The 108,851-nt window shown below is 41.5% G+C and overlaps 9 protein-coding genes across 9 annotated transcripts; 4 read left to right on the top strand and 5 right to left on the bottom strand.

Annotated features, from left to right (window-relative positions):
- Positions 1-12,833: 12,833 nt before the first annotated feature.
- LOC306980504 (zinc finger protein RFP) lies at positions 12,834-22,764 on the top strand (the record flags this gene model as incomplete). The annotated part of the gene is made up of 14 exons (XM_079579928.1): positions 12,834-12,974; positions 14,090-14,324; positions 14,434-14,708; positions 17,871-17,975; positions 18,101-18,196; positions 18,892-19,125; positions 19,560-19,707; positions 19,787-19,834; positions 19,924-19,950; positions 20,023-20,087; positions 20,502-20,612; positions 21,202-21,320; positions 21,407-21,503; positions 22,598-22,764. The coding sequence occupies 14 exons, from the start codon at positions 12,834-12,836 to the stop codon at positions 22,760-22,762; spliced, it is 1,866 nt and encodes a 621-aa protein (XP_079436054.1). The 3' UTR covers positions 22,763-22,764.
- A 2,063-nt stretch (positions 22,765-24,827) lies between these two features.
- LOC306980564 (N-acylneuraminate cytidylyltransferase-like) lies at positions 24,828-36,860 on the bottom strand (the record flags this gene model as incomplete). Its single annotated transcript, XM_079579998.1, has 8 exons — positions 36,695-36,860; positions 35,745-35,887; positions 35,123-35,278; positions 33,982-34,118; positions 32,973-33,067; positions 32,690-32,861; positions 32,443-32,608; positions 24,828-25,042 (listed from the first exon to the last, which is right to left on the bottom strand). Exons 1-8 carry the CDS (start codon positions 36,820-36,822, stop codon positions 24,828-24,830), a joined length of 1,212 nt encoding a protein of 403 aa, XP_079436124.1. The 5' UTR covers positions 36,823-36,860.
- Positions 36,861-41,422: 4,562 nt separating this feature from the next.
- Positions 41,423-47,606, bottom strand: LOC306980648 (N-acylneuraminate cytidylyltransferase-like; the record flags this gene model as incomplete). The annotated part of the gene is made up of 8 exons (XM_079580076.1): positions 41,423-41,637; positions 42,273-42,438; positions 42,520-42,691; positions 44,095-44,189; positions 44,258-44,394; positions 45,584-45,739; positions 46,659-46,801; positions 47,362-47,606. The coding sequence occupies 8 exons, from the start codon at positions 47,604-47,606 to the stop codon at positions 41,423-41,425; spliced, it is 1,329 nt and encodes a 442-aa protein (XP_079436202.1).
- Positions 47,607-54,493: 6,887 nt separating this feature from the next.
- Positions 54,494-65,596, top strand: ovol1a (ovo-like zinc finger 1a; the record flags this gene model as incomplete). Its single annotated transcript, XM_079579966.1, has 5 exons — positions 54,494-54,593; positions 62,348-62,574; positions 63,461-63,616; positions 63,695-63,839; positions 65,165-65,596. 5 exons carry the CDS (start codon positions 54,494-54,496, stop codon positions 65,467-65,469), a joined length of 933 nt encoding a protein of 310 aa, XP_079436092.1. The 3' UTR covers positions 65,470-65,596.
- Positions 65,597-71,862: 6,266 nt separating this feature from the next.
- mus81 (MUS81 structure-specific endonuclease subunit) lies at positions 71,863-78,368 on the top strand. The gene is made up of 17 exons (XM_079580584.1): positions 71,863-72,009; positions 73,190-73,319; positions 73,410-73,495; positions 73,819-73,944; positions 74,019-74,099; positions 74,332-74,420; positions 74,771-74,867; positions 74,940-75,004; positions 75,102-75,248; positions 75,369-75,499; positions 75,703-75,815; positions 76,515-76,634; positions 77,493-77,588; positions 77,670-77,798; positions 77,922-78,025; positions 78,101-78,184; positions 78,262-78,368. The coding sequence occupies exons 1-17, from the start codon at positions 71,869-71,871 to the stop codon at positions 78,326-78,328; spliced, it is 1,806 nt and encodes a 601-aa protein (XP_079436710.1). The 5' UTR covers positions 71,863-71,868; the 3' UTR covers positions 78,329-78,368.
- A 2,714-nt stretch (positions 78,369-81,082) lies between these two features.
- Positions 81,083-86,333, bottom strand: tmem185 (transmembrane protein 185). Its single transcript, XM_079579714.1, has 7 exons — positions 86,137-86,333; positions 85,295-85,471; positions 84,603-84,810; positions 84,444-84,527; positions 83,197-83,373; positions 82,692-82,815; positions 81,083-81,355 (listed from the first exon to the last, which is right to left on the bottom strand). The coding sequence occupies exons 1-7, from the start codon at positions 86,172-86,174 to the stop codon at positions 81,099-81,101; spliced, it is 1,065 nt and encodes a 354-aa protein (XP_079435840.1). The 5' UTR covers positions 86,175-86,333; the 3' UTR covers positions 81,083-81,098.
- Positions 86,334-88,694: 2,361 nt separating this feature from the next.
- Positions 88,695-91,290, bottom strand: LOC306981037 (uncharacterized protein; the record flags this gene model as incomplete). Its single annotated transcript, XM_079580583.1, has 5 exons — positions 91,205-91,290; positions 89,637-90,023; positions 89,306-89,413; positions 88,980-89,074; positions 88,695-88,802 (listed from the first exon to the last, which is right to left on the bottom strand). The coding sequence occupies exons 1-5, from the start codon at positions 91,275-91,277 to the stop codon at positions 88,695-88,697; spliced, it is 771 nt and encodes a 256-aa protein (XP_079436709.1). The 5' UTR covers positions 91,278-91,290.
- A 3,829-nt stretch (positions 91,291-95,119) lies between these two features.
- On the top strand, positions 95,120-99,449 carry LOC306981036 (low affinity immunoglobulin gamma Fc region receptor II-b-like; the record flags this gene model as incomplete). Its single annotated transcript, XM_079580582.1, has 6 exons — positions 95,120-95,195; positions 95,300-95,551; positions 96,793-97,044; positions 97,239-97,376; positions 99,224-99,295; positions 99,388-99,449. The coding sequence occupies exons 1-6, from the start codon at positions 95,165-95,167 to the stop codon at positions 99,447-99,449; spliced, it is 807 nt and encodes a 268-aa protein (XP_079436708.1). The 5' UTR covers positions 95,120-95,164.
- A 5,503-nt stretch (positions 99,450-104,952) lies between these two features.
- Positions 104,953-106,861, bottom strand: LOC306980647 (low affinity immunoglobulin gamma Fc region receptor II-b-like; the record flags this gene model as incomplete). The annotated part of the gene is made up of 3 exons (XM_079580075.1): positions 106,814-106,861; positions 105,297-105,548; positions 104,953-105,236 (listed from the first exon to the last, which is right to left on the bottom strand). Exons 1-3 carry the CDS (start codon positions 106,842-106,844, stop codon positions 104,953-104,955), a joined length of 567 nt encoding a protein of 188 aa, XP_079436201.1. The 5' UTR covers positions 106,845-106,861.
- Positions 106,862-108,851: the final 1,990 nt, after the last annotated feature.

Here is a 108,851-nt window from a genome sequence, read left to right as displayed (position 1 = left end):
AATAAAGGCTCCAAAGTCAATTAGTCCATGTGTTTGGTCCATTTTAACCCCTTAACTCCCACCTGAACCGAGCACGTTTTCTCCAGTTTGGCTTTACCCCAGTCCAAAAGCTTCTGGAAAAAAGCTGTGAAAATAGCAACAAAACTGAGACGAAAACAATGATGGAAATGTGACAAAGGAGTGAGAAAACGTTGGCAAAAAAGTGACAAAAAAGTGACAAAAAATTGACGAAAAATGACAAAAATGTGACAAAATGTTATTTAAAAAAAATACAAAAATGTGATAAAAATTTGACCAAAAAAATTACAAAAAATTGTCCAAAAAATGACGAAAATATGACAAAAATTGACAGAAAAGTTACAAAAATGAGTTGAATGCCCAACAAAAAAATGATGGAAAAAAAATCTGATGACGTGAGGAAAAAGATCCTCTCGGTTCAGGCGGGAGTTTAGAGGTTAAAGAGGGGGTATTATGCTATATTCAATCACATAGCACCAGTCTATATCACACTACAATGATGACCAAACCTTCTGTTGGTCTGTAAATGCAGTAAATTAGAATAACTGCCTTGTATAAAATGTCTCTCTCAAAATGGCTGTAGTGAATGCCTTGAAATAGGCCTCTGTCTCTTTAAGAACCTCTGAGCCTTTCCGACACGCCCCCTCCACACGCTGTCTGTGGCATCAGTGGGGAGGGGGTTCTGCTGAGGAGCAGTGATTGGTTACTCGGCTGGTGACGAAAGCTCGGAGGCGTCTCCAGGAGGTGGGGGTGTTCCTAGGAGGACTCAGGCAAACCTGTCCCTAAAATGGCCGCCATCAGAGTTTTTACAGATTACTCAGAAATACGTGAATGTGCCAAGGCAACACTTCAGGCATGTTTTTAATGAGGGAATGACAGAATAACATGATGTAAAGCTTGAAAAAGTCGATTTTGCATAATACCCCCCCTTTAATGGAACAGACCACTGTTTTTCCAAACTGAGATATGTTCTTACCTGAGCTTAGACGAGTTGATGTGTACCTGTCTGGTCTTTGTGCGTGCCCAGAGATGTCGTTAGCATTTGGCCTCTCCCAATGTGTTCCTATGGCTCCAAACGACCGAGCTCTTCCACGGGCACAAAGACGAGACAGGTACACATCAACTCATCTAAACTCAGGCAATATCTCAGCATGGAAAAACGGTGGCTTGTTCCTTTAAAGCTCCTCTCAGCGACGCCATTTTGCTGGACTGACATGGTTGCATTCCCACACCAACAGCTGCCTGACGACCGGAAATACACAGGAGAGCGCGATGTCAGCGGCCGGAGCGGCAACAGCATTTGGAAAAGTGTTGAAATCAATCCAACTCTTTGCAGATACAGAGCCATTCACAGCGGAAAACACCAACCACAGAACAAGCTCTGACAGACACCTGCGCAAAACTTCAGCTGCGTCTCAAACCCTGAGCCACGGGAAGACGAGGTTTTTCTTTCCGCTCAAGGTGAATCAGCCTTGTCTGCCCCTCACCATGTCAAAACAAACACGTGCAGGGGTCGCACATGTATGAAGCAGCTGAAGCAGCAGATTCTGACTCAGTTTGTTACAGAAGTTCACAAAAGAAACATGTGACCGACCTGAAATCCTTTTGAAATGTTTAATGATCTAATATCTACAGGGAGACAGCAGCTGTTTTTCATCCTGATGATCTCTAAGCACCAGGAGGCTGTGAGGCGTTCAAGGGTTGTGGGGAAAAAAGTTCTTCACTGTAAACCTAGTTCTACAGGTGAAAATGACTGACTATCATTCAAAAGTTTATTTCTGTAATTCAACTTAAACTGTGAAACTTATATATGATATAGACTCATTCATGCAGAGTGACATATGTATAGCCTGTGTGGTAAATTTGTGGTCATTTTGATGATTATGGCTTACAGTCCATTTTCAAAATAAAAAAAATGTATATGTAGAGAAATCAAAGGGAAACACTGATATTAATATAAGACAAACACATGTAAAGTGTTCTGTTATTTGGTTTTGTAAAATATCGCAGTATTCAAGACAATAATCGAATATTGTATTTTTCCTAATATTTAATAATATTACACAGTTTATACATAAAGACTTGTGCAGTTGACCCAGTGTTTAAAGGAGGATAAATAAATAGGATTTTCCCGGTTATTTTTAGCCGTGGCGCGGTGTCGTTTATAGAGCGTGAGCGCGGTTACGGTAAGAATGTAAACCACACCAGACCGACTGAAATAGACCTCAGTGAAGTGGGTCAGGGGCCACGGGGCCACAACACAGGACCCTGCTGAGCGGGGCGAGGCGCTGCAGGTGAAAACAGACATTTGTCACACAGTTCATTTTCTCTTTAACATCTTTACAGCAGAGAAAAAAGACCAAAATGAACTCACCCTAAAGTGTCTCCAAAATAAACAAGCATACGTCTGCTTTAAGGTAAGACTAGGGCCTAGCCGCTAGGCTAACACCTTAGCATGCTAACACCTTAGCATGCTAACACCTAGCTACTGACAGTCACATAGCGTTACACAAACTGGAGCTGTAACTTTAACTACGGCGGTGACTTTTACAAGCCTACAGTCCCACATGTTTTTGTCTCCCTTTATGATAAAAGTACTGTGTATTTTGTCTCCCTTTATGATAAAAGTACTGTGTATTTTGTCTCCCTTTATGATAAAAGTACTGTGTATTTTGTCTCGGTCCTGATAACTGGCTGTATAGCCAAGTGTCATTGTGGCACCTGTACGTTTAGCTAGCGTTAGCTGATTTTAGCGCATCGGAGAAGTGTTCCTATTTTTAGAAATACTAAAAACAATAAGAGATCATCAGGTTTCCTTGATTTTGCTGCAGACCTGTCTGTTTGCTGTAGTGTCAACAGTCCTTTAGCCTTTCGTGGGATAGTTTAATATCTTGAATATCTCCACCACTGCAGATTGTAACAACCTTTGGGCTCGATCTGGAGGAAATCGCGGTGGTATAGAGCTCCACAGTCCCGCCCCTTGCAGTCTTGTTGCTCCGGTCCGGAAGCAAAAAATCCCTGTCTCCACGACCGTCGATTTTCCAAAAATTCAAATATTAAGAGTTTAACGTCACCGCAAAAGCTAATCAGTTATGTAGCAATTCATGACCATAAAATGTTTGATTTCAATCCAAAAAGAAAACGACATGTTGAAGAAAAGTCAAAGGTACAAGGCTGTGACATCATTCACTTCCTGACTATAGAAACTCCGTATCCCAAGAACCATTGCCACATCGCGCCCTCTGGTCAAGGCAACCAGGTTTTCGGCCAGTTTCTTTTACTTTGCAGACAAAAGTTCTATATTATTTCACTATTAAACAATCTGAATCCTGCTCATTGGAATAAAAATGATGGTGGTTCGTTTAATTGGATCGTTGGGAACATTTTTTTGACGTTTTTCTTACTCTCAGTGTTAGATCTGGATAAAACGTCCACTATCTTGCCTGCATTATGTTTGAATACATTGTTTATAATATGTTTTCTACATTACAATAAATAAACACGTGTGGGAACGTGAAGCTCCACCAATCAAAAGCCTCGTAGTAGATCATGGGACTCCCGAGCATCCTGGGTAATGTAGTCCTAGGACGAAGGCTCGCAGTTAAACTAGATGGATCTCATACGTGCTTTTTTCACCTGCATCTGACTTTGCGGTCGCTTTATAACCACAGAGCTGGATTCAGCCCAAGCTCACGCAGTTACGGAGTTAAAGACTTTATTCCAAATCAATACGGTCTCAAAGCGAGGGGGATTTTACTTCCGGACCGGAGAGGAGGCGGGACTGTATAAAAGGTAGAAACAGTTATTAAGGGGGGCGGGGCTCGGCGAAAGTTCAGTTTTGGCCATTCTTATGCATAAAACGTCTTATTTTTATATGAAACTATAAAATGACAGAAAACTTGTACTACGTTTTTTCCACATGTTTATATCATTAATCTACAACAGAGGTTTCAAATGATTATCTCTACATTTATTTATTTTCCCTATGTTCCCCTGCAGCGCCTTAAGTTCATGTATCTGACACTTCCTGGTTTAAATGACTTCATTGTTGTCATTTTTGGATCGATTAAAGCCGCGCCTTGTTCAGGTACAGTGCGTCTTTGGCGGCGCATCACCGGGTCGGAGGAATGACCTGGAACGGTTCCCATTCCAACCACAAACACAGCACGGGCAGGAAGAAGGAGTTTGTCAAGGAACTGAAACCAGCAGGTGGAAACTTTTATACTGTGAGATTTTCAATGTCGACAAATACTGATACAGACACTGAGCTGGACCTCGGGCTCACGCTGGATTCAAAAACTCTCCTTTAAAAAAACACATGAACCTCTTACCCCCCGCCTTAACTGAGCACATTTTCTCCAGTTCGGCTTTACCCAAATCTAAAAAACAGTTTTTGCTGCTCTTTTGAGGCTGTTGCTTTTTCATCACACCACTTGTATTTTTTGTCGCTTTTCCTTTGTGTTATTGTTGCTTTTCTGGCCTGTTTCTTTTTTCTCCTTTGTTGCACTCTCATCCTCGTTGCTTCTGTTTTGACACTTTTAGATTTGGGTAAAGCCATTGGTCCAGGCGGGGGTTAAGAGGCTATACTCAGTGCTTATACCAGGGGTAGGCAAGTTTTCTTGGCGGAGGACCGATTTTCATTATTGTAAATAGACCGAGGGCCGAAGCCACTGATTATTAGCCCAAAGTAAAGCACAACACTGGAAAAAACACCATCATGAGATAAATGCTTGAATTAAAGTTCTTCTGTGTTGAATTTGAGTCGGTTTGAACTAATCCAAGATACAAATGCTGTAGCGCCAATGGAACAAGAATAAAACCCACTTGAAATAATTGTTTTTCCCTTGAAATGACACACAATTACCTGAATTAAGAGAATAACTACTACTAGAGGTTTTATCTCATCTAAGACCAGAGCAAATCTACTCCAGCCTTAAATTTAATCTGTTCATTCAAGTAGATGTATGTCATTTCTTCCTTAAAACAATTATTCTTTCAAATGCCAGTGTTATGACCTAATTGGGTGTCTTGACAGTATTTCTACCTATGTTTCTCCCATTTAACCCCACTAATGTTAAAAGTACTCTGTGATTTGTGTAATAGTGTTTCTCAAAATCATCTTAAGGGCCAGAGGTTTTCATGTTTTTAACTTTAGGCCTTGTTTCACTACACTCTTTAAGAACATCTCCACTTCAGTCGCTCTTACAGAGTCAGAACTTTACAGGCTTGGACAAGATATTGAACTTTTTAGGGTTTTTTCAATATCTAATTGATACAATACATGTTTTCCTCATATTTATGTCAGTGAATGGTTTCTGGCTCTGGCTGGTCCTGTCTCTCGCTGCTACGTGACAGAGATGATCGACCTGATAAACCGGGAATGTTTTTGGTCAGTGACAATGAAAGAACGGATTAAAAAGTCCGAGGAGCTGATCTCTGAAACAATTCGGTCACAGGTTTCTACTGTTAAAGCACCCTCACCTCACGGCAGAAAGGTCACGGGTTCGAATCCCAGACGTTTCTAGGTTCCGGTGGAATTCCTTTGGAGGCTCGTCACAAACAGGAGATTCTGACTTTGAGAAATGATATAATACACGACCGTTCCAAAGTCTGGGGTCACCGAGGACAGTTCTGTAGCTTCTCTAATCTGCACAACAGTTTTCAGCAGTGCCTCCAGTTAGAGCCTCTAACACGATTAGCAACACAATGTAGAAACTCTGCACCTATATATGGGTATTCCATTAAAGGGACTATACAGAGTTTAAAAATGTTGAAGTATTTTCCTCCCCCTACATGTTCCAGCCATGTCCTAATGTGTGTAGAATGAGCCCAGACCTGTTCACCACAACTGCCTCTAAAATCCTGCACTGTCACTGTGTTAATTCGGGTCATGCATGAGCTTAATATAGAAGCTGCAGTTACACGTATGACCTGAGGTGGCAGTAGTAAGTATAAAATGGCTAACTTGCGTCTAGTCCAGGGGTGCCCAAAGTGGCCACGGGCCTGCCGAAGCAATTCTGTTGGCCCGCCACAGAGTGTCCTACTTTTGCGCTGCGTGTGGTTAAAACTAACTCTCTTCCATTTATTAACTCTGAGTGATCTTCTTGAAAGCCGACTGTACAAGTGAATTTCTCCTTTGTGAGATCAATAAAGGTTTATCTTATCTTATCTTATTCACTCTCCATGGTAAATATGGATGCAGTACACTTGTTGACCACCAGCGTCAAATTGGGGGCGCTGTTTCACTCCTTTCGCAAAGTTAAGGAAACACTGTTGTGGTGTCTTGGTATTTATCAATTACAGAGCGTTATAGCATCAACTTTCACAGTTTTCCAACTTTTATTGCAAAGGTTGTTAATCTAATAATGTGGCATTTTCTTTGAGTTAACGAATGAGGTAAAGTTCCTTACTGAGGTGCTGTAGATACAGGTGTTTTGGTTTTTTTGCACTAAATTGCTACAATAGGTAGCGTTCACGTGACATCACAACATTCTAAAGAGCCAATAGTTTAACATTGAGGTGGAGGTCAACTGATGGTAACTATGGTAACGGTGGTAACTGACAAAATGCATATTTTTATGTCTTTGTTTTTTGGCTCATATCTCAGTCATTACTGGAGGAATCCACATGAAACAAAAACTGTCACAAAGCTCATTGTCTCCTCTGTCAGCACATATGAACTAATGTCCAATTATTATCTCTGAAAAATGTCAATAAGTGGTGACAATATGCGAAAACATGACCATGATGTTGTCCAATAGAAAGGACTTTCAAACATAAAAATAATATCACAGGTTTGTGAATCCAATCACGATCAAACACTGAAGAGGAAAAACATTTGTCAATTTTCGTTTTGGAGATTTCTTACAAAAACTGCATTTCTCCCATAGAGTTGTATTGGCCCCGCCCTCCATCTGACATTATGACATCATCACATTCTAAATCGTGAACGCCGCCTATTGTTGATTTTGTTTTACTAAAACTAGGCTTTTGCCAGAGTTTTTACCATTTGTTTTAACCCCTTAACTCCCACCTGAACCGAGCACATTTTCTCCAGTTTGGCTTTACCCCAGTCCAAAAGCTTCTGGAAAAATGCTGTGAAAATAGCAACAAAACTGAGACGAAAACAATGATGGAAATGTGACAAGAAATTGACAACAATGTGACGAAAAAAATGACAAAAAAGTGACAAAATGTGATAAAAAATTGACAAAAAATTGACAAAAAAATGACAAAAAAGTTGAGAAAATGAGACCCAACAAAAAAATGATGGAAAAAAAATCTGATGACGTGAGGAAAAAGATCTCTTGGTTCAGGTGGGAGTTAAGAGGTTAATGTCGCATGTTATTTGCAAAGGTAGAATCAAATGCAAATGTACGCTATAGAAAAATAAATAAATAAATAAAATAAAGTAACTTATAATTTGCAGTTATATGTGTTTTTCGTGCGATGTCTTTCTTTGAAGGGATGAACTTACACCAGTTCAACTGAAATGGATATTTGACCTTAAAGCAGCTTTACATGATTTTACTTTTAGAACTGGAATGTGTTCTGTCCTTCTTCAGTTTATTGTAAACCCAAACATTTATGGGGAAACACGTGCAGCAAATTATAAAACATGTGCATCAATTACAAACTTTCAGGCTATTTTTCTTTTGTGAAAGTGACCCTGCAGGTTAACAGACACAAGTTTTGAAACGTGTCTTTAAACCTGTCAATGTAAAGAATACAAATATGTTAGAAAGTTACAAATGAGGATCACAACTAACATTTGAATTGAGTGATTTCCACTTTCATTGTTTGCAATTAAAAAAAATCAGGTATAAGGCCTTTAAGCCGAGTCATTTTTATGATGGCAGGTCAAGGGTCACCGCTAGATCTATTTAGAAAACTAGTTGTGTTACGTCATTATTTTCTGAGGAATGTAAATCCACTTATATCCTGTTTAATGCTTGATGTGAGAGAGTCTGGGTTAAAAGTCGTCTTTGATTCTAAAGGTAACTGGGGCACGAGCTGCTCAGAAACTGGGCCACGATGAGTGACCTCGCCGACCGCAAACACCCGCGGACACGTGACACGTGTTTTTGCCTGAACTCCTCGTCAACTTTAAATCCGCCTGAAGCTCGACATAAATGTGCGGAAAGGCTGAAAAACGGCTCTCGGGGACGGTGGGGCAAACCTGTCGGGCGGCATTCAGGCGGGCGGGGCCGGTATGCGCTGCAGGTGAGGGGGCGGGGCTTAGGGTGAAGGTAAGAAAAACACAAACGTTTCCGTCAACACTCGAATAAGAACCGAGAGAACGGAGACGATTCACAGACTGACAGATCGAGCTCAGAGGAACAGGTAAGACACGAACACTTTTAAGACTTTATTTCAGCTCAGACTTTTGTGATTTGTAAGAAATAGGTCATCAAATGTATAAAAATGACATATTTTCCTACACAAATATCTTTAAAAGTGCTTGAATTAAGACAATTTATGTTTATTTTGAGCAAGTTTAGGCTGTTAGAAAGTTGGAAAGAAGAAAAAGCGTTTCTGTTCCATCTGCAGTAAGATCAATCTAAACTTAAACTCACCTTCTGCCATGTGCACACTGCAAAAAGTCATCTTGAAATAAGTAAAATTTTCTTAAAATAAGTTATTTTAAGAATTGTGTTCATGGGGAAAGATATTAACACTTGAATTAAGCTCAAATAAATCACCGCAGGCAAAACTAGATGAAAAATCTTCATTTACTTGAAATACAACTTTTGTGTCTTTTATCTTAGGACAATCTATCTATCTATCTATCTATCTATCTATCTATCTATCTATCTATCTATCTATCTATCTATCTATCTATCTATCTATCTATCTATCTATCTATCTATCTATCTATCTATCTATCTATTACTTTTTGCAGTGTAAATACACTGTAAAAACTAATAACTGGATTACTTAAATGTGTCATTTTGTGCATAATATAACATAGAGTTGTTTGGACGAGTTCAGCTGTAGTGGCATTTGACCTAGATTAGCCCTGTCTTCATTTGAGCTTCATTTATTTGCTAATGTAATGTTTGACTTTCTTATTTAAAGCAAGATTTACCTCAGAAACATCTGAAATGTCCTCAAACGAGCAAAGTAATGTTGGTCAGATCAGGAAACACCTGTCAATCACTCAAAGCTGTAAGTAGTCTGTGTAGTTTGTGTAGTTTGTGTAGTTTGTGTAGTTCGCTTGTCTTTAGCATTTTTTTATCTGGTCTTAGATTCAAACTTAAACCAATTCAACATAAAGTAGCAGAACTCAAGCAGTTTTAAGTCGTTTATCTCATTTAAGTCGGTCATTTTTCCAGTGAAAAGATTAAAAACGTGTGAATTTGTTTGAAAGAGCTTCATATTGATTAGATTCTGAGCCTCCAGGTCTGTAAACATGAAGCGGAGATCATTATTAAATACAGTATGTTTAACTGTAAGATCATGAATATTCAGTGACCTCGTTTGCGTACAGTTTCAGCCAGTAGAGCCAGTCCTGTTTGTCTTCTGTAACTTTCCCACGTTATATAAACTGTTGTCAGTGCGTCGCCGCTCGAGTAAACACTCTGCTCTTCCTTATCTGGTGTCGGTAAAAGAGCAACCGGTCTGTCCTCACCCCGTCCTCGGTCTGAGATAAAACCCGTGGAAGGAACATTTGACCTGAAAGGCTGACGCGCCAAATGAAACCATCTGAACCGGCTGCATTCGTTCGACTGCTCTTTTACGGGAAAGTCACACCAGGGAGAATGTGATGTTATTGTGAGGGTGAAATGTACTGTAAAACATAACAGTGTACTCATTGTTATGAGTACTACTCATTGTTTTGAGTACAGAGCCTCATCATTTCAAAATGTCCTTGTTTTTATCAATGAGGATAAAGATCAAGGTTTATTTTTAGCACATTTAATACATAAGGTCATTCAAAGCGCTTCGCAGTCACATAAAATCACAAGAACTGAGACAGAATCAGAAAAATGAATCAGAAAAACAGTGCTTTGTTAAATGACTTTAGTCTGGAACAAAGACACACGACCGTTCGAGAGTTTGAGGTCACCCAGATCATTTTAAGTTTTCCATGAAATCCGGTTTAGAGCAGCCCACATTTCTCTGAACAAGAGCAGAGTTTTTTTCTAGGGTGACCAGATTATCCAACTTAAAAACTTAGACACAATTTGGTATTTTTCCGTAGGGATTTCAAATCTTGAATGTCTTTTCCATCTTATGGTAATGATTTGCACCAAGAAGCTTTGGAGATGCTGGAGGCGACATTTTTATTGGTTTGTACCAATTACTTTGTACCCGATATTCACATGGCCCCAAAACATACTTTTTTATGTGAAGTGCGTTATTTTGGGACTATTTTGGTTAAAAACATGGCGGACAAACACCAGGAGCTGGTGAAGAAGGATCAACAGAGGCTCTTCTTCCTGCGGTCCCTCAGAAATCTTCTTCACCAACTTCTACTGAAGCTCTGGAGATGTTCTCACATACCTGCACAGTGTGGTTCTCTAGTAGGTCTTTTTTGTCATTGCAAAATGAATCACAACAACTAAATTCTCTTTGAGCACCAGCAGCATGTTCGCCGGTGACCTGGCCTCAGGTCAGGCTCCTTCTCAGTCTGTCCTTCCGGGCCCTGAGGTGAACCCGTCATGAGGCCTGTGCGTAAATCAGTGGTGAGAACTTGAAATGACTTTTGATACTTATACTGATATGGATGTTTTATGATCTTCATGCTGCTATGCAAGGGAGTGCTGAGAGAATTTAGTTGTGATTAATTTTGCAATGACAATAAAGACCTATCCTGAAAACAGGACAACGAGGACAGCTCCTGTGTAAAACTGGGACATATTAATGGTTTTGGAGAAATCTATTGGGACAAAGGACTAAATCTGAGATGGGACATCTGGTCACCCTATACTTTTGGCCATGTTGAGAGCTCAATGTAACAGATGCTACTGATCCTTCATCGCTTAAAGGAAGGACAGTTCTATAGCTTCTCTGATCCATTTTCAGCTGTTCACAAAACTGCACGAGGGTTTTCTAATCATCACCAACACAGTGTAGAACAATGGAGTGATGCTCCTCTCATGCTCCAGTATAAAGCGTCACGTGAACCCAACATGCTAACACTGACTGCTTCTCGTTTGTAAAGAACACGCATCATCCGTGTGATCGTCTCTTCTCTTTAACACGTAGTTTTTCCGAGAGTAGATTTCAACACAGTGAAGTTGCGCGGCTTCATTCCTGATGCTCGTCCGTGATGTGATTTCAGCACGATAACATCATCAGTTTTGTGGCTACGTGAGAAAAGACGTTCTTTTATCAGCGCGGAGTAGTTTTCCGACCGTGGGAAAGAAAGAGGCTGTTGCTGATAAATGGAGTGGTGGAAAAGGCCAGAAAACTATGGTAGAATTGAGCCTTTTATTGGTTAACAACAGATACAGAGACATGAAGAGGAGCAAAGTGGTTCAACAGCCCATGAATACTTAAAAAACTGACAATGCCAACCAGGAACCTCGGCTATAGGTTCGATGTCGTTAAAGGGGCGATATACAAGTTAGTCATTTTATACTCACTACTGCCACCTCAGGTCATACGTGTAACTGCAGCTTCTATATTAAGCTCATGCATGACACCTTTCTGAGTGACAGTGCAGGATTTTAGAGGCAGTACACATGAGGACATGGCTGGAACAAATCCAGCCCTCCAGCACAGAACCTCTGGCCCTCAAGGTGATTTTGAGAAAAATAATGACACAATTCAGAAAGTACTTTAACATTTTTAAGGTTAAATGGGAGAAATAATGTCAATACACCCCATTAGGTCATGTCATGTACATCTCTGGCAGAGAGAGATTCAATCTAAAGTCTTTTTGGTCTTAGATCAGATAAAACATTTTATCGCCAGTGGAACAAGTCATCATTCTCTTAAGTCAGATTATATTGTGTAATTGAAGTGAAAAATGTAAAACAAATCTTTTTTATAGTTAAAGTTCATTTGTCTGATTTCAAAGTGGGTTTTATGCTTGTTCCATTCGTATCTTAGATTAGTCCAAACAGACTCAAATTCGACATAAAGAACCTGTATTCAAGCAATTTTAAGTCATTTAAGATGGTCATTTTTCCAGTGTAGTGCTTTACTTTGACCTAAAACTGGCGGCTTCGGCCCTCGGGCTTTTTACAATGAAAAAATTGGCCCTCCGTTAAGAAAACTTGCCTATACCTTTTAATGACTCTGTGGTGGCCTCTGCTCTCCACTACGCTGCCGTGTGCTGGGCCCCGGGCAGCACAGAGCGGGACAAGAACAGACTGAACAAGCTGGTCAGGAGGGCCAGCTCCGTCCTGGGCTGCCCCCTGGACTCTGTGGAGGAGGTGAGGGACGGGAGGGTGTTAGCCAACCTCACCTCCATCATGGACAACACCTCCCACCCACTGCACGGGACTGTAGAAGAGCTGTGCAGCTCTCTCAGTGGCAGACTGAGACACCCTCAGTGCAGGACGGAGCGCTACCGCAAAGCCTTCATCCCCACTGCTGTCAGACTGTACAATAAGACTGTGAAGTAACATGGGCAATAATCTGTGTATCAGCTGCACTTTATTATCTCTTCTTCTTGAACGCCGACTGTAACAAGTGAATTTCTCCTTTGTGAGATCAATAAAGGTTTCTCTTGTCTTATCTTACCTGATGTAGGGGGAGGATACTTAGTTTTAACATTTTTAAACTCCGTATAGTCCCTTTAAGGTTGAACATTGCATAGGAGGGTGGAAGGGCACCTGACACACTCTGCCCTCTGTTGCAGTATGTCTCTGGACGGCGGTTTCCTCTCGGACGATGAGTTCCTCTGCTCCATCTGCCTGGACTTGTTCACAAACCCGGCCTGCACCCCGTGTGGCCACACCTTCTGCCTGTGCTGCATCAGCAAGTACTGGGACGGCACCGCGGTGAGGCTCTCCTTACAACGCTCTGGACACTAGAAACATCAAACTTTAAAACAGAAAGGCTGTTGGACTGAACTGTCCCAAGTTCTCGCTCAGAATCAGCTGCAGAATTATTACGGCGTTTCCTTCTCGCTTAAAAAGTGGTACGAAAAACGAATCTGTGGGACAAGTCAAAACTGTTCACGGCTTGTCAGGAGGATGCAGTCCAGAACCATCACACGTTTGCACGTTGCCAATAGCAGAAAGAAGGCAGTGTAAGGGAAAAAACACAAAGCTACTGTTTTAAGACTGAAAAAAAATCAAGCCACCGGGAATCGATTATCTCTGACTGAAGTGTCCAGAAGTACAAGGTGTTCAGCGCTGAAAGACCCGGGCTGGGCGGAGTTACATTTATTGATACTGGTTTATGAAGAATCTTTCTTTGATACCTATACTAAACTATTGTTGTCTAGAATCATGAAACAGAACAATAATGTTAATTTATTTGAGCAGAAATGACCAAGTCACTTACTTTAATGCTGTGCCCGGATCAACAGCATCAAAAGATACGATTTTTGATGCTTTTGTTTTTTCGATTCCATTTGCACGTAAACCTTTCTTTCGATGCCACACTGGTATTGTTTAACGGTTCTCAGCCGTAGACTTCGCCAATGTGAGAAAAATGGAAACCTGACCATTATTAAACAAGACACAGAAGCTACAATGCTTAGCCTGGGCCTGGAATGACCTAAAGATGGACTTTTTAACGGCTTAATGGACTGATGACCGAAAAAAAGTTAGTTACTTAGCTGATTACTGGATTTTAAAAGTAGCTAAATTAGATTACAAGTTACTTTATTAGTTATAACAACAACATCAACAAAGCTGCCACAGATTCTTAAATCTGATTACTGGTCTGGATAAAGTAATGTATTAGATTACTCTTTAATGACAAAGTAGTCAGATTAGAGTAATGCGTTAGTGGCCTCACTGAGCGACTGATCAGAGGAACTGATGGATGGATCTGACCTGGGACTCTTCAATCCAACAGCCTTTCAGATTTACACAGTCTGGAGTTTGAAAGTGTAGTATTTCTTCTTAGTTTGATCATAGGTCTGTGGTCCTCTGGTTATGTTCAGGTGTACCAGTGCCCTCTGTGTAAGAAGACTTTTGCGAAGCGTCCCGAGCTGCAGATCAACCGCACGCTGAGGGAGATCACGGAGCACTTCAAATCCATGAGGGCGGAGCACATCGGCGGCAGGACCAAGGGGGCGCCGCACAAGCGAGGGAAGTCCCACCACCAGAACAACCTGCTGAACGAGCTGCAGCGCAAACTGTCCAAGCCCCATCACAGGCACCGCGGGAAGAGCCAAGGTGAGGAACCACTGGGGCTTTATGGAAGGTCTGAGCACGAGGATGAAAGGTCCAGGTGCTTCAGCAGGCTTCACACTTTACAACATCTCTTACTGATGTTCCCCCTCAGAGCGCGTGAAGCTGGCCTCGTCTGTCCCCGAGTCCCAGGGTCTGCGCCTCCACTCTGCGCCTCAGTCCAAAGGCTCCTCTCCCCCAGATGGGTCCCCTCCGGGCAGCTCCCCCTGCTCCTGGTCCCCCCTGAGCAGCTCGCCCCTGGACGACTCCCCCCCTCACACTCACAGATGCACCCACAGGTCCGCACTGAGATCAAGGCGCTTCACCGTGAGCGGAGCCGCCGACATCAAGAATGTGCCCCGCTGCCCCTCGCACGGCCGGGCCATCGTGGTGAGTGTGGGGTAAACAGGGCCATCGTGGTGAGTGTGGGGTAAACAGGGCCATCGTGGTGAGTGTGGGGTAAACGGGGACGTCTAGTGAGTGTGGGGTAGACAGGGACGTCGTAGTGAGTGTGGGGTAAATGGGGACGACTTGGTGAGTGTGGGGTAAACAGGGACGTCGTAGTGAGTGTGGGGTAAACGGGGACGTCTTAGTGAGTGTGGGGTGAACAGGGACATCGTGATAAGTGTGGGGTAAACAGGGACCTCGTGGTGAGTGTGGGGTAAACGGGGACGTCTTAGTGAGTGTGGGGTAAACAGGGACGTCTTAGTGAGTGTGGGGTAAACAGGGACGTCTTAGTGAGTGTGGGGTAAACGGGGACGTCTTAGTGAGTGTGGGGTAAACAGGGACGTCTTAGTGATTGTGGGGTAAACAGGGACGTCTTTGTGAGTGTGGGGTAAACGGGGACGTCTTAGTGAGTGTGGGGTAAACAGGGACGTCTTTGTGAGTGTGGGGTAAACGGGGACGACTTGGTGAGTGTGGGGTAAACAGGGACGTCTTAGTGAGTGTGGGGTAAACAGGGACGTCTAGTGAGTGTGGGGTAAACAGGGACGTCTTAGTGAGTGTGGGGTAAACAGGGACGTCTTAGTGAGTGTGGGGTAAACAGGGACGTCTTAGTGAGTGTGGGGTAAACAGGGACGTCTTAGTGAGTGTGGGGTAAACAGGGACGTCTAGTGAGTGTGGGGTAAACAGGGACGTCTTAGTGAGTGTGGGGTAAACAGGGACGTCTTAGTGAGTGTGGGGTAAACAGGGACGTCTAGTGAGTGTGGGGTAAACAGGGACGTCTTAGTGGGTGTGGGGTAAACAGGGACGTCGTAGTGAGTGTGGGGTAAACGGGGACGTCTTAGTGAGTGTGGGGTAAACGGGGACGTCTTAGTGAGTGTGGGGTAAACGGGGACGTCGTAGTGAGTGTGGGGTAGACAGGGACGTCTTAGTGAGCGTGGGGTAAACAGGGACGTCTTAGTGAGCGTGGGGTAAACGGGGACGTCGTAGTGAGTGTGTGGTAAACAGGGACGTCTTAGTGAGTGTGGGGTAAACAGGGACGTCTTAGTGAGCGTGGGGTAAACGGGGACGTCGTAGTGAGTGTGGGGTAAACGGGGACGTCGTAGTGAGTGTGTGGTAAACGGGGACGTCTTAGTGGGTGTGGGGTAAACAGGGACGTCTTAGTGAGTGTGGGGTAAACAGGGACGTCTTAGTGAGTGTGGGGTAAACGGGGACGTCTTAGTGAGTGTGGGGTAAACAGGGACGTCGTAGTGAGTGTGGGGTAAACGGGGACGTCGTAGTGAGTGTGGGGTAAACAGGGACGTCTTAGTGAGTGTGGGGTAAACGGGGACGTCGTAGTGAGTGTGGGGTAAACGGGGACGTCGTAGTGAGTGTGTGGTAAACGGGGACGTCTTAGTGGGTGTGGGGTAAACAGGGACGTCTTAGTGAGTGTGGGGTAAACAGGGACGTCTTAGTGAGTGTGGGGTAAACGGGGACGTCTTAGTGAGTGTGGGGTAAACAGGGACGTCGTAGTGAGTGTGGGGTAAACGGGGACGTCTTAGTGAGCGTGGGGTAAACGGGGACGTCTTAGTGAGTGTGTGGTAAACAGGGACGTCTTAGTGAGTGTGGGGTAAACGGGGACGTCTTAGTGAGTGTGGGGTAAACGGGGACGTCTTAGTGAGCGTGGGGTAAACGGGGACGTCGTAGTGAGTGTGGGGTAAACGGGGACGTCGTAGTGAGTGTGTGGTAAACAGGGACGTCTTAGTGAGTGTGGGGTAAACAGGGACGTCTTACTGAGTGTGGGGTAAACGGGGACGTCTTAGTGAGTGTGGGGTAAACGGGGACGTCTTAGTGAGTGTGGGGTAAACGGGGACGTCTTAGTGAGTGTGGGGTAAACGGGGACGTCTTAGTGAGTGTGGGGTAAACGGGGACGTCTTAGTGAGCGTGGGGTAAACGGGGACGTCGTAGTGAGTGTGGGGTAAACGGGGACGTCGTAGTGAGTGTGTGGTAAACAGGGACGTCTTAGTGAGTGTGGGGTAAACAGGGACGTCTTACTGAGTGTGGGGTAAACGGGGACGTCTTAGTGAGTGTGGGGTAAACGGGGACGTCTTAGTGAGTGTGGGGTAAACAGGGACGTCGTAGTGAGTGTGGGGTAGACAGGGACGTCGTAGTGAGTGTGGGGTAAACGGGGACGTCGTAGTGAGTGTGGGGTAAACGGGGACGTCGTAGTGAGTGTGTGGTAAACAGGGACGTCTTAGTGAGTGTGGGGTAAACAGGGACGTCTTACTGAGTGTGGGGTAAACGGGGACGTCTTAGTGAGTGTGGGGTAAACGGGGACGTCTTAGTGAGTGTGGGGTAAACGGGGACGTCTTAGTGAGTGTGGGGTAAACAGGGACGTCTTAGTGAGTGTGGGGTAAACAGGGACGTCTTAGTGAGTGTGGGGTAAACAGGGACGTCTTAGTGAGTGTGGGGTAAACAGGGACGTCTTAGTGAGTGTGGGGTGAACGGGGACATCGTGGTGAGTGTAGAGGTGGGCAATATACAGTATCATCTACAAGATAATATTGAAATTGCAGTTTAGAAGATATGCTAATTTACAATGTGGAGGGGGGGGGGGGGGGGGGGGGAGTGGGGAACAGGTTTTTTAGAAATGGGAAAAATGGGGGGGGGGGGGGTTGAGAAAAAAAGTGGGTGAAATGGGGAAAAAAGTGGGGGGGAAATTGTAAAAAATTAAATTAAATTAAATAGAATTATTATTTTTTTGAAAAAACTGCTTTGCCTCTTGTAGTCTGTTCAGGGCAACTATCTTTCGAGTAACAAAGCAATGTGCATTTTTTAAAGTAAAGTAAAAGGTCCTTAAAGGGCCGCACACGTGTCGACAGGAGCCCCGTGACGTCTACAGTAAAGACGGAGGAGAAAAGCCCGAGGCCCGGCATTCCAACCTTTTTCAAACAACATGACAGAGCTTTGATAAATGACCACTTACAACAGGGCTTGTGTATCCAGGAGTTCTTTGTTGTCGTTTTTCCAACTTGGCTTTTGTCCTTTTGTCCTTCCGTTTTTTCCCACTTCAGTTCACTTTCAGTCCCTGTCATTATTTGGTAGATTTACAGGAAACCCTTTTGCCCACAGCTGTACTGTCAGACGGACCAGATGTGCATTTGTTCAGAGTGTGAGGAGCAGGAGCATCCAGACCACGACGTCACCGGCATCGAGGCCCAGTGGAAGGAGACTAAGGTACTTCTACACAACTCACGTTCACATTCACACATTAGCCTATTGTACATGTTTTTCGTGGTAGGGGAAACCTGCGCTGGGAGGACCAGGACTTGAGTTTTGCTGAAACTGATCTTTTTCACCAGGTGCAGCTGATTTCTCTGGAGCAGGAGGTCGAGGAGATTATCAAAGAGCGCGTCGCGAAACTGGCCGAGATCCGCGAGTCCAGGTCCAAACTAGAGGTAAGGTTTAGTTCTAGTTTTCGCAGGGTTCACACTGACATGGGAGTGAACTGGAAATGTTGATTTTTTTAGGCAGCGCTGAGATAACGAGACAGTTTATTGCCTCAAAAAGAATTACATGTGAGCCTGCATCAGATAAATCTGCAGAATTTGAGGTTAGCGCCTGAGGGTTAGCGCCTGAGGGTTAGCACCTGAAGGTTAGCGCCTGAGGGTTAGCACGTGAGGGTTAGCGCCTGAGGGTTAGCACGTGTGAACTGTCACTGAGCCTCGGAACTGGTTCTTTGGATTCATTTCTTAAGCTCCTTTTTGAGAAATGAACCACATGTAGAAATTCCAACTCTTTGCGCTGACATGGAATAGAAACCTGATGCGCTGTTGTTAAGTCCAATGCACTAGTTACTAGTCAGGATGACAATGATTGAGAAAGCTTTCACAGTGTTCATAACAAGTTCTGATTTCTAGACGTGCACTGACTACACATTTAGTGATGTTTCAACTTAATACAAAGGCAAAATAAAATATAAGGACAGAGCACAGAAGATAACGAACCTGCTCTGAAGATGTACGACTGAGAGCCTACACAGACAAAACACAATATAGTTATTAAGTCAATTTAACAAAAATTGAACAGTGTCTACATTTAAATGTTTTCTCTATTCACCTCTGGCGAGTCTGATCCAGTTTTTGTCTCTCAGCTGTCGGTGCAGAGGCAGACGGCCGGCAGCCTGTCCTTGTTCTCCGCTCTGGTCTCCGCTGTGGAGCGCGCTCAGTCCGACCTCTTGGAGGCTCTGGAGATGAAGCACCGGGCGGTGGAGCTCCAGGCCGAGACCTCCTCCCGACAAATACAACTTGAGCTGGACCAGCTGCGGACCAGGAAGAGCCAAATCCAGGAGCTGAGCCGGAGCGACGACCACGTCCAAGCGCTCAAGGTACGACAGTGGCAGAGAAGTGAACCTGCCTCAGCGTGGAGATCAATATAAACCCACAGCATATCTAAACTCACTGAGCTTCTGTCTAACATTTATACATTTACACATACGCATTTATACATTTATACATTTATACGCAGCCTAAAGCAAAACACATGGAAACATAGAAACATACAGTTTTGGAGTCCAGTTTTGATTTTCCTGATTCACTTCCACATCAGACACCTTTTGATCAATAGTTTGTCGAAAGTCAGGATTTAAGAATAATTGACATGAACTTCAATAAATCTAACTCATTTTTGGATTGATCAAATTCAGTAAATTTTGATTTATGATCAAAATTTAAGAGTAATAGGCATGCAATATCCGCCCCTCCCTATTGTGCTGCTTTAATATTGTGAGTGTCTATGTTCTCTTTCCTCCCCTCTCCCCAGACGTTTCCCTTGCTGTCGACTCCGCCCCCGGCCTCAGATTGGACCCGCCCCTGTGTGACCCTTGACCTCGGGGTGGACCCGGTTTACAGGTCGCTGTCTCTTCAGCTGCAGAAGTTTCAGGACGAGCTCAAAGCCGCCGCCGAGCGAGGTGAGCAGAGTTTACACTAAATGTGAAGTCCCTTTATTCTCATGAAATAATTCACAGCATTTTTGCTCCGTCCTCGTAGGTTTCCCCGATTCCTTCCTGGACTCCAGTCCCACTCAGATGCAGCCACGTGAGTCCACCTTAAAAACAATTCCACCTTAAAACAACACAACAATTCCACTCCTAATGTTTTGAATCCGTTTTGTCGTCAATCTCTAGGGGAGAAAGGTGTGCAGGAGTACGCAGGTAAAGCTCTGAATAGAACATATACAGTTTAAAGGATTGTATTGAAATGATAAAAATGTGTTTTTCCAACAGTGGACATCACTCTGGACGCAAACACGGCTCACCCCCGACTCATTCTGTCTGAGGATCTGAAGAGTGTGAGTAAAATTGCTACGAATAAGAAATATTTTATAGAATTCTGAATGTATCTGCCACATTTATTCTCAAAAAATAGATTTCTTTGTAACATTGGTAAATGTAATTCATTGTTGAGTTCATGGCTGCACAATTGCCAAATATCACAAAACAATATAATTTTTTTTCAAAGCAATGTGTGATGTTTTTTTCCCTATTTTCGCCATAGTTTTGTCTTTATTTATTGAAGCACCAGGTAAAAGGGCCCCAAATTGGCTCAGGCCAGTCCTGCCTCTAATGCTTTTTAATGCCCCAGAAACCCTGATTTAATGTAACATAATGTGATGAAACGATTGAGTAAAATATCCCAATCATTTTGTTTCAAGACAATTCTCAAATATTGCAATCCTAAAGTGAAACCCTATATCTTTGTAAAGGTGTGGTACAGCGAGCGCATGCAGCTGCTGCCCGATAACCCCGAGCGCTTCGATCGAGTCGTGTGTGTCCTGGGACAGCAGGAGATCTGCTCCGGGCGACACTACTGGGAGGTAACGCTTCTTCATTCACAATTTGAGCTGTTACTACACGGTCTACTCTACACACATATTTATCAAAGGCAAAATCAGGTCCATACGGATGTTTTTTCACTGCAAATTGTCCAGTTGATTCCTTGAACCTTTCTTCCTTACACTTAGCCGTTAGCATGTAGCATGAAGCATGAAACGTTAGCTTCATGGCTAGCATTGTCTGTTATCGTCAATGAAGGTTCTTGAGTCGTCTTCTGTACTCTGTAGTTGAAGTGTTGAACGTTTTGCCTCTCATCTAAAAGGCTTTTTCAGCAACACTAAACTTTAAGCTCAGCCCGCAGACTAGATTTAGACCACAGGGAGGAGTTAGCTTGGCTCATTCCCTCTATTAACAGCTACTCTCACCTGTCTTTGTAGTTATGAGTCTGTAGTTCTAAGTCCTAATGACCTCACACTTGAGCTTCATTCTGATTGGTCCTAATCTCAGCTGGTCACTGCTAATTACCTGCCTATTGATCTGTCCTGGGCTGAGCTTCATTAGCATTAGCATTAGCATTAGCATTAGCATGACAGGTGAACAGGAACTCAAATTTCACTGCTGTTGTGTCAGGTGGAGGTGGGAGGAAAAACGGACTGGGATCTGGGCGTGGCCAAAGCCTCCATAAACAGAAAGGGCAAACTGGAAGTGACTCCCGCGAATGGATACTGGTTCCTCAGCCACAGAGACAAGTACTACAACTACTACTACTACAAAACACTACTACGAGAATACACGCATGCTCGCGAAGGGCTTTTCTAACCGTGGTCTTTCGCAGGAAGAACTACGCCTTCAGAACGCTGCCCTCCACTCACGTCGACCTGACACTGCACCCGCACAAGATCGGCATCTTTGTGGACTACGACAACGGACAGGTGCATTGTGGGGGATGTAGTTTCAGGGTGAAATTTAACCTCTCAACCTGCATTTTCTCCAGTTCTGCTTTACCCAAATCTAAAATCTTCTCGTATGGAACCTGTAGGCCAGTGCAACACTTCATTTGAAAGCTAGGACCTACAAAACAGATCTAAAGGGATCTTTTTCCTCGTCGTTGCCATCACTTTTTAAAGGACATTTATTTCACCTTTTTGTCGCACTTTTGTCAGTTTTTGTCACAGTTTTTGTCACAGTTTTTGTCACTTTTTCATCGCAATTTTGTTTGATTTTCATCATTTAAGTCTCATTTTTGTTGCTATTTAGATGCTTGTTTTTTAAGAACTTTTAAATGTAACAGTTGATACCAAGTTAAAGGAATATTTCAGAATTTTTGACATAGGACCTCATTTATCCAGAGTGTTGCCGATTTCTGGAGATATTTTTTTTGTATTTCAAGCAGTTCTTATATTTGAAGAGTTTCGTGGCGCTAGGCTAGTGCAAGGCTAGTGCATTTCTATGGTATCAGCTAGCCTGCATTAAAAACAGTGTGACCCGCTCCACAGAGCACCTGAGGCAAATCACTTATAACACCAGACTAACCATATAAATGTCTGTGTCCATAGAATCATGTTTGGAATATAACTGACCTTGACATGAATGATCGCATTTTGAGGGAGTATTTTCTAGCAGATCACTCCGCCGCTGTGTAGCTTATACAACCACGAAGCTGATGCTGCTCAAATCTTCTTTTAAATGCAAAGTGGTTAAAATTATTCTATGGACACAGACATTTATATGGTTAGTCTGGTGTTATAAGTGATTTGCCTCGGGTGCTCTGTGGAGCGGGTCACACTGTTTTTAATGCAGGCTAGCTGATACCATAGAAATGCACTAGCCTTGCACTAGCCTAGCGCCACGAAACTCTTCAAATATAAGAACTGCTTGAATGACAAAAAAAAAAAATATCTCCCGAAATCAGCAACACTCTGGATAACTAGGAAATGAGACCCTATGTCAAAAATCCTGAAACATCCCTTTAAGTTGTCCACTTTCCCATCTAAAATCATCCTAAACTTTATCTTTCCTTCCACAGGTTTCCTTCTACAACGTCGACGCCAAACTCCACATCTACACCTTCAACGACTGGTTTCACGACAGCGTCTTCCCATTTTTCAGCCCCTGCGTCAGCAAGAACGGCAAAAACGAGGCGCCGCTGATCATCACTCCCGTGTGTGTGGACGACTACGGAGATATCTAAGGATGGAGAGCAACCCCTGAGGTTCACTGGGACTTTAAATAAAGGTCAAAACAAAGATTCCTTCACCTGGATGAACCTAACTGTCCTGATCTGGGGCTGCAGCTGTCGCTCAGGTCTAGGTTCAGAATGAGATCAGCTGAGAACCTGAACATCCTGAAGGTCCAAGTCAGGATTCATGGGGCTCACGTGAGGAAAAAGTGACACAAAAGCCACAAAAGAGCAACAAAAAAGTGTCAAAAATGCAACAAAAAATGCATCAAAAAGATGATAACCCAACAAAAAAAAGCGATTGGGGAAAAAAGGTCAAAAACGTCAAAACAAAGATCTACACTGGATCCTTTTTTACTTTTTCGAAGCGGATTGAACCAATGCCACAATGACCAAAGACGCCACAACCAAATATTAGAGCGGGGGAACGACGGTGTAAATAAAAATCACACTTTTGTGGTTCTGAAGTAAAATACTAAATACTTGCTTGAGTGATTTTTGTAATGGCTTCACATGGGATTTGTGCAGTGATGGAAAAGTCAAATTTAAAGCTGTACTAAGTAACTCATGCCCCTAGAGGCCATAAGCACAACTGCAGGTGTCGTAGAAAGATGAGTTTTTTTTATACTTATAAACTGTCCGTGAGAGTAAATACCACACTGTCAGAAAAGGCGAAGGGAGAGAGGGATATTGTTCATCCAATTACACAATGGAGATATTTCAAACTTGGCTGTAAATACTGTTTAAAGTGGCGCTAACCCGCAGGTAGCTTTGCCTGTTAGCCTGTTAGCTTCTTCTTCGTGATTCCATTAGTGTGTATTGGTGACTCCGGTCCGGTGGCAGTCAAGTTGCAATTGTGGTTTTCTGGCCAGAGACACCAGGGGGAGATGAATCATCCCATTAACACTTGCATTACCCCCACAGGGACAACGGGAAGGATTTATTAAGGTAAACAAGTTACTTAGTGCTGCTTTAAGACTTGTGAGAATTCTTGCCGTCTTCATTTTTCCTCCACAAACTCCCAAACTAGACGCCAGTTACTTCTAATTTACTTTTTAGTGGTGTCTTGTTTTCAAAATAAAAGTAAGATACTCTCAAATCCAAACATTTTACTGTATATTTTACTGTATATGCTATGTACTGTAACTGTGACTTGGCTTTTCTACCTGCACATTCTCCTGTAACATGTGAATTGTATGATTTATTTCTGATGCTAAATATTATATTCATTTTGAAGCTTTGTGTATTGACTGATTAATGGAATAAACTTGTACCAAAACAAAGCAGTGGACACAGTTTAATGGGTTTTTCATGTCCATTTTATTACATTTCTTAATAACTTAGTACGTGGATGCTTCATTAAACCTTATGATTATTGCTTCACAGTTGTACGTTAGATTCTCGCAGAATAAAAACATTTTAATATGTCACGAAATTTGACATTTCAAGTAAGAAAATGTGCCTCTGACTACGGAATATGATTATGTACATACTCAGTCATTACAAGTATTTTCCTTCTAAATCTATTTTTTTTTACTCAGTATGGACGATGGAAAATAAACTTCAGAGTCCAGATCATAACATACAATTATTTTAAATGGTCCTTTCTGTTTTAAATATGCTGTCTGCTCTCAAAAGGAAAACTAAGCCATGGAGTTTGTCCAAAGCGTTTTAGTTTTATCGTCCTCATGCCCCGAGCTTTGCCGTCTCTATGGAGACTCAAGGGGAAAGGGGGCGGAGTTAAATGGAGCACTATTTCACGCTTGTACATTAAAGGCCCTATACTTGATTTTTTGATTGCACACAATGAAATGAAAAGGGAAGCCACTAAGTGAAAATATTAGTCCAGACTCAATAATAACTTTCCTAACATCTTTGTAGCATCAAAATTCTTTACAGGGACAAGTTTAGGCAGTCTATTTTCCCACCAGCAGATGGCGCCCTCAGTCTATACCCAGGACTCTTTGATTAAAACGTTGACTATGATATAAATAAGATATTAAAGTGTTTTAAAGGGGAAGTTTAGGGCGAGGAATGTGATCTTTGGGGTTTTCTCTCTGCAGTCGTGGTCTGGCTCTCAGGAGCTGGTGAGGTCGATCCGGTCCTGCTCCAGTTGAGACTTGGCCTTGCGTTTCTGCAGCAGGATGTGCTCCGCGAACTCCCTCATGGCGCCTTTGCCCCCGAGCGCGGTGCAGATGTACTTGGTGGCGTTTTTGGCCACCACGGGCGCGTCGGACGGCACTGCGCTCAGGCCTGCCATGTTCAGGCACAGCACGTCGATCTCGTCGTTTCCTGAAGAGAGGCGGTTATTTTGACCATTAAGGACAAAAGCTTATGTTTACAGTAAGTCCAGTATAGACGAGACCAACTGTGCTTTCGTCCACTGACATGAAATGGGTGTTGAATTTCTAATTAGTGTACAAAAAATATATTTTTATTTGTTTTATTGATTTAACCAATATGAAAATAAATATATATGAAGATATTTGCTTCAGATATTTCAGAATCAAGGCTTTTAAACTGGGTTTCAGGTGACATGACAGTGTTCTAAAAGCCCATAATATTATATAGAGTGTTTTTAGGACTTTTTGGTCTTGTACAGGGAGATCATGGACCCAGTGACTGATATTAATGATCATTTTTGTAATTCATACATTTAGATACGACTTGTGAAAGTGTAATGCAGTAAATAGGGAAAACTGGCTCCTCCCCCACTGGGTCCTGTGACATCATTACATTCTGGAGCCTGAAAACAAACAATAAAGGGACGGATACTATACTTATATATTATATTCTAAATTATGCATATCAATGAGGAAGTCGTGCTCTGCTGCTTTCGGTCCATGGAGGTCAGTAACAGCCAAGAATTCAGTCTTAAGTTTAACTCATAGGTTTTTCAGTGGGGACGGGTGCAGTAAAGCCTAATCCTCATTTCATGTAAATATCTTAGGTTGTAGACATTATTTTATTGAGTCAGCAGGTTGGAGCAGTGCTCGAGGGAAGGACTATGGCAACGACAGTGGGAGAAGATCCACAGAAAATAGGAAACGTAAGGAAACACTTCACTTCACTTCAGAAGCCCCTTTTGAGAGACCAACAGGCCCATTTAATCGTGAGGCCGTCCTTCTGTGGACCCACCACCTGCAGGAGGAGCCATAGGGGGCTGGTGCAATGTGATTTGGGCAGCTCCAACATCTGCCCCCACGACCCGGAAACGGAAAAGTGGAAGAAAATGGATGGATGGATGGAGGAAACACTTGAACAGATGCTGATCAAAGCCCTTACAAACGTGGGAGATATTTTTGCCCATCTCACACGTTGTAAGAGCTTTTATCAGCATTTTATCCTTGCCCTTGAAGAGCACCCGTCGCCTCTTTTTTTTTTTTTTTTTTTTTTTTTTTTTTTCAATTATGTTTTTATTGAGAGATATGAGACGGTACATTGCAAGTTTGCCAAGTAATGTATCTACATTCATATTTGTTTAGACATAATGGCGAATATGTTCATATAAACACATATATACATATACACATATACCTACACATACATACATATTGTTTCGTCTCCATCCCCTTTTTTTTTAAATAATAAAATAAAATAAAGTGAAAAAAATAAAAAAACAAAATTTAACCATTGAACACCCAGAGAGTAAACAGAAGCAGTAAATCATTATCCGGATTAGGATTAATTCAAGTAGTTATATATTATAAATGATGATCAGCACTCCTATCAACTAAAGGCAGACAGTAGTTTATATCATTTCAGGCATATATTGTTTAGCATATCTTTCCCACTTTTCCCAGTGTTTTACAAATAAATCCATCTTTAGGTTCACAATGAAAGTGATCTTTTCCATTTTGTAAATGCCCATAATTATATGAGCCCAGTCTTGGACATTTGGTTCTCTCTGTACTCTCCATTTTTTTGTAATAGCTTTTTTAGCTGCAGCCAAGAGAATATTCCAAAGATACCCATCTAGTGTTTGCATTTCTTCGGTCTTATAACCCAAAAACATTGTTTTGAAGTCAAGGGGAATGTGAGTGTGAAAAATATGCTTTATGGCATTATTAACATCAAACCAATATTTTTGTAGATTATGACAATCCCAGAATACATGGTAATGATGCGCTATCTGGCAACCACAGTTTCTCCAGCAGCCACTGCTTCCTTGAGAAAAGTGTGCACTTTGATGAGGTGTTATAAAGAAACGTGTTACACTTTTCCAACAGAATTCTTTCCAAATATGAGATTTTGTACTTCTCCACTGAGATGTGCATATGTATTCCCACTCCTCTCCTGTTATAATAATTCCTGCTTCCTTTTCCCATTTATCTGTTATATATCTTGTTGAGTGACTATTTAAGTTAGTAATACTCTTATATAGTTTTGATATTATTCCTCTTGTAAGTTGTGATTTGTATGCTTTGGTAAAAAGTTCAACTAGTGAGTTATAATGAGAAATATTTTGTTTAATATCTTGATTATAATAATTCCGTATTTGTAAATAGCGGTAAAAATCTTCTTTCTCCAGGTTAAATTTGTGTTGCAATGTGTCAAAGCTTTCTAACTGATTCTCTTTTACAATTTGGAAAAATACTTTTATACCCTTATTTACCCAAGTCTTAAATCTGGAGTCAGTGCTGTTGGGTATGAAGTTTTGATCATATGCCGGCCAACTCAGCATTTTAATATCCGTTTGCAAATGGTATGTTTTCAATAGCTCTTTCCAAACTGTAAATATCGAATCTAGCCATATATTCCCAAAGTTGTCAGTTGATTCAAGTTGTTTCGTATCTGCTAGTATGGCCTGTAAAGGGACATCCGAAACCATATTGCATTCTATATCCTTCCATTTAGAAGCGTATTCTGGATCACACCAATAAAGTAGTGTACGAACTTGGGCAGAAATGAAGTAATTTTTAAGACAAGGAAGTCCCCAGCCCCCTCTCTCTTTTGACAACTGCATTGTTTTATAACGGATACGAGGTTTCTGTCCTTGCCATATAAATCTGGAAATTGCTTTGTCCCATTCAGCAAACATGTGATTTGGGATGTAAACTGGAAGAGTTTGGAATAAGTAAAGAAATCTGGGTAACACGTTCATCTTTATGGTTTCAATCCTCGACGTTAAACTAAGATATGGGGTGAGATTCCACTTTTCAAGATCCTTTTTTACATTTGAATAAAGGTGGGTATAATTTTTTTCCAAAATTTTCGATAAGTCTTTATGGAGTGTTACGCCTAAATATTTCAGAGAGTCTGTATGCCATTTAAATGGATATTTCTTCTTAAAATGATTAGGGGGTTGCCAGTAAGACAGGGTTTCCGTTTTTCCAATGTTTAATTTGTAACCAGACATTGGGCCCATATTATCAAGGAACTGCATCAGTTCCGGTACTGATATTTCAGGTTTGGTCAAAAATAGAATTATATCATCTGCGTAACACGCAATTTTATGTTCCATTTTGTTGATCGTGATGCCACTGATCATTTTCGATTGTCTAATATATTGAGCCAACGGCTCCAAATACAGAGCAAAGAGCAGAGGGGACCAGGCACAGCCCTGCCTTACTCCTCTTTCCAGTGTCAGTGGGTCTGTTAGATATCCATTTATCCTTATTCTCGACGTTGGGTTGTCATAAAGAGCCTTGATGTTATTTATTACCAAATCGCTTATTTGAAATTTTTTCAACACCTTGAATAAATAAAACCAACTAACTGAATCGAATGCCTTTTCTGCATCTAAACTAATAATCATTGCTTTCTCATTGCATTTTTGTATATGATTCATTATATGTAGGGTTCGTCTGATGTTGTCCTGAGTTTGTCGTTTGTTTATAAATCCTGTTTGGTCATTATTTATGAGGTTTGGTAGGATATTTTCCATTCTTTTAGACATTATTGAGGTGTAAATGCGATAATCAACATTGAGGATTGAGATAGGCCTATATGACCCGCATTCAAGTCTATCCTTTCCTTCTTTAGGTATTAGTGATATGATAGCTTCTTTCCAGCTTGGAGGAATCTGGGTATTTTTTAGTGCCCAATTAAAAGTGGTTAAAAGTAGGGGGGTAAGCTCCTCTCTAAAAGCTTTATACCATTCTGAGTTGAAGCCATCACTTCCTGGTGACTTATTATTTTTTAGCCTCTTAATTGCGTTTTGTATTTCTATTATGGTTATTTCAGCACCTAGTTTGTTATTTTGCTCTTCAGTCATAACAGGAAGATTCAGTGTGTCAAGGAAAGAATTGATTTCACACTCTCGATCTCCAGCCATCCTAGAAAACATTTTTTTATAAAAAGATTCAAAGGTCGATTGTATTTTATCTTGTTTAATTTGGATTGTATTTGTTTGATTGTCTCGAATTTTGAAGACTGCTCTCTCCGCTTGTTGCTTTCTAAGTTTCCAGGCTAGTAATTTAGAAAATTTAGAGCCACTTTCATAATATCTTTGTTTAGTAAAGAGCATTCTCTTCGTTATATCTTGTGTAGTCAGATCATTGATTTCGTTTCTAATTCTTTTAATTTCTTGTAAAATTTGCATATCATTACTTCTTGAATGTCTATCTTCTAGCAATTTTAGATTGTCTTGCAACTCCTGTAGTTTTCTTTGCTTTTGCCTCTTCTTTGCAGAGGCTACTGCAATTATTCTACCCCGCAGGACCGCTTTGGCGGCATCCCAGAGGATAGGCGGGGAAGTTTCTCCATTATCATTTTCTTTGATATATCTCAAAATATCTTCTGACATTTTCTTTTTAAATTGAGTATCATTAAGAAGGCTAGCATTGAATTTCCATAGTGTATTTCTTTGTTTATTACCTAGATCTATTGTCATGTATACTGGTGCGTGGTCACTTAAATCTATTGTACTGATATCTACTTCAACAACTTTTGATCGATCTTTATTGAAGATGAAAAAATAATCTATCCTTGTGTATATTGAGTGAGGATTAGAGAAATGGGTGTACTGCCTAGCATTTGGATACATTTCCCTCCAGATATCTATTAGCCCTATATTCTTTATTTGTTTGCGGAATTTTATAGTTATTGCCTTATTATTATTACTTTTCTGATTTGAAACATCCAAGTTAGGCTGGAGATGGAGATTGAAATCTCCTCCACAGACGAGGGTTCCCTCAGAGTGGTTTACAATCAAGTCCACAATACTGGTATAAAACAAACCATCGCTTCTTGGTGGAGCGTAAACATTGAGTAACGTATACACATTTCCATTGATAGTGCCTTTGATCAGAATAAAACGTCCCTCTTTATCTTTGTGTTCATAACTTTGTTCAAAGATCACTTTGCTTGATATTAATATGGCCACGCCTCTTTTATGCTTACCTTTGTACGATGAATAATATACTTTAGTATAACCATATTTAGACAGCTTCTGGCTTTCTGAATCGTTTAAGTGTGTTTCTTGTAAGTAAACAAGGTCTACTTTTTCCCTCCTCATTTTTGTCAGTATCTTTGTACGTTTAATTGGGTTTAATATGCCATTAACGTTGAAGGATGCTATTTTTAACTTTTCAGAAGCCATTTACTTGTAACTGATGCAATAAAAAACATTATCTATGCTATAGTACTCTCTGGTCAAACATAACACATTAGAACAATAACAGTATAAGGTGAAAAACTGGTTACATTCCAACATTTTGGGTTCCATTGCAAAGGAATGTGAATAATCCTTTACCTGACCAATGTTTTGGCCAAAGTTTGGAGGGAAGTCCTTTTCAGATGGTAGTAAGAGTAGGGCCCTCCGTGACAACCTAGAGTAAATGTCCATATAGTCATTGTCCTTACCTTCCAGATTATTACTTAGGGTAAGGAAAACACGAAGAGTGAAACAGAACAAAAACAGGAAAAATGCTTTCACCGTTTATCTTCAATGTGGAAGTTCTCTTCTAAAAGCCTGGAGCTTGGAAATGACCGCAGCTTGTCTGCCCGACGATCCAGGGTGGTCGCTCTCTCTCCTCCCCGCAACATGCCAGGGCTCCGCGTCCAACAACTCCATCGGATCCCTTTGGGGAGGCACCATGCGCACCGCGAAGCCTCTGTCACGCATATCTTTCGTTGCATCGTGTGCCGTCTGGTAGATACGAGTCTCGTCCTCGTAGAAGACCCGGAGCTTGAATGGGTACGGGGTCTGAAACCGGATTTTCTTCTCCCTCAGAATCCGTTTCGCTTCGTTGTATTCCTTGCGACGGTTGAGAATGGCAGTCGGGTAATCGTGGTCAAAGTAGATCCTCTGAGTGTTCACGTAGATTTCCTTCTTTTCCCAGGCCTTTCTCAATATTTCTTCCTTTGTTCGGTATTGCAGGAACTGTGCCACAATTGACCTGGGTTTTTCGCCATTTGCTGGTTTCGGGGCTAGAGCTCGATGCGCCCTCTCAATGTGGAGTTCAAGGGACTCGGGGAGGTTTAACTTCTCTCTGAGAAACTTTTCCAGATAAACACTCACCGAACTGCCTTGCTCTTCGTTTTCCGGTACATTGAATATCCTTAGATTTCTCCTCCGCGCCCTGGCTTCCTGGTCAATAAGCTTTTGTTCATTTTGGGACTGCGTTTTTAGCATGCTTCTCATGATTAGCTCCATCCTCTCGAGCTTCGTTTCAGTCGCTCCAATACGGTCTTCGGCTTCTCCAATTCTTTGATTTGCATTGTTAATATCCTCTCTGATTACGTCCAGGTGTTGCTTGTTCTCGTGCCTGAAAGCTTGTATTTCTTGCAGAATCATTTCCAAATTGACTTTGGATTTGTCATTAGCTTTCGGTCTCCCGGCGCCATCTTTAGCATTAGCATAGCTGTCGTGGCTTTGTGTGTCGTCTTCGGTGTCCAACATTTCTGAAACATTTTTTCTGCTTTTCTCTCGTGTTTCCATCTTGTCCTGCCCTTTCAATCAGTACCAATTATTCGTAGATGGTTTAAATACCCGGCAGGTAATGTTTTTTAAATCTTTTCGGAGGAGCGCGTGTCCTAAGCTGCCATCAAGGTCGAGACCGGAACCGGAACCGTCGCCTCTTTTTTCTACGCATCTGACCCAGTGCAGCGCTCTTTTTTGCTACCCTTACACTTGAACAGGTTTGGGTTGGCGGTGGTAAGAGTGTTGGATCATGGTAGAGGATCAAGGAAGCAGACAGGTATTAGACCTAAAAAAGCCGCTGACAAGCATGCTAAAAATGCTAACCCCTCACCACAGCGCACACGACAGAGTTTTATAGAAGGAAACCACTGTTCAGATGTTTGAGGCGTCACTAAAGCAAATAATATTAGCATCAAAGTAACTGTTCTGCTTGATTACAAAAAGTTTGTTTTCTCAGATTTTTGGTCAGAAACTAGCATTTTCTACAGGCGATTATTAAAAACAAACATTTTTTTTTATGAAAGAAGAGAGTCTAATCTTTCTTTTGGAGTTGACATAGACCTAGAACTCAACTTTCTCTGACTGGAAAATGGCTGGCAGTCAATGAGTTCTGCACTTGGGCCAAACACTGTCACACAGATATATGACAGACTTTTAATAATAGTTTTTCCTCCGAGCGAGTTTCATCCAATCAGAAATCATTAAGCTCCACAAAACATTACCCGGATATGAAGTTTGAATGTAGGAATGTATTGTATAGAACAGAGTCTATTGTAATGAAAATAGATGAGTCCTGTTGGTTGATGCGTGGGTGTTCAGTACTAACCCATGAAGGCCACGTCCTTCCAGCTGAGCTTCCTTTCCTTCACCAGCGTCTCCAGTTCGTCCAGCGGCTGCTCCCCGACGCACAGCACCTCGCAGCCCAGACGCGCAGACACCTTCTGGGACAGAGCCTCCTCGAAGGGGTCCAGGCTGGAGGTCAGCAACATCACCTGGAGACAGGAGAGAGCGACGGGTCAGAGGGAGGACACAGGCTGAATACGACCCAGAGGCTGGTCCTGCCTTAGACCCACCTCGACCCCTTCCTTCTGCAGCTTCCGGATCGCGGCCGTGTCCCTGATGTTTATGGAGACCATCTCTTCACCGGAAGCGTTTAGGAAGATCCTGCCCTCGGTCAGACAGCCGGAGATGTTACAGAACATGAGCTTCACCACCTCCGGAGTGTCGCGCCCAAAGTAACCGTACCTAAAATAACCACCAAAGGTCTAGATGAGATCAGTTACAAGACATAAGGTAAAGGTTCATGTTTTTATCTTTGCACTTTCGTGACTTGGGGAAACAGATTTGGAAACAGACCTGAGAACCCTCTGCTCCGCCACAGGCCAGTCGATGTCCACGTCGATGTCCACGCTGTACTCCGGACGCATCTCGTAGTACGTCACTTTCCCGCCCTGAGCACATCCAGCTTTTTAGCTTTCGATACCGATATGGGGGTTTGAGTATCTGCCAATAGCCGATATTAACCAAAACCAAGAGACTTTCTTAAAAGTGTCTTTCTCAGAGTGAAAAAGTGAATGTTCCTCTTCTCTCCATTTTTAAGATCAATAAAGCTCTTTTCTGATTTTACAGATCAAACATCCAAAAGATTTGCGCAGTTGACTAAAAAATGTCTTCTAGAAAAACAAACTTGCACTCATGACCTGTAACGAACTTGTTTAAATTAAATGTATGTTTTTAATGATGTCAAAACGTATAAATCCATGGTCAAGTATTCATCTACATTTAAAATCAGTTTTTGTAACATCAACCTGCCCAGGGACGACAGGTGGAAATTAGCACTTTTGCTATAACCTGGTACAATGCATCTTTCCTTTTGGTCAATGTTAAATTGTGCACTGTCCCTGTCTAAATAAAAAAAACACACCATACCATTATATGAATAAACTAATAGAAAAACATTTAACAACGATCACTGGATCACTATTACGCTAAATATCCTTGGATTTGTTAACGTTAGCATGCTCCTGCTAGCTTTCACAGCATTTTGTGCAGCGATCAAAAATACATTTGCAGAACTTAAAACTAACTCAACGATTGAATTCTCCAGGTTCTGCCCTTTAAAATGAGATACAGCACGTCCATATTCACTTAGATTTAGTTAGTGAAAGTTATGTTTTTAAAGCAAAGAGCCAAAACTGGTATCGGTTCAGGATCGGATATTTGTAGCCGATAACCGCAGTGTTGGCCGTTACGTGCGTTCCACCCAATGTTTTCGTATTTTTCCAGTATCTGCTCCGATGTCCGATACCAGTATTGGATCGGTGCATCGTGAGCTCTGAGGAGGAACCTGAGCGAGCGGCGGTACCTGGATCAGCCCCTGCTCCTCGATGAGCTTTCGGTGAGAGATGTAGAAGGATCCGTTTTCGCACAGCTCTCCGTCCCAGTCCTGACGCCGCGGTCGGTGATACGGGTCCAAGTTCAAAGGGCGGGTCAACTCCCCCACTGCAGAGGAGGACACAGGAGGACACAGGAGGACACGGGAGGACACAGGAGGACAGAGGAGGACACAGGTGGAAACAGGAGGACACAGGAGGACAGAGGACGCAGGAGGACAGAGGAGGACAGAGGAGGACAGAGGACGCAGGAGGACACAGGAGGACACAGGAGGACAGAGGAGGACACGGGAGGACAGAGGAGGACAGAGGAGGACAGAGGAGGACACGGGAGGACAGAGGACGCAGGAGGACACAGGAGGACACAGGAGGACGGAGGAGGACACGGGAGGACAGAGGACGCAGGAGGACAGAGGAGGACAGAGGATGCAGGAGGACAGAGGAGGACAGAGGAGGACACGGGAGGACAGAGGACGCAGGAGGACAGAGGAGGACAGAGGAGGACAGAGGACGCAGGAGGACACAGGAGGACACAGGAGGACAGAGGACACAGGAGGACAGAGGAGGACAGAGGATGCAGGAGGACAGAGGAGGACAGAGGAGGACACGGGAGGACAGAGGACGCAGGAGGACACAGGAGGACACAGGAGGACAGAGGACACAGGAGGACACAGGAGGGATTAGGTCTAAATTAATGCCTTTAAATACTGTATCTTTAAGGTGAAACGCTGCAGGTGAATGAGGTGAAACTTTCCCTGTAGATTTTCGAGGAAAAGCCGGGGGTTTCTTACAAACGTATTCAAAATAGGTAAATTAAAAGCGAAGTCTGCAGGGGCGGTAATGTGGGCTGAACTGAGGAAGAGAACATGGGAGGGGCCTCGTCCCCTCCAGCAGAACAGCAGGAAAATGGCTGATGATAAGGGATTCAAATTACGCAAAACAACATGAATCAATCTGAGCAACACAGGAGGTAAGTTTTTCAGGTGGGAATCACACACTAGCTTGATACAAAAGCGCTCTATAAATAAAGTTTGATTTGATTTGAAAGCTCATAAAAAGTGATTTTTACATAACACCCCCGACATGAAAAGAGCCTCCAGAGTGAATACGTACATTCCTTCTTCACCTCCTGCCAGCGGAAGTGATGCTGCCGCACCACGGCGAACACAGAGTCGTAGCCCTGCTCTGTCATCAACTGCAGCGCCTCCTTCAGGTGGAACGGGTGCAGGCAGGGGGAGGTGGCCTGGATGTGGCAGACGATGTCCACCTCTGGGAAAAAGACAACCATTACAAAGGCTTCGTAAACGTTGTGACTGGAGGTCGAGAAACATTGCAATGAAAACTGGTTGGCTGGTTTGACTTCAGTTACATAGTTTTACTGAACCTAAGTGAATATGGACATGCTGCATGTCACTTTAAAGCAGTATGCTAATGAAAGCTAAACTAAATAAAAAATAAAAAAATGGGCCTTGCCCGCTCCACTTGGATTCTTTGTAGATAAAGATTTCAGCCTGAGCCTGGGTTGGACATGTGCAGAAGCAGGACAGAGAATATCTAGCTGTAGGTTTACACAGATTTGCATGTTTTGGGGGTCATTTACTGAGCCAGGGCCTTTGCCGTTTTTTTAGAAAACAAAATATCAACTGCACTTGCTTTTTGCTCCACTTAAGCCCACACTACCGTGTTTGTATGTGTTAAAATACTTAGTAAATGACTCCCTTAGACGTTTTCACACCTGGGTTGAAGCGGACGAACTCCTGAATGGTGTCCAGGGACGTGGAGGAGTCTTTGGACACTTCCGCAGACCGACGGTGGACCTGAACGCCCCACGAGAGAGCCACTTTTTCGATGTCGTCGTGGTCCGTCGACACCCACACACTGGGAAGAAACACAACTCTTGTTTGACGTTGGTCTAAGGTGGTTCAGGTCTTTGACTTGACATCCAACTAAAAGCAGAAATATGTCTGGTGTCATTTTATTGTCACAGGCCCCATCCTTTATTGGTCAGGGACTTCATTTTTAGAAGGTTCAATGATACGTCTCATTCATTTGTTTCTATTCTCCTCATCCGGAGCAGTTTTCCTCTTTCTAAATGATCTCAGCTGTTAAACAGCTCAATCCTGATGATTTGGTTCATATTTGTGAATGAGAATGAATGAGCTCAGTCAGTGTGTTGAGCTTTTTTCAGGCTAACACTGCGTGATACAGTGTGACACAATTTGTAAAAGTGTGTGATACACACTGGGGTATCATCTACCCATCACTAGCTGCATTGCTGTGTGGTGTCGAGTTACGCGACGTCACTTCACAACAGACTATTACTTAACGACGACGCAGATACAGCTGAGACCCGGGGCCGACGGGAGGCCCTGAGAACACGGCCAAGATCTCAGAACGTCCAGTCCTTAAAAGAACAAACTTAGGAATGTTTCATGTCGCTTTTTAGTTTCAATTCCCTGCCCATCGCCAACACAAAAAGATAGAATATTATTAACTTAAGACTGAGCCAAGTCAACAATCTCAGAGATTTAACCGGTTTTGGCAAAACAATCCTGCAAGCAATGAGCCAATGCATTCACTAATATTAAAAGGAGAAGCTTCACTCATTCCTACTGAAAGTAGGCACTTTCACATTGTCAGCAGCATGATTCAGTTTTAGTTATTTTTGTAATGTGCATGACATACCTGTCAAAGAGCTCTGAGTCGATGGCAGCCCGCAGCACCCAGCCGATCAGGGGGATCCCGGCCAGGGTCTTGATGTTCTTCAGCGGGATGCCCTTACTGCCGCCCCGGGCTAGAATCAGGGCCGTCATGTTCCGCTTGTTGCCGGTCTGGGGAGTCTTGTTCTCGGCCACAGCTGAACTCTCCTCCCCGTTGCTCTGGTGCTCCTCCGCGGCTTGCTTTCTGGACGACATGGCTCTTAGTTCTGCGACTGAACCTGCAGAGACGGTTAATTTCATCCCCTCTGATTCTCCAGAGGCGGAGCGTTTTTTTTTTTTAAATAACCGGTTTAGTTGAGCTTTAGGGTATCTTTGAGAGGACACGCCTCACCGTAACAACAGAACAAGCAAAAACATATCTTTGACTGAAATAGGTGAGTGACGTCATGCCCAGATGCATTTCAAAGTTTGTTTCTTGCAACATTACCAGAAGAAACATTATCTTTAACTCACTTGAAAAACATGTTCTTATGTAATAATGCTTTGTGTCAGATGCACTCAGCCTTTCACTCCGAGCAAACCTTTCTAAGTTGATTTCCAATCAAATCGATTAAAATCGTAATCGTAACTGAGCTCTTCTTTAATGTCCCAGTGTAAAGGAGGCCATGGGGGTGTTGTAAATGAACGGTATGTGGCCGAGACAGAGGAGTTAGAATCAGTTACTGTCTTATTGCACTGTTAAAGTAATGACAGGTTTGTGCCATTGTAAAGATCAAAACTCGTTACAGCCAATTCTGAAAATGTGAACAAAATATTCAGAATCTCTAATTGCAGCACTTGAGATTTGCAAATTGTATGCAATTGTATTCCAATTAATAATTATTTACAAAAAAAAAAAAAAAAGAAAGAATATAGCATAAGTAACGTCAGGTATCAAGGGAACATGTAAGGATGTTTATGTTTATTTATTCGGATCCCCATTAGCCACAGCAGAAGCTACTATCCTTCTTGGGGAATAAAACCTGTGACTCACAAGATTCATTTGACCCCATGTTATCTTTTAGTTTTGCAGGGTAAAGGACCCATGAACTAGTTTGGAGGAGAAAAGATTTAAATGGTGTTTAAAGCCTTAAAATCAGACTGAAATGGAAGAATTCTTGAGGTTTTCATTTTTCCCACTCAAACCAGCGCTTCATTTGATCCCCCGTTTGGGGGAACGCATTCCCCCAATTAAATTTTTTTCAGGGTAAAGGATCCGGGAAATATTTAGGAGGATCTGGCAAAATATTTATCTGATATAATGGTGTCTAATGAGTGTGTGTTTTGGCACACACTCATTAGACACCAATCCATCACATCAGACCAAAAGTGTTCCTGAAAATACTAATTTACAAGTTAAGCACTGTGTAACAAAAATAACCAAACAAAGGTTATTTACAATATGTACAAAGGTTAACCAAAACAAAGTTACTGAAACTAAGTAAACAAAAGTAAACGAGACGAAGAAACTTAGGTCTAATAAATACAAAACAAAGTCTTAAACGGTGCGAAGGAACAAATACACAAAATGAAATACTGGCCTCAAACACCAGCAACTCCAAATAATTAAAGTGTGGTGGTTTTATAGGCGTGGCGGCACAGGTTCCCCAGGTGTAGAGCTGCTCCACCAATCAGCAGCCAGGACTCCGTACACAATCCACCAACCACAGCCGAGGACCACAGCAGCTGATCTACATAATGGGAAAAACACAAGTTTAAGCCACACAGTGAAACTGGGGAGCCTGGAGGCCTGGGGGGTTATTTACAAATCACTTTTTAGTCCGGTGTTTATTCTTCTTTTACGCATAAAGTATATTCAAAAACCATGCAGTACAGTTATATACTTACTTGGCTTTTCTACCCGCGGATTTTCCTATAACATGTGAATGGTGTTTATGATTTCTGATGCTAAATATCATGTTCATCTTTATGTTTTGTGTGTTCACCGATAAATGAAATAAAAACAGTAGACAGAGTTTAACGGGTTGTTCATGTCCATTTTATTACATTTTCCTTCATAAAATTACACACAATTCTGAAAAGTAAAGGCATAAATTAAGAGGTACAATAATTTTAAAGTAAGTGGATGCTTCATTAAACCTTAAGATTATCGTTTCACAGCTGTACATTTAAATATGTCACGTCGTCAGTCGTTGCAGAAAATGTGCCTCAAACTACAGTTATGATCATGTCCATACTCGTTCATTTAAAGTATTTTCCTTCTTCCTGTTGTGGTGCAGGTAAAGGAAGTCGTTGCACAAAAGCATCAGGAAGCTAGTGTTTTCACCAGGCCCGTGCAGAGGGGGGGCGGAGGGGGCCTCTCCTGCACAGAACAACGATCTCCACACCTTGTGCTTCAGATCGCTCTTTATTTTATCAGTCGGCCTCATAATCCTAAAAAAATAAACCTTGTGTGAGACTCGAGCGCCGCATTCTCGCTATTTTTGTCAAAATAGTTCAGCTCTATGTTCTCTTAAAACAACATGAAACTCACACCCAGACATTCTCAATAGCTAATGTTCTTTTCTTAAGCCTCTGTTTTCAGTCACAGCTCAGAGAAGAGAGAGACATGAGGGAGACGGGTGTGAAAGTGTGTTTCTGCAGGGGCGCTGCTAAGACACCTGTGGCCTCAGGCAGAGGCCCCTGAAAAGTACTAACAAAAGATACAGGCAAAAAAACAGTAGTAATAAACTGAAATAATAATAGCGGTTGGCTTTCCCCAAATTTATATTTTTTAGCTCCTATACAGCTCCTTTTACTTTTGTATTAAATAAAAAACACAGTCAACATGTCAATTCCTCAAGCAAGACACTTTAAGGTGGTGCAAATATGGTGACTGATGATTAATTTGTTGGACACTAATCCTATGAGATGAGATTTTGTGACAATTTGTTATTATAAATAGAGATGAAATAGTTCCTTTCACTGAACAGTTTAACAAAATATGTACTTTGTGCAGCGCAGCTCCTTTGATCTTTTTCTTTTGCTACTTTCAGTACTTGTTTGGAGGCATTTTTATCCTGCACTCCTTTATCTTTCAGTAACAGTTACACAGCACTTTGTTACATGTTGTTCTACTGCACTTTTCAATCGAAAAACCTCAGTAAATGTCAAATGGCCTTTGGTTTATAAACTTCTTTTTACACATTTTAAAGGGTAACATGTTACTCATCATATTAACTCATATTACGTACGGGATCGGTCCCAGAGTATCGTGATATGCATCGGATCGTCCCAGCCCGAGTAATGAGTAACTAAATATTCCGTATTCCTGTTCATTGATACAGGGTTTCTCTCATCACTAGACTTGTGTTGTGAATCTGGTTCTGACCAACACACAACTAAAGATATAATGTCCTCTATTTAAATCAAAATGTTGAAAACAATAATAATAATAATAATAATAATTAAGAGCACTTTTTAAATATAGATTATAAACTTATATTGACTACAGGAATATCAATATTTCAAAATTCACCACAGCAAAAATAGGCAACATCTCTGATCAGCAGATCCCCATTAGAAGTGTGTGTGTGTATATATATATATACATATATATACACACACACACAGACACCTTTCATTTCAGTCTCCGTCACACAGTTAATTATCGGTAAGATAAGCCTTTACTGATCTCACAAAGGATGAAACAATGTAGTTTCTCAGTCATCCAGGGAGTTAATCAACTCAAAAAAAAGGGCTGAAGCAACACTGCTGGACTTACTTTTTAAAAAGAGCTGACCGTCTCACTGTCCATCCCGTCAGCTTCCTCAGAGCGGTTGTCCGTGGTGACCACACCCACCAGATATAGACGCGGTGGGCGTGGATGGTGAATACCCAGTGACGGCAGATGACGTCACTGGCGGAGGCCCCAGACATGGCCTGGGTCCAGGCCGTGTCTGGGGCCTCCCCCGGATGGCTCTGTCCCAGGTGTTGGACAGCTGGAACCTAAGTTCTCTCATATATGGCTTCCTTGCCCCCTCTCTCAAACCACCGCAGTGGTGGTCACTGGGTATTCACCATCCACGGCCAGCGCGTCTATAGGTGTGGTCACCACGGCTCGAGCTGTCAGCTCTTATTAAAAAGCAAGTCCAGCTGTGTTGATTCACCCCTTTTGTTTGAGTTGGTCTCACAATGGATAAATTCACTTATCCGTTTGCTCCCTGGTTTATAGTTTAGCTTGTGGATGTTCTCACTTGATTCACGCAGCTATTGCAGATTATGAAAGCTTCAGTCAATATACTCGGCAATGTTGTAGATCAGGTTTCCAGCCTTTTGTCTCGTGTAATCCTGGGCCTTTTATTTACTCTCCGAGCAGCACCTGCCCTGAGGGTATTGCTTATTAGTTAGAAAGTGAATGACTCGTACTTATTACCTGATTATTTATCAGTAAAAGGGCAGCTAAGGGCTCTCAAACTCATTGGAGAATGTTTTTAAATAGTTTTACTTTGACCATAATGTTCCAATATGCCCCTGGTTAGGAACAGTGTTGTAGATGGAGACACGGACCTAATGAGGTTAATAAATTAAAGCACAAACCTGTTCCCTCCAGCAGATGGCGCCCTCGGCCTATGCCCAGGGCTCTTTGATTATCATTGTTTTTGTCATATTCAAATGTGAAAAGAGATTCAATTGTCAAAAGTGTTTGAAAGGGGAAGTTTAGGGCGAGGAATGTGATCTTTGTGGTTTTCTCTCTGCAGTCGTGGTCTGGCTCTCAGGAGCTGGTGAGGTCGATCCGGTCCTGCTCCAGCTGAGACTTGGCCTTGCGTTTCTGCAGCAGGATGTGCTCCGCAAACTCCCTCATGGCGCCTTTGCCCCCGAGCGCGGTGCAGATGTACTTGGCGGCGTTTTTGGCCACCACGGGCGCGTCGGACGGCACCGCGCTCAGGCCCGCCACGTTCAGGCACTGCACGTCGATCTCGTCGTTTCCTGAAGAGAGACGGTTATTTTTTAAGAGTCAGTCCAGTCGTTTGTTGAACTGTTACACAGAACAAATGGAAGCAACATGTGCTTTCGAGGTCGGCTGTGAATTTCTAATTTATTTACTAAAATATATTTTATTTGTTTTATTTATTTAACAAATATGACAAGAAATATGTATGAAGTGAATTACTTAGATTATTCAGAGTCGAGGCTTTTAAACTGAGCTGAACTCGCTGTAATCATTACATCAGTCACATTATTATTGGTTATTATTGGAGTTTACAGCCGATAGGCCAGTGTAAGGTCTCATTTGAAAGCTAAGACCTACAAAACTGATGTAAGATTTTTCCTTGCATTGTTGTCACTCTTTAATAATTTTTTTAAATGCTTTTTTTGCACATATTATTGTGTTTTTGCAACTTGTTACATTTTCATCCTCATTTACATCTTGTTTTTGTTGCTATTGTGATAGCTTTTTTCAAGAAGCTTTTAGATTTGGGTAAAGCCAAACTGGAGACAATGTGTTCGGTTCAGGTGGGGGTTAAGAGGCTAAATGTAGCTTCCACATTGTATAGAACAGAGTCTATTGTAATGAAAATAGATGAGTCCTGTTGGTTGATGCGTGGGTGTTCAGTACTAACCCATGAAGGCCACGTCCTTCCAGCTGAGCTTCCTTTCCTTCACCAGCGTCTCCAGTTCGTCCAGCGGCTGCTCCCCGACACGCAGCACCTCGCAGCCCAGACGCTCAGACACCTTCTGGCACAGAGCCTCCTCGAAGGGGTCCAGGCTGGAGGTCAGCAACATCACCTGGAGACAGGAGAGAGCGACGGGTCAGTGGGAGGACACAGGCTGAATACGACCCAGAGGCTGGTCCTGCCCTAGACCCACCTCGACCCCTTCCTTCTGCAGCTTCCGGATCGCGGCCGTGTCCCTGGTGTTTATGGAGACCATCTCTTCACCGGAAACGCTCAGGAAGATCCTGCCCTCGGTCAGACAGCCGGAGACGTTACAGAACATGAGCTTCACCACCTCCGGAGTGTCGCGCCCAAAGTAACCGTACCTAAAACAACCAAACACCAAAGAAATGGATAAGGATGAGATGAAGGGAGAGGCGGCAATACAGTGTCTACAACAGTGGTTCTCATCCTTTTGGAGCTGCGACCCCCATTATAACAGGTAAAGGGGTTCGTGACCCCTCGCCAGGGTCACACCGTGTTAAATAGGAACATTAGCTGACATAATTCTTAAAACCAAAGAAAAAAAACAAATGGCTGAAATAAAATTCATCAACTACGAACAAATAATGGCACTGGTAAAATAGCAAACACATACTACAATAAAACATTAGATTATATGCTAGTTAAAATATGTATAATTTATCTAAACAATCCAGCGACACCCCAAATTTGTCTCACGAACCCCAGGTTGAGAACCACTGCTCTACAAGATCATATCGAAATTGCGGTTTGGAAGACATGCAAATTAACAACAATGAGTTTATCTTAAAAGTCAAGAAACGTAGAAAGACTGGGGAAAATATTGGAAAAAAATAGGGGGGAAATGGGAAGAAAAAAATGAAAGCAGGTAAAATATGGGGGAAAATAGGGACAAACATCGGGAAAAAATAGGGAAAAGGTTGGGAAGAAATAGGGGGGAAAAAAAGAAAATAACGGAGGGCCCTTTTTCCTTAAACATATTAATTAATATATTGATATTCATTTTTATCAATATCACCGAGCCCTAGATAAAGGATTACACTTCACTTCACCAAAGGACATTTCAACAAATTACTACTCCATTAAATATGAACTGAACTTTTGCACATTTTTAAGTCCCCACACGTTTTTGTTTAAAGGAATAGGCCACCGTTTTTACATACTGAGATATGTTCTTACCTTAGCTTTGACGAGTTCTTTAGGACCTGTTTGGCATCCGCACAGTAAAGTGAAGATTACTGCGCGGATTTCGAACTACTCCTGGTATTATTACGCCTTACAATATAGTTCCCCCTTTTATCCGCTTAGAAAATCCACATTGTTTAATTTGGTGTAATTATACTTTGTAGTGCAACACTTCACGTAACCATATTTAAATAGGGAAAACGTGGAAGAGCTTGGTAGCTTCTATCTTGACCTGTTTTGGAGCTATAGAGGAGAGAGGGAGAGGCTAAATGCTAACGCCGTCTGCGCTGTGTTTACGTGACTGAAGGCACGGGTGAAGATCAGACAGGTCCTAAAGAACTCGTCAAAGCTAAGGTAAGAACATATCTCAGTATGTAAAAACGGTGCCCTAATCCTTTAAGGCTGTGTTTGTTAAAATTGCGTAAATCTTAGCAAGATGGAACTAATTCGAGATATATTTTGCAGGTGTGGATGAGAATTAACAATGATCAGACAGCAAAGGTTTACGTTATTATCTATGCATTTCCGTGACTTGGGGAAGCAGATTCTGAACGGCTCCGACCTGAGAACCCTCTGCTCCGCCACAGGCCAGTCGATGTCCACGTCGATGTCCACGCTGTACTCCGGCCGCACCTCGTAGTACGCCACCTTCCCGCCCTGAGCAGGTGCACAGGCAGAACCGTAAAGACGCTGCTCTGAGGACGAACCTGAGCGAGAGGCGGTACCTGCAGGAGCCCCTGGTCCTCGATGAGCTCTCGCCGAGTGAAGTAGAAGGATCCGCTCTCGCACAGCTCGCCGTCCCAGTCCTGGCGCCGCGGCCGGTTACACGGGTCCAAGTTCAGAGGGCGGGTCAACTCCCCCGCTGCAGAGGAGGACAGAGGAGGAGACAGGAGGACAGAGGAGGACAGAGGAGGACACAGGAGGACACAGGAGGACAGAGGAGGGCACAGGAGGACACAGGAGGACAGAGGAGGACACAGGAGGACAGAGGAGGCCACAGGAGGACAGAGGAGGACACAGGAGGACACAGGAGGACACAGGAGGACACAGGAGGACAGAGGAGGACACAGGAGGGCAGAGGAGGACACAGGAGGACACAGGAGGACAGAGGAGGACACGAGAGGACACGGGAGGACACAGGAGGGATGAAATCTAAATTAATGCTTGTTAATGTCTAAATACTGTATCTTAAAGGTGAGATCCTACAGGTAAATGGGATGAAACTTTCACTGTAAATTTTCGAGGAAAAATGCATTGCAAGTTCTGTCATTTTATGTTTTCATAATAAAAATAAAGCACTTTACATATAACACGAAAACTGTCTATTTTCAGGGACGAAATCCGCGCAGTAATCTTCACTTTACTGTGCGGATGCCAAATTACTGCCGGTATTATTACGCCTTACAATATAGTTCCCCCTTTTATCCGCTTAGAAAATCCACATTGTTTAATTTTGTGTAATTATACTTTGTAGTGGAACACTTCACGTAACCATATTTAAATAGGGAAAACGTGGAAGAGCTTGGTAGCTTCTATCTTGACCCATTTTGGAGCTATAGAAGAGAGGGGGAGAGGCTAAATGCTAACGCCGTCTGCGCTGTGTTTACGTGAAGATCAGACAGGTCCTAAAGAACTCGTCAAAGCTAAGGTAAGAACATATCTCAGTATGTAAAAACGGTGGCCTATTCCTTTAAGGTTAGCAAACACCCATTCAAACATCAGAATGAGCGGAAATGTCGATGTTCAAAAGAAAGCCGGGAAACCTTTGTTCGATTTCAGCCATAACTGGAGTTGAATGCGTTTTAGACAAATCATTTTTGCATTTTCTGTGAACATATGCAGTAAAAGTAGTCAAGTAGTCAAGAAATGTAGATTTAAGCCAGTTTGAGTCCAGTTTAATAGCATAGGGGTAATGTTGGGGGGGGGGATCCGGTGCAGGCAGGAAACTAATAGCAGGTTTTATAGAAATGCAGTGGAGTAAAAGTAATAAGTTCTATAATAAGTGTTAAATTTCCGTCGACATGAAAAGAGCCTCCAGAATGAATACGTACAGTCCTTCTTCACCTCCTGCCAGCGGAAGTGATGCCGCCGCACCACCGCGAACACGGAGTCATATCCCTGCTCCGTGATCAACTGCAGCGCCCCCTTCAGGTGGAACGGGTGCAGGCAGGGGGAGGTGGCCTGGATGTTGCAGACGATGTCCACCTCTGGGAAAACAACGACCACAAAGGCTCCGTAAACATTGTGACGGAACATCGCAGGATTAACCTCTCAACCCCCGCTTCAACCAAGTGTATTTTCACGTTTTCTATGATGCTGTCAGACTCAAACCCTCTTTGTAGTGCAGCCGTAACCTTGGCTCTCGGGCACCATATGTCTTTGCTTTCTTATCAGTGTGGCGCAGAGCAGAGCTTATTTACCCTCCTCATGTGGAACGAGGAGACTAGAATGACTGGTAATAAACTTTTACAGCATAAGCCACCTAGACTAGGGCTGCACGATAATGAAGAAATTTAATATATGCGATGAGGGACTGTTATTTGTGTTAATTATGGCCTTCGTAATCAATTAATCGCAATCAAACATTTATATAGGGGTTGTATTTCTGTCTTAGAGGCATGTGTCCAATGCTTCTTTGTATTTTCCTACATTTTAACCGATCTTGGTGGAGATGTAAGGCCTGTGTGGTCATTTCAAACACTTCAAAGACAGTGGAGTTTATTTTAACTTCTTAATCTTATCTGAACTGAGCACATTTTCTCCCAAGCTTCTTGAAAAAAGTATCAACATAGCGATGAAAATGAGGATGAAAACACAAAAAAGTGACAAAAGCAGGAGTAAAGAGTGATGAAAACTAACAGAAAATTAACCAAAAAAATGATTCAATAACAACAAACGGATGACAAAAAAAAAACAATAATAAAGAGACGCTGGCCAAGAAGCTTTTAGATTTGGGTGAAGCAGAACTGGAGAAAATGCGCTCGGTTAAAGTGGGGGGTAAGAGGTTAAACCAGTTTGTGCGGCTTAACTGTGTGAATAAACTGCACTACTGGGTGTTTTGTAGATAGACAGAGAATATCCAGCTGGAGGTTTTCCCTAATGTGCATGTTTTAGACGTTTTCAGACCTGGGTTGAGGCGGACGAACTCCTGAATGGTGTCCAGGGACGTGGAGGAGTCTTTGGACACCTCCGCAGACCGGCGGTGGACCCGAGCGCCACAGGAGAGGGCAATCTTCTCAATGTTGTCGTGGTCCGTCGACACCCACACGCTGGGGAGAAACACAACCATTACTGCGGCTGAGGGGAAGATCACTGGAAACATATCTGTTGAATGACTGCAGGGATTTGACATGTTTGGTTTGCAGTGAAGGTTTTTAAGGTGTGGATTGGTATTGACTTTTACTTTACAGGAGAGTCACAAAACTAACTACGCTTTAGAGCAGGTATCGGTCTTTTCTACACCCCTACGTTTATTACCTGGATTGAGTAAAAGTGTGGAAAAGTCTCATATGTTTGATCTTGATAAAATAGAAAAAACATTTAAATCGATATTTTATTTGTTGGTTTCTTGACATGTTTTTCTTGAGCTGTTTCCTCTTAAATCTTAACTCTTCCAAACAACACTTTCCATATGTAATAAAAGATACAATTTACTACTGAGCCAACAATTCCAGATATTACAGCGGGTTTGACAGCACAGTCCTGCAGGCTATGAGCAGTTAATGCTTTGCTCGTATTAAAAGCTTCATTCATTTTTTATAGCTCCCTGAAGCCAACCTTTGCCCTTTCACATTGTTTGCAGCTTAATCCAGTTTCATACATGACATACCTGTCGAAGAGCTCCGAGTCCACGGCTGCCCGCAGCACCCAGCCGATGAGGGGGGTCCCGGCCAGGGTCTTGACGTTCTTCAGCGGGATGCCCTTACTGCCGCCCCGGGCGAGAATCAGCGCCGCCTTGTGCCGCTTGTCGGCGGCCTTGATGCGCTTGTTCTCGGCCGCAGCAGCTGAGCTCTTCGCCCCGTTACTCTGGTGCTGCTCCCCCGCGGCGGCGGCGACTCGCTTTCTGGACGACATGGCTTCTTATTCTGGGACTGAACCTGCAGAGACGGGGGACCTGGAGGGGCTGCAGGGGCGGAATCAGATCCGCTTCCGTGTACGTTGGTATGTTCATTGTTTCGACGGTTTCTGGAGGATCTGCACAGAAGCGCCGGTGTCGCCACCTAGTGGTGCGGGAAAAAAACGTTAGAAACAATATAACGTTTTTCACACAAGTAGTAACACTTTCTGCTTCCAAGTACCAACAAGTCATGATCAAAATGAAATCTGGGCAAAATGATACTATTTATTTTATTTTACTTTATTCATTATTGTAAACTGCAACCAGAGGAAGGTAGTACTCAAGTACACGAGTAAGCAACATTTTCTCATGTACTTGAGACACTTTTTGAAGTATTAGTACTTTAAGTAGTTTTGAAAAAAAAAAAAAAAACATTCATTTAGTACTATTTACTTCTCCCCACCTGGAACCGCCACCTTAAGGTGTTGGAGGGGTTTGAGCACCTAAATGATCCTGGGAGCTCTGTTGTCGGGGCCCTGGAAAAGTGGAAGACATGATATGAGATATTAGGCTATATATGCCCGTATTGTCCATGTGCAGGTATATATAATTATAGCAATGATGGTTCTATATGGGGCAGTATCAGCCATATTACATATTTAAGAATGTACTGTAAGACAGTATTCTAAACCTGATTCTATACATCAGAAGACTATGTAAACTTATTTCCTATGTTTGATTAAGGTTTTGTATCTCTATCCTAAACCACCAAACAAACATTGTTCGCTTCAGCCTACTCCCTTTTGGACATTATTGTGTTTCTTTTCTTTTCCTTCTAACAACTTGGAACTTGGAATTGCTCAACTAAACTAAACTAAACTAAACTAAACTAAACTAAACTAAACTAAACTAAACTAAACTAAACTAAACTAAACTAAACTAAACTAAACTAAACTAAACTAAACTAAACTAAACTAGGATGGATGGATTTTTTACATCTACTTCAGTAATATCAAAATGAAGTAGGGGAGACCGGGTATGGTTGTAACACCACCAATTCCACCACTCAGGGATAAGACAGGAGTCACATGATCATATCAGTGTTTCCCCACTTCCTCCCTGATCCCACATGGTGATTGTCAAGGCAATAAACAGGTTCATGCAGATTCTATAGAGACTATAATGATTTTGAGGTAAGAGAGTAAAGTTTTTTTTACCAAGACTATAATGATACAAAAACAGTTTCACTTTACCTTTTATGTCTTCTTGGGGCCCCTGCCGAGGGCATCTGAACCCCCGCACCTGTATATACCATAACAAACATCAGCTGTGCAGCCAGACTGGTTTACATTAATAATGTCATTCTCACTCAGCCGCCGAAGTCAATGTGATCGTGCTCAGACTTTCCACTTCACGTCTGTAAAAGAAGAAAACAGAGAGTACGTTGCCTTAATGTCATTATTCTAAATATAGACTCCAGACATCATCATCAAAAGTATGAGCCCGGACCAGATTTAGGCGATTCCTAAAGGAGGACGCACCTAACAATAATAATAGAACAAACAAAAAGTATCTGTGGCTGAAATGACTGACATCGTGGCCCAGATACACATTTCACACATACAAACATTACTTCAGCTAATTTAAAATATTTTCTTCTACATTTATGAGGTATTTTACAATGAGGAGAATCTCTAAAATAAATGCTCATCTCAAATCTATGCCCGATCCTCCAAAAGTACTTTCACTGACATAATAATTTCACTGAGACACAAGTACACAAGTAATGAAATACTGATCTGTAAACTTTAAAGGCGTTAGATGCAAGTTTGCCATTTTATACTCACTACTGCCACCTCAGGGCATACGTGTAACCGCAGGTTCTACAATTTGGACCCGAAGTAACACCTTTCTGAGTGACAGTGCAGGATTTTAGAGGCAGTTGTGGTGAACAGGTCTGAGCTCATTCTAAAAACAAAGGGACGTGGCTGGAACATGTAGGAAAATGCTTAATTTAAACATTACTAAACTCTGTATAGTCCCTTTAAGAACGGCAACTGATCAAACAAAGGAGAGTTAAAACATCCTGGTGTTTTAATTATCTCAGTCCAATAAATCTTGACTTTCTTGACTTAAGGTGGCAGATGCACAAGCTCCACACAAAGGCCGCTCTCTCCCTCTGTTTATGTTTTCCTCAATCATCATTGGCTCGGCTTCTACTTGTTGTACTTGATGCAAATGACTCAACTCAACCAACCAAACCGCCCCAGCCCATTTCCAAAAGCAGAAATAGAAAAGCGCTTTGAGAGAATATGGTGGAGCAGCAGCCTTTCACCAAAAGCCACAGCTCACCTACGCATCTCTGGCATTGCTCCTCCACCTGTTGTTGTTTTTTTTCTTTCTTTGCATACTACCTTCCTGCCCTGAGCTCTTCTTCATTATTCCAGTGTAAAGGAGTGGCCCTGGAGGTGTTTGAGAGTCAATGAGCGGTATGTGGCCGAGGCGGTCAGAGGAGTTTGACAGGAATCCTCTCCTCCTCCGCGTTAACGGACACTTTTTTACATCGCAGTAGTCGCAGTTATTATCTTATTGCTCTGGTACTGACTGTTACATGGTTTGTGCCATTGTAAAGATTTAAAGAAATTCAGTTCAGCTAATTCTGAAAATGTGAACAGAATATTCAGGATCTCAAATGAATTGCAGCCTTTGAGATTTGCAAATTGTGACACTTGATACCAATAAATAAATTCATTCATTTTCAAAAAAGTGTGAGGATAATGTTATTAATGTTACATGTTTCAAGGGAACATGCAATAAAAACACTTTGATGTTTATGTTTATTTATCAGGATCCCCATGCAGAGACTGTTGTTATTCCTTCTGGGGAATAAAACCTGTGACTCACAATGAGAAATAAGGTTTGCAGAGCTTGGTTTGATCCCATGTTTTCTTCTAGTTTTGCCGGTTAAGCTTCTACTATGAAACTATGACAAAGCAACAAAAACACAACAAAAACAACCATGAAACCATGACAAAAAAATGAAGCATCAATAAAGTGACAAAAAAAGCAACTAAAACGTGCCAGAAAAGCAACAGTACTACCACATAAAAGTGACTAAAGAGCGACAAAAACGAGAATGAAAACGCAACAACAGGACAAAAATAACTATGAAAAAAATACAATGAAAAAGAGAGATGAAGACATGACAAAAACGCTTCAAAAATATGACAAGTATGTGTCGACAAAAAAGTTATGATCAGCTTTTTAGGCCTTAGCTGATCTGATAATAATCTGATAAGGATCTGAGAACTAATGGTGTTTAATGAGAGTCTTCCTGTAACTGTTTTCCGAATTCATCACATCAATCCAAAAGTGTTCTTGAAACGACTAATTCACAAATCAAGCACTGAAGGAATGTAAGTACTTTCACTTACAGGGACTACACATGTAAGTGGAACAAACATTTTATTATTTGTCCTCCTTTACTGGGAAAAACACTGTGCATCTAATTCTAAACACTTTCATGGACTTGCAGGCGAGTTTTCTTGCATTTCTGCGAAAGTGACCCCGAAAAGTGACCCCGGCAGCTGAAACGTGCCGATGAACTCGTCCCTGTGAAGTATTCGGATGCTACAAACATGTTAGGAAAGTCAGGAATGAGTTTAAACTAAAGTAATGAAACCAAATACTTTGTCTAACTCTACATTTGTACTAATGATAGGGATGTTCAGGAGTAGCAGTAGCTGCAGGCAACACAGTGGCAGAGTCTGCAGCACTCCCGTCCCACAGCAGGAGGGTCTGCAGCACTCCTGTCCCACAGCAGGAGGGTCTGCAGCACCCTCCCCACAGCAGGAGGGTCTGCAGCACTCCCGTCCCACAGCAGGAGGGTCTGCAGCACTCCTGTCCCACAGCAGGAGGGTCTGCAGCACTCCCGTCCCACAGCAGGAGGGTCTGCAGCACTCCCTCCCCACAGCAGGAGGGTCTGCAGCACTCCCGTCCCACAGCAGGAGGGTCTGCAGCACTCCTGTCCCACAGCAGGAGGGTCTGCAGCACTCACGCCCCACAGCAGGAGGGTCTGCAGCACTCCTGTCCCACAGCAGGAGGGTCTGCAGCACCCCCGCCCCACAGCAGGAGGGTCTGCAGCACTCCCTCCCCACAGCAGGAGGGTCTGCAGCACTCCTGTCCCACAGCAGGAGGGTCTGCAGCACCCCCGCCCCACAGCAGGAGGGTCTGCAGCACTCCCTCCCCACAGCAGGAGGGTCTGCAGCACTCCTGTCCCACAGCAGGAGGGTCTGCAGCACTCCCGCCCCACAGCAGGACGGTCCCCGGTTCCACCTTGTCTGCTGTTTCTCTCACTGACCTAAAAACCCACAGTCACACCCGGTGCATGGGCGATACCCGCTAATTGACGGTAATGGGATTATTGGGAGTCAATGGGGCCGTGTTGAAGCAGCGGGAGGTCGTAAACTCACTCCGCGGGGGACAAAGTGGACATTTGCATACTGCAGCCAGTAGAGCTCTGTGATGAAGAAACAGAAATATCAGGCATAAAAATGTGATTTTTTGTTGTTGACAAAGCTATGTTTGAAAGTCCTAGGAAATTAAGAGAGACATTGCTCAAAACCTGATAATGGGGGGAAAAAAAGGTTTTGCCTGTAATGAAGAAAAAAAGAAAGCTACTGGACCTTTCACATCTGCTTTAAGTGCTTTATCTTACCCTCTTCAAGGCAAAATGAAACAATATTAAAAGTAGCATGATGATTGAAAAAGCAACATTTTTCTTTACCTTCATTACATTTCCGCTGATGGAGCCGCTGCATCAGAGCATCAGGCCGTCAAACACGTCTGCAGTGAAACTCCCACCGCCTGAATATTCCGCCTCATCAGAATCACAATCGGGAGAAAGCATATGAAAAAGAGGGAACAACAGAAACGGGTTTTTACACTGGAATAAAGCCCTGCAACGTGAAAATCAACTCATTAACAGTGAGTGTCAAAGAAATAAGCTAGGTATAGTCCATTTTAGATGTAATATACACTTGCAGGGTCATTTATCAAGACAAGAGCTAAAAAACAAGTTCAAGCTAGAAAATTGCACACAGCTCTTTGTATAAGTTACATCGAATTTACCATTTGAAATTGCATGTACGACAGTATTAGGACCAAATGTGGCAAAACCATGATCTTTGACAGAAAAGTGTTTTTCTTTATTTAACCTGGTAAAACTCATTGACATTTACGACCTGGTCAAGGAAAGTCCCTCATGTTTAATTCTAATGGGCACTAATCATAGTTTTGAATTGATAATTCTTTTGATTTTAAGCTGATAAAACGTATTAGGTATTAAGCCTGTGATCCATTATGGCCCAGGGTCAGGGATCAGGATCTCAAGCCACTGGTGCGGCTCTTTTCATCTTTGAATCAAACACATAAAATGTATATGTAATAAGATGCTATGGGCCAGAATCAAAGTGGTTGATGATTTTTTATTAAGGCTGCAAAGGCCAATAATACAAGGCTATTCCACTTAAAGGCACTATACCTGCTTTGTTTCATTTTTTTTTTTTTTTTTTTTAAACACAGTGCATCTAATTATGACGCATTTGGAATGAGTCTTATTAACCCGCTGGATAGTTTTCCAGCATTTCTGTGAAAGTAAAATGTGACCCTGCGAGTTATGAAATGTGCCTAAACTCGTCCCTGTGAACAATTGGGATGCAACAGAAAAGTGGTGAATGAGTTGGATCACAACAGCATTGTCATTCTGTGGCTTCCTCTTTCATTGTTTGCTATAAAAAAAAAAAAAAAAAATCAGGTATATGGCCTTTAACCTCTTATCCACAACTGAACCGAGGGAATTTTCCCCAAATACAGCCTATAGGCCAGTGTAACGACTCATTTGAAAGCTAAGACCTTCAAAACTGATATAAGATTATTCATTGCGTTGTCGTCATGTTGTGGAGTTTTTGTTGCTTCTTTTGACGCCTTTTTTTTTTTTTTTTACTGCGGTTTCCTCACTTTTTGTTGCTTTTTCATGGCTTTTTTTTTTTACACTTTATTTGTTGCCGGTTTTAATGCTTTTTCCATCACTTTTTGTCGCTTTGATACATTTTTGTTGCTCTTTTGATTTTCTTTTTTTTTTTTTTTTTTTCAAGATTTGGATAAAGCCAAACTGGAGAAAGGGTGCTCGGAGGTGGGGGTTAAGAGGTTAAAACACGTCAGGTATAGGGCCTTGAATATCGGGGCAGATAGGCTTATTCAATATCAAACACATGGCCCATAACTTTCCTCCATCTTTCAAAACTATAGTTACTTCAGCCGAAACATTACCGATCACAAATGGCCATGTTTGCAAATGACTTTCCAGCCTCCACGCCTCGCCGCGGAATTGAGTTGACGCGGGGAGAGACCGAGAGCGGCGGAGGGGTCAGACCGGTCGGACAGGTCCCGCACTGGCTGGGGCCTCCCTCCCTCCCTTCCTCCCTCCTCGATGCCTCCTTGACTATTGCTCCGGGGCTTCTGCAGCAGCCGCCTCTCCGTTATTTCTCCCGCGCATGCGCACCCTGCCCCGCTTCCTGCTCGCCTCCTTTATACCTGCGAACTGTCTCGACCCACCTACGGCCGTACCTCTCGTCGAGACCGATCCACGGCGCCTCATAAATACGACGCTTCCCCCCGCCTGCACTCTCCCGTTATTCGCCATTACGCGTGGACTTCTTCCCTCCGTGCTACCTGTGATCGCCCGCGCTCACCTGGGCACGGATACAGGCGACGTTTGGTTAGAAGACGGCGGCGAACGCATAGGACCAAATTGACACAACCTTTTTTTTTTTTGGTGACGATCGCGAATTGTTTTCCCCTCTCGATCGCTCCGTTTGTAACCGTATTGGAGTTGCCTGTAACGATGCCGAGGGCGTTTTTAGTGAAAAAGAACAATGTTTCGCCTGGAAAGCGGAACTGGAGCGAAGTGCCTGACCACGAAAGAGGAGACGTTTACATCCCAGGTGAGTTTGTGCACGGGTCTTACCTAATTCCAAGAGTTTTGACACGACTTTTACGCATTTTACGCACACCGGTACCGCTTTTCGCATTGGATGAGTGCCTTGAAAGATACGCGAGGGGTTGATTTCGCGTGAAAACGTCGTGGTTGGTGCGGGAGAGTAGCGGGGCATATCATGGGAATAACGGGAATCACCCAGAGCTGCTGCTGCTGCTGCTGCTGCTGCTTCCCCATACTTTGCAATGGGTGCGCCATAACTTTAGGCAAACGAACCCAGGCCCAATTCCAACCATAAAAAACAGTATCTCATATTGTCCTCTGCGCAAAAGTGTGGTTTAAGTTTAAGTCCGGAGAGAGAAAGAGGTTTTAAAAGGCAACTTCTTCTTATATCGACCTTCAACCCCAGGGCTTTCTTCCTCGTTCATGTCATTCCCATGCACAACGAGACTGTTATGAAGCAAATTTATGACAAGGACTGGATTTGAGTTTGACCAATTCCTAGATTAGATATAAAAATAAAACAAACAGCCTTCAGGCCCATAAATGTCACGTTGAAATGCCCTAGTGTCGATTTGATAAGTCTTTGTTGAAGTGTTTAATGAAAGCTACTAATTGATAAAGTCAATGTTGCTAAAAAATATAAATATAACTTTTTTTATTTTTATGTTTGGCAATGTAGCCTAGTTTTATAAGCTATTTGCATGTTTCAACTGGAAGCCACAGTCAATACCACCTGTTGCCTTCAAATTATGATCCAATAAAAGTCCTTCCTCAAAACAACATAATGTAAAATTATTAACATATCACCAAATGCATGTTTAAAATATATTTTTAGTCCTACATGGGGCGAAAAAGTCATTAAGCGTTTACAAGGTCGACCAAAACAATAATAACTTCAGAGGTTCGTTATTTTTTAGGGGGGCAGATTCCGTTAGAACAGTGTCATGTTTCACACGAGACATATAAAAGTTGTCCAAACTTCATATTTTTGGTAAATATTGACCCTGAATCACCTACAAATCGCCTATAGCTGTTGAAGAAATATTAATACGTAACATTTAATCGAAATGTAAACATTAAAGTGTCGTTTGGACCGTTTGGACGTGTTACTACAGGGTTAGCCGCTCCCCGTTTGGAATGCTAGCTAGCTGTCATGTCTTTTTTGATTACAGACATTAGCTTCGAAGTGTTTGACCAAGTTTTGCATCTGAATAGCGGAAATGTTTGGGGGCAACACCATCCTTCCCCAAACAGTGCCCTCAGTTTGGTAGTTTTCTCTTTCACCTGGAAAACAATCGCCTTTGTTTGGCCGCGGTGGAGGTTTTATTGTAGAGGCTCGGTCGGTATCAGATAACAAACTAACGGACTACACCCAGAGCAGGTAGCGACCGCTCTCAGCCCCTCCCCCCGGCCTCCGAGGCTCTGACTGCGGCCTGAGAGCAATCACTGCACCGTTACATCCACTCCAGCAACAACCGCGGATTTCTACAAGATATCCACGTATAACTGTTCCGTAAATCACCTGACCTTTGATTAATCACTTAACCTCTTAACCCCCACCTGAAGCGAGCACATTTTCTCCAGTTCGGCTTTACCCAAATCTAAAAGCGTCTTGAAAGGAGCCTCAAAGTAGAGTCAAAAAATGAGATGTAACTGAGGATTAAAAACGCAGCAATAAAAGCATCACAAGGGCGACAAAAGGTGATGATAAAGCAACAAAATTGTTACACAAAAGTGACAAAACACAGCCAAACAGGTGACAAGAAAGGGATGAAAAAGCAACAAAAATGCAAGAAAAACGTGACAAAAAAGCACAAAAATGAAAGCACAAAAGCATTGTCATTATAAGTGGAAAAAAAATTGTAAAATCCATATTTTACCTTGTTTTTATTGGAGTTCAAAGCTCAATAAATAAGGCAGGAGTCATGTAATGTTTTAATGTAACTTAAAAGTAAGACCTTTTAATGCATAAAAATTATGGCTGAACAATATTGCGATAACGATATTATGACAATAAGTCAATACAATGAACCATTCTAATTAAACACAAATCATAAGTAACTCGTTTTTCGGCAAATTGTGTCAAAACAAGACTAGAACTGAACTAAGTTAGTAACTGTTTAACTAAAACTGAACTTACACATTTATAAGTTCAATTCCTTGTTTGTTTTTGGATCCAAATGAAAGTGTCGATTTCAGTCAGGAGATCAAGACTTTAGTGACGTTCCGATATATTGTGGCTTTTTGCAATATTGCATCACCTAATATCACAATATGATCCTGTGCAGCCCTAATTAACATGACCAAAGTTGTCTATACTTGATAGGACCGGGTTAAAATGTGTGGGTCTCTTTTGTTGGTTGGATCTGTTTTTAATATCATCAAAGCACAATAAATCAAGCCAGGAATTGGACATTTACGGAGAAAAACAACAACAACAACCTTTAGGCCTGAAAATGTGAAAAATCATCCTGACTTATCCTCGGATCTAAAGAAGAGAGCTCGGTCTATTTGCCTGTTGTTACATTTGTGCCAAACATCCTTGTGTGACGTGCACACACTGTTTTAATAGTTCACCATATTTTTGTTCCACACCCTGTTGTTGGAATTGTTTAGTCGGTAAGTTGTCACAATCCCTGAGCTTTGCATTTTCTGCTTTAGACCTGGTTTACGCCCTGTTTAGACTTAATATAATCCAATCTTAGTCTAGTCTAATCCTAATTTGATTTTGATTTAGGCTTGATGCTGCTTGGAAGGTCAAGTGGGCCATTTATGAGGTGTGAAAAGCTTCAGGACCAGCTATGACAACAGGCTGTTCTTTGGAAATAGCTTCTTTGCGAGTTACTATAGTCTGTTACATGAGTAAAGTAAAGTCTTTTAAATGCAGTCGGGCCATAATTGTGTGCACTGGTGTTTAGCAGGAAGCGGTGCTGTGTTGTATGCGGTATGCGCCGTTACCCGCCGTACCTGTCTGACTGTTTAAGATGGTATGTAAATTACTGACACCAAACACGGGAGGCTGCCCATAAAAACGAAGCGCAGGATGTCACTTAGGTTTGAAGGGTAACATTTGTGTGTTATTTCACAATGTGCGACCAGAAGATGCACTCAAATCGAAACAGTCGCCTCTAATGTCGTCTGCAGAAAATATGTTTCTATGTCTCCATCTGACTTTAAAACATGAATCACAAATCTGAACTCATGAGGAAAAAGAGACATTCGACAACTGTTTCGACCCTTTCCCTCTGTGGCTTAATCTGGAGGCGGTTTTCTGAATCTTAGTCAGATGAAATGAAAGACCTCTCTGATTTTGAAATATATTATGACTCCAGGTATTGCGATAACAACAGTTTGGCGAGACATTGACATTTTCCCCAGAGTATTCAGCTCTCAGTTTTTGAACTTGAAAAGCAAGTATTTCATTTGTTGTAAGTCCCTTAAACCTGCAGTTGGAGGTGAGGTAACAGATCGTGTGTCTCCAAGTGTTTTAAGAGAGAGGGAGGTGGTAAGAGGATTGAAGAGAGAGCAGAATGAGGAAGAAAGAGGAAATCTAATCGATGACTAAACTGGGGCTAAACCTCCACTGTCCATGGGTCACTTTGCCTTTTCTTTTCTTTTCTTGGTCCAGATTGCAGAAACATGACCTGAGAATCAAATCAGTCGTGGCCGTGTTGCTAAAGACCAATAGAGAAGAAGAATGGATAGCGCACTGTACACACACACACACACACACACTAACATACACACACATATATACGCACGCACACACACACACAGTTATCTTTATCAAACAGAGGACACAGGGCAGTGTTTGACAAAGGCGTGTTCAGGCTGGGGCCCGTTACTTTCAAAGAGCTCAGATCACCGGACTGTGACAGAACAGACGCTTTTACCCAAGTACAAAAATACTTACTTACATACTTTACATTTGAAAATAACACAAGGCAAAATGTCCCTATTTTGAGGCCTTTTATCCTCTCAAGGGATCTTTTTTTTTTATAGTTTGCTCCCAAAAATGCTTTTTCTGTGCTCTTAACCCCTTAACTCCCACCTGAACCGAGCACATTTTCTCCAGCTTGGCTTTACCCCAATCCAAAAGCTTCTGGAAAAAAGGTGTGAAAATAGCAACTAAACTGAGACAAAAACAATGAAGATGTGACAAAAAAGTGAGAAAACTTTGACGAAAAAGTGACGAAAAAATGACAAAAAAATGACAAAAAAATGACAAAAAAAGACAAAAAGAATGACAAAAAATGTTACAAATATGACAAAAAAATGATTTAAAAAAAGGACAAAAAAGTTCCAAAATGACCCCCCCAAAAAAAGATGGAAAAAAATCTGATGACGTGAGGAAAAAGATCCATTTAGATGAGTTTTGTAGATCTTAGCTTTCAAATGAGGCGTTACACTGGCCTACAGGATTTGGGTAAAGCTGAACTGGAGAAAATGCTCTTGGTTCAGGGGGGAGGTAAGAGGTTAATTATTGACTCCAATGTGAAAACTCTCCACCAGGGGGTGCTGCAGCATCCACAGCACCCTGGGTTCCCATGGTCTTGCGATAGGCTGTTGAAAACATAGATTTTTTTCGCAGTGGTCAATGTGGAGATGTTTTTCCACACTGAGATATGTTCTTACCTGAGCTTAGATGAGTTCATGTGTACCTGTCTGGTCTTCACACGTGTCCTCAGTCACGTAAACACAGCACAGACGGTGTTAGCATTTAGCCTCTCCTCCTCTATAGCTCCAAATCAGGTGAAGATGGAAGCTCTTCCACGTTTTCCTTATTTAAATATGATTACGTGAAGTGTTACATGATAAAGCATAATTACACAACAATGTGGATTTTCTAAGCGGATAAAATGGGAACTATATTGTAAGGCGTAATAATACCAGGAGTAGTTTGACATCTGCAGAGTAAAGTGAAGATATTTGAATGTTTGAATGCTTTTGAAAATATGGAAAATATGACTTATTTAAATGGATGACATCTGTTGTACGTAAGCATAATTTAATTTCAGTGAAGCAGCAATTTAATGAGGAAGGATGAGGAAGTGACATAGATAGAGGTAAAGTTCCTATTAACACATTAACATGGTTGGCACGGCAACAGTTTAAAATAGTTTGCCTCTATCTATGTCACTTCCTGTCAGTGTCCAATAAGGAAGTGAAACTATAAACGTCACAAAAATAATCAAACTTAAATATATTTGTGTTTACTGTGTTTTAGCAATAATGTGTCGGATTTTAAAGTACTTTAAAGGAACAGGCCACGTGTTTTACAAACTGAGACATGTTCTTACCTCAGCTTAGACGAGTTGATGCGTACCCATCTGTTTTTTGTGTGTGCGCTCAGTCACGCAAAAGATGTTGTTGCATTTAGCCTCTCCTCCTTACACCAAAACTTACCGCATATGTTTATTTTATGATGTTTTGTCTCGAGATATCTGCAAATGCCGGGTTCCCGCGAGTATTCTTTCACAAATAATGACATGTTTTATATCCATGTGTACTGTGAAGGATCCCCGAGATGATGCCATAATCCAAATATGGTCATTTCCTTTCTGGGAGACACCCACGTTAGTCACTCCAAAATATTGCTGAGTCCAAGTTTTTTTCAGGGGGATTTTATGCTTTTCTTCCCAGCCTGATCTATTGAGCTTTTTTACAGAGTTTTTCACTTCTGATTAGCTTATTAAAAACTAAACAAGATCCTAAACCCCCTCTGAAAAACATCTTTGTTACTAATATGTCACAAAATAAAACCATCAGTTTTAATCTGGCTCCATTATTCAGCTTTTGCCGCTGAAAATATACACAATTTTGGTTATTTTTCCGCATAAAACATATGAAAACATAAAATGGCAGAAAACTTGCAATAGATTTTTTATCCGTTATGTTCAGCAAAAGTTTCACATTGATGGTTCTACAGTGATTTTTTTCCCCCTATTCCCCTGCAGCGTCTCATCTTAATCGATCAAAGAAATGCAACAAATCGTGCATCCGTTGTTTGGAAACTTGATTCGTCCATGTTGTGGTGAAAGGCCAGGATGTCGCTCAGCTGCCATTTACACAGGACGGCGTTTGTTTAAATTACGCCTCGACGGTCGAGACGATCCGGTAAAACGAGTCCAACTGAAGCTCGGCATCGAGAGAAACAAAGGAGCAAAACAAGCGCACACCCAGCGCACACAGACAGGCACACACACACACACACACACACACACACACACACACACACACACACACACACACACACACACACACACACACATGGAGGTGTTGTGAAAACGCGGGGCTGAGGAGGAGATCAGCGGCTGATGGGGAAACGTCTGGATGTCACATGTGCAGGTCTGGAGAGTAACGGGCCGGCGTGATCACGGCTCAGGGGGTTTAGTGACTCTGGGAGCGGCAAAGACAACGACATGAGGCGGGTTGTTCCGGATAATTACAGGGAAACACTTAAACAATGACACAACATCACGTTATGGGTGAAGGTCATTAAATCTGTCAAAACTTCACTGGATTCATCACTTGTGCTTCGGTAAAGCATTGGTGCAAAAGTGTGAAAAATTCCTGATTAACTTCAAAAATGTTTCTGATAAGTTTCCAGAATCCAAATTGGGAACTTAAAGGGACTATATGGAGTTTATTTTCCTCCCCTACATGTTCCAGCCATGTCCTAATGTGGATGAGCTCAGACCTGTTCACCACAACTGCCTCTGAAATCCTGCACTGTCAGAAAGATGTTACTTCAGGTCAGAAGTGCCGTCATGCACGAGCTTAATATAGAAGCTGCAGTTACACGTGTGACCTGAGGTGGCAGTAGTGAGTATAAAATGGCCAACTTGCATCGAACCCCTTTAAGAAGGGGTCAAAAAGCTTAAATAAACATATTTTTGCGTTAGTGAAATATTACCCTATTACACTTTCTCCTGTTCAGCTCAGACTGGAGCCTCTAGGCCAGAGCAATGCCGCATTTGAAAGCTAAGACCTACAAAACTGATGGAGACTTTTTGGTTGCCTTGTTGATGCGTTTTTGTCTGGTTTTCAAACTTTTTTTTTCATTGCTTTTTTCCCTTGCTTTTTGGCTGGATTTTTTTTGTATTTCCCCCGTGTTTTTGTCACTTTCTAGTTGTGTTTTTGTAGCTCTATCGAGGCTTTTTTGTTGTATTTTCATCCTCGTTTTTGTGGCTTTTTTGTCATGTTTTCGTCAAGTTTCTGTCACTTTTTTGTTGCTTCTTTGTTTTGCTTTTCATCCTCGTTTATAACCGATCATCAAAGATTTTACTGAGAAACATTCACACGTAACTTCCTCCTGGTTGGGAAACACTTTGTCTCGTCCAAACTCCAAAACTACAGGAGCTGCTTCTGTGAACTAAGTCCCACGACAATTATTGAGATTAATATTTTGATTAAATTTGGAGTAATTTCCCAGCCTCACCTAAACATGTAATTAGAGTCATAATGGCACACCCACTCAGACCCAAACAAGAAAAACACAGATCTGTCAGTCAACACTAAACAAACGAGTTCCTGCAGTGAAGGCGGGTCATGTCAGGTCTTCAGCTCAGGAGAATCACACGTCGCTGTGATTGGTTAAACCCACCTGTCACTCACTCAGACCCTGACAGACGCCGACCAATGGGAGGAGAGGGTGATGACCCACACAGGGCCCGCCTCTGAGCCTTGACCTTTAGGCTGAGGGACACTGTGGAGCCTTGAACCCTCTAACGTCTCCTCATCCCTCTGCTCCTCCAGTGTCCATCTTCCCGTCGTCCGCTCTGCTCATGATGGAGGCGGAGGCGGCGGAGAGCGCCCCCTTGTGCCTGACCAAGCCCTCGGTGTCGGACTCCTCCGCGACCACGGCCGAGCTGCCCTCCAGCACCGTGCTGGGGCGACCGCGGGACCAGCCCACGCCGGAGCGGGCGGAGAGCCGGCGGAGGGCGCAGCACAGCGGCTCCACCTACGTGCGCTCCAAGATCAAGGTCAGTCTCGGGGTCTCAGGGGTCAAGCTCAGGCCAGAGCAGTGTTTTATAATTCAAGTGTCCAATATGTCCAGGGAGCTGCTGGTTATTTAGATCAACAAGAACTTTTTTTAATAAGGCAAAAATACAGACTTTTTCTGCATAACATCCCATAAATATCTTTCATTTCAAAGTAATATCTAACTAGTATTAGATCTAACTACCCTTACCTCTGGTTGGGGAACACGGGTCTGGAGGACAGGAAACCTCAAGGCGTGATCTTTAAAGAGGGGTATTAAGCTTTTTTCAGTCACATAGCACCAGTCTATATCACACTACAATGATGACCAAACCTTCTGTTGGCAATGGAAGTTTATTTGTACAGCTCTTCTCACATGACTCGAGTCACACAAGTGTTGGAGATTTGTTCTTCATTCACTCCACACACGGTGGTGGTAAGCCAAGACCACCACCATTCATTCAAACACATCATTCATCCCTATTGTACATGTTTTTAGTGGTAGGGGAAACCCGGAGGAAACAAACTCCACACAGGAAGGCCCAGCACCCTCTCAGTGAGGCACGAGCGCTGCCTTGTGTTTTTAGGGTTCATAGCTCAATAAATCAGACAGGAAGTAGTTACAGGGGTTATTCATGTGACGTCAGCAGCAACTACAGCAAAATGAGTCCTTTAGAAGGTTCTGTTTAGATTCAGATTTATAATGTGCATAATTAAAGATCCCTCTGAATAAAGCAACACTGTAAAGTAGGAGCGACTGAAACGACTCGTAGCGTCTGCCCCGTGTTCGTCCTCAAAGGAAACGACCATATTTGGATGACCGAGTGTTGTCGGGGGGATTACGCACTACACGCCTTTTTATCGTCTAATCCGTTATTTGTTTTCCAGGTGACGACGGGCGAGCTGCCCGGCTCTGACCTATCGCCGCCGCCGCCTCGGACTGTGCCGTCGCCGGTCGCCATGGAAACGGAGACCTCGCCGCCAGCGCCGACCAATCGCGTTCAGTCTACGGGCAAAAGGACGACGCCCACTTTCATCTGCCAGGTAAGCGTTTAAAAGACCTGCAAAGGAAAAGCTTGATGGTAAATGTGATAATAACGTTTGTAAATCTGTCGTGTTTAGATTTGTCAGAAAACGTTCCAGTTCCAGCGCATGTTGAACCGTCACATCAAGTGTCACAATGAAACCAAGAGGCACCTGTGCACCTTCTGCGGGAAAGGCTTCAACGACACCTTCGACCTGAAGAGACACGTGCGCACTCACACAGGTACAAACATGTACAATAGGGGACGATTCTCACTGTTTCAATCCACAGAGAGTAGAAACAGAGCTCTTTCAATGCTACAAAAACAGTCAATGACTCCAAACAGGTCACATTTACAAGATGTTCCAGACTTTACTGTCACATTTTATGCTTTTTAATTTAACCTTTTTTAATGCATAATTAATTTTTGGAGGAATGGAGAGAAAATGCACAGTATGGGGCAACTGTCTAGCCACATTTTAGCCAATACTGTGCCTTCATTCAAAATCTTAGTATTTTTGATTAATTGCTTCTATAAAAGTTATAAAAATAGTTGAGCAATGTCATTATTTTCTAAGGAATGTTGCTTTAAAGGGATATTTCAGGATTTTTGACATAGGGCCTCATTTCCTAGTTATTTCATTTATTATTGTTGTTGTTGTTTGTAATTCATGCAGTTCTTATACTAGAAGAGTTTCGTGGCGCTAGGCTAGTGCATTTCTATGGTATCAGCTAGCCTGCATTAAAAACAGTGTGACCCGCTCCACAGAGCACCTGAGGCAAATCACTTATAACACCAGACTAACCATATAAATGTCTGTGTCCATAGAATCATTTTAACCATTCTGCATTTAAAATAAGATTTGAGCAGCATCAGCTTCGTGGTTGTATAAGCTACACAGCGGCGGAGTGATCTGCTACAAAATAGTCCCTCAAAATGTGATCATTCATGTGATGCAGGTCAGTTATATTCCAAACATGATTCTCTGGACACAGACATTTATATGGTTAATCTGGTGTTAGAAGTGATTTGCCTCAGGTGCTCACACTGTTTTTACTGCAGGCTAGCTGATACCATAGAAATGCACTAGCCTAGCATTAGCCTAGCGCCACGAAACTCTTCAAACATAAGAACTGCATGAATTACAAAAAATAAAATCTCCTTAAATCAGCAACACTCTGGATAACTAGGAAATGACGCCCTATGTCAAAAATCCTGAAATATCCCTTTAATGCCAGTCAGTTCTTATGTCTGATCAGCACCTGGCACGTCGTTTTAAATGTTCTCTCCACTTTTGGAAACTTTTACGAGACAGTCATGTGACCTTAGTTCATTTGTGCTGAGGGAGAAGACGCTAGACTTTGGGATTGTTATTGTTTCATGTGGAAAGGTCCAGCCGTTACAGAACCATAAACTGTGTTACCATCACAGCTCTCACGATTCTCTGTTGCTCCATAATTGGTTAGATCCAGTCGAGCCGTGTGGAAAATCTAAATCTTTAAGACGTGTCGTGTGGTTTGTCGTCCATTTTGAATCGTATGTTTACGTTGTGTTTCCCCCCCCTCAGGCGTGCGTCCGTACAAGTGCACGCTCTGCGACAAGGCGTTCACGCAGCGCTGCTCGCTGGAGTCGCACATGAAGAAGATCCACGGCGTCACGCTCAAGTACGCCTACAAGGAGCGGCGCAACAAGCTGTACGTGTGCGAGGAGTGCGGGCTCACGGCGGCGGCGCAGGACGAGCTGCTGCTGCACCTGCACCGCGCCCACCCCCACAGCGCCTTGCTCAAGGGCAAAGCGGCGGCGGCGACGAGGAGGCAGCACGGGGAGCAGGAGGGGGAGAGCGACGACACCAGCGGCTCCAACGAACAGTGAGGCCGGCGGGAGAGGGATGTAAATACAACGAAGTGAGAAAAAAAACTTTCTGCTTGTGCCAGTGTCATAAAAGAAGAAGATTTAAAGACTTTTGTACAAACTTTTATCAATAATTTAACTTAAGTTCTGAATCGTCCTGTCTTTCCATGTGTTTTTGTACAGAGCTGCATACACGGGCTGTATGTAGCACCAGCACACTGTAAATACGGGAGCAGGGACTTGTTACTCCAGGATGAATTATGTGTAACATTACGGTGCCTTTGGGGAAGTGTCTTTGTGATCATGTGGGACTTTTGTACAGACTTTTCTATCGATTATTAAAGGGAGTAATATATTACGCTGAAGCTGATTCAAGACGTCGTTATTCAACAAGGAGGAGAAATGATTCATCCTTCCCGTGACATTTTGGCCCAGTTAATTTTATTTATTTATATATAATCTACACATGGATCCCTGTTTATTTTAGTGAACAGTGATCCAAATCCAACCTGACAATGCGACTGTGTTTTAACCTCTTACCACCCGCCTAAACCAAATGCATTCTGTCCTCTTTGGCTGTTATATAGGCCTGTGAAATAGGCCTCATTTGAAAGTTAAGACCCACAAAACTGATCTTTTTCCTCACGTTGTTGCTGTGTTGAGTCACCTTTTGTATGTTTTTTTTTTCTTTTTTCCCATTTTTGTTGAGTTTTTGTCACATTTTTGTTGAATTTTTGTCACGTTTTTGTTGAATTTTTGTCATTTTTTTGTTGAATTTTTGTTGAATTTTTGTCTCATTTTTGTTGAATTTTTGTCATTTTTTTGTTGAATTTTTGTCATTTTTTTGTTGAATTTTTGTTGAATTTTTGTCATTTTTTTGTTGAATTTTTGTCATTTTTTTGTTGAATTTTTGTCACATTTTTGTCTCATTTTTGTTGAATTTTTGTCATTTTTTTGTTGAATTTTTGTCATTTTTTTGTTGAATTTTTGTCATTTTTTTGTTGAATTTTTGTTGAATTTTTGTCATTTTTTTGTTGAATTTTTGTCACATTTTTGTCTCATGTTTGTTGAATGTTTGTCATTTTTTTGTTGAATTTTTCTCATTTTTTTTGTCTCATTTTTGTCATTTTTTTGTTGAATTTTTGTCACATTTTTGTTGAATTTTTGTCACATTTTTGTAGAATTTTTGTCACATTTTTGTTGAATTTTTGTCACATCCTTTTTTTCTTCTCACTTTTTGTGGCTGTTTTGGTGCTTTTTTCTCCCAAGAAGCTTTTTGATTAGGGTAAAGCCAAACTGGAGAAAATGGGATCCGTTCAGGTGGGAGTTAAGAGGTTAAGGATAAAGTCAACAAATATCAATATAAAGTTCCTTCAGGGGAGTCACTGCAGACAAAGTAAAACTGAGCCTGTGTTTAAAGCTAGACAGACTTTGAGCGTCTTGTTGCTCCTTGTTTTGAAGTGAAACACACACCGAAAAGAGAAGTATCAAGTTTCTTTACACCCAAACATAGCGGATCCACCCCCCCCCGGCCTCCGCCCTCTAATCCCGGCTGTCAGTGCGGGGTGAAGACCGTTATTCCAGGGCAGTCTGCGGGTGTCACGCCTCTGAGCTCCCTGTCCCGAGGCTGAAACCAGGAATCCTCCAACAAGACCCGACAAAGACCGAGGAATCCTGCCTCCTCCTCATCCCGCCACAACCATCCCGTCTGCAGGAAAACACAAGGGCTGATGTAACAGGGAAATACTGGGTCAAAAGCAACACACACTCTACCTCACTCTCAAAACTAAATAGACTAAGATGGGTCTATTGTTTGGAGCCCTCGTGCCTGCTTTGCCTACAGAGGGATTATTTGTTTAACGTTAGTCATTAAGGGTAATTACTGCTAGACAAGCCGGTTGCAGGGCCGCTCCACACAAAGGAAACACTTCAGTGACTTTTGGCTGTTGTTTGGAACTCAGAGTCTTGAAATGAGCTATTTTTGCCTTTAAAAAGTAAATAATTTAATATGTATTAATATTAATGATTAGGTGAATATGTTTGGTGAAATGTGTAAATAACAATGATTATTAAAAAAAATTAACACAATAAAATATAATAAATAACTTGGTTCCAGCAACTATGGCGACCCGGTTTGTTGCGACCAAATTTGCATCATTTACCGGATTTGGATAAATGATGCTAATCCGTTAGCCTGACTATATTTTTATTATTTCACTCTGTAGAAAGGGTTAAACACATTCTCTGTCGGTCGTAGACTTAGTACGTTATATATTTAAGGTTATTAAATAAAATAAAAACATCCTCAAAACGAGTTTGAACTAATTGAAAAAGGAAAAAGTCTCCGTTTAAAATACAGCCACTTCACCTGCAGTTCTGCGATGTGTCCGCCAGAGGGAGCGCCAGACTGCATCTCATTTTCAGAGTCCTGAAATGAGATGCACTTTTTACCTTTAAAAAGCAAATAATTGAATATGTATTAATGATTAGGTGAATATGTTTGGTGAAATATGTAAATAACAATGATAATTAAAAATAATTAACACAATAAAATATAAAATAACTTGGTTCCTGCAACTATGGCGACGCAGTTTGTTGCGACCAAATTTGCATCATTTACCGGATTTGGATACATGATGCTAATCCGTTAGCCTGACTATATTTTTTATTATTTCACTCAGTAGAAAGGGTTAAAGACGTTCTCTTTCGGTTGTAGACTTGGTACGTAATATATTTAAGGTTGTTGAATAAAATAAAAACATCCTCAAAACGAGTTTGAACTAATAAAAAACGAAAAAGTCTCCGTTTAAAATCCAGCCACTTCACCTGCAGTTCTGCGATGTGTCCGCCAGAGGGAGCGCCAGGGCCAATGTAGTGATTTACTAAAGTTTTTTTTTTTTTTTTTTGAAAATTAGTCTTTATTTTTTACAGTCTATGCTTTTATCTTTGTTTTCCCTCAGAAATTATATGGTGAATGTCTTTATGAAATACAATAATATTAATGTATTTTAAAGACACGAAGTCAACAGAAAACAAAAACAAAAAACTCAACAAATGACACAAAGCTAACAGTTTTTGTCACTCAGTTACAATATCTAATTAGAAAACAGATTAAAAATAACACAGGGATTTCAAATGTAAGTGATGAGTGTCTCCATGTACACACTACCGTATAATGTATAAAGGAAACTACTTGAAATTATTATTATTTTACATGAACTACTGAAGAAATTGCAGTTCCACTATGTGTCCACAGGAGGGAGCGCCACAGCTCTGCACTGAAGGGACTGTCACGACCAGATTTGCATCATTTAACTGATTTGGATAAATGATGCTAATCCGTTAGCCTGACTATATTTTTATTATTTCACTCAGTAGAAAGGGTTAAATACATTCTGTATAGGTTGTAGACTTAGTGCGTTATATATTTAAGGTTATTAAGTAAAATAAAAACCTCCTCAAAACGAGTTTGAACTAATATAAAACGAAAAAGTCTCCGTTGAAAACACAGCCTGTAGTTCCACCTGTGTCCGCTAGACGGAGCTCTCCGTGTTGTACAAGAAAAGTTAGTATTTTTTCTGCCAAATAAATCAAATGAAGCGAATCTTAAATCACTTTAAGGTGTCATATTTATATGTGCTTAATTGATATTAGAAATAAGATGTATTTGTTGTAAAAAAAAAAATGATGCACTTTATAAAATATTTGAAGAACTCTGAGCATCAGCAGGTACAAAGTTATTTTTAATCCAGTTTGGAGTTTCCTGAGGAGAGTCGGAATGTTTTAAACATGGTCTTTACATATTTTTTGACCCACAGTAAAAGTATAATTAACTATTAACTTATTTCTAAAACTTTTCTCAGTTTAACTCTTCACCTGCAGTTCTGCGATGTGTCCGCCAGAGGGAGCGCCAGACTTTTGTCTTTTGTTGCTGTTTTATTTCTTCAGAAATTATATAGTGAATATCTTTATGAAATACAATAATATTATTGTATTTTAAATGCAAAAAGTCTATAGAAAACAAAAGCAGAACAAACAAACAAACAAACAAACAAACAAACAAACAAACAAACAAACAAACAAACAAACAAACAAACAAACAAAAAAGAACCCCCAGTGACACAAAGCTGTCAGTTTTTGTTACAGTTTACTTTACTAGTTTACAATATCTATTTAGAAAACAAAGATGAAAATAGCACAGGGTTTTCAAATGTAAATGATTAATGTTCCCAGATACACACTGTGTTATAATTTATGAAGGAAAGTACTTTTACAAATATTTTAAATAAGCAAACAATAAACTGCTGAAGAAATTGCAGTTCCACTATGTGTCCACAGGAGGGAGCGCCAGAGCTCTGCACTGAAGGGACTGTCACGACCAAATTTGCATCATTTAACTGATTTGGATAAATGATGCTAATCCGTTAGCCTGACTATATTTTTTTATTATTTCACTCAGTAGAAAGGGTTAAAGACATTCTCTATGGGTTGTAGACTTAGTACGTTATATATTTAAGGTTCTTAAATAAAATAAAAACTGTCCAAAACGAGTTTGAACTAATAAAAAACGAAAAAGTCTCCGTTTAAAATACAGCCACTTCACTTGCAGTTCTGCGATGTGTCCGCCAGAGGGAGCGCCATGGCCAATGTAGTGATTTACTAAAGTTTTTTGAGAAAATTAGTCTTTTATCGTTGATGCTGTTTTTCCTCAGAAATTATATGGTGAATGTCTTTATGAAATACAATAATATTAATGTATTTTAAAGACACAAAGTCTACAGAAAACGAAAACAGAACCAAAAACAAAAAACCCAACAAATGACACAAAGCTAACAGTTTTTGTCACACATTATCTAATTAGAAAACAGATTAAAAATAACACAGGGATTTCAAATGTAAATGATGAGTGTCTCCATGTACACACTACCGTATAATGTATAAAGGAAACTACTTGAAATTATTATTATTTTACATGAACTACTGAAGAAATTGCAGTTCCACTATGTGTCCACAGGAGGGAGCGCCAGAGTTCTGCACTGAAGGGACTGTCACGACCAGATTTGCATCATTTAACTGATTTGGATAAATGATGCTAATCCGTTAGCCTGACTATATTTTTATTATTTCACTCAGTAGAAAGGGTTGAATACATTCTGTATAGGTTGTAGACTTAGTACGATATATATTTAAGGTTATTAAGGAAAATTAAAAAGTGTCCAAAACGAGTTTGAATTAATATAAACGAAAAAGTCTCCGTTGAAAACACAGCCTGTAGTTAACCCCGTGTCCGCTAGAGGGAGCGCTCCGTGTTGTACAAGAAAAGTTAGTGTTTTTTATGCCAAATAATTGTTAATCAAATGTATCTTAAATCACTTTAAAGTGTCATATTTATATTTGCTTAAGTCATATGGGAAACAAAATGTATGTAATGTATGTAATAAAAATGATACACTTTATAAAATATTTGAAAAGCTCTGAGCATCAGCAGGTACAAAGATATTTTTAATCCAGTTTGCAGTTTACTGAAGAGTCTGAATGTTGGTCTCTATTTTTGACCCACAGTAAAAGTGCATTTAACTATTAACTTATTTCTAAAACTTTCCTCAGTTTAACACTTCACTTGCAGTTCTGCGATGTGTCCGCCAGAGGGAGCGCCAGGGCCCTATTTTTTATTTTATTGATTGATTGATTTGAGCAGAAAAGGATTTTAAAAATGTTTACAGAAGAAAGAAAACAAAACAAGACTATTTTTCTCAAAACTATGAATTATTTTGTTGCATAAACTGTAAAAAAAATAAAAATAAAAAAAAATAAAAAAAAAGGAAATTGCTCTTTTCTCTGCATCAACTCTTTACAAGGATTCCGCAGTCAATCCATATTATTATTAATAATAATAATGCTAATAATAAATGATGAAATCGACTGCACCGTTGCTAGGTAACAGCTAACACAGATTACCTTCCGGGTTACAGCTTTTTCCGGTCACGTGTCACATGTCAACACAAGCCTTGAAAACGTCGCGCCACAACTTTCTGGCAGAAAGTTTCTGCAGCCGGTTTAAAGGTGAGCTCTTTTGGCGCTTTTAGCACCAGAACACGCCGCTACCGACTGGGTATTTGCGTAATCCAGCCGTATTTGCTTGTGTTTGTATTCATAGTCATATCGGAGTCATTATATTTCCAAACAAACTGCTAACGAGAGGCTAAATGCTAACCACAAGACAAGAACGGTCCCGTTTGTTTGCACTTTCTTAGGGCGGTTTTAGCCGTAACGCTGTTTTTTATGAAGGAACAGCATCTTGAACGTGGTCAAATAAGTCACTTTGAAGCGTCGTCTTCTTCCAATCAAACCTTTTTTAGTTGTTTTTGCTGTTTACTGTTTGCTGTTTACTTTAAACTGTGTCCCCGCAGAGGCAGAGTGATGCCCGCCTCGGAGCCGGTGCGTTTGGGGCGAAAGAGACCGGTGCCGTCCTGCCCAAACCCGCTGTTCCTGAAGTGGCTCACGGAGCTTCGGGACGAGGCAAAAGAGAAGGGCCTCAAGATCCACTACACCTACCAGAAGGTACGATGAGCAGGGGCTAAACACTCACTGATAGACTCAAGTTTTCAGGACGAATAGTGAATTTAATAATATTATATAGTAGTTAGTTTAGTTTCCAAAATAAGAGGTTAGAGACATTAATCGCTGCATGTTTAATTGTAATTCAGCGGACAATTGCAAGTAGCAGGGCTGTGATTATTCAGATCATGTAATGTTTTGTGCAAGATATGAATTATTCTGAATATAAAACATAAAGATAAAGACGGTGTCAGTGTGCGAGTGTGTCTGTGGGTCAATCACTTTTATCTCTTCAAGGATCCAGGTACAACATTTTAAGCGTTACAATGTAAGCAACATAAAAGCCACAAAAGAGCGACAAAAAAAGTGACAGAAACGCAACATAAAAGCCACAAAAATGCGATCAACAACTGATCAAAACGAGACAAAAAAGGAATGGCCAACAGCTCTGAAAAAACTGTCCTGTTTCTGTCCTCTTTACATTGACTACCAGTTCCCTTTCGAATCAAGTTTAAAATTCTGCTGATTGTTTGCCTAAATTCACTGGCACCTAAGTATTTGTCAGAACTGCTGCAGCTCTACTGTCCTTCCAGAGCTCTGAGGTCTGCTGACCAGCTCTTTTTGTCTGTGTGTCCAGAGGTGACCGAGCCTTCTCAGTGGCGCCCCCTAAACTTTGGAACAGCCTCCTCTACATGTGCGCTCGGCTCAGTCTGTAGAGGAGTTTCAAACCAAATTAAAAACTCATCTTTTTGCTTTGGCCTTCGGTTCCATGTAGACCAGACACAGTGTGTGCCTTTATATATGACATGTGTTCAACTTTTATTGTGTTTATTGTACATATTGTTACTGTTCTTGTACAGCACTTTGGTCGACTATGGTTGTTTTTAAATGTGCTTTATAAATAAAATTGACATTGACATTGACAAAAAACAACAAAAACACGACAACAATGGGATAAAAATGCGGCTACAACGTAACAAAAAAAGTGACATCAGTTTTGCAGGTCTTAGCTTTCAAATGAGCCGTTACACTGACCAAGAAGCTTTTTGATTTGGGTAAAGCCAAACTGGAAAAAATGCACTTGGTTTAAGTGGGGGGTTTAACCCAAAAATATATCTCAAGTTGAAGTTCTGTAAAAGTATTTGATTATGTGTAAATGTTATAGACTGTGTTTGTGCTTCAGGCCATCAACTCTCTGAACAAATACCCGCTGCCGCTGAAAAACGCCAAAGAAGCAAAAATCCTGCAGAACTTTGGCGACGGCATCTGCAAACTCCTGGACGACCGGCTGCAGAAGCACTACAGGCAGAACGGTGAGGCTCAAAACAAAACTGACAATGAGATGAGATGTGTTATTATAATACTGTAGTGAATTCATCTCTAAACTTAACTTTTGTCTCCAGGTCCAAACGCCTCCATTCACGCTCCTCTAGAAACGGCGCCGCCTGCTGTTCGACTCGACAACAACAACCTGGCTCCATCCAAGAAGGTAACGTCTCTGTAATCCCATTGTTCAGGGGGAAAGATGTTTCTTTTCGGAATCTTTGCCAAACAAGACGACAACAATTCATATTTAATCATTGCTTACACTTGTGATAGAATGTGAAGAAATGTAGAAATCTACCAGGAAAGAGTTGGAGATAGTTTTGAAAGATTGTGTTGCTCTAGTTCTTGCTCTAGTTCCTGCATTCCTGCTAACTGATGATAAATTCTACAACGCAGAGGAGCCATCAGGGTCTGGACTGAATCACCTGGAGGTTTTGTAGTTTGAGAAGGTTGATCTAGCTGTTGAATCATTGTTGTCCTTCACAGAAAAGCGCTCCCTCTAGTGGTGACCCGGAGCGAGGAGGAGGCGGCGGGAGGAGGAAGAGGGAGTATGTCCCGCAGAGACGCTCAGGGGGATACGCCGTCCTGCTGGTGCTCTACAGGCACTGCCAGGTCAGAGCCGGACACGAGCATATATTCACTCATAACTGTTGACATTTGTCTTCATGCAGTTGTCTCTCTTGCAGATAGAGGGCAGTAAAGGATTCATGTTCAAAGTGGAGCTGCAGACAGAAGCGCAGCCGCTGTGTGACAAGTCTTTCACTGCGGTACGAATCATTCATGCACTAAATCTGCTTCAGTTTGAGGTGAGACGCTGCAGGTGAAAACATGGACTTTTTTATTTTTTTCATATAGTCGTCCATGTTGACATTTTTAGCAGGTTTAAACAAAATCGCCTCTGAACAAATCTTTGTGACTAATCTTCACCTGCAGCGCCTTAAACCTTGTTCTTTCTCCTCGTACCTCTGACGTGACTCTAACTCTCTGTCGTTTGTAAAGCCTGATCTGGGCAGTAAATACACGGCCTGGTCGTCCGTCAGCACTTTGATCCAGAAGAACCTCCTCATCAAGACGCACAACCCGGCCAGGTACAACACTTTGTCACGCAAAAAGATAATTGTGCTGAACAGAATAAAAAAAGGCAGGAATAACACCACATTTTCCCTTTTTTTTTCCAAATGAAAAGATCTGATAGGGGAATAATTTGCCCAGCTTTTTCCTCCATATTTTTTCCTCCAAATGTTCTTTCAATTTTACCCCTATTTTCCCCCCATTTTTTAATTTATTTTCACTGTTCTCTCACCATTTTTCTCAGGTTACCCCCTATTTTTTCCCAATTCTCCCCACATCTTTCCACAATTTCTAGACATTGGAGATAAACTCGATATTGTAAATGACGATGTATATTGCCCACCTCTTAATCCTCTGGTTTCTGCAGATATTCTCTGACGGAGGAGGGGTCGGCCCTGGCTGAACGTCTGGACTCGGCAGAGAGAGGAGGGGAGAGAGGAGGGGAGAGAGGAGGGGAGAGAGGAGGGGAGAGAGGGGAGAGAGGGGAGGACGACGACAGAGGAGACGCAGAGAGACAAGGAGACGGAGCGGAGGAGGGAGGGGACGATGTGGTGGATCTGACCGAGAGCGATGAAGAGGCGGGAGACGGAGCAGAGTTAAAGTAGGAACATCCTGATACGATGCTTTAAAACTCTAAACATCCATGTGGCTGATTCATGAACTTAAACCGACCCTCAAGGTTTTTCTCTGTGTGTCAGTCTGTCAGAGAAACCCGTCCCGGTCCCGGAGCCGAGCACAGACCTCAGCCTCAGACCCAGAGAGCCTCAAACCAAAGCCTCGTCTCAGTGTCTTCTGCCCGGAACCTTCCAGATCCTGCTGTGCGTCGACTTCATCGAGACCACCGGGTAAGAGTCAAAGACACGCGGTAACATGGGATAAAGCTCGAGGGCCTCTGGTGTTGCTTGGAAAGGCAGATGTTTTCTGTAATTGTATGTTCTGACGAGTTCTCTTGTGTTTTGTGGCAGCGGAGGCAACACTCACTGCAAACAGGAGCTGGTGAAGGAGCTGCAGAGAAACGGCGTGAACTTCGACGTCCGGAAACTCAACGTGGGAGACTTTCTGTGGGTCGCACGAGAGAAGATGGAGCCAGTGCCAGGTCCAAACACGTCCATTATCTACTCGATTTATGAGTTAAGGCTAGTTTTCTCCCTTAACATCTAAGTTTGTTCAGGAACTCAAACAACATTAGGAAACAGAAAACTGGCAACACATTTTCTTCTCATATTTATGTCAGTAAATCTAAAAGTTTCAAATAGATTTCTCTCCGTTTATTCACTTGCAGCGTCTCTGTCTGTGCAGGGCAGCTGAGGGCCCCTAGTGGCCGCGAGCTGGTACTGGATTACATCGTGGAGCGGAAGAGGATCGACGATCTGTGCGGCAGCATCATCGACGGGCGCTTCAGGGAACAGAAGGTAAAGCTCTGAACACAGGCTTCCACTGTGTCCTTTGGCAAGACACTGAGGGGGGTGTTATGCAAAATCGACTTTTTCAAGCTTTACATCATGTTATTATGTCATTCCCTCATTAAAAACATGCCTGAAGTGTTGCCTTGGCACATTCACGTATTTTGGAGTAATCTGTAAAAACTCTGATGGCGGCCATTTTAGGGATAGGTTTGCCTGAGTCCTCCTAGGAACGCCCCCACCTCCTGGAGACGCCTCCGAGCTTTCGTCACCAACCACTGCTCCTCAGCAGAACCCCCTCCCCACTGATGCCACAGACAGCGTGTGGAGGGGGCGTGTCGGGAAGGGTCAGAGGTTCTTAAAGAGACAGAGGCCTATTTCAAGACATTCACTACAGCCATTTTGAGAGAGCAATTTTATACAAGGCAGTTATTCTAATTTACTGCATTTACAGACCAACAGAAGGTTTGGTCATCATTGTAGTGTGATATAGACTGGTGCTGTGTGATTGAAAAAAGCATAATACCCCATCTTTAAATCAACTGTGCCAAAATTACCCGAGACCCTCCCCTCAGTCGAGCGGCTTCGTGGTCATTCTCGTTCTCAGTGAAATATCCAGTTGTGTGACAGTAAAAACTAGTATTTGGGTCTTTGGTGAATCCCTTTTGAAGCTGAGATTTGTTGAACTGACCGACTCCCTGGTGTTAGTTCCGGCTGAAGCGCTGCGGTCTGCGGAGGCCCGTGTACCTGGTGGAGGAGTGCGGCTCGGCGGCGTCTCACCTGAGTTTACCGGAGTCCACGCTGCAGCAGGCCATCGTCAACACACAGGTGAGGACGGAGGGCGTTAACCGGGCCGTTCTTACTCTCGGAGACGCAGCAGGTGAACAGGGAAAAGAGAGAATAGAGAAATCAATTTGAAACTTCTACTGTTTTAAATTGATATCTCTACATTTTGTTTTCTATTCACCTGCAGCGTCCTGAGCTGGAGTAGAGGGCACAATGTCCCAGTTCGTCCACTAGAGGGTGTGTGTGTTTACAGCTTAATGACCTCACTGTTCAGTGCACATATTAAAGAAAATAATAAATAAAAAAAGAACATGGGCAGGTTATATATTGTATAAATTCACATTATTAAAAAAAAAAAAAATGTAAAGGGGCATTTCATTCTATAAGATTGTCTATAAAAGAAGCCAGTTTTTCTGCATTTTGGGTGTTGATCAATAAGAGATTTATAAAACAGTTTCAGCTCATTCCTCCAATGAGTAATGTTGAAAAAACGACATTTATGTATATAATGTTTGCTTAACAAAATAATATTAAGACCAAAATCATTATGATTATTGCGAAAAATACCATATTTGATATTATTAATTGTTAGATTGATAATCTGAGTTCCTTTGGAGACAATCCATTGTTGAAGGTCCAGCCAAAACCTTTGGACAACTTCACACAAACAAAAAAGATGATCTAAATCTTCTGGTTCACTTTCACAAAAGCTACAGTTTCCTACATCCATTTTAAATCTCTGTTTAAAAAAACTACTAGTTGGATAGATCCTATTGATTATTTTAAATTGAATTTCTTTCATCTTTGGCGGGACTGGGAATTTCAAATATTTACATCTAATCTTTTTTACAATCTCCTTTCCAAAGTCTTTAAGAATATAATCTCTTTTGGTTTTTGCAGGTGGTGGACGGGTTCTTCGTGAAGAGAGTCCAAGATGTGAGAGAATCCGCTGCGTATCTGACCGTGATGACCAGATATTTGACCAAACTCTACCAGGTAAAGACATCGTCACGACGGGCAGGAAATGATGCGACTGAATGAAAACTGAGGGATTTACAAAGCTGGGCTTTCTGGCAGAACCGTACGCTGGTGCTGCGCTCTCGCGAGCTGGAGGGGGATCTGCCCGAGGACCAGGATGTCATGGGGAGTCCGTCCTGTTCTTTGATTTCCTTCACAGAGTTCAACCACGGAGCCGTCAAGAACAAGGTAGTACTTCAAAAAGAAAAAACTATGAATATCAAAGCTGTTACTGTTCTGGACTCAGATACTTGGTCTTTACTTGGTCCCTGGATTGTTCACTCTTATGAACTTATCGTCTGTTGTGTTCAGTGCCAAACGGTGAGAGAAGTCTTCACCCGTCAGCTCATGCAGATCAGCGGTTTATCGGGAGACAAGGCGGCGGCCGTGATCCAGGAATACCCCACTCCTCACAGGTACAACATTACCACAAGTATTACGACCACAGTTACTATAAGAACCGTTTGTCATGTGCCGTGTTTCTTCCACAGTCTGCTCGCTGCCTACGACAAATGCTCAAATGAAGTGGAAAAGGAGAAACTGTTGTCTTCGATACGATATGGGAAACTGAAAAGGTCAGGTCATTTTATGTCGCAAAGATTAAACAGGTTTAACAGCTCAGTGTTTCTCATGTTCATTTCTGCTTTTTCAGAAACTTGGGTCCCGCTCTGAGCAGAACAGTTTATCAGCTTTACTGCACCAAAGGGCCGCTGTCATAGACTGAACCTCACAATGTTTTGTAGAGGAGACCGGGATGTGGCCTGTGTCTGATACAAAATACCATTTACTTGAACTTCACTTTGCACTGAAGTGTCGAAATGCTGCTATTTTTCACCACAAAAGACTTTTCTGTTGGAGATTTGTGTTCAGAGTAAACCAATTATATGCAAAAACGTGATAATCCTGTTTTTTTTTATTCTGTCCCTCAATGTCCGTGTATTGTTGTCTACAGTACTTCTAAAAGATGGTTTAAACCTCTTTGTCCACTAGAGGTCAGTGCTATCGTAGTCCTCATGTGGGTCGATCCAAGACCGCTCAGTTTCAACTGTATTTACTTCACACGCGCTGAAAGAGGAAAAAAAAGGCACAGCGGTTAGCGCTTGATCCTCACAACTAGAAGGTCTCGGGTTCGATTCCCACCTGTGGACGGGGCCTTTTCTGTGTGGAGTTTGCATGTTCTCCCCGTGTCTGCGTAGGTTTCCTCCGGTTACTCTGGTCTCCCCTACCACTAAAAACATGTGCAATAGGTGAATTCTCCAGCCAGGTGTTTCTGACCATCAGCCTGGCTCCACATCTGGATGTGGGTCCCCGGGCGCAGCCCTGTGACCGCACACTGCTCCCTACGAGTTCCCTCAGCGGCATCGAAGGATGCGTTAAATGCACATTTCCCTACGGGGAATATATATTATACCTTAACCTTAACCATCAGCCACGTAACAATACCATATCTGGTGTGTTTCACTGGTCATGCAAATTGTGTCAAAAGAAGGCTTAATAAATCAACACGGTACCAAAATATGATTAAATGAGGAAAATTATGTATTTTGGGCAAGTTACGATATACTAATATTTTAGCTTTGTTTTGCCCCATTATTTTTTCCCAGTCTTGTTCAGACACATTTTGTAGAAAAAACATGCAATTTCTCTCATTTAAAGGAACAGAACACAGTGTTTCCATACCGAAATATGTTCGTACCTGAGCTTAGACGAGTTGATGCGTATCTGTCTGGCCTTTGTGCGTGCGCTCAGTCACGCAAACAGACCAGACAGGGACGCAATGTAGTTCAAACTCCGTAATGTCAAACAATATTTTCAAATCTAATCAGAAAAACTGCAGAATTTGTCCCTTGTCCACTCTTAGAAATCACTCACAACACGTTCGTCAGAGCAAAAACCTCCGTCTTCCGCCTTTATTCTACTGTGGTCCCTAACAATAATAACAATAATAGAAACCGCTTATTTACAAAATCATTTACAAAAACAAAGACGGGTTTTTGTGGGTGAAAACGGTCAAAACAAAGTGCTCTTCCTCGTCGGGTCCACGGCGATGGTCCAGTCCGAAACGTCACAAAGCCGACGATCCCTCAGACGTGGACTTTACTTTTCTTTTTTGCATCTTGAAAAAACGGTTAAAGTTGGCAGCAACACAGTGAAATAAAAAGCGTCATTTGGTTCGTTTCGGCCACAAGTGGGCAGTCTCTAGTCATTCATGTCCATAACGTTTCAGCCTCCACAAGTCCAGGTGTTTGGAGTCCTGCTGAATTGGTTAGAAAATTACAAGAACATTTGTTTCTTTTTTTGTAGTTCAGTTCAAATCGTGAGCATAGATGGGATTTTAAATCAAGAAAGTGAAGGAGACTTTTGTGGGAAACTTGTTTTCTACACCTGACCCTCTACTCACTAAATAGCTACAGTTTAATAATTTATGAAGTTTTCACAAATTCTCAGGATTTATGCTCATTCGTGAAACAATTAGGTTCAACTAATTCCCTAATTTCACAATGAATAATTGCAACAAGCTACAGATTTTGATGGGAAATTTAATTCGATTTTTAAGTTGCATATTTTTGTCGGCTCAGCCTTTTTTTCAACAATAGCAAAACTCGTCCTAAGGTGCGACGCTGCGGGTGAATAGGACAAACAATTTTACTTGTAGAGATCAATTTGAAACGTTTGCTATAGATTACTGACATAAATATGGAGCAGAAATGCACTGCAAGTTTCTGTCATTTTATGTTTTCATTTGTAAATGTTTTTCTAAGTGGAAAAACACATTTTGCCTTGTTTTTTGGGGTTCAAAGCTCAATAAATCAGGCAGGAATTAGAGGTTGAAAAATCCCTGCGACCCTGAAGTTTATTCCTTTTGTTTGCACATGCGCTCTGTGAATATTTCTCCCGTCTTTAGCCGCTGCTGTTTCCCACAAGGGAAATGACCATATTTGGATTACAGCGTCATCTCAGTCACAGCCTTTCCTGCTACACGTGGATACCAAACATGTCAGTATTTATGAATGAATAACAAAAACTGATCCAAAATCCACTCTGATAAAAATATATGCAACTAATATATCAACAAAATAAAACATTTAAACCTGGCTCTATCCATTATTCAGATCTTGTAAAAAATAATTGAAAAAAGATAAAATGCCTTATTTTTATATGAAAACATAAAAAGACAGAAAACTTGCAATACATTTTTGTCTCACATTTACATCAGTAATCTACAGCAAGAGTTTCAAATTGATATCTATAAGTTTAAAAAAAAAAAAATCTATTCACCTGCAGCGTCGCACCGTATGACAACTTTTGCCACTGTTGAAAAAAAGGGCCAAATGGACAAAAATGTGCTGCTTAAAAATGATAAAAAGGCTCGATATTTGCTTTCTTTTGAACTGAACTACTAAAACAAATAACTTCCCATAGTTTTCCAACATTCTGCAGCAGGATAAGTTTGTCGTTTTCCCCAGTTTTCGCCGCTGCTGCCCGTTACTAGTCCGGCAGGTCGATGCAGAGTTTGGGCGGCGGGACGTAGTACTTCCCGGGACTCTGCGTGATGACCACCCCCGTCTTTTTGTGGAACATGGGCGCGATCTTGGGCGCGTTGTCCCGGGACGAGGGCGGCGGCTCGTCGGGCTGCTCCGGGTCCTGGCTGCGCTGCAGGTCGTACGACACGTTACCGTACTCGCGCAGGAACGGCAGCAGCTCCAGCAGGAAGTGGCAGAAGTCCTTCCTGATGCCGAACCACCCTGAGAGGCAGAGAGGAGGGTTACGTTTCTGTTTAGAAAGACTATCTATATGTTTGTTTAAAGTGGACATATCCTGAATGATTTTGACCCCTTTTGTGTATTTAATATTGCTCTGTATAGTGTCTTTTTGCACAGAAGGGTTTGTTGTATGGACTAAACTTTTATATCTCAGAAAATGTTTGTTCGAGGCGTGGGGCAAGAGTTTAAAATGGAGATGGTGCAGCTAAAGGTCAGCCCACACTACACGACGTTTATGCCCGATTTTGCTCTAATTCTCAGTCATTCGTGTCTAGTCGAAGGCAGTCACTTGGAGTCGGGTCGCGTAGTATGGGGAGAAACGTGGGTGATTTTACCATCCCCAATGTGAACACATAGAAAGCAGCGGCCAATGACAGAGGGAAATAAAGACAGAAAAACACTGCAGCGCCTCCTTTTTTCATTTCTCTGTTAAAACAGCAGCACAAACAACTCATTTCATGGCCACAGCCCCACACACTAAATAGCACAACTTTACATCATCAAAAGTTCACGACAACCACCTTTTCAAGCTACATCTCAACCGCGAACAGAGTTTAGCGGCACTTACTAAGTTTGGAGACGAACTGTTCAGCTTCACCTCGCCGCTAACGGCTAGCCTCTCCCCGCTTTCTCCACTCACCTCTCTCCACTGTCTCTTCCGCCTCCTCCATCTCGTCTACTTTTCTTATTAAATACACTGAAAAAACGTCCCGCTTCTTCGTGGCGCCGACTTTTATCTCCATTTGACAGAACTCTAGCCAAGTGTAAGGCTCCGTAGTAGCAGTAGCCTAGCACTGCGGTGTTGTGACATTGTTGACACCGTTGACCAATCAGGACACGCACACGTTTTCCCACGCTCACAAACACAGGCCTGTCTTTGCGGATTTGGGGTCAGTTTTCGAAGCCGGAGGAGAAATTAAGCGGTAGAGAGGACAGACGCGCTGTGTTATAAAACATCAGCTGTTTGTCAGGATCGTGTCGTGTGTTCACTCTTACGATTCTCAGTCGTGTAGCATGGACCCCCCCCATTCTATATAAAATCGTTTAAGACTAGACAAATGTGTAGTGTGTGCTGCCCTAAAGAGTTCTATTGTAGTAACTATAAAACTCTAACAGCTGGACCTATCCACATGAAACAAAAACTGTCACAAAGTCCAGCAATAAAAGGTCTCATAAAGACGTCCAAAAGTCAAGACAATATTCAAAATAATGTGCTCGATGCTGGTCAGATGAAAGAACTGAAGTAGCATCTTTCTGCTCCCATAAGTGCACCTGGAGGAGAATGTAACAGATGTGTAAGTGTGGCAGTATTACTCACAGTGGTTGCCTCCCTTTTGCCCGAAGGTCGTTGCCATCAGCGTGAGCAGCGAGAGCCACAACGGTACGAACACGCAAACGTAACTCAGACTGTTGTGTCCGTCCAGTTTATGAACCAGGAGGATCTGAACACAGAGAAGACAGAGACGAAAGGGTTAAGCTGTTGTAGAGACATGTGCAGGTGACAGGAGACACATGTTACTGACACTGACAAAGGTCTTATGATGTAAAGAAGCCCAAAGATAAACAGAGACATGAGGAAATTTCCAGACATTTTCAACAAACCTGCAACTGAATGTGCTTCTTTTTTTTTTTTTTTTTACTTTTTATGAACACCTGGTGTAATAAAGTCGAGCGATGTCCCTACTTCCAAAGAAATGTAGATTCAATGCCTGCTGGAATCAGATTTAAGTACACTCAAGTCCTTCCTTTTAGCGAAATTCACTCAATGCTCTTTTAATGCAACTTTTTGGGACACATATTAGCATTAAATGTACTGTTCATACCTCGAACGTGAGCAGCGGCACCACGATGGTCATCCAGCTGATCGCCATGGTGATGTGGGTGCGGCGCTGCTCCGCGATGATGTCGATGGAGCGCAGGAACAGCACGGACCAGATGATGTAGTAGAGCACAACCAGGCACAGGAAGGACATGAGGATCCACAGAGGCACGCACACCACCTGCAGACGGAGGAACCAGGTACATTTACTCGAGTACATTTTTTACTTGAGTCGTATTTTTGTTAGAGGGAGGGTATTATGCAAAATTGACTTTTTCAAGCTTTACACCATGTTATTATGTCATTCCCTCATTAAAAACATGCCTGATGTGTTGCCTTGGCACATTCACGTATTTTTGAGTAATCTGTAAAAACTCTGACGGCGGCCATTTTAGGGATAGGTTTGCCTGAGTCCTCCTAGGAACGCCCCCACCTCATGGAGACGTCTCCGAGCTTTCGTCACCAGCCGAGTAACCAACCACTGCTCCTCAGCAGAACCCCCTCCCCACTGATGCCACAGACAGCGTGTGGAGGGGGCGTGTCGGAAAGGGTCAGAGGTTCTTAAAGAGACAGAGGCCTATTTCAAGACATTCACTACAGCCATTTTGAGAGAGCAATTTTATACAAGGCAGTTATTCTAATTTACTGCATTTACAGACCAACAGAAGGTTTGGTCATCATTGTAGTGTGATATAGACTGGTGCTATGTGATTGAAAAAAGCATAATACCCCCTCTTTAAGAACTTATCACTTTTACTCCACTACATTTGAAAGATATAATACGTTCTACTCCACTGCATTACTGTAAAAAGTTAATTTGTTCATGTGTTTCCTTCATTAAAAAAAATTAAAATAATGCACACTCTGAACAGTAGGTGGCGTTGTGCAGATGTACCGTCATGTTGCCCCTAGATAATATCAAAATTGCCCTTTAGAACATATGCAAAATTACAATATTGAGTTTATCTGCAATGTTAAGAAATGGATAGGGAAAAAAATTGGAACAAAGTGGAAAGAAAAGGAGAACAACAACAACAGCAACAGCAAAGGGAAAAAATAGGGGGAACATTTTGAAAAATTGGGGGGAAATAAAGAAAAAGTGTGGGGAGGGGAATGGGGAACAATTAGGGGAAAATTGGGAACAAATTGGGAAAATAAAAATAAAGAAAGTGCCAAGTGTTTCTTCTCCCTTTCTGCAGACTACCGGTATTACTAAAACCAAAACATGCAGATCCCTTGTCTCGTCCTCACCAGCCAGGGCCAGTTGATGATCCGGTCGAGCCTCAGGGCGATGAAGATGAACTGAAGGATGTTCACGGAGCACAGCACCTCCAGCTGCAACACGCACCAGGAAAACATGGTTAGTAATACAAACTCAACAAAGCAACCTGGAAGTGTCCGCTCGCTCACCTCGAGGGAACGGTCGTGCCTGAAGCCCCAGACGCAGGCGGCCACAGAGACCGGGGACACGAAGAACAGCGGCATGAACACGAGCAGCCAGAAGTACGAGCCGCGCGCCACCCGGTCACACACCAGCACCTCGAACATCAGCAGCAGGACGTGCAGCCCCACCGCGATCAGCATGGCCTTAAACTCCACACACGTCTCCCCCTCCGCCCTGAGAGAGAGGGACATGACAGTAAAGCTTTGTTCTAAAAGTATTCCTCGAAATATCCCACAGCAAACATGAAATACGATGAAACACAACTGACTGTGGGTAAATAATATGCATTACGTCCGAACAATTAGGTGAATATTGAGCCCAAAAATGTATTTATCTGTCATGTATTGAATGATAAGTCGATATTGCAGTTATCGTGATTCGTGACAGGCCACAAGAGGGCATTATTGACCTTTTCTGAACAGCTGAAAGTCTGAAACCATCTTGCACAGGCAGTACTTTCAAGTCATGTCAAATCAATACCAGATAAAACATATTCTCTCTATTATATCAATAAGAGAAAAAGAGGAGCTGGACTTCGAGGAGTTTATGATTAGAGGGGCTGTTTGGGGCGAGGAAAGTCATTCAAATCACAGAAAAACCAAGATACTGACTTGGTTGTTCTATGCTTTATTTTCGGTTGTCGTCTGTTTGCCGTTACCTGTACTGGGGGTTGTGCGCCCAGACTCCGGTGCCCACGGACGCCCCGATGATCACCATCAGCTTCCACAGCCAGATGGGCGTGAACACGGCCCAGTAGCTCCACTGGATGAGTCCATCGAGGCGCAGGGCGAGCAGCACGGAGAACAGCAGCAGGCAGCAGTAGATCAGGAACTTACTGTGGACAAGGAGAGGGACAAGTCAGAGCAGCGAGGGCACAAAGAGCTGGAACTAGGATACAATCATAACTTTATTAAAGTCTATATTTCACCCTTTGTAGACCTACTTGGTGGTATTGACTGGCTGCGATTACCCTTCAGAATGCAATCTAGCAACAATTTCACCAAATAAAAGCCCTTTGTATAATATCAATACGTTGACAATATTATCATAAACCTCTTTGCCCAAAAAGAAACCTTTGATGGCCTGGTTTCCTCTTAATGCTTACATTTAATGAATACTCCTGATAATTCCTGTATATTTATGTTACTTTAAAGCTTAAAAACACGATGGATTCAACATTTAACCTATTATTGCCAGTTAAGTGGTCCCAAACTGTCATTCGCCACCGCTGTCAGGCTTTGAAAACACACGGAAGTGTTAAAAACTGAACTTTATTGAAGAGATCGTTGGCCTAGCATTAGCATGTTAGCACGGGTACATTCATTAATTTAATTTTTCTTCCGAATAATTAACCCCACTATCACATCAGCACATTCTAGTCTTTAAAAGGTGATGTTTAGGTTTTCAATATTATTTTAGCGTCTTTACGTTCAAACCAAATAAAAAAAACTACAAGTTGATACAAATCCGGTGGAGTTGCTAGCATGTGGCTAACGTTACCTGGGGTTAAAGTCCTGGAAAAGTCCTCGTAAATTCATGGTGAGTGTTTTATCGGACAGACATTAGTGGAGCAGGGTCAGCCTCTGGTGGAGGTGGATAGCGTTGAATTTGAAGATTTATCCCAAGAAAGCTTTGGGTATTGTTGCCGTTTCATTTCGAAGTCGCTGCTAAAGATGCTAAAATGCTAAAGCGTTTGTTTGGCTCGGAATCAGGAAGTGACGTAATTCCGATGTTCTGATGAATCTTTTTATAAATGTTGTAAATGATCATGTCACGTTATTAATTAAGCTAAAGCTAATGTGAGGTAGTTGTTTTTATCTGTTGGTCTGGACCACGAGTCTGTAATAACGTATTATATTTACATTATTATTACAGTTATTATTATTTACACTCAAAGCGCTTTACAGCAAAGAACCACTCACCCACACACTCACCAGTGTCTGCAGACGCTTGAGGCAAGGTTGTTCATACATATGCACAAAGAAATGGAATGAGCTCCTTCAGAAATTGTGAGCATAACAGATTTCAGAACCTTTACTAAAGAAGTAAAGGACTGGTTTATTGAAAACCAGAGCTGCGAGCATTAGCTCCAAATGATGTTATTAAACTGTAAGTAAAATGTATATCATGATTATGGACTTTTATGATTAGGACACAATATGTAAGGGTAAGAATATTGTTGTGTTGTTTACATGTGATGGTGATGATGGTGATGATGAGGATGAAATGTAGTAAGAGACTGAGTGATCTGTTATGGATGTGATGCTGATGAATGACCCCTGACTGCACTGTATATTTATGACACTTTCCCCCAAGGACTACAGTTAGCTTGTGAAGCTACAGTCTGGAACAGTCATCCTTGCTCTCGAGCATAATGTAATTGTACACTGTCCTGATAAATGACTAAAACAAGGTGAAGTGTTTTGCCCATGGACACAGCAACAGTGGGCACCAGGAAGCAGGATTTGAACCTTCCGATCATGAGACGACCCGCTCTATCATCTGTGCCAATATCTTACTAATAAGTTTACTGACAAGTTTCTGTTTTAGGCCAAGGCCTCCAAACTAAAGGAACCCCCAACTTTCACTCAACCAATGTTTCTACTATTTCTACTGGAGCTTGCATTTGTTTTGCAAATTAAATTAATGTGATGCATTTGCACTTAATATTGAATAGGTTCAGGAACTAATTAAATAAAGTATCAATAAATATGCTCATCACTTTAGGACAACTACTACCTCAATCCTAATGTTGATGAACTCTGTTGTACAGTGTTAAATCATTGCATTTATTTAAAAAAAAAAAAAAGAGAAAAGACAGCAAATGGTCAATGTCAATGTAAACATCTTTTTTTTAATAATAAATTAACACAATAAATAAAAAAAGAGCATCAAAATACAAAATATCACAAGTTTAACCGGCAAACTTTATTGGAGACATTCAAACTAAGTGCAACAGCCATTTTTCTCAGTTGCAAAAACAAAGAAACTACTTTTTTTTTTCACATTTTGTCAATCGCACTCAAAAGTCAACTAACACACAAGTATATCTTCAGTTATAATGAGATAAAAGTCTCATATTTTAGTTATAATCGGCTAACTTGTAAACAAAGTATTCACAGCAAATACTTATAGTGCTACATTAGAACTAAATAGGTCTATTGGTCATGATGAAGAAAATAATTTGTGCATGGAAGGAATAACTGTTCAGTAAATACAGAAAACACTAAATTTTTCAGCACCAATAAATAAATTAGCTTTGTCAACAACCACAACTAGGAACATGTGTTGACAAAAAGTATCCAAGTATCAAACGCAGAAGTAAACATTTCAGAAATACTTTGAGCTTCCATATCAAAAGGTGCATTTGGCAAAGTGATAAATATATTCTTCCTCCAGTAGATTTGGGAAGCTGTAACTCAAAAGGATCCACCAAAACTCCACATGAAGTTTGGAATATTTTAACCAGGAAGTGCAAAACAAATAGTGTCAAACCTTTTCAGATAAATGTTCAGTAGCTTGAGCCGTCTCGTGACCAAAGGTGAACGGACGATCTGACCAGCACAAAACAGAACCAAGCTTAAATATTTTGGCCTTTAAGAAAAGTCTTCTCTAATAGTTCCATCCATTTAGAGTAATATGTATAAAGTAAAAATTGAGGCCTTGAAAAGTGCTACTAAAAACATAATTCCACACAAATCCAGGCATCTTTTGTGCTGTAAAAGCTTAGACAAAGGCAATGGTGTTGGGAAGGCCATCCGCCAAAAAAAAAAAAATCTCATCTTTCGGTGAAGCACTTTGGTCCTCCTGGTGTTGTTGTAAAGTGCTAGAAATACACTTTGATTGAAAGTCAAAAAGTCATTTATAGTATTGTATTACAAACGTGTAATACGACAGATCTGTAACATTCCAGAACATAGAGGATCCAGCCTAAATTTGAACTCTACGACTAACCTCGCTTAAAGAAAATAAATACTAAAAACAGGAAATGTTCGAGGGTAAGGACAGACCCTGGAGGAATGAAGGAGTTGACGCTATGAGGAGGACAAGCTATATTTTTAAGATTCACTTGTTCTGGAAACAAGCATCTTCTCGTCTTCACAATACACCTCCGTCAGGTCTCCCCCTACAGGCTGCACCGACGTCTGGACTGGGCCGTTCGCCTTCTGAATAACAACAGACAACAGGAGATCAGAGATCATGTCATAAAGGTCAAAGTGGACTATATTGTCCCTGCACAGACGTTCATCCCCTGCATTCAACCCCAACTTTACAATATTTCGCAAAATCACTGAGCTCTTCCTTTGGGAACAGTCAAATTCAAAAGCATTTATTGGACTCACCGTTGGTTGGTTTTCTACTTTACTCCAGATATATGAAATAAACGTGAGAATGACCACCCCCAAGATGCTGAATATGATGATCTTTGGAATATGAGCTTAAAAAGAGAAACAAAGAGGAAACGTGAGCAAACACAGAACATATTTTCACACCATGAGACTGTCCGAACACATTCAAGCGCACCCAAGGCATTTGTAATAAAGCTTTGGAGCTCAAATATCAAACAAATCCGGATAGCATGACACTTTTACATCTGTCTATTATTTTCTGGCTCGTGAGCGTCTCCCCCAGCGTATTTGTAGCCCTGTGCTGTATGTGAAGGACCTACATCTTTCATGTGGAGTCGAAGGATCACTGTCCGGGTTTGAGTCCTGCAGTTTGGGATCGAGTTCAGGAGCGCGTGTCGTCGTCGCCGTCGTTAATGCGTCAGAATCATCTGAAAGAGAGAAAAGACAAACTTAAAACCAGTGCTTTTTACCGCCCAAAATTGAATATCATCAACACCAGATTATAGTTTAAGTCTAGTTCATATTAAGTGAAAGAGATGCAGACCGAGCGAGCATCGAATTCGGTTACTCCAGGTGTGTTTTTGCCAAGAGAACATCACAGAAACATGGTAAAGTAACAACATATGAAGAGAGTCCTTCAGCGGAACTCACCGACTCGGAGCGTGACCTGTGTCCACCGGAGGCTCCTCTGGGTGGGCAGGTTGGGGATGAAGCACTTGTACGTGCCGGTGTCTGACAGCGCGACGTTGCGGATGCGCAGGGAGGCGACCCCCGCGGAGAGCTGACCCAGGAAAAGCTGCGTGCGGTTGGTGAACGCCGGGATCTTCATGTCCGGATCGTCGTCGTGGTGGTCGGTGTAGACGTGGACGAAAGGCACCCTCTTCAGGCGGTCGGAGGGGTCCGGCCGCAGCTCGGCGCGGGACCACTCTACTGTGAGGGGGGTGAGGTCCACGGGGGCGTCGCAGCGGCACAGCAGGACCACGTCGCCACCGACATGAGCGGTGACCGGCTCTGGGGCCCCGACCACACGCACCTGACCTGCACAGAGAACAGTGTCAGTCAGCTGGTTCTTTAAGAGAGGCAAGAACTTATTGTGATAAACACCGCCAAAACAAACTCACAAAAATGGAAATCACTCAAGAAACGCATTACAAAAATGGAATTAAAAAAATATTTGTATTCATTTAAGGCAAGGCCTGCACAGCAACAACCTTATACCGTTTACAACAAACTGATGGACACATACCAGCAATACCCAACCTAATACTTGCATGACAGACAACGCTATTTTTGTGCGTTATCAAAATAAAGTCTTTGGAGCATAACCATCAGAACCTTTTTACAATTTTATCTGATCATATTATGAATATATCGTCATTGTAACGCACATTAGTTACATAATAGACATGATACGCAAATTCAGGAAACTCGTTTGAATAAAAATTTGCATGTCAGAGACTGGTTTCCTGTAATTCTCCTGTTTTTTTTTTTGAGTTGGAAGTTACAATTGTATAGTTCATTAGTTACTTGCTTCCTCATAAACATTAAAATAAAGCCGGGGAAATTTGGTAAACAGTTTCCTGCTCGACACGTGTAGAGAGAATTTTAAAAATGGTGGAGAGGAAGACTTCCATAAACAACGTGTAAGATAAACCCCCGATGACTTAAGTCTGGTGACTGTCATTTCCACATGACACATCATCAGCATGACCATGAATCACCCCGTGCTCCTGTCTTGGTTACCTCTGGCCACAGTTATACAAAATTTATTAGCTAACGCAAAAAACAACAGCTAAAACGTCTACATTTCAAAGTTAAAGACCGCTTACGTAAAATAAACACCTTCTACATCTCCCCCCAAAAAATATTCACTACTTCTGACAAAACAAAAGGACTAACCTACAGATAAAACATTTGAAATACAAGTCTAAAAGCGATACATCGTTTTAGCGAGCGTTACCATGGGAACCAACATGTTTATATTCAAAATGATCGACATTTTATCATTATTTCAGGGTCTACCGCAACAAAAATAAGACTAACATCACCAGGAACGATTATACTGAATATGTTCTCTCACCTCTAGGCTTATAAGTGGTATTTTGTGGGAGAAATTTGATTAGAACTGAAGTTTTTTTTACCGAGCGTTAACTGACTAACGCCAACTTACGAAGACAACCCGAAGTTACGCGGAGTAAAAGTGAATAAAAGTCGCTTACCTCGGGCCGAGGGGCTCAGAAACACGGTCAGGATCCAGATGTAGAGAATGAATGGGGAGAGTTGCTCCGACATGTCAGTGACGATCCAAAACAAAGCGGTGTTCAGTGTGTCAGAGGTGGGAGTAGCTTTTATCGAGTAGCCGAGCACCGCCCTTTTTTTTTTTTTTTTTTTTTTAGCCCAGCACGTGGCAGTTTACGCAACTCATGATCGACGTCACTCACTCCTTAGAGAATTTTGGGGTTTGTTTTGTGTTTTTTTTCCAAAATATGTATGGATTTAACCGGGGCTGTCCCAGTTTGAATTCTATTTAGTGATAGTTTGTTCTACTTTTATTCAATTTTAGGATACAGAATTTTGTTATTGACACATATTGTTCACTTATGACACCCCCTTTTTGTATTTTGTCATTTATTTTACTCACAAAATAGTTTTTAACTTCACTTTTGGCCAACAAGGGCGCGTCAGACCGTTATATATACAGTCTATGGCAGGGGTAGGCAAGTTTTCTTAGCGGAGGGCCAATTATTTTCATTGTAAATAGACAGAGGGCCAATTTTAGGCCAAAGTAAAGCACTACACTGGAAAAACTACCATCTTAAATGAGATAAATGACTTAAAATTGCTTGAATAAAGGTTCTTTATGTTGAAGATGTTGAGATACAAATGCTAATGCCAATGGAACAAGCATGAAACCCACTTTTCACTTGAAATTATACAATATAATCTGAGTTAAGAGAATAATAACTTGTTCCATTGGCGATAAGATGTTTTATCTGATCTAAGACCAGACCAAATCTACTCAAAGCTTAGATTGAATCTCTTAATTCAAGTAGATTTCTGTCATTTCTTCCTTAAAATTATTATTTTTTCCAGTGCACAAATGCCAGAGTTGTAGGCGCATTGAGTTGCCTTGTGTACGAAATGCGCGGTATAAATAAAGTTGCCTTGCCTTGCCATGCCTTGTACATAATATGACCTAATTGGGTGTATTGACAGTATTTCTCCCATTTAACCCTAAAAATGACTTTCAACTTTCTGATTTGTGTCATAATGTTTCTCAAAATCACCTTGAGGGCCAGAGGTTCTGTGTTGGAGGGCCGGATTTGGCCCCCGGGCCTGACGTTGCCTACCCCTGGTCTATGGTCAGACCAGCTCCATCTAACTTCAGGTCCTGTACACGTGTAACTATTATATAAACTTCTGCCAGTGACCAGTGACCCCCTCCAATAGTATAGTCAAAGTGTGTTATGTTTTGTTTTGTTTTGGGGGGGGTGATGGAGGGACAGACTGAGGGGGAAAAAAGATGAATAAAGAAACATTTTATAAGCTAATTTGTCCCAAAAGCACACAAAGGGATATGGCTTATGGCTTATAGATCACAGAATATTTTTGACCCAGAACGTTAGGAAACGGATATTGTGCTTTTCATGCAACGACTGGATAATATGTCTCTGAGTTTAAATCTGACTCCAGTTCACGTGGCAACATTGAAAACGTGGAGCAGGGCAGGCCAAAAGACTATAATGGATGTTTGACCTTACTTCACTCATATAGTAGTAGTCTTCTAATTAATGAGATCTGTAATGGGCATTGAAACATTATTATAAAATCACAATGACACAGCAATCAGATTTCTAGAGTGATCCAGAACATTTATCTTAGATTTTTTTTTTTTAATTACAGTGACGAGGCAAATATTCAGCCAAAAGGGCACAAATGAGTAAGCAGGAAACATGACACAACACTTTAACAATATAGGTTAAACAAACTTCAGCATATACCAGAGTGATAGACCAGAGTGAGTATGCCAGACTTTCCTTTGTTTGTTACTAAAAAAATAAATAAATATACAGACATGTCTAAAAACAGAATATTATTTTTGATCAGGTTGCTCGTGGTGGAGTTTGCTTGTTTACCCCATGTCAGCGTTTCCCCCGGTTTGTCTTGGTTGCTTGGTCATTTTGAACACTAATTTTAGAAAGAAAAATAACTTAACTTCATATTACTCACTGCTGTCTCGCTCTCCATCCTCCTCTTTCCCCTTCTTTTCTTTTCGTTTTCAGTTTGCTTACTTATGCTTCTCTCTCTCTCTCTCTCTCTCTCTCTTTCTGAGAAGCAGGTGAGGGAGGGAGGCCAATTTTTACTCTTGGCTCGCTGAGTAATGTAGAAAGTATTCGGAATGACACTTTTGCATTGTTTGGATTTCTGCCCATATGTAATATGTTTATGACTTGCCTGGACTTGTCTGGGCATGAACAAGAGTGCAACATCATGAAATAGGGTTAACGTGAAATCAAATGATGAAACAAGCTCATAGATTTACAGCGAAGGAAGGAGTGGACTCTAGAAGGGTCCAGAATGTCTTTCTTCTTCTTTCAATTTTTGAATGACATGGCAATTCTAATAAACAACTTAAAATGACCATAACACAATTAACTTTTTGTTACATATTCAAAAAGGGGGGAATAGAATCTTAAAACAATTGTGTAATTGTGTAATAAGCATTCTTCATAACAGCACAGACATCAGAGTTTATTAACCAAAAGAGTTCCTTTGAGCAAGAACTTCTTCAGTTCATCTTCCCTGGACTTATTCGTATCCAATGTCTTTTTAAACAAAATTGTCCTCCATTAGTGATGAGATTCACGGATCTTTACGAGAAGGCCGTGTATTTGGGATCCGCTCGTTTCAAAGAGCCGTTCAAAAGACTGGCTCCTTTTAAAGGGATATTTCAGGATTTTTGACATAGGGCCTAATTTCCTATCCAGAGTGTTGCTGATTTCTGGAGATATTTTTTTTGTAATTCATGCAGTTCTATGGTATCAGCTAGCCTGCATTCAAAACAGTGTGACCCGCTCCACAGAGCACCTGAGGCAAATCACATAACACCAGACTAACCATATAAATGTCTGTGTCCATAGAATAATTTTCGGAATATAAGTGACCTTGCATCACATTAATGATCGCATTTTGAGGGACTATTTTCTAGCAGATCACTCCGCCGCTGCATAGCTTATTAAACCACGAAGCTGATGCTGCTCAAATATAAGTTATTTTAAATGCAAAATGGTCAAAATGATTCTATGGACACAGACAGTTATATGGTTAGTCTGGTGTTATAGGTGATTTGCCTCAGGTGCTCTGTGGAGCGGGTCAGACGGTTTTTAATGCAGGCTAGCTTATACCATAGAAATGCACTAGCCTTGCACTAGCCTAGCGCCACAAAACTCTTCAAACATAAGAACTGCATGAATTACAAAAAAAATATCTCCAGAAATCAGCAACACTCTGGATAACTAGGAAATGAGGCCCTGTGTCAAAAATCCTGAAATATCCCTTTAATGTCAAATATCAATAACGCCAGCCAGATAATAACTAACAATATCTAAGAAATGATCGACAACGTTAAAAAATGACAATGGGACTGATATTGACGCTTTGAAAAACGTGTTTGTGAATCAAATCTAAGAAAAAGAGTCTGTGACCGTCTGCATTTTGCTTTGACCTGTCGACTGCTCCACTGTTGGATTGATTCTTGTGTTTATTCGGGGAAGTTCTGGCAAACAAAGGCTTGACTTATTTCACTTTGCGTGTCACGAGTCTATGTGATATATTAGTTTCACATTTTAAACTGAATTACAGATATAAATTAATTTTTTCACAATATTCTCACCTGTTAATGAGGACTGCACTATCAACAAACTCTAATATTACTCAGTGTTTACAATGAATTGCGAGATCATCGTCTCTTTGTTTCCTTTGCCACATCTTTGCCAAATTGCTCCAGGGCAACTATCGCTTTACAAAAAGAGTGTTATTGAGTGTGTGACTGTGGTGGCGCATTCACATGTTTTGGCCACAGGAAACATGAAGCAGGTCGATACTCTGTGCAAAACTTCAGCATCCTGTTCAAAGACTCAGAGGCAGAAACACAAATCACATGAGGCTGAGGAGCAGAGATGGACCTGACCACGCTCTGCACTTTTGTAGGTGAGAAACCAAACTTCAAAATGACATTTAATCCACAACTTTGCCAAATGAGTCACAACATCTCGACACATTATTTCTTGCCTTTTTTTTAAAATCATTTGCAGCGTCTCTGCGAGTGGAGCCAAACCGAGTGCAGTTCTTTCAGTACGAGACGGTGTCGCTGAGCTGTGGAGACCAGACAGAAGATCCTCAGTGGACCATCTTGAGGAACACGTCAAAGCACAAGAACCAGAGGAACTCGATGAACAAGTCCAGATGGATTTTCAATGAGAACATTTACTACAGAGACACAGGAGTTTACTGGTGCCAGTCTGAGGAGGGCGAGAGCGGGGCAGCCGTCAACATCACAGTCACCGGTTTGGAGAAACATCTCATTTTACTAACAATGATTACAATTATGATCAGAGTTGATGTCTTTGTCACTGTAATATCTGTGATTCTTCTGTCAAATTGCAACTGTGTCATGAAATATGCGCTTTGGGAAATATACAGCACCTATAATTACAATTTTAATTCCATCTTTTGCAAAGCTTTAGCACAAACTGTCTATTTTGCTCATGTCAGAACGTTCAGTAACCTTTGTATTTCGATCACAACTAAATGACCTGTTTATTAGTGGTGGGAATCGGCAATTCGATTAATCACGGCAAATTTTTCTCTAATAACTATATTTATATTCAACACTTGGCTGACATCAAACACTTACATTTTAAGTTCATCAAATATTCAGTTTCATAGTTCTGTGGGAAAAGCCCAACAGTTTATAACGGGATCTCGCTCGCCCAAAGCTTTAACATTTCTACACTCACTTCATAATCATATTTCAGATACATTATCTTTGGTGCTGAACATTTTGAACAGAATCTGCAAACTTTGAGGTTCATAAAGTACGTAGGTCATTTTTTGTTAAAATATCAGAATTAGACGAGCCTCTTAAGTCGCTCTCTGTCGCTTTGTTACAGAAAAGTAGCTCATGTGAAAGGTTGGAGACCCCTGGCTTATATGTCTTTAATACAAGTGTAACGTGTGTGCTCAGATACAGGGTATTTGATCAAAACATATAGTATGTGATTAAATCATGATTAATGCACTAATCATCTTTTTCCATTAATCGTGAGTTTACGCTTTAACTTTGACAGGCCAACAATATGGACACTTGGCAGTTTGAAAACGATGTTTGATTATAAAATAAGATTATAAGTCTGGTAAACCCTACATTAATCCCAGATTTTATATTTTTGTTTGCTCAAAGTACAAAACAATCCAACAGTGACTCTAGATTTGTCAGTTTGGCATCTTGTAGATTTACATGTGGGTGGTTATGGTTGATCTTGAGCATCAGGAAGAGATGATTTCTGGAAACACTATGATGACATTGTTTCCAGTCTGCTTTTAAATCCTGTTCCCAAAATATAGTAGGAGCTCTTTAAAGATCCGATGTCCTCACTCTTGCCCAAAACAGTCCATTTACTTCTTGCTTACTGCTCCATTCTATATATAGAGAAAGGGAAAGCAGCTTGTCTATTGGTGATTCAGATAGAAGTGAAAGTCCCTGAGTCAGACTGATTTACATGTATCTGAACGTCTCTTGCTTTAGGGGGTGAGGTGATCTTGGAGAGTCCCGTGCTGCCTGTGACTGAGGGGGAGACAGTGACACTCAGGTGCATCACTAACCCCAATAAACCCGCCTTGGAGGGCACTTTTGGGTTCTTTAAAGACGGTTTGTGGATCGGGAACAGCTCGAGTGGAAACCTGACCCTCTCTAACGTGTCCGAGTTGGACTCTGGGATGTACATGTGCAGATACGCAGAGGAGCGGTCAGCAGAGAGTCGGCTACTGGTCAAAGCAGGTACGATACAGTGTTCTCAAAATCACAATAGAGCTGACAGATGCATGTGATGTCATAGCAAAATAACCTGTAGGCCTGGTGATACTTGGAAAGTCCAAAATTGTGTCTTATCTGCACTTTCACTCAGGATGTTTGGCGCTGTGTCTTGTCTTGTTGTTATTGAGGACAGTGTGTGGTTTCTCTCTCCCTCACAGCGGGACGCCCCCAACAGGACCTTGAAGGCGATAAAACTGACACCATCACCACCTCCTCCATCATCATTGCGTTTCCTGTGACGGCGATCGTGGCCCTCTTCTGCCTCGCTCTGGTCTGTTTGCGGAGGAAACGCAAAGGTTTGTTTGTACTGTAACATTTGACACTTGAAAATAGTGTTGAGCAATTGGGGGAAAATCTATTTGAGTGTGAGTTTCCAAACATAGGTCAGGTCAAATGTTGTTTCCTAAAATAAATGTCACTTTCCATGTATGCATTGTAGACACTTTTTTGACACAATAAGCAGATTAAATATTGCACTGATACACAAAAACAACCTGTCAGGCGCTGCTCGTCCTCTCTTTTTGTGAGTCTAGTGTCTTTTTCCAAATAATTGCTCAGATTCTACGGCAGGCAGTGAGTTATGGACAGTCACTAGCATCATGCTAAATACATGACGTCGGGAGTAAAGACTTCACTGTCCTGTAGATGAGTTCGTCTTGAAGCTTACAACGACATACCAGTATTTTATCAATACTTTTTCCGATACCTATACGAAATTATTTGTCATTTAGAACCATAAAGCTTAACAATAATGAACATAAAATACTATTTCTGCTGAGCTGCAACAATCAAGTAACTTCCTTTAAAACAGCATCAAAACTTGGATCTAAAGATACATGATTTTTTCAGTGCCTGCTTTGGATACTTTTATTTTTCATGTTTTAAACTTTTTCGAATACCATAGCTCTACTTACGACAGACAGTAAATCAAAATTAAAATAGCACTAAAAATTGAATCAATCAATCAATCTTTATTTGTGTAGTACCTCAACAACATTCCTAAAAGGTACACTAAATTAACAACATTAAAACAGGTCACGTGTACATCTGAATGAATGTGTCTTAAGCTGTGATTTAAAGACAGACAGTTCAGTGATCGATGGGAGCACAGGTAGAAGAGCTTCATAAACTAAAAGGCCTGGCAGGATGAGGCCGGCCGGCACCAGGCCATTGACGGCTTTGAAACCAAACCTTGAACTAAAAAGATAATCTTTAGTAAACTCCTCCTTTAATGAACGCGGACGTTTCCACTAACATAATGTTTTTGGCATCACTCAGAAGTATTGTTTATCTGACATAAATGTTAAAGTAATGTCTAACTGCAAATGTCATTTACATGAACAAGGGGTCGGCGCTCATAAGCTTTTGCTTCAGTCGACTCCCTTTGAGCTTCTATAAAACGTATGATTGTGAAATTTTGGAGACAGAGAAATGTTAACTGCTCAAATAAAGACTAAACTAAAACTATAAACTGTAAACTAACTCACAGTCCGTCAAGTTTTCTTCTATTATTTATTGATTTGTGCAAGACACTGCTGATCCCTAATGGGGGAAACAGAACAGCAGCCCCTGGAGAATTCACTCAGAAGTCACATTTCACTCACTCAAGAGCCTGTTCAACTTCTCTCCATAGATCTGTACGGGAAATTTTGACTTCAAAGGCCGTTTTCTCAAGAATTTCATTTAAAAAAAAAAAATTATCTGTCATATGTACAGCTAACTCTAACTGTTTTCAATCTGGATTCAAACACTGTCAAGTTTACGTCAAAAATCACAAAAAATAATAAATGTACAAAAAGTACTAGCCCAAGAACGGAGCCTTGTGGAACACCTTTTTGCGAGGTTGCTAATATAACATTGGTTTGTCTTTAAAGATAACATACTAAGCATTCCTCAGTGTCTGGGTTATTGTTATTCACACAGTGTGGCATTGTAGTTACTCAGATACGTAACACATCCTTTGTTTAAGTTATTTAAGTCTGCTGTGCGTCATGCTTTGAATGCCAGGAGTTCTTTTATGACTTTTCTTATCACTTCTAACACAAAGAAAGGTGTGTGTAATAAGTGAGATAATAAGGACTAAAATAGTTGTATTTATTTTACTTTCTCATTCTTAATCCTCTTGCATGTACGTAATTTGCAGAACATCAAAAGCCTGACGTCAATTACTCCAATGTCACTGTTGTCCACACCCCGGAGCCGAGGAGACTCAAAGGTAAAACTGACATGCGTCTTGTAGGTAAGCTCTACATTCCTCTTCATGTCGCTGTGAAAAGTTTGCTTTTACACCTTTGTCTTTTGTCCCAGATTTTCAAACAGAAGATGAATCAACCTTCTACTCGACTCTGCAGCTCAACTTCATGCAATAAACGAAACTACAGCACGATTCAGAGGAAATAGGCTCAAGGTGTCATTTTCATTTAGATTTGCAACTCAAATCTGGATTTAGTTCACAGTGAACAGTTTTAACACATTTATGAGAGTGTAGAGTTTGATCCTAACATGTACGGACAGTTAGCAAGCGGGTCCAGCGTCCGTTAGCCTGCTCAGAGTACTTTCCTATAGCCGTTAGCATTAGCCATCAAACATAGTAAGTTCTGAACGATCCAGATGTTTCTAGCTGTTGTCAACCATCGACCACATTTAGGTCAAAGCCTCGTTTTTTGTGGGTCAGATACAAATCCAATGTCCCCCTAACATCATTTTATGTGGTTTCTTTAATGATAAAGAAACCACAGAAATTATATAAATGCCATGAAACGGACAAACATAGCTAAAGGCATTTCTATCATTTCTAGCTTTCTGGGTACTAGCAAACATTGTCAGACGAACATTAGCTTAAATCAGTTGCTATACAAAGTGGAGAAACAAAGCCTACGTTCTCTGCCAGATACGTCTAACACAATGAGAGAATGTTTTAACCTCTTAACTCCCGCCTGAACCGAGAGGATCTTTTTCCTCACGTCATCAGATTTTTTTCCCATCATTTTTTTGTTGGGTATTCAACTCATTCTTGTAGCTTTTTCGTCATTTTTTTGTCACATTTTTGTCCTTTTTTTGGTCACTTTTTGGTCAATTTTTTCAAAAATTTCGTCAATTTTTTATCAATTTTTTGTCATTTTTTCGTACATTTTTGTCAATTTCTTGTGACATTTTTGCCACTGTTTCATCAATTTTTCGTCACTTTTTTGTCAATGTTTTCCCACTTTTTTGTCACATTTCCATCATGGTTTTCGTCTCAGTTTTGTTGCTATTTTCACAGCTTTTTTCCAGAAGCTTGGTAAGGCCAAACTGGAGAAAATGTGCTCAGTTCAAGTGGGAGTTAAGGGGTTAATATGAACAATAACTCCAGTATTTCATATTTTTAAAACCCCTTTAGGCGATTATGCTTTCAACCATAACAGAAGATATTGTGAGTGCAGGCTTTGTGGTTTACTAATGGCAATTTGGATCAATGTGTTTTATATTTATTATTGTAATAATTGCGCAGCTGAAACAGATTCGTATCGTATGAATGGATAAAGTGACATCACAGAAAACCACATGTGCAGCATCAGGAAGAACAGGAGGAAGGTCCAGGTAAGGGGAAAGGGAATCTTTTTTGTATTTGTATTTGTTTGTCACATGACACAAGTCACCTCGAGCTCAGTAGTTTCACGTGTCAGAGAATCAACAAACACTTTCTTTTGAGGCTGAAACCAGTTTGAGGTTGGAAAAATAGGGGAACTTGTAGTGAATAGTAAGTTTCAGGGGGGGCCCGTTCAAAGACATGTATCACTTTCTTTCTTAACAGTATCGCTGTTTCCTGTTGTAAATAAATCAGGGAAATATTCAACTTTCCCAACATATTTGTGGCAATTCTTCACTGGGACGAGTTTATCGGCACATTTCACAAGCTGCAGAATCACTTTCACAGAAATGCCATAAAACGAGCCTTTCCCCCATAACCGAGCACATTTTCTCCAGTTTTACCCTAATCTAAAAGCTTCTCCAGAGCTCACAGCCTCTATTGAAAGACCTATAACTCACCCAAGTTTCCTCCTTGTTTTTGTTATCATGTTTTTGTTGTTTTTGTTGTGTTTTTTATCATGTTTTCAGTGCTTTGTTGTTGCATTTTTGCCAAGCTCTTATCACATTTTTGTTGTTTTTTTTCCAAAGTTTTTGTCAAGTTTTCACTGTTTGTTTGTTTTGGCTGCATTAGTTTATTTTGTGTAATGTAACTGTGATCAAGCCACAAAACATGTGATCAAAACATGTCAGAAAAAGCTACAAAATTGTGATGAAAACACAAACAAAAAGGGCGATACCGTAACAATCACAACAAGGACGAAGCTTCGATTCGTTTTGTAGGTCTTAGCTTTCAAATGAGGCGTTACACTGTAATGCTCAACTGGAGAAAATGCACTCAGTTCAGGCGGGGGTGAAGAGGGAAAAATGTGCACAACTGCGTTTTGGAGCATAATTTTTGTATTTTTGATGAACTCATGCGGTAAAAAATAATTGAGAGCTCAATGTTTAGAAGGAAATTAATTTACATTTAATGCCAGTTTGAAGCCAATTTAAAGCCGGCATTCTGGCACAATTTACTTATTTGTTTTTATTTGTTTAAAGGGACTTAATTTTTTTAAGATTTTAGGGATATCCCTCTGAAGTAGTATCTGTGATCTCATTTACAATCCCGCCGTTTTCCTATTGGCCATGCCAGGGATCTTTATCTACTCACACCCATGGAACCATTTTTATTATCGTTGGTGACAATAACTAAGGCGTGCTGGTTACTAAAAATAGAAGCAGCATAACCGTCACAAGGCAACCTCTCTTTCTGACACACAGCCTGCTGACAGTCTAAGCATTACATCATTATTATCAAAGTGGGTCAAAATCTCAGTAAACACACAATTAAATTAAAAAAGGTTAAGTTTAATATAACATCTGTTTAACATACAACCAGAAAAAAAGATTGTATAACTTAGTTTGCACATTTTTCAGTTTTCGTCAAATTAGAACGGTGCAGATTCAAAAATGAGTACACCCACCCTTTGTATACTTCTTCTCACTTCACGACAAAGCCGATACGTGTGGAAGAAACCAACAATATGTTTTAAAGACTTTATTGTTCATCAGCTCAGCACAATAAAGGCTTTTAGAGATTTATGATGTGGAAGGATGAGTGCCTTGGTTTTTTGTTTTTCTTTTGAGTCTTATTGACCTTATTGACTTCCCGAGTGTATTTTCTCCTACATCTTTAAGTACTTTATTGCCTCCATGATTTTTAATGACAGCTCCAAGTCTTCTAGGCATGGAATAAACAAGTTGGCGACCATCTATCTTTCTCACATCTATCTTTCTCCATTCTTCAACAATGACCTCTGAGAGTGATGCTCAGTTTGTCTCTGAATCCCTCACAGATGTTCTGATTAGGAGACAGGCTTGGCCAGTGAATGACTTTCACCCTGTTGAGAAACGTGTTGGAAAAGTGCATGATGACCAAGGGCACGGGTGTGATTGTGGCATCTTGTTTTTTGTATAAAGCAGTACACTTGTGAATTCATGATGCATTCATTTGAATCAAACCGGATCTAAACAAGTAAAACACTAAACAGGTCAAAAACAGGAACTACCTCATCGTAGAGATAAAATAGTGGAGGAAAAGTTAAAAGTATCCATCATAAAATGTACTTAAGCAAGGTATAAGTATCCATAATATGTAGTTTTTACTTTGTTACTTTCCACTATTGTGTTTCACTGTAGGCACCATGCACTTTTTTAAGTCCTCACCTCAGACAGTTTTAAAGCCATCAGTTCCAAAAACATGAATCTTGATCTCATCACACCAAAGAGTCCCAGTGATCTTCATCTTTGTCAGCAGAACTGACTCTGGCAAACTCATGGCAGACTTGAAAGGAAATCCTCCTTCACGATGGTTCTTAAAGGGGGACCCGGGGCCCTCTTGTGGGCCTCAGTGGCACTGCAGGGGGGCGTCTGCATATGACCAATCATAATAAACAATTTTTTGTTTGTTTGACTATTTACAACTTTCACTTCCTAATTGAATGGGTACAGGATGTGACATAAGGGAAGGTAAACATTCCATAACTGTCATTTGGTACATTAGGGTCATGTCATAAGATAAGATAAGATAAGATAAGATAAGATAAACCTTTATTGATCTCACAAAGGAGAAATTCACTTGTTTACAGTCGGCGTTCAAGAAGAAGAGTTAATAAAGTGCAGCTGATACAGAGATTATGTCATGTCATGTGTCCTTTGCCTCCCCAAAACTAGTCTCTTCATTCTTCTGCTTCATGTTTGTGGAACGCCCTGCTGAACACCTGAAGGCACCATCAGTAGTACTTTTGATTTTGATCTCTGTTGTTCTCTGCACTGCCCTGGTGGTAAATGGTCTCAACTTATATCACGCTTATACCTGCATAGGTCCAAAGCGCCTTGCAGCAGGGAGTGTCTTGCCCAAGGACACAACAGCAGTGTGCATCTTCAGGAGCTGGGATTAAAACCCCCGACCTTCCCATCATGAGACGACCCGCTCTACCACTGTTGGTGCAGTAGTAGTACTGTAATTATTTATTGTTCAATAATTAGATAAATTGTTCTTTATATTGATGTTGTGGAGGCTGCTGATGTATTCATGGGTTTCTGATTCTCCGTTAAGACACGTGGTGCAACTTCTGCTTCTTCCTTTCGACTCGAGCTGCGAAGTCAAAGAAAGCCTGTTACAATGTCTGGTACACCTTTCTGAAAGTAAAACATTGAGATAATACATATTATATTCCTTAGTTACTAATATGGTGGTATTTTCTCGGTTCTCGTGTATAAATCATTAAAAATATATCCCAGTAAAAGTAAGTCTGACCTCGGGCCCATTTGCAGAGGCCGATGCAGAGGATGGCGGTGTAGAGGAGGAACAGGAAGGAGAAGACCAGGATTCTGTAGAGACAGATTTTCATTGGCTGAAGACGAGGTGACGTAGAGGGTCGCTCTGTGGATCACAGCGTCGGATTTTAACACACAGGGATGTTACAAATACAATGTGAATGTTAATGTTGTATGATATTGTTTCAAACTGTGTCACTGAATTTCACATGTTTTTAGTCCCTTCAACAATTTTAAATGTAGTTTTAGTCTAAAAATTATGACTTTGACTAGAATTATGGGTAACATATTTAGTGAATGAAATGAACACTGTTGGTCATTTGAGGACTAGTTTTAACTATGAGCAGCTCTTGTACATAAGAAAACCTCCTGGAGACACAATTCTCAGCAGAGGACATCACATTACCTATGGCAGTGTTTCTCAACTGGTGGGTCGTGACCCAAAAGTGGGTCATGGAAACCCTTTTAAATGTAAACAAACCAGCGTGTGGTTATGTTCACAAAGCGCTGTCAGTCCAGATACTGCATGATTTTACCAAAGATCTGCTTCCACTGCTCAGACTAAAATGAACTCATTGAAGAGCAAACAGAAAACCTTTCTCTGGGAATTTTACAGTTTGTCGTGTCACAGAGCTTCAGTCTGAGTGATGTTAGCATCCTACTGCGGTTAGCATTTAGCTCAACACAGAAAAACACTATGAACGCTTTCAGGAAAAACTGCAGCTACAGCTCAGCTCTGACCTCTGTCTCATGTTGCATCTAAGACTTGATGTTTGGAGAGTGGTTCTCTTGGAGACGTTTCATCTGTAGCTCAGCAGCTGTAGCTAATGTTCACAAAGTTCTTCAAGTGCTGTCACTGGTGCTCCAGGCAGTTTATAAGGATCAAAGTTTTAAGTTTTCTTTAAACTCTGCTCATCCACTTAAGGTGCTATTTTTAGACTTCAGTCAGTGGAGTTTGATATTTTTATTTATTTATTTGACTTAGTGATAGTGATTTTTCCCCACCATACCTGCTTTGACCACCAGCAGCCGGCTCTCTGCTGACCGCTCCTCTGCGTATCTGCACATGTACATCCCAGAGTCTTCCACAGACATGTTAGAGAGGGTCAGGTTTCCACTCGAGCTGTTCCTGATCCACAAACCGTCTTTAAAGAACCCAAAAGTGCCCTCCAAGGTGGGTTCATTTGGGTTAGTGATGCACCTGAGTGTCACTGTCTCCTCCTCAGTCACAGGCAGCACGGGACTCTCCAAGATCACCTCACCGCCTAAAAACAGACGTGTTCAGATACACTTGGGTGAGTTATTCCTTCTTATTACTAACTTACCGGTGACTGTGATGTGGACGGCCGCCCCGCACTCGCCCTCCTCAGACTGGCACCAGTAAACTCCTGCGTCTCTGTAGTAGATGTTCCCATTGAAAATCCAGCTGGACTTGTTCATCGAGTTCCTCTGGTTCTTGTGCTTTGACGTGTTCCTCAAGATGGTCCATTGAGGATCTTCTGTCTGGTTTCCACAGCTCAGCGACACCGTCTCGTACTGAAAGAACTGCACTCGGTTTGGCTCCACTCGCAGAGACGCTGCAAAGAGACAGAGGATTAGGCACAAAACTGATAATGTACTGTTTAAATGATGTAGTTCAGGCGAGAGACATCCCTTTGTCACTTATTTGGCAAAGTTGATCCAATCATCAGTTCTTGTCTCTGTTTTAAGACATATTGTAATGTTATTCCATCCAGGTTTATCCCTGGTTTAGACCTGTGCACCAAAACATCCAAATATGAAGAAATGAATTGTAGTATTGACACCTTCAGCTGGAGGCTTGTAACTTTGAAGGCCATTCTCTCAAACTGCATTAACCTCAACATCAATTAGAACTTTATTGTCATACTATTGTAATTGTGTCAAACCCATCAGGTGTTAGATCAGGCCTGGGCTGCTGCGACTCTGCACGACGGTCTGTGGGCCGACCTGACCAGCATGTTTTTTGGAGGAACACGAGGAGAACATGCAAACTCCGAGAGCTCCAGATGATCAGGTCTCACAGGTTGACGTCCCTCATGACGGAACATAGTGAAAAAAATGGACTCCCAATAAAGCAACGGCTGATAAGACTGGGGTCCTTCCCATCTCCACATTTGTGTGACTTATCTTCGAGTCTTGCCCGGATACCTCCTCATTTGTCCCTCATTTGTTTCCTGTAGCACCTCATGTGATGCCTCCACATGTGCTGCAGGTGTGGGAGTCTCAAATGCAGCTCAAAGACCTTTAGACAAAAAGGCCCACATTGGGTTTTACACTTTTCAAGGGGCCAGAAATATATTTGGTAGTTTTCAAGATTAACTATGATTTCCTAAACTACACAGAAAACAGTGAGAGCAGTGTGGGTGCTGACCCAAACTGTTGGTCAGGCTTAAATGCTCAGCGGTTTAACTGAAAAAGGTAAAGTAAGTACCTACAAACACAACAAGTTCTCCTTTGGTCTATTGTTGTTTCTATTTTTGGATCTAATCTCTCCTGGACGCGCTTCTGTCAGTCTGCCTCAGGGCAGCTACATACATAGTTCACTATCACCGGCTGTAGAAAAATTCCCACCCTTATGTGAAGCGCATGTGTCATGTGAAAAGTGGTTTACGTAAATAAGGTTTTATTTAATTATAGGATTTGTATATATTGAGCGCAAAGCTGACTTGTCGAGCTTTCAAACTCCCCCAAAAAGTCAAAAATGTGACCGACCTTTGAAGATAATGTGTCAGAATAACCCCTTATATATTTTGGATTTTGTCTTCAGTGAAACTTGCCATTTGTGTGCTCATCTCCATCTTAGTAAATTTCATTTTCTTACCTACGAATGTGCAGAGCGTTGCCAGGTCCATCTCTGTTCTTAAGGCAGGTTTGATCAGCTTCGAACAGGAAGCTGAGGTTTTCATGATCTGCCTTTTGTTTCCTGTTGGCTTGAAGTTCAAGCTGTTTTGGCCACATTCACTCAGACAATGTTGTAACATACGAGAAAGTTTTTTGCAAAATTGTTCATTGTAATTAATTAATTCTAAAACTGAAATGAAGGCTGTGAGTAATGTGTAAAAGATTTAAGTGACTTGTATGTGGGCTTGGTAAATGGTAGTTGTCCTCCTCAGTCACACACTTGGCACTCCCAGTCAACTTTATTGGTTTCACTTGTCATGGGTAATCAATAGATGACTGATCTATTGTGGATTGATTAGATCCAAAAATAGAAACAACAATTGACCAAAGGAAACTCTCACTGACTTTAAACCGGTTTTCCTGCGTCACATATGACTCACGGAGGTTTCCCCAGTGTTATTTATTGTTCCTCCTTCACAACGCCTGCGCAGTTGCCAAATATCATGTTATCTCTGTCGTAAAACCAGGTCAAGCACAGCTCATGCAACTGAACTTTGCACAATTCCTATTGTTAGTGTTTGGTTGGTGATACAGAGCTGGTGTGACTGCCTTCCACATTACAAGTTAAAATTAGCCACACTGTAAGAATGACTTAAAAGTGCTTGAATTATCAGAATTTGTGCTGATTTTGAGTAACTTTGGACTATCCTTTTGCCAATGGAACAAGAATGATTTGTCTTGCCTTTGACTTTTTTGTTTAATTTCTCAGGTTTTTGTCGTATTTCAAGTGAATTAAAGTTTGTCCCGTTGGCTTTTATTTCAACACAGTTCAAACCTTCTCAAAATCTGCATAAATTGTGTCAATTCAAACATATTTCAAGCCATTTATCTAAGGCAAGGCAAGGCAACTTTATTTATACCGCACATTTCATACACAAGGCAACTCAATGCGCCTCTTAGATAATCTTAGATAAAGTGGCATCTTTTCAAGTGTGAATTACAAAAAAAAATCTGCCAGTGCAACAGGTAAATTAATAAACAACATCTCATGTCATTTTTAGTGCAGTGAGATATTTTTTCTTGTAAGTAAACTTGTTGCACAGTTGCACAGTCTGCCAGATTTATTAAAAACATACCAATCAAAACAAATATCCTTATTTCATGAAAAGTTTACTTACTTATATTACTTTTTGCAGTAATCTTCATTTTTAAATGTTGCATTCATCCAAATGTTTTTTTTTTTTACTATGGGTTTTCAAATGTGGCAGAGCAACTCCAAAGATGATTATTATTTTCTCTCTTTTGATCACTGAAATATCACAGACAATTTTATACTTACTACACTGCAAAAGTTAAATATCAAGCATGTGAAAACTAAATTGAGAGGAGGGCTGATCTTCACTTATTTATATGTTTTTGCTGATCGGACCAAGATTGCTTTGCAAGTTTGATAACATGTCAGATGGTTCTAATCTCGCTCGAAATAAGAAAGTAAAACTGCCGATTGAACACGTGTAATCTGATGTGTGATCTGAAATAAAGACGAAAAAATCAGACGCATCTCAGAACAAGTCAAATGCCCGACTCAATCTGATCAAGTCTAAACCACTAACATTTTAAACTTGATCTGAGACATTTAAACACAGACACTTTAGTAACTCCTGGTCCTGGTTTCACCCGGGGTTAGTTCTGGTCTGGACCTTTTATAGCAGTCTTTCTTTAAAGCCACACTGTGTAGAATTTTACCCAATAAATAAAATTGAAATACAAGCATTAATTTTACAACAGATATTTTCATCATTGAACAATACCTCATAAATGTATAAACAAACATTTATGAGGCTCACCCCTCCTAAGATATGACCAGCAAACGTTACCGGGAGTGGGTACGTCTCCATATTGTCTCCATGGAGATGTGACGAAAGGCAGTACAATTTGAGATTCAAACAGGTTCGTTTCTCATCCAAATCCATTCTTTGATTACCCACTGCAGTAATAGCATTTTCTGTGTTGAGCTG

The sequence above is a fragment of the Gobius niger genome (genome assembly GCF_951799975.1).
Source record: "Gobius niger genome assembly, chromosome: 21".
Lineage (NCBI taxonomy): Eukaryota > Metazoa > Chordata > Actinopteri > Gobiiformes > Gobiidae > Gobius > Gobius niger.
The sequence above is the reverse complement of the archived record's forward strand: the minus strand, read 5'-3'. Positions and strand labels throughout refer to the sequence as shown.

What these genes read in the sequence shown, in the direction of transcription:
- tmem185 (XM_079579714.1), bottom strand. Translation starts at nt 86,174, where the DNA reads ATGAATTTACGAGGACTTTTCCAGGACTTTAACCCCAG. An exon ending in GGCACGACCGTTCCCTCGAG is followed by an intron (nt 84,528 to 84,602) that starts GTGAGCGAGCGG and finishes TGCGTGTTGCAG; the next exon opens with CTGGAGGTGCTGTGCTCCGT. An exon ending in GCAAAAGGGAGGCAACCACT is followed by an intron (nt 81,356 to 82,691) that starts GTGAGTAATACT and finishes TCTGCCTCTCAG; the next exon opens with GGTGGTTCGGCATCAGGAAG.
- mus81 (XM_079580584.1), top strand. Translation starts at nt 71,869, where the DNA reads ATGCCCGCCTCGGAGCCGGTGCGTTTGGGGCGAAAGAGACCGGTGCCG. An exon ending in AGGCCATCGTCAACACACAG is followed by an intron (nt 76,635 to 77,492) that starts GTGAGGACGGAG and finishes TGGTTTTTGCAG; the next exon opens with GTGGTGGACGGGTTCTTCGT. An exon ending in ACGGAGCCGTCAAGAACAAG is followed by an intron (nt 77,799 to 77,921) that starts GTAGTACTTCAA and finishes TGTTGTGTTCAG; the next exon opens with TGCCAAACGGTGAGAGAAGT.